The sequence below is a fragment of the Arctopsyche grandis genome, chromosome 9 (genome assembly GCF_051622035.1).
Source record: "Arctopsyche grandis isolate Sample6627 chromosome 9, ASM5162203v2, whole genome shotgun sequence".
Lineage (NCBI taxonomy): Eukaryota > Metazoa > Arthropoda > Insecta > Trichoptera > Hydropsychidae > Arctopsyche > Arctopsyche grandis.
Window position 1 is genome coordinate 11,348,600 of NC_135363.1, and position 144,179 is coordinate 11,492,778.

Sequence of the window (144,179 nt, forward strand, 5' to 3'; positions counted from 1 at the left end):
TAATAAAATAAAAATAAAATATGCACATATGTATCGTTAATGCGCTTACTTGTTCTTACGATCTTTTATATTAAATAAATCTTGTAATTATTTTTCCATTGAAGAACATAGTCCCCTTTAATTAGTCCGAACCATGACATTAAAACTGCACATAGTTTTTCGTCGAAAATTATCACAATATATCCCAAAAGCTTCTCTGAAATTATAGCACAGTCTCGATTGTGTGCTTATTGAATATTAGTGGTAGGCTTGTGTATAAAATATGATGCTATTAATAAAATAGCACTTAAAGAAAAGTGTTTCGACCGGTGTATAATAATTGCCCGCACATAGTATAATCATACGTCGCTTTTCCCGTCATTTAGGTGTATTAAAGCGCTTTATCCGTTTCCTTAAAGGGGTGCGTTATTGTTTTTCTCCCGTTAGGGGTTCACAGTTACACCCTTTAACCCTTTCGGTGCGCGCCCGCTCACGCACGCGTAATAATTGATTAAAAATAACCGGTTCGAATGCGATCCGCCAAAGGTTGTAAAAGCGGCCACTTTGCATTTAATCTTTGCATCGTCGCTTCCGGTAAAATTATCGTAAATCGCGAAATAATGGCCGGTCCATTATACGGGCTTTAATACGGGGTAGGGCGAAAGTGGTGCCCGTTTTCGACCACCCGAATATCTGACTTTCAGGCGAAAGTAATTAAAAAGCGATCGCGGCGAGAAAGTTCGAAAGAAATAATATTAATACAACAACGACGTAAAACGTGAAAATTTGAAAAGAAATTTTGAAAATACTATTATTTTCTCCTTAAGTTTTTTTTATGATTCCAGAACCTTAAACATTTTTTACTGTTTTTACTATTTAATTAAAGATTATTCAATTGTATTGAAAGTGCCTTTTTTCTCACCCAAAACGATATCATTAAAGATTTTTCGAAATGCTTACATAAAGACGAGCTTATTCTAGATAGACCGTTTGGGTTCTGGAAGCTAATAAATCACACATGAGTGTTTCTCAGTATGTGAATGTAATATATTTATTTTCCAAGAAAAAGTACATATTGTCAATTGAATACGATTTAAGTTAATAAAAAGTGTAGTTCATACATAATATGCAATCTTATTGGCCAATATGTATGATATAGGTATATTGAATTAGAAAACGTCATATAATTTTATATCAAAAATCTTATATAAGAAATAATAGTTTATTTAACACATAGACATACACACAGACAAATTTCCCACTGTTTCTTTTTATTTTAACTAGCTTTTCTCCCGGCACTATGATGAATTGCGAAACAATTATTGCTCTTTTCTTTTTTTTCCTTCCTTTTTCATCCCTTTGTCGTTAGTGGAGGCAGACAGGAAATGGCGAGCCTTGAAAGAGCGGCAACAAGGAGAAAAAAAGAGAAACAGGGCGTAAAAAAAAGTAAAAGAAACGACCGAAACAGGCTGTGAGAGTTGAACATTGCCAACAAACGCGCGATACAACTATCGGCCGTTAATTTTCCTCCTTTCTTTTTATTTTTTCTCCGTCAGTGCTTATTGCGTAATATTACATAGTATATGTGTGTGTTTAAATTTATCGAATTTACTAAGTAATATACGACCGACGGAGGACTCTGAAACGGTCCTCAAGCTGGTAATTAGGACCGGAGGGGACAATCCTTAAGCTCATTATTAATTAGAGTGGTCATCAGGCTCGTGTGGGACAGGTTACCCTTTTAAGTTACCTAGCCCTCTAAGCCCTAGAGATTTTATAATGAAAAATGTTACCTTTTTTTCCACTACGAATGAAAAATCATCATCATTATCAACATACTAAAATTCTACAGATATAAATATATCAATGTCAATTTACGAGACATGGCACAGATTGTAAACGTTGACTTACCTTTATTCTTGAGGGTACACGCTATTTTTTAATTCGCTATAAATCCGAGATTATCTCCAGCATAGAAAAAATCCTCATAGAGGATTGTTAAATAGATCAAAAATGTATATGTACATAGTAAGTTGGCCTGGTGCTAATATTTACTTAGACCAAAGTATGAAATTTTGTTTGATTTCCCATAAATTATTGTAATATACGAAATTGCTGTTAATTAGATTCATATTTTCAATGCAATGCACATATGTACATATGTATGTCAAAGAACACGGTAATAATTAACGAAAGCAAGGTTTTAATGAATTTACATATGTAGATATTTTATTTTTTTTTACATATACATAGGTACATACATACATATATCAGGAAGGCCTTACAGGTAACCTTAATGCGTCTTCCTGGGCAATTACAAACAATTCAGCATTTTTTATTATACAAGTCGCTGAATTTCGAGACACTGAAAAGCTCGCAAATTAACGAGACATCTATGAATTGTACATACATTTTATTGTACATTAGTTATACTCAAGTAGTGGTGATATAGTAGGTAGGAAGGATTTTAGCCAATTTTAATCGGGAACCGTTTCAACAATGAAATCAGAAAAATTGGTTCAGTCTAAAATATCCTGATCTGTTTGAGGGATTTTTTTAATTTGATATTGTAAATGTGTTCTCACATTTAATTTGTTCATATTTCATTTTCGTTTTTGTATACATTATTTTATTTACATACATTACTACACAATATTTTCTTGCTTTATTTATATTTTCATGTATATTCATATGCTTAGTTATAGTGACCACCTGAACTATAATATGTTGTATGTTATGTCATTATGGCTTGACTGTAGTAAATAAATAACGTTCCGTATTTACGGGACAGTTGCCATTCGACTATTTCTGTTCCGTTTTAACATTTAGTTCAACTGTTTCGATGAAGATCAACGGTACAGTTAAATCTCCCGTTTTTAAATAATTGTGGGTAAAAAACTATATTAATAATATATTTGGGAATATTTTTTTGACATTGCAAATTGGTGTAAACCTTTAAATGTAAAGTTTTTAATTAGATGTTATTGAGAATACCACCACACTATATGTAAAAGTTCAAAAATCAGCCGAGTATTTATCTAATTAAGAATAGAAAAAAAATGAAAATGACCTATTATATTAACATACTGATCTAAAACAGTATATTACTAAACAAATAGAAGATGACCAAACACTGTCCAATGTGGATTAGAACACCACGCAATGATAAATCGACCAATTTTAAATCCATTGGCGGGCTAGAAGAACAAAACAATGAATATAAATGAATAAAGATATTATAATAAATGGAAAGTTCATTTAAATATATTTGATTTACAAAATATGTCGTTTTATTATAAAATAAAACAAATATTATAAAATAAATATATATTTTCTAAATTTGGTTACCCTAGTTACATACATATGTACATATATGGGATATAAAAAGAATTACATAAATAATTAAACAATAAAATTTAAAGCTAGAAAAGCTACAAAAAATGGATCAATATCAGGGGGAATATTGTCACGAGAAGAGAAAGATCTACATTTATAATAACTGAAAATAAAACTATCACTGTTTGATCTGTGTACATATGTAGCTTGTGTTGGTTAGAAAGTTTGTTATGAAGGAATAAACAATGAAATTTGAGGTTATGAGTTGCTGCCGGCAATATGTATACTCATTTATGCCGGGAACCTTACAGTTTAGAATAGTTTATTAATACTAAGATTGCTTTAAGAATAGTTAATCAATGTATGATTGTCCATAAATGAGTTTATGTATTTACAGAAATGAACTTTTCAATCATCAGATAAATTAAATCAGCTGATAACTAAAAATAATTGTATGTGATGTATGTATGTAAGCTTATTGTAAAAAACTAAATGTATGTAAGCTTATTGTAAATGATATTAACAATTAGATACAACATAACTTATTATTGAATACTTATCCCGCAGATAAAACCCAGTGAAGCGATATACTTTTAGCCGTGAAATGTCAAATCTGACATATTTGGCCAAAAATCAATATATATCGTGTATTACCCTACAAGAAGCTACACGTCAAATTTGAAATTTATATATAAATATGAGAGTTAAAACTATAAATATTTATATATTAGAGATAACGAGAACCAATAGAGCAAATTTCATAAAATATAGAGTGAATTATAGGCGTTTAAACAATTAAAATCTGATAATACCGTGTCATGGCGAACATTTTACGCCTTGTTAAACAACGCTTGTTAAACGTCAAGAAGATTTACTTTCCCCGTTTTTAAAACGCGTTGTATACAATGTTTTATCTCCAACGTAATGGCAGACGATACATTAACGTGTATTGATGACCAAAGTGAGCAATATGGCAAAGTATGAAAACGATCGGATAAGAGATAAAAATGACCACTGACACGAAAGCCATGTAAAACGTAAAGGAGGTATGTAAAAAAATAATTACATTGGTAAGATCCAATTTTAAAAAAAATCATTACATTGATAAAATTAAATTAAAGTTGAATTGTAAAAGTAAATTAAAGTTGAATTGTAAAAGTAAATTAAAGTTGAATTGTAAAAGTAAATTAAAGTTGAATTGTAAAAGTAAATTAAAGTTGAAATCGAAATGAAAACGTATTCAAGTATTAATACAATATTGATTTTCCTTATTTTATTTTAACATTTTCATGCTGTTATATCCATTACGTATGAATGTTTGATATTAAAAACGTTTACTTTATGATCCCATTCATCCTTTATATGTTTCAATACCATTTTCAGTAGGTTCAAGAGTATTATCAAATTAAATAATTTTTCCTATCAATAAAGTCGATCGGTATTTTTTTCAGAATCGGACATCACTCAATCTTCAAAAATGAAAATCAAATGGGTCACAAGACGGGAAACGCAAATTGCTAATTCACCCGACCGTTCGTTCGGTGATTAATAGAACGGGTCCGCGGAACGATAAGGCTATTAATCACGAGATTGCGTTACCAGATATTGTCGTCCACATAAATCAACGTTGTTTATTTTACAACTTCATTTTCGTGCACGACAACTATCAACCATCACCGGCCATCCTTGTTAATGAGATCCGCGATATCGATCCGGCGAGATTTCGCCTGTAAGACAGACTGGCAACAAGGAAACATTAAGTGGCGTGATGGCTTACAACGCGGTCGGACAAGTTTACTAGCCGCCCTGGTGCAACAGCCTGAACTGTAATTATGATCAACTTGTTTGATCGGACCGATCGGTGGGGCACCGAGGGAGGGGGGCGGAGGCTCTGCGTGAGGTGAGGCGCCCCCGTCGCCCCCATCTGGGTTCCCGCACTCCGAGCTCCGAGCTATTGATTGTGTCGCCCCTACTGCGCCACTGCGGGAAGGTACGGCCTACGATTCCTTTAACTTTTATATTATATGTATATAAGGGTGTGTGCATATGATGTGGTACACAGGATGTTCGATGATGTTCACTTGTGCTCGACACGTTTATACGTCGAACGTTTGATCGTGTAAAGTGTTGAATTTAACGCGAAATATCCTCCACGGTGGTGTTTTACAAATTGTGCTACGCAAGGGGTGGTAAAAGTCGCTCGATAGGCAAAAAAAATGTTGAAAAATACATCAGTAAGCTTTTTTATGCTTTTTTGTCTAGATGGGGTTGCTTTTTTGATAAGTTTGTTGCCACTACTGGGATTCCTCAAGGTTCAAATCTTGGCCCTTTACTTTTTGTTTATTTACCAACAATACTCATTTATCTATTCGCCATTCCAAATTTTCAATGTATACGAATGATCTGAAAATTTACAGAATTATTTATTTAACGCTCTTTATATTTGCAGGAAGGTTTAAATTATATTTTTGAATGTTTAAATAATGTTAATAAAAAATGTCGGGCCATTTCTTACTCTCTTTCAAGTATTAAGTATTACTGCTATTGTATGTATATACATACGTGTTTTATGATTTTTGTCGATTCAGAGAATTATTTATATCAAATGGAGTTTCAACTTCCACATTGGAAATATCTGTGATGGAGCAACAAGAATCCTTGGATTCGTGATGTGTTATTCGATAGATCTAGTGCTCGCTGCCATTTGTCTCTTATATTGTAAATTAGTTCGCAGTATACCTGATTCTGACTCAATTATATGGTCGCCTTATCGAGATAATTAATCCCTGATTTTGGATCGATTCCAAAGAAAATTCTTAAGATTTTTTATAGTATTTTATTATATTATTAGGAGGAGAGATTTGCAATTCCTCTATCTTGGGGAAGCGAACATTTTTGGCCCCTGAATATCACAAGGTTTTGCGGAAACGTGAGATGTTGTTGCTCATTAGGACTACAACAAGCATGCTCATGAACTCGCCCCACTCGAAAGCTGTTCAACTCCTTAAGTTACTAGCACATTTCTTGGACCTCTTCAATTCCAGTTGGATTGCATGTTGAATGCATGTTGAGTTGGTCGAACAAATCTTATTTACTTTGCGAGATATTATTTTTTTATCAGTGATGCATTGGGGCCACCTGTCAAATCACTGTGGTATTGATTTTTTAAGATAAATAAATAAATGTGGTTAAATTTTTAAATTTTTATGACGTATTAAGTTTAATAACAATAAACTTGATAGTGATTTGTTACAAACTAAGTACTGCAACTTTTACTCAATAGCTAATCGTCAATACTGCAATGTATTGAATTATCTACTAAAACTCATTTCAAAACATCGTTTTTATTATTTGAACGATTAATACTCTATTCGATGATTTAAAGACGTGTTCTTTAGAAAGTTCAGCGTTAAACTTAAACGTTCAAAGTCTTCTGAACGTGCAGCAACGGTTTCCTTCATTCAACCTTTAAAACTTTCACCAAAGAGAAATGTTTCAAAATAAACGAACAAACCCTACAAAGTAAAGTAAGCTTCGATTGAATAAATTCAGTTATATTTCCAGCTTATTTAAAACGACAGAAAGACACAGACAGAAGGACACGCGTCTGTGGATAAATCGGCTTATGTTCAATCACATCGAAAGGATCCCTCCCATTTTCCATTTCTTAATACGAAGTAATTGTTCGAGGGCGAAGAAAACTGCTCAATTTCACAATATTTTATTTTTATTTATTTGGGATAAGCCGGGTTACAAATATAGATTTATTTTGCCAAAATATAATACAAAATAGAAAGAAAATCCCGAAAAGATTTGTGGAAATAGAAATACATTCTAAATAAATTCACCACTTTTTTTGTTTATCTTCAATGTCTACAATAGCGTAGATGTGAAGTATTCATAATAAATCATAAAAATTTGAATAATATATAGATACATATGTACAAAGGTGTTACAGTTGAAGTGTATCTTCCAGTTTTTATATATTTTAACTGGTTGGAATATATTCCATTTAACCTGGTACTAACTACTGTTATAGTTGAAGTGTAATTTCTTTTGTAATATATTTTGACTAGTTGGAATATATTTCGTCTAATACACATAATATACGGCGAATTATATTCCAACTGGTCAAATATATTAAAACTGAAAATACATCACATACATAATTTGGTACCGGTTAGATAGAAAGGCTAGCTTTTCGTGAAACGTCACTCGACAAGTACATTTAGTTGGAAAGTCACAATTTTGTTTTGAACACATTCTTAGAGTAATCATAATACGGTACTCATTACCATAATTCATAATACTCTGGAAATATTAACCCATTATTGAATTCCAAAGCATTCGTAAAAATTTCTAAACTGTCAAAACTCAACTGTTATATTCCAACTGGCGCACATTGTTAAAAGTGTATTTGCGCTTGTAGAGCTATAATTTATTAGTTAAATTTTATTCGAATAGGAATGACCTAAAACGCTAGTTAGAATATTTAGCAACTGAAAATATAACTTCGACTGTAACATATGTAGGCAGTACATATATTCCTGTTAATAGAGACACATATAAGGTAAAATAATTGATTCAATTAAGGTTTTAACGCTAATTATGGAACAAAATATAACAAAAGTAAATAATTATAGTACATAATATTAAAAGTAAATAATAAATTAATTAATTGAATCAATTAATTAAATAATTGATTTTAATTAGGTTTTAAAGCATAGTACAGAATAACAAAAGTAAATAATTATCTGAAGCTTATGAATCGAAATGTTTTGTAATCGCATTAGGTACTAATATTGCAAAAAGGTTTCGCATTAGTATGTATTTTGCAACAAGTATTTCATTTGGGTTTTGCTTTAGATGAAAGATGATAAATAAAACATAATATAATATATGCACACATACATACCTAAATCAATCCAGAGCAGTTGATATTCGGATAATAAAGACGTATGTAGATCATGAGTTTGTATGCAGAATCCATACTCACCCAACAGATTTTCAACCTTCTTGCATATCAAAGAAAATACACCTGAATATGTACCTCATTGGAAATTGAACAGACCTGAGACCCACATACATATGTTTGTATGTTATTTTATTATAATTTTTCGTAGTGCTCTTTAACTTTATCAATAGAAAGTAACAGTAAATGAAGTTTGTGATCGTTTCTTATTATATTAACCAACAAAAGAGCATAACACTGTTATACATACATTCAAAGTCTCACGAGCGAACTTGTAACATACATATACATATGTATGTAGATAATTTACTTATACTTGCGCAGATTTCGCCTACAATTCCATTTAGAAACTTCTTTGTAAAAGTTGTAAGAGGCATCAAGCTGCTTTTCTCAAAACCAGATTTTTGTTAACTTGGATTAGTTCAATGTAAAATATACTGATCTGGTTGAGGGATTGCTTAGTTTGAAATGTGTTACAATATTTAATTTGTTTATATTTCATTTTTTTCAATCTTTTTTATATTATTTTTCTACCTTTTCTTTAAATTATATTTATGATTTATTTTGTTTATATTTTTTAATTGTTTTTTCATCTATATATGCTTAGCTATAAGTGACGCCCTGGAGTAAATCTGTACTGTCACTATGGCTTAACTGTAGTAAATAAGTAATTATATACATATCTACATACATATGTATGGGTATATATGGTTTAAAAAATATCACCAGTCTTTCATTTGATATCACACAAAATTCAAGAGTCAATTTAAAGTACACAAATATGTATCATCGCATTTACTCGTAAGGTTTTGCAAATTCGGAATTATATACAATATTTTCATATGTATTGTTCAGAGAATAATGAAAACTGTTTTTTGACTTTGACCCTCATTTATACAGTTATGGTTTCAAAGTTAGGCACAAACTTGGATTAAGAATAATTCTAGCAAATGACATTGATAATTTTTTTTCGTCAAAATTGAATTTACGAGGCTAGTGTAACGATATAATTTTATAGATGTCGTAAACAATTAACGTTGAAATATCGAGAGATTTCATCTTATTCTATAACGGCTTTATGCAAATAAGAATTATATACTTTAGTAGATACATACATATATACACATGCGATTCCTTTGTATGTACATATGTATATAAAGTGCGTGAGAAAGTATACTCGCGCATTATCCGATACATTTTCCGAATGATATTGATATTCGCGCTGGGGGAAAATTTGGCGGAAAAAAATAACGAAACACACGAGAGGCACTCGGGGTAAAATACGAATCCGAAACCTTTTATTTTAAATATCGTTTTTCGCGTGGGAACGAATCGAAATGCGGTTGCATGGTCGTGCCGAACGCACGGAGATGTTTAACCCCTCGGCAGTAAAATAACCCTTTTAGTGTTTATTCTAGCCGTGTTACCGTATCGAATCCGAATCGAAATGGTCGTGTTTTTGCGCACAATGCGAACGGAAAGTAAAGATAAACAGCGTATTTTGCCGATAACAGCATCCCTCGTACTATTTATATGACCCTCTTATCTCGCCCGATACTCTTCGATGCTTTGTTGTAAAGTGAACCGGGCCCCCCTCGCCCTGATCCCTTCACCTGTTTAACAGTAATTTATTATATTCGATTTAATTTATTGTTAATGTTATCGCCAACCCTTAATGCGATCGTGGCTTATTCATGTATTAGTTGGGAATTTACTGATTATTTTATATAAATAATCATTGCTCAAGTGAGAGTAAATAAATGGATATAATAATAATTCCATTCGGTGCTTCGAAATTTTATCTCAATAATTCGTATATTTCAATAAAATTTATTACAATATTTATAATTAAAAAATGATCTGTTTACATTTATCTTCTGATGTTGTGTTTTTAAATATTTAAGATAAATTTAATTTCAAAAAATATCTTACAAAAAAAGTCCTTACTAATTTCATTTTTTACTTTTTTTTTGCAGGTTTTGTTCCATTAAACATCATCCAGTTTATAAATACACATGTGTATACTTGTGATTCTATTATTAATTAAATGTATTTTTTCATATCAATTCATTTCTGCGATGTATCAAAAAGAATTTTGCCAAAAGTAACATTTTCTTTTGCGGAAGAAAACTGTACGTTTCCAGTGCAAACGAAATAAAAAGAAAGCATGGTAGAGACGGAAGCGGAAGTAGAAGCTCTTTTTCGTTAGTAAAAGAGGCAAAAATTTCCGACCTTCTCATTCAATTTCCTAATTGTACTACTCTTTGTAAAAATACGCTGCCTAGTTTCTAATTTAAAGGGAACTTTTATATAATTAAAATCATCGTTTGAAGTTCAATTACTTTAAGGGAACTTTTTGTACATCTATTTGAGATATTTATAAAATAAAGTCTACCAAATTTATATTTTTTAATATTTTATTTTAATGAATTTCACCCGAAGGCGCCAAGTAACAGAGGAGCGCTTTGGCAAAGCTCAATTTGTCTATAAAATTATTCAAATGGATGCGGAGGAGGAAAAAACTCATTTATAGACCGCTTTTTCCTTTTTGAAAAGGATATTCGTGAATAACAGAGATCGTCAACCTGGAAAACTTTCACAACTGGCTTCCTATAAATATGACTTTTATTTGAATTTTATTCTGTAACGATAGTACCTTTACATGTATATCGCATCGTTAAAGCGCATCGGCAAAAGCTTCACAAGATTTAATTATTTAGGACAATGATTTTAAGTGGATGGGGTGGATGTACTATATTAACATACATATTTACATATATAAATTTATATATAAATTAACATATATAAATTTATAGATTATAAATTATAAAATTATATTTGATCATTTTGAACCCTGGAACCTCTCAATGGTTAGCATTAACGCAACCACCAAGCTATCACCCAAGTCAACTTTTAGCTTGTATTTTCGCTTTTTATCATTTCAATGGGTAGATTTGGAAGAAATCGATACGTGATTTGAAATTAAAACTAAAAACTTTGTCAAAAATATGTCAAGTAATTGAAAAATTAATCTATTTAATCGTGAATTAAAAAAGGAATATAAAAAGGTATAAAAGCTTGCCATACACAAGTTTATACGAGATAAGAGTGAACTAATAAAGGCTTTGTAAAAAAGTACCACTGTTTAATTGATTTGCAAAGGGGTGGTAGAAAGGCGAGTATGGATAGCATCGCATCGATATGACTCAAAGTTCTGATATAAATTTTAATGGGTCCATTGGTTATTTAACTCCTTTAGCTTCATATGGGAGACATGAGCTTACTTCAATGCAATAAGTATGTCGGTAAGATATCAAAAGTGGTTCAAAAAGCATTTCTTCGTTTCCTATATAGAAGAGAATATGGGTATTCCCATATCTCTATCCTACTCCTTTTGGGCATGCTTGGGCTTAATTTCCTTGAACTTCGGAGAAACTTCTCATTAATTCGTTTCGTTCTCCAGCTACTACATGGAATACGTCATGCCCGTTGTTGCTAGAGCAGTTGGGACTTTATGTCCCTAATAACTATGTGCGTGGTAGACATCATCATTTGATGGCTGTACCTCCTGCCCGCACAGTTCTTTTTCGAATGGCTCCTATTCCAAGAGCTATTCGACTTCTTAATGAAATCGTTGCTGCCGAGACTGAATATGATATTTTCCACCTTAGTGAGTGTAAATTGTCGGATATTACTCTAACCCATTTATCTGGTAGTCTGCGCTCATCATTGTTTTCATGGTTGATTCTGATTTATGAGTGGAATTTTGATTTACCGTTTGGGCCTCACAGGGATGTTTTGTATTTGCAGTTGGTTCTTATTTAATGAAACTGGCAGTAGGTGTAAGACATTCCTTATGTTATATTTTATATTTGATATTTTTACGTTATCTGTTATTATTAAATGTTACTATTTTTTTTATGTTTATGTATGGATGTATTTATGTTTATGTTTAAATTTATTGATAAATGTATTTTTTTATGTAAAATTGATTAGTATATTATTTTCGTTATGTATTAATTTATGTTTAATTGTTATTTTGTTTTTTTTTTGTGTTATATTTTTTGACGATTGGGGTGCATTAGAAATTCCTGTAATGCCGCAATGGTCTGAGCTTTAAAATAAATAAATAAATAAATACTGAGTAAAAAAAAAAATTGACGGGCAGGAATGTCACTGAACTAACAGTGAAGCTAATAAAAAGCATTTTGATAAGTCAAATTTATCAAAATTGCGGATTTACCATAGACCTCTAAGGTAATTCAATATTATACACTCCTGTAAATTGAGTACTTGTATAGTAACGAGGAAATGCAAGATTGGGTATCAATCAACATTCAACATTGTTTGTACAATGTACATATATGTAGATAGGCATTTACAATAACCGAGTCTCGCGTATAGGTAATTCCTTGGCAATTGTGTTCGGCTCGTAATTATTAACGGATACGCTATCTCCGATATAACGAGCTCGCACACCGAATTGATAAATGATGAGCGCGCGGAATATTAATAATTCAATATCGTTTGCCCATTCAGCAGGAGGCGCGGCCCAAAGCCGATTTCGTATAATCGATTTCGGAACTATGAGTTTACCACCCCTGCCCTGTCTCTCTGCCCGGTTTCCTTTTGTTTCGTATTTATTGTGGGAATGTGTCTGAGAAGTAGGGATGCTGAGGGGTTCCCTAATGTTTATTCAAGACTCCAAGCGCGAAATAAAGGCACACAAGGGCAGAAGGGGGCGCAAGGGGGGTGGCAAATATGATGTTACGACGCGTTGTGAGTATTTTTATTTTCGGGCCGTTCGCGTAAATTCGTATTTGATGAGGGGAATTTGATTACGTGGGCGAAACTCTGTTTGTAAATATACAAATATATATGTATGTATATTTTTTGTGTCGCTATTAAATTTGTATGTGTAAGTTTGTAAAGTGGACGCTTTTGTATATCATTTTTATGTGAATAAAAAATGCTTCAATTTTTTGAAAACTTTGTATTTCGTGTCCGTTTGAAATGGCCTCTTATATGTATGTTGTTACATGTATATAAATCTGTTTCGGAATTAAATTGTTGTATTTCATTTATGCAAAAGTTTGTTTCCATTATGTATTATGGTTTATAATGGGGGCTGAGATTGGTGGAATGATAATTCGTTTTATTTTCATAATTTCCATGTATTGTTTCGTAAATAATTTATACAGACGTTACAAATAAAACATTTTCAAAACAATAAATATATTTTTAGTTTTATTTACATTTCGAAATAAATAAAAATTTACATTTTCAGTATGATTATATACATTTCTATTTCGGGAAGGGAAGGGAACCGTAAAATTAATACAATGTATGAAAATTACAAAAAAAGTTCTATAAAACAAAACCTTCAATAATAAATATCATTGTTTTTGTTTTATAATACGGTATAAATGTTTTAATTTCTATTATATGTACAAGTATATCGAAAATAAATCGAAAAAACGCACACTTCATACTCTCAACTTAAATAACTACTTAACATAACAAGATATTTTTATAAATAAAAAAACGCAATTCAATATATCAATATGAAATAAAAATAGTATTATGTTACTTCTAATACATACAATATTATAAATCTAATTTTGATTTTCGGACAGTATGTAAATATAGACTTATATTGTTCTCTTCAAAATAAATACTCATTATATATACAGCGATTTCAAAATTAAAATTTATTGTATCTTCATAACAGCATCAATATATTATATTTAATATAATAATATGCACTATTTACACGACAAAAAATAACAATATTTTGAAAAACTATGCGTTTATTCTTTCGAAACTAAACAATAAACTTACGCTGTTTAAATAGAAGCTCATTTACTCCAATGTTATAAATTTTATTATAATATACATATATATTTAGGTATATATATATATATATATATATACAATAAATAACATTCAATTTAAATTTATTATACAAAAGTTTTATGACCTTAATAGCACATTTCAGTATTATTTTTATTATATAATAAAATTTACAATTCAATAAAAATACGCGTTTAATACTAATGGATATTATTATCGATTTGCTATTTGAAATTTTTAAATGGGAAATAAACAAAGTGAAGTCATAACTTTCAGACGATTTAGTTTGAATCGCAAGTTACATAATTACGGGTGGTGTCAATTTATGGAAATAATTTATTTGAGATGAAAACCTTTGATTGTCTTTTGATATTATTCATTTATTCAAATGTATACTTTCAGTGTGGGAATAAACTTTGGAATAATTCTAAACTTCTGCATAGCGGGAGAATATTACAAATTTTATTTTGTTTTTAGCTTTGTGCTTGTCGAGAGTCATAAACACAAAGAAAACGGTCGCGTAGTGTAAATACGAGTTTAAAAAAAAAAAAAAGTGCAATAGTAAACACACAGTTTCAACCATCAGTTTCAGACGCAGCTGAACATAAAACATTCGCTCGTATAAACTGTTCTACTTTTTCACACATTCCAAATGTATTTTCACGAAAACGTAAACCGCATTCCTCAAACACATAATTTTTTCAACGTCATAAACTTGAACTGTCGTAAAAGCTCCAATTTTTTTATTATTATCGAATTTTTTTAATATATAAGATTATTCACACCACCACATTCAATTTAATGAATATACATATATGCATGTAAAAACATTCATATTTACAACTTACATATACAATATACAATAAACCTGTTTGTGCAAACGTAACTTTATATATACGTACATATGTACATATACATATATACCAATGCATGTGTGTGTGTATAAATCGAATGATTTAATTTAAGTCTTTGGTATAAAACAACGCAGTATTCTAACGCTCACTTCTCCTCCAATTGAATTTCCTATAAAAATAAACGTTTCTGTGAGTAATTAATTGCCATTGAAATTGATATGGACGTTGTAAACGTCATTGTTATATCCTTAATTGAAATATTACTGTTTCTTATGAAAGGCGAGGGGAGATGAGGGGATCGCTCTAGTTAAATAATCGTTCGCTTGTTCGACCCAAGGATTAATAGACGAATCAACTCGTCTCGAGGATTAAATCAAAACTATCCTCGAAATCCTTTCCTGATATACAGGATAAATCATCTTTTGAAAGCTGTAAGCTTCAGGCGATGTTCCTCTCCATGAAATGTGGTTTATCCCCTCGTTATCCATTTGAATTTATTAAATAGATATTATAATAATACTTCACGCTTAACTTGTAAGCACCTGTATATTTAATTGATCAATGTCATCATAATTAATTATTTTTTAGACTTACAAGATGCGGATAAATAAACTGACACATTTTCAATACCAACAGTCAAATATATAATAGTATACTATATGAATATAAATCGCATTTTTTTACTTTAAATTTTACAGGAGAAAAGCTTGAGAATTAAATGCAAAATTTTTTAATACAATCTAATGATTTATGATACACATAGAACGTTACATGCTCTATTACAACTATATTTATAAAATAGAAAATAATTGAAACGACTATAATTATATTTAACATAGAAAAGATTGAACTGACACTAAGCAGATGAGTGATACTCATTATATAAAAGTATTGGAAAGCTTTCATTGAACAGTAAAAAAGCTCTAAATATGATTATGAAATCAAATCTAAAAGCATATTACATACTAATTGAATCATGTCAGTTATTTACGCCGCACCTTATACATAAGTGGTACAATGTCTATGCGTTTTTTTTAATTTAAATTTAATATACTTACTAAATTGATATTTATCGAGCTCGATAGGTGTCCATCAGGTGTCAGGACATGAGCATGAAGAGAGATGTCGCCAACAGGATCGTGTGTCCTTGTGAAGAGAGCAGGAGTGGCTGGCCGCCCCTCTGCATGGCAGCCGGGTACTCTCCTGAGAGCACGGACAACCGATTGTCTACATGAGAATTGCAACATGCAATGCAGCGCATTATCAATCAATGGCAAACGTGTGCACTTCTTGTGGACTCGTTCATACTGACACACAAACGTACCAATCATTCACTGTGAACGATACATACATACATAGATCGGAGAAAGCAATCTAGCAGTGGTTAATTGTGGTTAATAAAAGTGGTTCAATTTTTTTACATCTCCGAACCGGTTAAGCAGAAATGTATCCCATTTTGAATATGTGTGCATATTTTGTATTAGTTCTCGAATCTAATGTTAATTCTAATTTGTCACATTATCAAAAGGTTTTTATTTATCGCTTTATTATTTATCGATTTCTATCTTTATTCAGTTTTTGATTAGATCTGACACCGAAACCTTGAATATAAATGAAGAAAATGTCTGCCCAAACACAGCATGTTACTAAAACCATATATCATAAACTGAATGGAGCAAGACGATACATATACTTCATCTAGAATTTTGTTAGCTGGAGTACCACAAGGTAATGTACTGGGACCATTATTAATTTTAATTTTTTACATTTGATATGTAAAAATGAAATGATTCTTGTACTTTACGTTTAAACAACATAAGAACTTAATAAAGTTATCTTTTATTAGGATTAAGTAAACATACATACATATATCTGGTATTTAATTTAAAAAGTACATACGTCACATGTTATCACTATTATCGCATTATTATATTGAAATAAATCATCTCGGTTGATTTACATTTAATAACCAAGGAATTTCTAGCACTTAAAATATGTTTTTTCAATACTCAGTTTGTATTTGTTTTAATTTTGACTTGAGCATGCCTTAAATTAATGACCAGATATATGCAAGCCATCTGTCCGTCTGTTCGTGGCGGATACGATGGTTTATACTTTTTTATAATTGAAATATCAGCACGTTTCACATATCATGGAACTATGCAAAATAAATGGCAGAGTGAGCGAGATGGCACGAGACACGTCGCGCGCTCTGTTGGGGATGTGGCATCCGGCGACAAAGGAGCGCGAAACGTACGCGCAGTCGATCGTCTTTTGTGTACAGCTATAAACACGTCTGATCCACTAAAATTTTATACAGGTATCCAAAATCCAAAGTTTATCTCAATCAAGATTCTTATTAATACTATTTAAAGTTTTGGGGTATTAAAAAATGATCAAAATTTAGCTTTGAGAGAAAGTCTTTGGACCAACTGTTGAAAACCACTTCTAAACAAATTTGAATGTATGTATGTATGTATGTATATTTAAAGAGAAAATAGTTTGAAATTTATATTTGGAAACTCAAATATAAAGCTTTTGAAATTTATAATATTATAATCTTGGAATTGACAAATAAAATGTACTCTCACGCAAATCTTCATTCGTTATAAATATTTTAGAAATTCTGGCTACACTTGTATTATTTTTTCAATTTTAATTACAATATTTCAAACATGATAACTCACCGTTTAATACGTGCACGGTTATCGTCTTCGACTGCGCATTGCTAGGATTACATTGATACAATCCCGAATCTGACGATCTCGCCTGTTGTATCAATAAAAATGAAGTCGTTGTCTCACCCTTTTCCGTTATCACGCTCACACCCCCTCTAGGAGAGTCGTAGCTGATTATCTGCACAAATAAACAATAAGATAATTAAAAAGCGGCCAGTGAAGTGTTAACCCGAGCGTAACGATCGCAACGAAGCAAAATGTATGTACATATGTATGCATTTCTAGGACTTTTGAAAGCACTGGCATGTCATTTTAGAGGCTGAACACGTACATGGCGAAAATCCAAACCTACAGTGGTTCTACAACGGCGGGAATGGTGCCGCAATGAACGCCATATCGTTACACCTACGTTGCCAACGTATAAAACGATATTGAAATCGTAGTACATATGTACATATGTATATAAACTCCATATTTTGAAGTATGTCTTTCAAAAAGTACACGGTTGGAAAAAATCAGTTTTATAAATAGAAAAAGCTTCGCAGCCAAATGACTGTCAAAGCATCGAGATTTCTATGAAATATGTACATATATTAATCTACATATGTACATAAAAAACCATTGAATATGTTAGATTCTTAAGCTCTATATCATATTATGCTGTCCATTAACATTAGAATAATATAATACTATCTTTACTAACAAAATTAAATTAAAATTGTAAAATAGAAAATGATCAGTACGTAGATCAGTAGCTATAAAAATAGATATAAGATGTATTGTGAACAGAATTTAGTAATACTAAAAAGCATTTAAAAATCAAATTGAATATGTTAGCATCAATATACACGTGTTTATTTCCTATACATTTAGAACCTGTCTAATAAAATCAGTAATACATAACTTAGTGAGATGTTTCGCATATTTATAAGTGCTACTTGACTCAAATTTTAATTCGAAAATTCAAAATCGACTTTATCAAAACTTTTAAGGTCCGAAATCAATGTAAATCATTCAGTTATAAAGTTGCGGCTGAAATTTTCGGCGATTTGTTCGTAAATTATAGCAATTTTGAAGTCGATCACGTACCTGGAGCCCAGTTTGAAATTGTTTCACTAATACAAAGTAAGGACTAAATCAATTTGAATATTAATTCAATTTGGATTTCTTCTGCCTTTTTTATTTTATCTTACGGCTTGTCTTATTTTATTTTATTTTCGTTCGAACGCAATTTGAAATTGTAATCGCGCGACCTGCGGGAAGAAAATCTCAGACAGGGCTCGTCAAACGGAGATCCGGAGAGGGGGAAGGGGTCCATCCATCAGTCCGAAGGGGGAGGGCAAAATTCAGGGCTTCTCAACTTTTAATGGACCGACTTGCTAGAACTTTTTGACGAGGGAACGAGGGGCTGGGGGTGCGCAATTAAGGGCATAGCGCTAGTGGTGCGGAAGGAAGCGCCCATTTTTTCCTCCATGAATCATCATTAAGCGTCTCGAAATGATAATTCTCGGCAACTATCTCGTAGATAGAGGTCGTAAGGCGCAGCTTTCGCCATTTTAGCAGACTATTTCGCCAGTTTTTAAAGTGTGTATAAAAATTTACTGCGCGTCGAGCTCACCTCTTGCTGTGAACGATCGTTGCTTACAGCTTTACAGCGTGTAATGAAACATTTTGTACACCTTTAGGTTTTTTTTTTTACTTAACTCACATTTTAATTTATTCACAAATTTTAAATTACCCGTTCATAGGAAGCTGTTACGCAAGTTTTATCCAAATTAAATAAAAACACATTAAAGTCAGCTCTATTAGAATAATTACATAGGCAGTGTCGTAGCGTAGTTCAACGATTCATTATAGATTCATGGCTTGTTATCATATCAATTTGTGTAATTAGTACTAATGGAATGTTATGCTAATGATCGTCATCCCATTAGAACTGCTTAGAATTATACTCAGTTTAAAAATATAATATTTATATTTGGGATAATATGAATAAAAATTATAAATGTAGATTGTTCATAAAAAGTCTTTCTTACATGAGGTTGAGAATAATATAAACATTTCTAAGGTTTACATTTCATTTCAAGACGCTTTGTATTTCCCGTATCAGGTATTCGAATATATATACATATGTATAATATGAAATGTGAATCATTTGATATAACGTTTTGAGATTTTTATCATCGTTAGGTATACATATTTACGAGTTTATTGTGATTGCAAAATGTACGTAAATAATTCCTAACATGTATTTTATAGGAATAAGAAAATTATATAACATTCAACTTTATCTCACGTACTATGTAGCGAATCCAAAAAAATAAAACAGGATCAAGATAAAAATATATACGAACCGCATCATTATGATTCCAGAAGATGTACGCCGGGGGCTCCGGAGAGAAGAGTACAACACAAGTTAAATTGATTGTGCTACCTCTGTCTATGTAGAGGTCTGGACCTCCTAGAATGTCTGTCGTTGGTTCTGCAAACAAAATGAACAAAATAACCATCAATAAAACAAAAATTAAGTGGTTACCACGCTCGAGATAAAGCTGCCTCTGCCAGATTTATACACGTAATTTCGTATGATATAAATGGGTTTGTTTTTACGTGTTTTCCTCCCCTTTTATCTGAAACCACCACGTCAAAAACAATTCCATCAAAATTACAAATAACCGCATGGCCTCATATCTATATGTGCGTGGGGTGGAATTCACCCCATACCTCTGAAAATAGACAGAGTCGAACGTTTCAGTGCGCCATAAAAACACCATAGAGAGTCGACCGCGAGACGCACAGCTACAAAAAGGCGTAAGTTCGCCGAAACGTGAGTAACAAATTTCAACCTTTTCGCCACCGAAAGGGTTAACAAACAGCTGAAACGTCGAATTTTATGTTTTATTGCCGCCCTTATCCGAGATGTTTTTCGCCGTAATCTCCGAACGCTTCGGCCGCTCTCTATGGGGAACGCACACACCCGCCCCATAAGTTATTCACAATAAACAATAAACGAATTTATGCTGAACCACAAAACCGGAAATAGGCAATGGTTACCCTACTGCTGTTAAAAATTAACGTGCGCGCGCATTTGGTGAAGAGCCCTAACTGAATAATGGAACGAGCCGAGAGCGACGCTCGTTACGACGTGCTCTCTCGGTTTTAACGCAAATTTTACACTAAAAACGTACAAAATGTAGATTATAAATATGGAAAATATAATTTTAATATATTCCACAATGTAGTGCGTTAAAAATTAATGCAGTTTTACTGTACGACACTGTCAATATGGAGCTGTGAAAATGGCGTCTGCGTTGCTTCTACGATACGCTTGAAACGACCAGGCTTTATTATGCTATAAATTATAAACATAAAAAATAAAGCAGTGAACATAAATGCATTAAAAGAGAATATCCAATAGTGTTCTAGTACAAAAATAATTAAATAATAATAATTCCTAGTAGAAAGTTCCCACTATTAGTAGTAAAGTGGACTAAGAACATATTGTTGTTTTTACTCTCTTAAATGATCTATTTTTGGATCAAAAACGGTACACATACAAACATATACATTCATTGTACATTCGACTGTTAAGTGTTGCATTATAATATATGTACATACATGTACTCATAACAGAATTCAACCTTCAATCCCTAATATCAGAATTCCTGAGAGGGGGGCGCTATTGAACGTTAACCGCTTGAGTGCCACGTGCGAGCTGACGATATGTAAATATTATACACACTCACGGAAACGTTGTAAACAGACAAAAAGGAAATCACCAATCGGCAAATGTATCCCGGCTGTTCGATCGATGCCAGCCGGAAAATATCTACGCTTTAGAAACGAACGAGTCGGAAAAATTTGCAATGTTGTTGTGTCGGGATCAAATCAACGTGAAAACTCGCATGAAACGTTTCATTATCCGTAAGAGTTCAACGAAAGTTGGCACTTTTGTTTTATTGGCAGTCCTTTTTGATTGATATTATATTGCGAAGAAAGGATCTACGAAAAAATGTGAAAATTACAGAACAGTCTCACTCATCTCTCATCCAAGTAAAATATTGCTCTACGTAAATACTGAAGGCAAGCTGAAACACTACCGTGTCTGGCAAATTCCGAAAGAGCAAGTTGAATTTACCAAAGGCAGAGAAAGGCACACGAGAACAAATTTTAAATACACGACAAATAATCGAGAAAAGTCGAGAATTCAAGGTAACTGTAATATATTGTTTCATAGATTACACAAAAACTTTCGATTGTGTCAATTGGAACTATCTATGGAAGGTCTTAGAGATGGGTGTCCCAAAAGAAATAATAACACTCATTCATAATTTTATTTTACATAGATATATACCGGGAAGACTTGACAGGAAGACCCCAATGCGCCTTCCTAGACAATTAATTACAAACACTGCAGCATTTTCATTACATAAATCATTGTATTTCGAGAGGCTGAAGAACACAAAATAAACTATTAATTAATTAATTCATTTCAGACATCTATGGATTTGGACTTGTACATAAGTTTTTACAAACTGTACATACATTAAATACAGATATTTGTGACAGTAGGTAGGATGATTTTTTTTTGCCAATTTTGAGGAACAGTTTCAACAATGATCAGATAAAATTGGAAATTCTGAAAAGAAACGATCGACTTGCAATCACAAATATCCAAGTCTAACCAGCAGTATTAAAGATTAGCCCGGGATCGAACCCAATAATCTCTTGGTGCTAAACATAAACACAACCACTGAGCCAGAATAGATGGATTTTTTTCGGAAAAAATTCAATTCCGACAGGGATACCTACTGTCTCCTGATCTTTTTAATATATATGGGGAATACATAATGAGAAGAGTACTTGACGGATGGAAAGGTGGAATAACAATAGGCAGTAGAAAGATTTCTAGCATAAGTTCCACAGACGACACGACGTTAATGACCAGCAATGAGGATGAAATGACTGAACTACTTCGTAGAATAGAGATAGAGAGTAGACACCTGGGTCTAGAGATAAACAAAAATCCTATTCGGTGATAAATTTGATACTCTTATTAAGTCCAACGCTTTAAATGACTATGAGGAAGTCGACGACTTTACATATGTACCTTGATCTCAAGGGAAAGAGGATGCCAATCGAAAATCCTCAGAAGAGTAGTATTGGTGAAAACGGCGATAGTCAGTTTTGTAAAAATATGCAAGAACTGCTCTATTATGAAAATAACAAAAACCTGTTTGGTGCGATTTCTGGTGTTTCCCATTGCATTGTATGGAGTCAAAACATGGACCCTGGAAAATAGAGAAAGGGATATTCTATTATACATATATAGATGAATCTGAAGTGTTGCGAAATCTAGAGACGGATGCTGAGCATACCATGGACCGCAAGACGTACGAATATCTCCATCCTCTAAGAGCTGGAAGTCTCGAAAAGACTCTTCACATATAGGAAGAGGGTTCTCTTATACTTTGGACATATAGCCAGGAAGAATTTGAAGAGTCTGGAGAGGCTGGTAGTCACCGGAACACTATTGGGAAAGTGAGCAAGAGGACGATCTCCCAAGAGATGGTCGGACAAAATCAAGGAACTGGTGGGATCGTCCCTTAACGCTACTATTAACCTGACACAGAACCAGGAAGAGGCATATTGTCAATAAAATCCAAGATGATATCAATATCCACGAGGCTCATTGCATTGAGCATCAGATGTCATAATTTGCTTCGAATAATAATATAAATTATCTTTGATACACGAAAAAATGATTTCACATATTTCACGATTGAGCTGATGTCAATAGACGTCAATGTCTGTTTTCATATTTTGTCATTTCCAAAAATTTCGCGATTATTTATTTTAAAGGATATATAATTAATATATTTATTTGCTCACAAATAAATAAATATCGTAAAATAAATAATAATATAGATAGTTTTCTTATTTTCCCATATATTTATTCAGTACATTATACATATGTACATATATGGACGTATTCATATCTTCCGTAATGTGTGTGTGGCGTATCGGCATAAATCGACACGATCTATTCATATTATACAGCAGTACATGTTACCAAAACGTATCAAGCGGAAACGATTTTCTTTGGCCACCGTGGAAATATTCACGCATGATGTCAAGTCATAGTGGCAAGTGCACCCGTACGTACGAAACTGCTGTAATGCATGAATATTTTCAAAAACGTCGTATTGTGACAATATCGACTCGACGATACGACGCAAGCAATATTGCGCCGACATTATCACAGCAGTGAAATTATAGCTCCACTTACGTTTCAGAGAAGTCATAATCAATTACATTTACAATGGCCCCTATTAGTGAAATTATAATTTTTGACAGTGGATGATAGTGCGTCGCCGACACGAACCGCGCTACCCCAAGTCACAACCCTGGTCCTCTGCATCCCCACTCCGATGCCAAACTTGCGCTCACACGACCTCCCCGTAGCCCCACTCCTATCCATTCCCACTCTCCTCATGGTCTAATATTTGTTTCGATTTGGCTTTTTTTTGGTGCCGCATGCGTGGGACTAGATGCGGAAGCAAACACATCATTATATCTTAACAGCCAACACTTATTTATTTAAGGTTAGGTTATGTTAGGGTTAGAGTTGGTTTTAATTATTTAAGGTTAGGTTAAGTTAGGGTTGGATTTATTTATTAAATATTAAGTTTTTAGGGTTGGTAGTTCGTTGTAATTCTATTTTTATATCCATACTCACTGCTTGAGTCAGTGAAATTATAATTTCACTGACAATAACATTTTCGGTGTAACATATAAGCCAGTTTTGCCTTGCACCAGCCTAAAACAAGTATGAATGTGTCGAAAACGGGTGGTGCTGTATAATATGAATAGAAGTAGTATTTTCCATGCAGTGTTGTACCGAGCTGTTGACGTGCGCTGCTAGATAATATAAATTGACCTTTACGGTTTCATTAAATATAGCATTTCTATTCAAATTTTTCCCTTTTTTGGATACTGACCTCTATATACATGCTTATTCAGTTTCAGCAACGCCTATATTTAACGGCGTTTAAACGCCGTTATCGACTGCGATGAGCTTTCGTTCAAACTCTTTCCGAGCGAACTTAACGACGACCACTTTTACGAGCCGATTAAAAAGTTTCTACCGGTCCGTTCTTAAAGCGACCAATAAAGCGGTCTTTTCATTCCCCCGTAAATTCATACAGAAAAGTGAGGACTGCAACGGGATGGGTTTTTATTCCCGTCCTGTTTCCCTCCCCACGTTAATGCATCATCAGCTATATCTCTCCAGAGAGCGGTCTACTTTACGATAATTGCATTATTATCGTCTAGGCGGATGCAATTATGTCGCAACGGGACGCCTTCAGCACTGCAGCGAATAGTAAAACTCTAGCTAAGCTTTTGTCCCTCGGCAAAAGCGTTCCTTTGTAATGATCATACATAGCAATCACCATTATATTCCTCGTTTGATTCAAATGACACATATAAAAAAATCTACGTACAAAACACGAGCGTGGGATGAGCCAGGTGGGTGATACCTGTTGATGGTATTTAGCTCTGGAAAATGGCGAATGAAAACCCTGCCAAAGTCCGCTTTAGCCGAAACGCAAATCAAAACCGAGCCCCCGTCTCTCTCTCGAAGGGTTTATCTCTAGGCCTTTGCTTTTCCTGCGGTGTAGTTTCAACCGCGAAACACAAATCGATCAGAAAAGCGACCCTTTGATGTAGCCTATCGAATTTGTTTTACAAAGGACCAATTCGTTCTCGGTGCTCTCTCCCGAGTCGTCCTTTTCGTCTAAAAATCGGGAAAAATAATCTCCTTCTGGTAAATATTGAATGGATGATTGCGTAAATACCAAGAAAATATACCCGACATTTATATTTATTTCAATTATTAAAATGCGCGAAATTCATATGCTGTAAATAAATAGAATAGCATTTAAAATATGGAAATTTTCTTGCATATAATTTTTATTCATTTCAATCAATCATGCACACTAGTCTTAACAGATTTCTCCAAAGTGACGAGTATGTTATACATATTAAGAATTATTAATTATATATACAGAAATACCAGCAGCATGGATTAGTGGTTAGCATATATGCATTCGAATAGAGTGGTCACGGGTTCGGGTGCCATGGGTTGCTGCTAGCCAGGCCTCGGTTTGTGACTCCAGGTCGATCGTTTCCTATAAGAGTTTGCCCATTTCTCGAATTTTTCGAGTTTTCAACGTCTCGAATTTCAGTGATTCGTATAAAAATGATGCAAAATTGTCCATAATATTGAGTTTTATAAACGATTTTTTTTCCGCTTTTGCACTAAAGCCACCAAATTTGGATCTAGTATTTATTTATTTTTTTACTTCAACCCACTAGACTGGGGACTAGAGTAACTACGGATTTTTTACTAACCTCTTCTTAATTTCACTTATTTTGTTTTTTTTAGTGAAATTTGTATGAATATAATCATGAATAAAGTTTTAAGATATTTAGGGCTTTAAATTAATTTTTACTATGCAAATATAATAGTGAAAGTTTCAAGCACAAAAGTCCAAAAACTTTAAGCATTTCCATTGAAAATATTTTAACCCGCTTTTGATAATGAATGCTACGACTTTCAAAAGTTCAAATTTCATAACCAAAACTTTCAAATATATACAAGATATATAAAATTGATGTCTCAAAATAGTCATCTAATTATTTCAGAGTTCAGAAACTTACGTTTTTTTCATAAAAGACACGTTTGATACTAATATATTGTTTTTCAAGACAGTTTTGATACTAAGCCCCGTTTTAAAAGTTAATTTAGTACCAAGCTTAACCAGTTTCGATAGTCACAATTATTAATTACGAATTCCTAATGAATAGCAGGACAAAATAAATACCAAAAAGCGCTTTGGCTATTTTGATAATAAGGGTCTCATTTATAGTTCACATCATGGATTACAAGGAAATTCTACATCCATTTATTTATGAATTTATATCAATATGTGTAATTTCATATTAGGAAAAACAGTTTAATTTCATTGTATGTATATCCAGACCATATTTTACAGAGTTTTAAAAGCTCTAGGATCATCCCATCCAAACAATACATTTTACAGTTAATCTTACACAGTGGCGTATTCATACACAAACCTGGACGTATTACATTGAAACAAACCTTAAAAAGGATTGTAACCTCATTTCTACAGTACATTTATAAAATTAAAACCGTAAACGTGACCGCGAAGTTACACTATATACAGGCAAACAAACCTAAGTTCGGGATGGCTACTCCCGGATATGATACATTTTTTACTATTTTTTCCGGGTCCGTCGGATAATTGAAAATATATACTTCTTGCGGTATATCCTTATTTAACGGGATAAACTCGAGGGAGGGAAGAAGGGGGTTGGCGGGGGTCTGATAAATGAATATGGCGTAAGGCTTTATGGGACCTCCTTGCGGGGACCTGGGAAATGGATGATAATGTGGAGATACGGTTATACCGGCCTATACCCGTACACACCGAACACCGGTAATGTATTTTCTAACGGCTTGAAAAAAAAAGGAAATTTAATACTGAAAGGCTCTTATTTATATGTACGAACGCTGTAGTTTGGAAGGTGTGTATGTGTGTGCTTTAATAATTCATTGGAAAGGTTAACCCCTTTGCTGTCGGCAAACAGGCAGTGTAAACAAACAAATATGTTCGTTATTTTTTTTTAAATAAATTTTTGGCTGACCCTATTTTAATGTATTTAACTGAAAGTTATGGCTACATTTCTAATACATTTGAAATTTTTATTTAAAGCTTTAACTGTTGCCCTATCTAATCAAATAATAAGTAATCAAAATCGTGTGACGACATACATTTTCATATACGTAGTGATTTTATATTAAAAGATGTCAAACTTTTCCGTTTCACAACAATTTCGTGTCATATACATACATACATACATATGTACATATGTATATAAACTTAATTTAAAATACTACATACTCTCAAAATTCAAATATCATCTTCTATCATACAAATATGTATTATTTGATAAATCTACAGTTTTTGATTTTAAAACATTTTTTTTTAATTTAGCATATGACCCATTATCTCGCAAAATATTGAATATAATGTTTTGCGTTAAGCAATATTTAAAAATATTGGTGGCCTATAATACGTTTATTCTGCTTTCCCGAGATTCTGAAAATATCGAATTAAAATAAGTGATAACAATTTGTGACGCAAGTCAAACAGAAATAGTATTTTTGGAACTGAAAATTGGACTTCCGCCACTTTAAAATATAACGGCACATATTTAGATCACAGATGGCTTAAGAAAAAGGCTATGGTGTGAAATCAAAGGAATTTAGATAAAACTTTGACTATCCCTGAGCAATACCAGCAGAATATATCGGTGGTGAGCGTGAAATGCTTTCAATTATGTAATCACGGGTTCAATCTCTGCCTTTGTGCTACTGGCCAGATCGATCAAGGTCGATCGCTTCCTATTGGAGTTTGCCAATTTGTCTGATTTCATTTAAACGGTTCCAACAAATTGGCAACCCTGTCCTATTTCTCGCAAAATTTAAGTTTATAGCATTTCAAATTTGCTGATTTATAAAATGCTGCAGATTTGTCAACATAGATATGTCTCCATAATTGTTTATCGGTGTTTGCGTTTTTCGTGTGTAATATCGCGGTAAATGGGACAGGGTTGCCAATTTGTTGGAACCGTTTTATTGAAATAAGATAAATTGGCAAACTTTGACCTTGGAGTCACATATTCAGCAGCACAGCCAGGAATGATAAAAAAAACAATAAAAATACCAAGCGATTCGGCTTTATAGGTATACATATGTACATATTTAATACAAAAATTAAACTTGTTTTATTTGTTTTTCGCAGATTTGAATCACTTCTATGCAGTTAAAAGTTAGTTCTTACAATCCTTTAAAAATACATAAATATCAGTTTGAAAAACAAATGATAGAAATATAATACATACATATGTACATATGTATGTATGTAGATAGTCATGTGTAAACTAAAAAATAATTGATTGATTTCTTGAAAGACTTAATTAAAAGAAAGACATAAATTATGTCTTTAATGTTATATTTAAAAACAAATGAAATTCGAATTTAAATATGTTTCGACATATAATTTGAAATTATTATTCGTTAATATAAATAAATGTTTTGAAAAGCATTTAAAACTAATATAGAGTATCATGGAAGTAAAAAGCAACGTTTAAAACGTACATACGTACATATGTATATACAATTATTATTGAGTGGAATGCTCTAAGACGATTTTCATCAGCGTAACACACTCGCCGATAAATCTGCGGCAATATGAACGTTTTCTCTCGCAATTAGCTTTTCCTAGGGAAATTCAAGCTCACGTCTTGCTCACGTCTTGTTAAATGTTTTATACGTCTTCACGTGTTCAAGTCGAGGCTTCACATGAATTAATTCTCGTCAAGTAACAATGCCACACTGAAAGTGATAGAGCGCCCTATATCTTCATACGTCTTCGGTTAAAATACCCTTGGGTACTATTTGGCAACTTCTCCAAGCAGCGTACCCAGGCTTCATTACTACGTCGTATTAAAGTGTACACGACCGCATTTTCGCATTAATTCAAATTCTCGCATCTTGTTCACTTTGTTTTAGATTGGTTCTTGACTACTTTTTCATCCCTACAAGAAACGTGACCGATACAGTGATTTATAGGGTAAGGACGTCTATCGGTCATAATTTTTATTTATTTATTGTGTATTATAATAATAACAATAATATGACCAATGTGACCTGACAGGTTGCCCCAAATTGTCACACTAGTAGTCTTACAAAAAAATAAAATAAAAATAAAAATTACCAATCATTCATATCATTCAAAAAGACTTGTGCTGAATCTCATGAAACTGACCAGTCCATCAACATGACAATTGAACAGGTTCAAATGTTCATCTATCACATAAAGGAACCGGAAAGCCTTAACAAGAGAAGAGTTATTGAAAGCAGACGTTTTCGCAGGAATATGTTTCAGAAGTAAATAATGATTCAAAACTCTACCACATTCAGGCGCCGAAAATTCAAATTCCAATAAAATCGAAGGGTTGTCAATTATTCCCTTTAATACTCCAAAGAAATATTTGGAAATGGCAATAATTCTTCTCGAAGATAGTGAGTCAAAGCCTAGCATACCTTGTAAAAAGGCAGTGGGAAATGAATAGGGGAATATTTATATTTCCTCATATTTATTTATGTTTATAAGTCAACAATTGATAGTAAGCAACTGGAAGTAAACAGCAGTACGAAAAATATTCCTTAGTACAGTATATATGGACACATGCATATGTTCCGTAATATGTAAGTGGCGTACCCGAAACAGAAGTAACTGACACTATCTATTGTCTATGATTAATTGATGATTTTTTCAATGCTAATTGTAAATTAGCCATCAGCATGGCTCGGTGGTCGCGCTTATGCTAAACACCGAGAGGACGCCGGGATCGATTCCGTGAGCTGACTTCGATTGAAAACAATTTATTTTCAGTTTCAATTTAAATCCTTAATGCTGCTGGTCAGACTGAGATATTTATCTGGTCAGACTTAGATATAAGTCGATCGTTTCCTACCAGAGTGTGCCGATTTATCTGATTTCATTGTTGAAACGGTTCCTTCATCAAAGTGACGAAAAACTATCGTACTATGTCACCACTATTTGAATATGATTTATATACAAGTTTAAATCGAATAAAAAATTCTGCAATGTTTGTATTAAGCCATGTAGGCGCATTGGGGTTTACATGTTAGGCCTTCCTGGTATATTTGTATGTAGGTAAAAATAAATATTCAAAGATAAAGAGCACAAAAAGTGAAAACCATTCAAATATTTAAATTTAATTTCCAATTTTTATTTAAATTCAATTAGCAATATTGTTCAGCATCGTGCAATTTTTATTTTTATTTTAATAAGCGAGAACTATTTTTTGATTCACTATATTTTGCCCAAAATCAATCTACATATATAGAGCATTATGTATATAAAATTAGTTAAGCATTAATATTTTATCTGCATTAGAATTAATGAATTTGTCAAAAACCAATAGAAATTAGCCAATAGTCTGTGTATAAATGTCATGGTAACTTTTACCGTGTAATTTGTGTTGCATGTAAATAAACAAACGCGTAATCAAATTTAATGCTCGTTTATGTCACTTAATTCAGTCACAATTTGCCAACAATTCGTCGGCTGCACTAATCAAAAGTGAGGATGGCAAAAAAAAAATAGGTCGTTGCCTTGTGATCTGGGTCGAGACCGTTTCGCGATTCGGTCCGACGAAACCGCATTTGAATTTTTTTTTCGCTTTTCTTCAAGAAGATACGAGATGAGAGGGGAGGATTTGGAGTACACTGACGCAAATCAAACGGGACGCTCGTCCGGGCTTATTGTGTGGCTCCATTTCGCAAATTGAACCCGTCGTTGGCGTTAATACCCGCATGTTTGTCTACAATGGTGCGACACCATTGGTCTGGGGGTCGATTCGTATGAAAATGAACACAATGAACACGACGACGACCGTATCCATAGAGAACGGTCTGCCTTCGAATGGGAAGAGCCCGTTTTGTTTTCTTTGAAGCGGTACAGTGGGTGGTAGGAAGGGGGAGACGCGGGAAATATCACCGCTGGAGGATCACCATAGATCTCTTACCCGGGATAAAAATATAAAAGGATAATATATCGGCACGAATGTGACCCGATTTCCGAAATAACAAATATCAATCTGTATAAAATGTTCGGAAAGCAATGTTATTATGTATCGGCTGTAGCGCACGACATATGTACCAGCTCATACATTTTGAATGTACCTACATATGTACCTATTCATATGTGACGATAGTGAGTTCATATTATATCATATTTTTTATCTATTTGTACTTGATTCTGAACATAGTATAACCGGCTTAAACTTAGCGAATTTTCCTATTGAATATAATCGTAACTACTTTTTGTTTTTACTTTCTGGTTTATCTGGTTTTTGTCTTCTGGATTATAAATTAAAACAATATATAATATATATATATATATATATATATATATATATATATATATATATATATATATATATATATATATATATATATATATATAATATATATATATATATATATATATATATATATATATATATATATATATATATATATATATATATATATATATATATATATATATATATATTTATATATATATATATATATATATATATATATATATATATATATATATATATATATATATATATATACATATAATAATATGTATACTAGATGTTAAACGTAAATGATTAATGTAATTAAATATATTACTTCAAATAAAGATATAATATGTATACTAGAGGATTTATGTAATTAAATATATTACTTAAAACCTTGGGTCGCCTTGATATCATATCATCCTTTCGCGACCCATGTAAAAATGTAAAATAACCACTGGATTATCATCTATGTATGAATGGATTGCGATTTTACATGTGTCGTGTTAAAAATTATCGCCGAATATTGGAAAACTTTAACGAAAGACCTTCGACCTTGATTATATTTCCATATAATCGACCAAATCTTATAAACAGTGATAGTCAGTAGTCCGAAGCGAAAAACGTGAATTTTTAATTTTCATCAAAGGACCCAGTGAAAAATTTGTGACTTATCAAACATTAAATAAAGAATTTCATCAATTTTAAACAATGTCATGTACGTTCAAATCAATAGATCTCGACAAAAATATTGAAAAAGTGGGTTTTTTTTTCATATATCTACTTTTTAGAACAGTTTAAGCTCTGATCTAATAGACATGCTCGTTATATTCAAGAAAATATTGGATTTTATGTACATACCTGCTGAAAATTGCTCAACCAGCGAGTTACATATACGTTGTGGAAATGGAATTTATATGTGTATCCTTTCAATTCAGAAATATAAGCGGATATGATTTAAAAAAATTAATTGAAACACGGTATTCTATCAACTCGCAGCTAAGCTTCAGTTTGCGTCATCTTTGTTGTAAAATATTGAAAGTTTCAATACTGCGTCCCCTCGTCGACTTGAAAGCACACCGGCTCCGGATATTTTCAGGCTGAAATATCGACGTTTTTCAGCCTCCACATCCGGCAGCTTTTCATTACGGGCATCCTAATCGAATCCATAGCACCCGGTGCGATTGAAAAGCCTTTTATTTAAACGAATCAAAGCGATATTAAGCGACAGAATGAGTCGCCCGACCAATACGTGTGTGACATTCGAATTTCGTTTCGAGAGAAAGGAAATCGATTCCGAAAGTACATACATATATGTATGTATGTATGTCCATGTGAAAAATAAGCAGTAGATCTATATTTGGAAAAATTAAACGCAAATTTCCTTTCAGAATATCGGCTCGACGTTTTCGTTACAACATAACGAACGTTAGACTAAATTGCGTAACAAAGTGAGGATCTGTTTTGCGTCGTTTTCAATTAAGGAGAAATTTATCCAGACGTCCTTCCATCCACTCGTGCTGGGGAAATTCATTTTCTTTCCGTGTATATAAGACGCTTAAATGCTTTTTTATGGATCTTTCGATACTTTTAATAGCGATTTTTATTTTCCTTATTGCTATATATATATATATATATATATATATATATATATATATATATATATATATATATATATATATATATATATATATATATATATATATATATATATATATATATATATATATATATATATATATATATATATATATATATATATATATATATATATATATATATATATATATATATATATATATATATATATATATATATATATATATATATATATATATATATACAATACTTAAGGTATAATACATGTGTCCCCATATATAAATTCATAATATAAATATTATCATCATTACGTGATTTTATTTAACTTGACAATATTATATCTGTTATAGTCCAAGTGTTCACGCCAGTTCATTCATGAACGTATGTCCTTTTTTTCCATACACGAACTATGGGTTTTAGTTTAAGTGCTAAATGTCAAAAGCTCTCTTCAAATAGATGCCCACTAGGTTTCGTATGAAACTTTTAACTGCTGATTTTTAAAAAAATTCAACTCAGGGTACCCACCCATACATAGAAAACAGAATGGAAGATGAATCAAACGATTTAGAATGCTTAAACTGATACTTATAATTTTTGGATGACAAACTAGTTGGTTTGTCAATTTGTTCTCTTGTGTACAGTATAACTGGCCAGATTGGTTCGTGTATGAAAAAACTAGTATTTTCATGAATAAACGAGATGTACATTTGTAACATATCCATCACTTTGATCCATTTACGCCGATCCAATTTTTCTTCTAATTTTGCACATGGCAAAACACATAAGTATTTGCCATAACAATAAATCATATATAAGTTATTTGCAAGTGTAGTCAGAGTGGTCAAAGCTACATATGTACATATACGTAGTGTCTGTTTTTTAAGTTACCAGAACTCTGATTGAATTGTCTTGTTTCCCAAGAATCGAGAGATAAAAAATGTATTGAAATAGTATGATTTAAATAGTGTTATTTCATCATCTATAATCCACTTCGTTGATCAATCCATCGCTTTCATTGAATGCGATAAAAATCAATAGGAAACGAGTCCACGAATTCGGTCACTGCATCGCGAACAGTTTTGGTCGATCGATCGGTTAGTAGTCGACACGCAACGAAGTCCCATCCTAGCGTTGAAAACGGCCGAAATAAAACAAAAATAAAATTGCCAAAAAATAGAGAAAAAACCATTAATCACGTTAGTATGCCGAGAATTTCTGCGGGGGCAACATTTAATATCGCACAAATCAAATTAACGATAAAATCTGGTTTCCCCTCATTGTCGCGTTCTCCCGTAATTCGGGCACATTTATCATACGAGTCTACCAAAACCCCACCCTCACTCTCTCGCGACCCACGCGACCAAGTCTGAATTATCTTAAATAAATACGTTGATTTTTTTTTGCTGCGCTAAAATAAAATAAAAAAAGATGTACACAAAGAATAAAAGCGGCCGGAATGTTCAAATGAATTATCACGTACGGGAGACTTTGTTTACGGTCTGAATACTGCTCGGATTTTTTTTTACTCTCCTCTCGGTTTTCTGTTTTTTTTTTTTATTTTATTTATTAATTTATTTTCACGTCCCTTTCTCGCTCCCTTCCATTTCAGCTTTGTCTCGCAGAATAATGGTGTTTTTTTGTTACTTTCAAATGCGTACATATACCCTTCCATGTATAATTAAGTACCAATTCGTCAATTGAACGTATGTATAGTATTGTATATAAACTGATTATATTTCATAAAATCCACATCTTTTTTCAGAATTTTTTGTTTTTAAATTAAAGTTAGATCCCTAAGCAACCTTCTTACAAATTTTATTTTCAAAATGATGAAGGGAACGTGAAAAAGACTTAAATAACCATGGCATGGCATATTCTTATATATGAATTAGATAATTTTCTTTTTGTCATAGAAAAATATTGTAATATCAGTTAAGAAATATTTGACTCAAATGAAAAATACTTTGAAAATAAAATGTATTAATTTTTTCCACCTTTCTTCCTTTATTTGTATATAACAAAATACTTCACTGCATATTAACGACTAAATTTAAATTTAAAAGCCAAAGGATAATTTAAATATTCAGTCTAAGTTTATATTACACACTTTATATTTCTAAAATTTTGAATATCGCGTACAATATCAAATTTATATATTTGTAATACAATTAATTATAATAATTATGAATAGATAGACAATTTCCTATACCTAAAATGTGATATAATATGTTGTACAATTCAGACTGAAAATATTATTTGAACACTAATAGCATTAATATGCTCAATTGACGAGAAGTCGACTATGCGTTTCTGCGGGAAATTCTCCGAACAGGCTCAGACATGATATTGTTATCTTAATTCGAGAAAATCCATTATCCGAACGAACCCAATTAGGCTACGGAGGAGGGCTCTCTATCCATTTTCTGAGGGATCGAAAGAGGCCCTTCGTCAACTCACGTCGGACCCGGCGAGATAATTAGGGACGATTTTAGTTTTATACCCATCTCCCAAGACCATAGAATTCTCCCGAGAAGTCGCAATAGACGATTCGGAACTCGGTCAGAAAAAGTAGTGGATTATATTTACGCCCAAATATCTCCGTCTGCAGAGTTTGAGAAACTGCGACGCATTCCGTTGACTGATTAATGACGCGTCAGTGAAACTCGATACAAATTAATTTGAATTGATCTCGAAACGTACGCATCAAATTGATAACCAATCTAGTGTTGATTAAAATTAATAGATTATATATATTTTTTACAAGGTTTATATTAGGTTTACATCGCCAATTGTTTAGATAATATTTCCTACATTCTTCCGATCGCTTTAAAACTTTGCCATTTTGCAAGGTTTGGCCGCTAATTAAATTTAAATTGCCTATGCTATTTCGATAGTGAATAATAATCGTAATAAACAAGTTTAAAAATCCAAAAATTATGGATATTATAACAGCCAACCATTCCCCACAAACGCACAATATTCAAAAACCATGGAAACGGATCAGTGATCGAATACGAGTTCAAAATCTTGATTTCGATTTTTTTGTGTATGTATATACTAAAATAAAATGAGTGAGTATTGAAGGAATGAATTTAGTATAATATAATATTATAGATGGAGTTGAAATCAGTATATTTTCAATAGTCAGTTGTTTTTGTGTGCGGTTTTCCGTGTCATTGAAATTATCTCGAAGATAATAAATTTTTGCGGTTATTTATCAATTCTTATCAATTGCTATAATAAAATTTTAGTTAATTCGGAAGTATTCCTTTTGCATGGCGAATTCGACTAGTTTGTCGAATTCCATTATCAATGATCTTATTTTTAGTTTCAAAATGTGTTTCATCTGTGAGAAGACAGTGGTTTTAATATTAGATGAGTGGTTGATTATTTTCATGTGGTTTTTTATTATTATTGTAAACATTATATTGTGAAAACATGTTTTTCTGTGGTATGATGCCACATCCGTGTAAACCCTTTAACCCTAAGTTCGTTTTAAAAAAAAAATGTTTTTCTTACTGCAAAAGATGTGAATATCGCATTAGCAATTCAATCATTTGAAATTACATAAATCAAAATCCAAATACTAATCCAGATACAATATCTTTATTCGATTATTTAAAAATTACTTTTATTATTAAATTGAGCAATTGATAGTAGGAAAAATTAATTCTATCTTCACAATGATTACGAGTACCGACGTATTTCGCTACTGGCAATATATGGACGATCATTAAATCCAGATCGACCGTTCCTTGTTAGAGTTTGCAAATTTATTGTTGTGACGGTTTCAATATAGTCATCATCCCCTCCAAATTTGGCAAGTCCGAATCCATTGATAACTTTAGGCATAATATAAATATGATTTATCATAGGTAAAAATGTATAAACACAATTAAAAAATACAAATCCATGTAATCCAGATCTCATCATCAGCGTATAACAACAATGGTTTAACCAGTGTCGTTGGATAATACATATGTTTGAATATGTAAAAACATATGTAAAGGGTGATAATTAATTGAACTTTAATTTGAATCATATTAATTATTTTCATACAAATAGTGTACACTTATAACAAATACATCGAAAAATAAATGATTCAATTTTAGTTAAAAGTATTCAACATCAAATAAATTATTTCAAATTTCAACAAACATATTATTTATTGCACATGAAAAAAATCAATATCTATCACTTGTAATAATTTGTTTAAACTCATAAGCGGATACTTGTGTAAATAAAATCATTGGATTGCACAAGTTTTCATGTCTTTATATATTTACTTATTTTAATTTAAATTTTTACTGTCATATTTTTTAATACATTGATTTGTTTGTTTATGAAATTCTTACCCATACACTATGAATCTACTTACTTTTTATTTATACCTATTTAATTACCAATAATTAAATAAATTGGGTTACATGTCAATTTTTTTTTTTATATATTTTTCGTATATATTCGTTTAATTTTATATATTTTGAATATCACTATTATTTTCATTGCTAATATTTTATACTTTGCTAAGAAAAGTCGATCTTACTATAATATATGTATATAATCATTTAAGTTGGAGCCTGAATCAAATCATAGAAATAAAAGTCAGAGTCGGTAAATTTTATTAAAAAGATCTAAGCTTAATTTCAATTATTTATTCCCCATATGGTTGGTCATAGTGTCGAATAAGGGTGACCTGTCTTGGCACTATGGCATTTCTGTGATTTTGAATGTTTAGTTTCAGTAAATAATTAATATACGTTTCAATGCAACAGCAGGGTTAAGATATTCTTATCTATCGTAATAAAACCGCAGAACGACAGTGCTCCAAATCATTCGTTGTTATTCGGTCTAATTGGTAAGTCTAACTTTTTTATGTTTATCACTTATATTTCTTAAGTATTTATCATGTCTAATTATAATTTTTTTTTCAGGAGAAATCAGAAACAAGATGTTCATAGTAAAGGCGAAGTCCGATTTTGCTGCAAAGCGGGTGGAGTATTTGTATGATGCCATGGAGCAAAATAAGAAATGTGACATCGGTTTTACTGTTCGAGACCGGAGGTATCTTTATACGAATCTAAAACTATTTAAAATCCAAATTATTTTGTCAGCTTAAATTATCATTATTTATAATTACAGCTTCCCCGCGCACTTGATCTGCCTAATGGCGTGCAGCAAATTCTTTGGGACAATCGAAGTTCGAGTGGAGGAAATATTTTCAGATTTTGACTTCGAAGTCATCGAAGCAATCCTGAAGTATTGTTACACAGGAGAAATAAGTACGAGTTCATCGACTTATTTCTCCTGTGTATATAATCTGAAATATAATTTTAGGTATAGACGAAAATCACTTCGAAAAATTAATGGAGCTAGCCAACCGACTCGAAGTGAAAATTCCAAAGCAATTTAAAACAGCCGATCTTTCAAACTGTCTGGAAGTTTTGAAATCAACGGCAGATTCCGAATTAATAAAAATGGCAATGGATTTGACTCTGGAAAATTTCGAGACGGTGAGTGTTGATTATATAAAAAAATATGCCACTTTAATATTTTTCAATTCCATTTTTGTTTTAGTTGCACAACACTCAAGATTTTCTCTATCTGCCAGTCTCCAACGTGATCAAAATCTTGAAATCGGACGATTTGGTCGTCGCTTCCGAAGAACGCGTATTCAATGGTGTGAAATTGTGGGTAAATCATGACTATGAAAACCGTAAAACAGAATTGGCACAGCTGATGAGATCTGTGAGGTTATCCTTGCTCTCGATGGAGGTATTTAAGATTCATTGAATGTTACAGTTAAAAAAATCATTCGAATAACGTGTTATAACTATATGTACATACGTATATTCAGTTTCTCGCCGACGACGTAATGACGTTCTGTCTTTCGTGTGCAGAGTGTATGACCTCTGTTAGACAAGAAATTATATACAAGAATAATAGATCTTTCATCCAAAGAGAAACCCTTCGTAGAAAAAAAGGCAAAATAGCACTGGTTGGGGGATGGAATATTAGTGTATGTTTTATATCATAAGAATAATATTTTGATTGCATTTTAAATGATATATTTTATTGCATAATGTGTTTACAGACGGCAAATACCATCGATACATTTGACGTACTAAATAAAAGTTGGACTCTATCCAAAGACATTGGAATTAACAAAACACATTTTGCGTCTGTCGTCATGGGAGATTGGATGGTTATCATCGGAGGATTAAATTCTTTAAAGCAATCAGTGACTTCAGTAAAGTTTTCCGGTGTTGTGAAGTACTTTATTGGAGAAATCATAATATAACAATTTTATTTGTTTTCAGGTAGAATACATTGATTTGAAAAACGGTCAGAAACATCCATTGAAGCCGTTAAATGAAGTTCGTTGGCTTTTCCCGGCAGTGACACTTCGTTGCGATTCGTCCACGGATATCTACGCCATTGGTGGTTCTGATAATGATATTTTATATTCAGTGGAAAGGTAATTAAATTGCAACCATTTCATCAGATCGATTGAAAGAGAAGTTAACGCTTATTGATTTCAATTAGGTGGAACAGCAAGACTGGGGATTGGCAGATCATTGCTCCATTGTTGTTGGCGGTTTATCATCATAGTGCTTCTGTCGTCAACGACAAAATATACGTAACAGGTGGTCTTACACGTCAAAATGCAAAACAAATGTCGTCGAATAAAGTACAGATGTATTCAGTGGAGACGAATTCTTGGACTTACCGCGCTCAGATGATTCAGGGTAGAGAGGATCATTCGGTGAATATAAATGAATTATATTAACAACTATCGCAAGTAATATAAAACTGTCCAAAATAAAATTAGCTTAATTTTTATTTCGCCATTTTTAGAGCGTCGAATTCAAAGGGCTACTTTTCGTCGCTGGTGGATATATCAGACAAACTTCTATTTATTTAGACAGTGTCGAGCATTACGATCCGATTGCAAATCTGTGGACAGCGTTCACCAGACTACCGAAACCTGCGTTTGGAATCAGTCTTTGCTGTTACAAACATAAACTACTGAGCATAGGTGTTTTTTTTTATAATTTGATTTTAATTTATATACCTTTAATGTATAATTAACTTGTTTTTTTGATTTACAGGTGGATATGATGGAAAAAATGATTTAAGTGATGTTTGGGAATACGACAAGACATGCACAACTTGGAAAGCTTCAAAAAGTTTGAGCAGAGAGAGAGCTATTTTTACTGCACATGTCATTCCATATAATTCGATTATTTGATCGAATACACTTATTTTTTTATTTTAAAATAAATGTAACATAAAATAATCATTTAATGTACTTGAAGTGTACTTTTTGTAATAGTATTTGAATGTTTAACGTATCTGCCTTGTATCTATGTAAATGTTTCAATAAATACATAATATGCAATAATTTCTCAAAATATATTTTATTTTTCTGTGGAATTAATTAAATGTTTATTTATTGATCTAATTATCGGCCATTAAACTACCTCTTACATAAATAAATAATATTATCCAAATGGGCTGATCAATATGAGAGTGGCCGAAGTCAAATAAAATAATTCAAAATTGACTGTATCAATTTTTTTTAATAATAGTACAATGTTGTTAGATACAACGTAAATCAAATATTAATACGCATAATAAGCCTTGAAACTTTGTACGTGAAATTTGATATTTATAATCTTGTTAAACACTAACGATTTTAACTATGTAAAGCTATCTTAAACATTATATTTAAGTAGTATAATGCTATATACAACGAGTATATAACTTGTAAACCTCGAAAATCCAAAATTACGCTTCGTTTGATTAACTTTCATTTTTACAGTAAACGTTTTTTCCACGAGTGGATTTCGAGTAGAAATATTATTTTTGATCAAAAATAAATTTAAGAGATTTACAATTTATAAAATTTACAAAATATTTGATATTATACTTGTACAAAGACATCAAATCGAAATTTTTTTGATTTGTGGATCTTAAACATTAATTGATTTTCAGTCATATACAATTGGCATGTACATATGTATGTATATACCTCTATACGTATGTATATAAATGCAATAAGTAATTGCACGTGTACATATATCGATCCAAAGATGATACTAAATTCAGTTTATTAAAAAAACAAATTATATTAAAAAGAAATTTAGTATTGAGTTAAAATCAAACTTACCAACAACGTTCAAATGAATGAAATGGCTCATATGTGGAGTTGTCGATATCTGGCATTCATAAATACCAGTGTCTCGATGTTGAGGATATTTAATCTGAAATTAAAACAGAATATTTAAATGTATCTTTAAATTTATTAATTTATTATAAAAAACCAAAAAATAGAATAAAAATGTATCATATATAACATTATTAACAAAGAAAAAAACACACAAAAACAAAGAAGAAAAGTATTGAATGGAAAGTATAGGATTTTTGTACATACGTATTACTAAGAAAAATGATATAACAATAGAAGTAAGAAAAGGATCAATATGAGGGGGAATATTGTTAAAAGAAGAGCATATAAAAAGGAATTACACGAATAGTTAGTAGAAAATGAATTAATCTGAAATAATGAAGAACTACGAAGATATCTTATTAGACATTGGAATACGAATTTAATACGAAGTAAGGACTACCAATTTTATAATTTAAAAGCTTAAACAAAAACATAAGTCATAAAATTTCCTCCTAGGTTGCAAGGAAAGAAAACAATCATTGTGAATAAATCAGCAATTTCAGTAGGAGTGGATTTATTTTTTACTTATGCTTTCTAAATTATAAACATAATTATATGCGATAGAAAGTATTTCAAGAGTACTGACAAATTACAAATGAATTGAAAAGCAAGGGAAAAGTACTATTGAATTTAATGGGCTTGGTATGGATGTATGCATCTATCTGTAAAATTTGTAAATATGTAGATTCAATATGCCCTCATATATTATTTGACGTCAAATACGCTATTATAATACTAAAAGGAGTAAAAAAAAATACAAGTACATTTTCTCGGTTCTATAGCAGAGTGGATGAAAATCTCATCCTCGAATTTTTCATCGAAAGCTAAACATATTGCTGGATTTTTCAGGCAATATCTTCAGCAACGCGGTGGTGGAAGGGTCTTTATTAAAATTCATAAACTTCACTACCTTATTCGCGTGTTCGGTGCCTACCAACCTACGCACGTGTCGTTTTTTTTGTGCAAAATTTTAGCGAATACCTCATTTTTTTTTATAAAGCTACGTATTGTACATATATGTAAGTATAATCAAAAGTACATATTGACTATCATTTAATTACCTTCACTTCATTAAAATGTGTTGACACTATCGTTGTATATGAGTAAAATCATTTTAAAACCTACTTTATATACTATTAAATAATTTAAAAAGACGTTATATGTTTATGTAGAATATTATAATTACATATATGTATTATAACTATAGATACAGTTATGAGTGATATTGAATATATTGTTTTAAGCTACATTAATTTCATATATTTAAAATATAGACTCACATTTAAATTGTGTTTTTAAATTTTCAGAGTTTATCAAATTATAAACATATATAATTATAATAAGACTCGTAGGCATGTACATATTTAATAGATATTGCAATACCGGTATACCGGTTTACCGGTAAATCGTAAAAATTTCGCCATCGATAATTACCGGTATATTAAAAATATTTGAGATAAAAATCTAATTTCATAATTAATTGAATATGTACATATATTGTAAAAGCGTAACTTTAATGTTCTTGATTTTAGTCTTTTCAATGTTTTCTTTCATAGGACTTTTGAGGTAGGCTATTTTTGACAAACCTTCTATGTACGTGTATAAACATAAGTATTGATATGAATATGTACAGTAAAAAAAGTACAGATGAATATATATATAATATATGTAAATATAAAACATAAAATAACATATGAAAAAATCACCTGTAATGTCCAGTCTTCAGAGTGCGGATTATGTATGGCTTTGAATCGTTGATCAGACGTGTAAGTATATCTACCCACAGTAAGTAAATGGGTATCTCTATGCCTTAACCAAGACACCTGTAGAATCACCTGAAATAAATAAACAATAAAGAAATTAAAACTTGTAAATTTGATCATCGAATTGCCCGAATTACACGTATCCATTTTCCGAGCACGTATATACATATGTACATTTCAACGGTAGGAATTGAAACCGACGGAAAATTTAAATGCATTTCCAAGTAGTATGTGTGTGTGTGTTTGTTGAAGTGTGGCAACGCGTCTTTGGAACTGCATTGCCGTATTGGAAATCTGCACCGGGAAATGCTGCTGCAGTTGCAAACTGCACTCTCCTGGAATTCATAACAATATAGGAGAGATATCTTCTCGGCAAATAGGATTCGCGTGCATTCGTCAAGTTGACGATTGTCAGTGTATACAAATGCGGAAAATACGTGGAATTTATTCCCGCGTATAAGTATTGTTATATTATACCTCAATTGGTATTGAAAAGCGTCTGAACTTTTCCAGTAGTGGAATGGATGTGAGAAACTTTACGAGAGCGTGACCAATCCCAGTAATAGTTCCAAAGACGTTCGGCTGCTTTTACTTAAAGCTTGTGAATAAATTTGCAGTAATACATATCGTTGAATTAATTTATATTTATTAAATTTCGGTTCACCACTATAGGCAAAAAAAACAATACGTATATTTATTTGGCGATCATTTTGTAATATAGTTTTGACATTGAAATTCTTAATTAAACTAAGAGTTTTTTTACTTCTCAGTTATATTTACGTATGAAAATTCATTCAAATTAAGACTTTCGGTTTATAGTGTGTACATATAAAATGCTTCAAATATGTTAATTGAAAGAAAACATAAATTTTAAACAAACAACTTCTATACGAGAAACTCAGTCTAACTCAATCCGAAATTAACAATTGAAAACAAATAACAATGAATTCAACATTGAAAGTTCATCCATATAATGGTTAAATAAGTATCGTGTTTTATATAAATATACTACTTGAGACAAGAATTCTGTCAAAAATATTGAACATTAACGATAATTATTTTATTATAATTAAATAATTTGATAGTATCGTATTAAAAATAAGTGATAGTGAAAGGTTTATTTAATAGATTGAGAAAATCTTTAGTGCTTCGCAATTGCTACTTCGCAGCACTTATCACAACATTTTTACAGGGGCTGCAGAGTGCAGTTTGGCTGTCATCCATGGAATATTTTCAAGACTGAACGATGACGATGACGATATTATGTCGGGACAGTCAACCTTTTTGGTTGAATGAGTGACGCAACAGCACTATTGAGGCGCACTGCAATCAACTCATAAGTTTTTCTCGGTGAATTGGGAAGATGAACATCTACAAATGATGGAGATGCTATATCTTATTGAGTGGCAGGGGTGTCGCAGTGTTTTTAATTCAAATTTTGTGTACAATCATTATGAGTAATGAAGATATTTGGTACTTATTTCCAAAAGTTTGATCATATGTAGGTGTCACCTTGGGAAACCTATGCTAACACTATAAGTTGCTTCAATATATCTTCGATGCCCTGTATTCTTGATATCTTCATACTTATCGATGCAAAAAAATCATGCCCACAAACCCACACACAGATTTTAAAATAAATATTGTAATATTGCAAATACCATAAATTATTCTGAATATGAAGTATCAATTAATTGGTTTTACGTAGATACTTAATGCAAAGTGTAATATATCAAAAGTAAAACTGATATATTACCAACGCACACATTCTAACAAACTTATTATTTGCGGTTTAATTAAACTCAGTCGATGTTCCGGGATAATTTATCCAGCTTTTTGACGTTTTCCCAAAATTCACCAAAACTTTTCTAGCATATCGAATGACTTATTGCCGAGCGAACATATTTTAAACATATCCATGTATAGTATTAAATTAACCAGCAGCGTGGACTAGTGTTTAGCATATTATTCTTTCGAGCGGAGTGCTCATGGTTCGATTCCCACTAGTAGCTGTTGGCCAGCCCTTGGTTTGTAACTCCAGGTCACCGAGATTATCATTGAAACGATTCCTATAAATTGGCATTTCCTTTCCGATCTCTCTTCCGAATCTCAAGAAATTCAGTGTCTTGAGGTTCGCCAATTTTTATAATAAAATGCTGCAAAAATTTGTCCATAGATGTCACTGTAGATGATGTTTGTATGAATTCGCATTGTATAAAAATGCTTGTATTAATTGTATTATTGTATTGTATCTGTATTAGTACACTCGTCACTTTGGAGCTATCTCTAAAGGCGAGTGTAAATGTTCGATTGAAATAAAAATAAAATAAAAAAACGCAAACAAATAAAAAAAACCAAACGCACACTTTGGTTTTTTATGTACCCATAGGCCATACTAATGTAAATATACTAGCAAGCTCGTTAGATTTTCATTAGTCTTTAAGTTGGACCGCATTTTTTACCAATTTTTCAAGTTTAATATAAGTTAGTAAAAGTTTCAATATTTTTACCGTAGAATATGAACATTTAGGGCTTGCTTTAACAGAAGAGCGTAATTAGAAAACGCTCGTTAAAATTTAGTTACAGTAAAACCTAATAAGATTCTTTTAATAATTAAAAATTAAATACGGAGCGAGTGAGGGATGCAGTCACGTTTTGTAAAGACGAAGTCTGCAAATTTGTCGAGGTGCTAAATTCAAATACGGTGTCTAATGTCTGTGAAGGGGTGGGGTTCGGAAAACCCCCTTCACCTATCCCTCTCTCCCAAGTCTCACTTTGCAAAGTGAGTCCGTTTAATGTAATACAGTTTTCTTCCCTTCGCGCTTGCAGTAAAATATTTAGACTGAATGAGCTGACCCAACCCAACCCAACCCAACTCAACCCATCCCCAGTGTACAAAGTGCCATAAATTACGAGCGCCCTTTACCCCGTAAGTTTGCCGTGGAATAACGATCATACCTCTCTGCTTTTACCTATATACCGATCATCAAACGTGATGATGGTGTTTGCCGTACGAAAATTAAATTTTAATTGTGCAAACACCGAACAATTATTTTCGTTTCATATAAATTGTGATCGATTATTTTAATGTGTTTGAATTGCTTTTTTCGTTATTGAAATTAAATCAACGTTCGAAATGTAAGTCCAGTATCTGGGTCTAAATAAGTCTACTACACTACATGTATACAGTTACAAAGTGTTATTTCAAAACAACTAAATCTATTTTTGAATTGAAATTGAAAGCTTCATTTTCCTTCGCAGTCCTTTCCATAATTCAACTTTGTTTTAATTAATTATTTTTCTTTTACAGAAAATATCTTTGAAGAAGTTGATATTGTACATGGTTAGACGAGTGAAATATTTTATATGTTTAATTTTAATTTGTATGAAATTTTACTCCAAGAATATTCTCATCTCGAAATCATTCATTAATATTATTGAAAATACATACTATCTTGACTTTTGTAAAGGAATCGGCAACTTTTGGAGGATAATTTCTAACAAAACTTGTCAATGAAACAGTTATAGCGATTGAGTTTAAGCTTTTGACCTAAAAGTTAATTTATATATTAAATTTAAAGGCAAAACCTTTTCAAATCTAAAATATTTAATATATTAATCTACATATTTCATATATTCAAAAAATATACAACTTTTTAACTTAAAAAAATGTCACCTTTGAAATCATAAAATTCCAAAATTGCCTTTCTCATAGTGATGATACTTTTAATGTTAAATACAACAGGAATGACGTATTTTAACAACAATAATTTGTAAAAAACCACGTGACTTATAATCAACCTGCAGCTATGAGCAAAAGTAATGCTAATATTTTTTGTTTTAAAAAACTTTTTGTATTATTGTATGTTTTTAGTACTTTTGATTGTAATTTGATTACCTATCTTGATAAAGATAGGTAATCAAATAACAATTTACTGGACTTGTAACGAACCACGTATTGCACTTGGACATTGAAAAATCATATTAACTGGTAAAACAGACGGCTCGATTGTAACAATCTACGTCCCAAATTGTATGATTGGTTGATTCAAATACGCATACGAAAATATTGAGAAAACAAGCGGTTAATTCACTTATGCAATTAGGCAATTATGCATCAACAAGCAACTTAAGCAATTATGCATCGACATGCACTATAGGTTATTAACTATAAGGTTTAGCGTATGATGTTCAACTATATTTTATTCGTTATATAATCTATTAGTGAACTAAATACATATGTATAGGAGAAGTTGTGAATGTTTGTAACACAAGTTTATATGAGATGGTGTGAAAAATTAACTGTTATATTTTGATGTTTTTGATCACGTCGGATACATTTGCTTATTTTAGTGACAGCTAACACCCTTACTTTTGTACAATATTGTTGCATAGGGGTGGGTTCAGAATTCTAATGAATAGCCAAAGTCACTTCACAGCATTTATTCAACGATTCAGGAGGTCCACACGAAATCACCGTTTACTCCAGAATAATTTGATCTACCGTATGTACCTCCTTAAAACGGATAAGTTGCACACCATAGCTTCCGTGATCCATTTATATATCTATTATCTAGGCATGTACAGGTCTACCGTGTTGATTCGGAAGCACTCTCCCGGGTCTGATAACTCCAGCGTATCGTTCGTTCGGGCACTCACTGAGTCCCGTTAGCCTAGTCCGGGGACTCTATTGTTCACCCAAAAATACACTTAGGCAATGGATACTCTCTCTTATGTCCTCACATTACAATATCAATGCGATCGGAACAGTGGAAGTGGTTCAAAATCAGCTGACAAAAATTTTAACGTACATCTAGTGAAACTATGCATGAAGTCGTGTCAATGATTTTTTTTTATTCCCATATGATGTTGAAAAATTCGATGCATAAGATAAACACACAATGATTAAATAAATGTATCTTTCTAAAACGGCAACTCTGATATGTATTTTCATTCCCGCAATACATAAATCCCAATACATACATAGATAGAGTATTTATATTATAACGAATACACTCCGGCTATGATATTCTATTTGTTTTATTTTATATGAATACGTATTATTTGAACCAGTATAAATACATTGCATTGAAATTATATAAAACGGATATAATAATACCCCGTCGAGAGGTTGATTCGTTCAGAACTCCGCGTGCATACTTGAGAGAATAAAAGGATATACGTCGGATTTTTAATTTTTGAAACCGAAAGTCAAATCTCCCTAAAATTTTGAAGGGGGTCGTTTTACGATGAAGAAACGACCCCGAAGCGGCCAAGACGGATTTGTGTCGCGGCGAACACCATTAGCCGAGTACCACCTGCCCACGTAAATGGCGCCACTAAACGCGACAAATTTTTAATGCCATAATCTCCCGAACCCAACCAAGGCACGAGGAATATTAATCTCGAGACTTAAAGTCACCCTCAACCTTCCCCATCTCTGGTAAAAGGATTTTGGCAAAGTGGGTCACTCGAGCCCAAAAACTCTAGCGAGTGCACCCTCTCGAAAAGACTTTGCGATTTCCATAATTTTTTACGGCTTTCGAGATCGAGCGAATTCGGAAATTAATTCGATGAAATGACAGGAAAAATCCTCGGTATAATATTTAGATTTTAACGTGGAATTGCGTCTATTCTTAAAGGTAATGTATCAGCAATAGCCGACACGTGAAGGTCAGTCTGCAGTATTGCGACAAAATTTATGCTAAAATCAAAGTTATCTTATTTATTTTATTTTATCTTTTACACCAGGATAATAGGTAACCCCAATGCGCCTTCCTGGCCAGAAACATAAGTATTATACAAAGTACATAAATACATATCAATTAATATCCACAAAGACATCTTTGGTCAAATTTGTGAATTTGCAGAATTTTAAGCAATTCAGCGGAATTCAGTAAATAAATATCAATTTACATACACAGAGACATATATGATCAAATTTATAAATATGCAGTATTTTATTCAATTCGGCGAAATTCTAGATTGCTGAAAACTCAAGATTTTGCCAGAAAATGGATAATGTTGTCAATTTCTTGGAACCGCTTCAATGGAAATCAGATTAATTGGCAAACTCTGATAGAAAACGACCGACCTAGAGTCACAAACTCAAATTCTGGCCAGCAAAAACCAGTGGGATTTGAACCTCTGACCACTCTTTTCAAAGCATTATATGCTAACCAATTGTCTATTCTGCTGGAAATAATCATTATAAACTAAACTGTTTATGCTTTTTATTATTACTAAATTATGATCACAATACATCTTATATGTATTTTAATAGCTAATGATTTACTGATCATTTTCTATTTTACAACTTTAATTTAATTTTGTCAGTAACCATAGTATTATATTATTCTAATGTTAATGTACAGCATAATAGGAAAAAGGGCTCAAAAACCTATTTACAATTTTTATAAATGCTCATAGTACATCTAATACATAATATTAATTAAAAACTCTCTAAAGTCGATGACCTAAAACAGATTGTGTTTGGGTAATCTGTGTTTATACCTGGAAGGTAATAATGGATTGTAATCGCCGAGACTCTTCACACGTGTGTTAGTAGGGCATGCAGTTTTTTCAAGTTAGTATATATGGACGTAATATAAATTATTTTTAAAGATTTATTTTGTATTATTTGGAGTTTGGAAAGGTTAGTATTCGAGGCGTTATTCCATACAGGTGAAGCATAGGTTATATAAAATTTCAATGTTGTTCAAAAAAAGCAAACGTACAACACAATAATTACAATGTCATTGTAAATGAATCTCAAATAGTTCTACGTTTTATTGTCCATTGTAATTGGACTCTATGATATTTAAATAGCATCTGTTGAAAATTTAATATTCGTTCGTGACACAAATTAAGCGCCACAATAAACAAATAAAACCGAGGATACGAATAAAACAACAGTTTTATGAAAATGTTCCGTTTAAATTTTATTAAACTCTCAGTGAGATGAGATCTCTGCAGTAACTGCTCGTAATAATGAATACTTATCGTATTTTACAGCTCGCTGCGCGAAACTGAAACTGAACTTTGCTAAATATGCAAGGGATGCAGTTTCACTGCAGCGTGTGACTAGAATTCGTGCATAAAACGCTCTAAATTGAATTCTACTTATTTAATGGAAATTGCTCTGAATTATCGTTTCATGAAATAGTATTAGTTATGAAAGTTGAAATTACCTGCTACGAGTTGCAACATACTATTTATAGATACATATATTACATTTATTTTCACCCTGTAATGAATATTTCTACAATTTAATACCGACAAATCATTTTTTTTTATTTATGAATCTATACACATTCTAATATTTAAAAACAAATGATTTTATCTTGTGAACTGGGCTTCTAAAACAATCTCTACTGATAAACGATAAAAATTTTGACTTATCAGAGTGAGAACTTTTGAACCGCCACCGACAGTGCTATGTCTTAAATATATCACAGTTAGACGGCTCAAAATATATATAAAGAACACTGCTTTGATATTGGTTGAAAAGAATCACATAAATTTAAACTTCTCACAGTCTCAAGTGCCACTTTATCGAGTCTACCGCACTATCTGTGAACGCGCACATTTCCCCGGCCCCGTTCGTTCTTGACGGTGTTTCTGCACGGTTTGCTCGCGCCGTTTTTGTTTTATGGATCATTTTTTCCGAAGAGGAGATCCTTTTCCACGCCCTCGTATATCCTTCGGTACGACATCGTCGGCCAAACGTCCTTCTCTCTCTTCAAACAAATTGGCAACTTGAAGTTAAGTTACGCTCTTACCCCACCCGGCCGGCCGAAAGCACTCCGGGTCTAACTTTTTCATGCACTTCAAAACCGTCGGTCCGATATCCGCTTATATCCGCCACTTTTCTCTACGAAAATCTCCAGAGCAGGCTTATCAACCGTTTTAGGGAAAGCATAACAAAGAAAAATGGGCATGTCTTTTAAAAGACCGCAGGAGCCAGTGACGACACTGCGTTTCAAGATGCTCGGTACGCATGATAAGAATTGTCATATAGAAAAACAGATTGATACAAATATGTATACCTACATATATAATATTGACTTAATATGTATAAATGTGATTTTCTATTTGCAATCTAAATGTTGTATTCATCTTATTTACATTAAATAATACACATATACAGTCAAAGTAGAAATATTTAACAAATTACATGCGCTTAAATACAAGTTTGATCAGAATGTATTGATAAAGTTTTCTCATTTATTATTTTGAATGATGAAGAGTTTTTATATTTTTAAATTTAATAAATAATGAATGTCAATAAGAACAATGAACTGTTTCCAATATATGAAAGTTTGCCTGATAGCTTATAAATATGAAATAGATTTATCTCTCATGGGTAATAAATACAGTTGTAATTAATTGTCTAGCTATGATATATATATATATAAATACATGAACATACAATGTACATACATATTAAACATTACGCCAGAGTGAAAAACGCAAAGCTTGGGTTTTTATCTATGGACCTACGTAGTATGTAGAAGACTTTTGTCGTATCAAGCGAACGTTAAAAAAAATCGATTTTAAGCAATGTTGTGTGCCGCCAACTAATCAAGTTATCTCGACAAACATTTCAAAAAAGTAAGTTTCTTTTATATGTCATGTCGAGAATATTTTAGATTTTTTTAGTATTTTTAAGCAAAATCAACACTTAATAATCAATGATAAACGAGAATTCAAAGTCACCGTTTCGCTAGAAAGTCGCCATACAAGGCGCACTCCCAATAGGTGTTTTTATGGTGGCAGCGCTATTTTCAGAGAATCGTAATTTTTTTCATATTCCTGTGATTATTTTGAAAAAAAAAGTCATAAAAAGCTTCTTTTGGTACATACCTTTAATTTATACACAAAAATACCTAACAAATGAATGAATCTCATGAAATGTAGAGACCAAAATGACGTATTTTGACGTAAGGCCCGACATTTGCGCTAAAATCGGCTATTTTGGCTTCCTTATATTTCATAAAATGCATTATTATTTTGTATTTAAATAAAAGTGATATACAAAAAGCAGCTTTAAACGATTTTTATTTTCAAAATATCACGAAAAAAATTTTCTGAAAATTTCGCTTCCACCATACAAACACCCATTGCAAAGAGACTGGCGTATGGTGAATTTTGGAAATTTTTGCCGAGATAAATCGAATAATAAAAATTATATTTATCGTTCCCTTGATACGAAAAAGTTTTCCACTAGGTCCATCGATGAAAATCCAAAATTTGCGTTTTTTTGCTCCAGCCTACATAATGCACATAGAAAATTTAAATATAGAATGCTTCTAATTTTCTTTCAAAATAAAACGAATAAAAAATGTAATTTGCCATACATATGCATAAGCATCCAATCAAAAATTTACATAAATGATAGACAGCTTAAAAAAACCAACGATATTCTATAAGTGAAGGCTTTTACGGATTCAAATCAGCTAGTTGCACCATTTATATAGCTCTAGACAAGATTGAATTTTTTTTTAATTTATAGTTTATATATGTGTATAGAAACAGTTATATAAAAATATTGTAGCCATTATATTATATAATAGTCTGCAACAGAAACTCTCTGGGGAATTACCCTTCCCAAGATACTTCACATAATTTGAACGTATCAAGAACACATTTGAGCTCACGTTTGCTTTGTATAGTAATATTTTCAGACACTATTCCGCTCACCTAGCAACGAATGGAGTAAAGTTGGAACTTTAACGGTGAGAAATTTTACCATTTCCTTCGACACTACCAAGTGTTGTATCCAACTACCGAAATGTGCTTAGCGTTTCCTCGCACAAGCGATAAAATCCCTATAAAGATTACACAGAATGGCTTTAAATTACACGTTGCTTTTACGATCTTTATTCCGAGTCGACTTTTATTACGACTTTCGTTTAAAAGCATGCAGTAAAAAATCGTTAAATGGCAATCGCAAACCAGCGCGGTTGGGAAATTAATTCACACGAGGCATCACGACGCGCGTTCGTTCTGCGTCGACAGTTTTTCCGGGCTGGGAAAAGCCGCGAAAATTCCTTCGTGGTTTTCATCGCGGCTGTGTGTGCTACAGGGTTGTTTTGCGACCACGAAACAAACCGCTCTTTACCGTCGAAATGACTGCATTCCTGCGCATGTCGTGTCGTTCGTTCGGTCAAATGAAACGGTCAAGTGTCACGCGAGGACCAATTATGCAAATCGGTTCGCGAATTATTAAATTCAGAATATGCTCGTTTGTATTGCACACGTGATTGTATATCATCAACATTATCCCACTTGCGAGCGAATTTCAACTGGTCAAATTACCGAAGTTCGTATTTTCTGCATAGCTTTGACACAAAACCACGAACTGACTATAATTCCTCGAGTCAACTAATTACTATTGCGGCAAAGCACAGTTCTTGTTCTATTCAAGATTATAAGCATTTTGAAACTCTTTTTCATATCATGAATAGGCAATAGTCCAACGCTAACATATATAAATATCTTTCCATCAATTTCAACTTCTACATATGCTTCAATAGCCACTGGAAAAGCTAATGCATACCAGTAGAGAGGTAATGGGTTCAAGTCTCGACTTGGTTCAAATATGCTTATGGAAAGATCTTTCGGCCCTCTCCTGTTTTTTAAATTTTTCTTACAGATCCAATAAATCAGTATTATCCTCTTCAAACTGGAGCTATTGACGGGTTGAAATTGTTGAGTCTCAAAAATATGCTACCTACATAATGTATTTCTCGAAAATTTGCTGTGTACTAAAAGAATGATTGTTGATAGTTGTCTCTATTGTATTAAATGTCCTGCTATGTTTGAAAAATTGTCAGTTCTTATGTACAAAAATAATCTAACCATATCTGTCGCCTTGTGGTAATTCGTTTCGTAGCACATAAGATGTATGTTTATAATAAAAAAAATATATGAACACGTCTTGTAATTGTTTATATATAATCTAATTATTTTCAGAAAAATTAAACAAAGATACATATAAATTATACACACATATAAAATCAATTTATATGTATGCATGTATAACGAATTGATCAATTAATCTTAAGTGGAACGATTATACATATGTATTTTCTGTTGATATCAAAGCTTAGCCTTAAACTGGACTGTAATTTCATGGCCTATTAAAATTGCACACGAGCTAGTTTCCCAACGTGTAGTATGTAGTTACAAGTTACCTCGGCTCAATAATTGAACAGGTAGTGTGACGTCATCCATATTGGATTGGCGCTTCAGGGTGCTTCTGTCTCTAACCCTTCATTCGACAACACACCAATATTAAAATCATTTACCGAAGACCCTAAATGGGGGTAGAGGTATAAACTATGCACGTTCTTTATAATAGAAGTTTTAGGTTCCTCGTGGAAATTCCTCGAAACGCCATTGCCGTCGAATAATGATCCAAGTCCGGGACATGGAGAATACCTTCGACCACCACAATGGCGTTCCCAAGTATGTACATTTTCCAGGGTCCCAGGTATATTTTCCAGGAGGCTGTCAAAGCGAGCAACAATGCGATTAGGTCCACGGGGAGTCGATCCGTTGGAAAGTTGGCCCCCGGAAAAATAAATAGTCGGGAGATTTTCAGTTTTTTTTTTTTGAGGGTTTTGGGGTGTCAAATATACCCTGCCATTGAAACGTGTACGGTAAGGTTCCGGCAGGGTTTCAACAATGGCCTGCGCCAGGTAGCCGTTATTGCTTTAACCCAGTTTTAGACTAGAGCGCAAAACTCGAATACCTCTTGCGGCTGAAGTTCGTAAAATTGAGGAAAACAGGCGAGTTTTCCTTTTTCGACTCGCTCGTAAGAAAGCTACGGATCGTTGATTAATATCGAGTACGGCCTGAATCGGAAATAATCCTGAACTAAAAAAAACACCATTCTTGTACGTGACTGTAGGCTGTTTGCTTTAGGAGAAATATAAAAAACCCGGGAAAATTGCATTAGAGATTGTTTGATTTGAATATTTTGTACTCTGAGTTTTATAGGTTAATGAGCTTTGACCATGGCGAATGACTTGAAATATTATTAATTTTGATAGTCAAATAGTCGAATTATATATCCATGGCAAACCGACAAAAATTTTTATTGACTTTATTTAAATAGGTATCAATTAAAATCGGCATGAAGTCATTTGTATGCATATTTTAATATATTAATGTTAGGTGATTGATTTTTAGACTGAAACAAAGCTTTCTCAGTGGCAAAAAATACATCTACTCCATTGATTTATTTTATTATAAAAAAGCTTTATTTTTCAGAAAGTTTTTTCATAAAAATCCAATAATGTCATTTAAGAAGAGACTAAACTCTACTTGAGACTACATAGTTTCTACTTCAAAATTCGGTCTTATACATTTTTCAGCTTAAGTATTTAATATTACTATTTTATTGTTTTAATGTAAGTAGTCATAACATGGAATAAAACTCAAAATCCTTTGTCTCAGAAAATATAATTTATTATTACTTTATTATCAATGTATTTATTAACTTATTATCTTCATAGACAACAATGATAAGTAGATATGAATATTATGTACATGATGGAAAATTACAATTGATCATTATATTTATTGCATTACTTCTATTAAGTGAGAGGCTCGGCAATAAATAATGTTAAAGACCAAAAGTATTTAATTGAGTTATTTTCCCGTAAAAAAGGATGATTTAGAGTAACTGAATCACTCTTTACATCGTACTGGAACTATTTTCAAAATCAGTCGCTTGTAATTAGTTTTGGCTTTCAACTAAAAGTGCCGGGCAAATAATGTTAAGAACAACTATTTTTTAGGTCAACAATGTTAAGTAACTGTACTGTTTTCATTAAATCGGTAATTACGTAATTATGTATAAGATAAATAAGTCCAATATTTGCATATGATAGTCTTAATACATCATACTTTATAAAAATATATTCATTTTGTATTAAATGTTAAAAATTATATTTAATTTATTTTTTAAAACTTATTTTCTTAATATCTCCAGACGTGACAGATGTCACTTATGCATTATTAATTGACTATTATAATTATTAACTTATTTATTCTAAATAGAAACATACAAATAAACAATTGTATCGAAACCAAGATACACCATTCAACAATCATGAAGTTAATAAAACAAATTTAGCTTAGCAAATTTCATGGATCAAAAAAAAGTTCACATTAGTCTGAATATATATTTTTTGTAATATTTTTCTCCCCATGATCTTGAATAACTTCACAAGTATTTTAAAAGTTTCAAAAATAAAAAAAAATATGTACATATTTCTAAAGAAAATGCACAAGTTTCGACCGTCTAATTTACTACAACATGGTGCAAAGCGAATCGAGCCAGTTCGACAATTCGTTTAGAACCCGTGTTTCACAAAAAAAAAGGAAAACCTTTGGCCGAACGTCAGTAAACATAATAAATACATAACATGCACGTCCACCGACCAGCTCAAATAATAACCCTTTCGTTGCGAATGACGCAAGCGGGCGGCTATCGATTCGAGCGACCGCTCCCGCCCCTGTCGTACATGAAATATATATGAAAAACAATAAAAACGAATATGAAAAAAATAAATATGTATATATAAGGCACATACGTATACACAAAATGCGATAAAATAAAAGCCGGGCGATTTTCAAGTGTGTCACGTTATTGTTATTTAAGTCGTGTCGCGTGTGCGTGTGTTGGTGACCTAACGATTGAAAAAATAAAGGAGAAAAAAAGGAAAATGCCGGTTTCGAGCTGAAAACGCGTTCGTGTGTACAGAGAAAGCGTTCGCGCATATGAAATGATTTTAAATCACATTCTTAATATAATATAATAGTATCAGAAGTCGCGGGGAAAATTGCCGCCGCAGTTTTGACGTTAATGTCCCGTTGGTGATTTATTGACGATTGCCGCTAACAGTTTTCACCGCTAACTTTCAAACGTTACCCGAATTTCACTTTCAACATACATACAATACATACATATATATGTACGTATGTTTGTATATAATATTATACTTAAAACGAACCTAAATTTGATTTTCATCCAGATTATCTACGACAAATTGAATTCGATTAAAAAAAATTGAGATTATTTTCCAAATAATTTCATTATTCTCAGAATTAATCTGTTTTTGATTAAATTATAAGCCCCAAAAAAAAAAAGATTATGATAAGACTGGACGTACTGTACCACGGCAATTTGTTTTCTAGGAATGTGAAAACATTTTTCCTTTTTTTGTGTACATTTAATGTAATCGTTCACCTTAATTGAGTTGTGAGGAATTTTTAATAAGACGCATTTAATTTTCTTTTGTTAATATACGTACATATTTATACTTTATTTTCACATTACATTAAAAATAGAATGGCTATGTTTGTATGTAATATTCCAGGGTAATAAAATAAAATATTACAAACATATTGTTATGTATACCACATCGTCATCAAATTCACATGGCATAATTTAAACTAAGATGAAATAGGCATAGTCTAACAAAAAAACTATAAACATTATCGAATTATCACGATGTAGAATCTGTAGATTTAAGTAATACGGGACTTTTACAAATGCAATTTTGCGATATTACAAGAATGCCAAACGTTGACATCATCATAAAATCGATGTATCTAATAACCTATATATGTACATATGTACGTACATAAAATAACCGTAACTCAGTACGATAGTGATTCAGTACATCTATCCACAACGCGCTTCTCCTGTTCAACGTGACGATTCGATCAAGTGATTGTTAAAAAGTCTATTCTTAAAAGAATATAAATATTTAATGTCAAAAAGAATCTCTTTCTTATCACGTAACTTGTGTTAGAACTTATATAAATAAACAATAAAAATACAAACAACCTCTGAAACGTAACATATTGATGACATAGCGGTGAAAGGTACATAAATACAACGATGTATGATATCTATTATTAAAAATCCAAGTTAAATATACATATTTTATTTTGATATTACATACAACAATTACATATTTGAAAATGGCGGAAGTCCAATTTTCAGTTCCAAAAACACTTTCTTTTTAACAACTCACAAATTTTTATCACTTCGATATGTTTAGAATCTCAGAATAGCAGAATCTGAAATTATATTTAATGTTTTCGAAATGAAGAAAAGTGGAAAAGTGAATACACATCAATGATATATAATATAAAAGTGAATTACACATCAATGATATATAATATAAATTATTTTTCTTACAACTCTCTTAACAAAGGTGTCAAGAAATATATAAGAGTGAAAGCTCTTTTCCTTATATAAAAGGAGACGAAGTGCGTCATCTCGTTACGGCTAAAGTTATACACCCAGCATGCCAGCACACACATAATAAAGGTATTTTATAATTACTTGTAAGGCGAGGAGTAAGTGGAGAAAAGGGTCCAAGGTAGTCTGCCAGCGAGGAGAAAAGGAAAGAGGATGAGACTGAAAGCCGAACAAAGTGGGTTTTTAAAAGGAGAGGGTTTGAGCTTATTATTTAATAGTGTCGTGGCTCCCGCACCTGAACCGACAATAATGAACGTGAAAATGAATGTCAATTTTTTTCAAAACTTTATCGTTTCTGTTTCATTATGACGTGTTAATAAAAAAATTAAAATCCTCAATCTTTTTATTATTTTATTTTATTTTTACATAGAAATATACCAAGAAGGCCTAACAGGTAAACCCCAATGCGCCTTTCTAGACAATTAATTACAAACATTACAGCATTTTTATTACATAAATCGCTGTATATCGAGAGGCTGCCGAAAAAAATTTTTACAAGTAATTAATTAATTAATAAATCTATGAATTTATACTTTTACATAAATTTTTACATATTGTACATAAATCAAATTCAGATTTTTGTGTAGGGGGTAGGGTGGGTTTTGCCAATTTCATAGGAACCGTTTCAACAATGAAATCAGATACATTGGCAAACTCTGATAGAAACCGATCGACCTGGAGTCACAAATATCCAAGTCTGACCAGCAGCATTAAAGATTAGCATGGGATCAAACCCGGTAACCTTTCGGTGCTATTTTTATTTTATTTTTATTTTATTAATTGAAAAATCAACAGACAGGATGTACATAGATATGTATAAAAAAACCAAATAATAAATAAATAATATATGTAAAATCCGAGTCCAATAATAGATTTTTACAAAAATGAAAAAGATAAATATAAGGAAAACAAATTAAAAAGTAAAGAATAAAGGCATGACAAAATATGTAGAACATTGCATAATTAAACTAAAGTATTAAAATATTTGGAAAAGGTTATAAAATTGAATATAAGAAGAAATTGAAATTTACAAATATAAAACAAATGAAAAAGGTAAATACAAAATAAACAAATGAAAAGGAAAAGAATGAAAGCTATAATATGATTAAATAGCACATTACATAACTAAACTAAAGTATAAAAATATTGGAAATATTGGAAAAAGATTATTAAATAGAATAGGAGAAGAAATGAATCAATCGGTCAAGATTCTCTTGATGTTAGACCGGAATTGATGTAGGGAAATACCAAATAGATCAACCTCATTCAGCTCTCCGTTAAACATACGATAAACACGCTGCAGATAAGAATATTTTTGGGAATTAGTATTGAAAGGATCAAGTGAAAAGAGTGCAACGCGTCTAGAGTACCGAACTGGGATTCTGAAATTAACCTTATTCAGTAAATCAGAACAATCAAGGAAACCATTTTTGAGCTTAAAGAAGAATAAAGCATCAGTATGTCGTCGCCTGACAGAAAGATTGTTAAAAGAAAGGATTTTTAAAATGTCGGAAACAGTAGAATGGGTATAGGTAGGAAAAAGGTAGCGTAAGGATTTAATAAATTTAAGTTGAACTTTCTCAATACAATTAATATGGGATAAATAAAATACATGTAATGCTATACATGTAATCACCGAGCAATGCTGCTGGCTGAGTAAGTATTATATATGTATGTAATATATTGCATCAAAATTTCACCCGTTAAATTTTAACTTATCATAAATTCAATCGACAATTGACGATACCAACGTTTCCTTCAATTGTCTTTAACCCTTCAAAAGATCCATAGCGCAATTTCCTTCAAGACATCTTCGCATCACAATAACAATTCACAAACATTGTCTACAAAATGGGCCGTCTACAATTTTGGAAAGCCAAAAGTATCTATAGGAGCAATCTATAGCGGTGGCGTGTACACATTTTCAGTACAAAATTTTCAAACTCTCACTTCTCATCCCGCTTTATACCAGCCGTATTAAATAAATCTCGAGTCGGAAACAATTCGCATTGTTGTTCCGGGGAGAGGAGAGAGTTCACTTTACAATTAGGCCTACCGCCCACCCACCTTAACAGAAAACGAGTGCACAATACGTCGTAATTTAGTCGGCGAGCCGTAATGCGAATTTCTGGCCAAAGCTTTGTTTCGCATTCGAACCGAGAGGTTTCTCATAACAACACCATTCCACTAGGGTTTCCTTTTTGGAGTTAAACTTAAGTTACGCGGCAGGTTAGCGAGGATGAAGGTGAGGTGTGTGTGTATGTATGTATATATGTGTGCGTATATGTACACACATACATATACATATATATGTATGTATGTATGTTATATGTATAGGGAGCTTTCGGCAAGAAATGCCATTAGCCCCGTTTCGTTTCGCTTCCTGTCCCTCCACGGCCCTCAACCCCACTTATCTGCCCTCTCCCCTTCCACCCTCCGAAACTAAATTAGTGGTCGGGATCGTACGGATTTGTTTAGCGCTTAACAAACCAGGTAGAGCACGCGATACTCTCTAATCAAAAATCGATCGCAGAGTAGGTACATTAGCGTTTAGAATCTTAGGCTAGATGACCAATTGGGTCAATTTAGCTTTTTGGTTAAGTTGGTGAAATATATCTTTATTAAAAAGTTTTCGTAATTACCAACAATATGTTGTTTCTATATATGTATGTACTGCCTAGTTATTTTTATGGAAATTAAATTACAAACGATGCTGCCTATATATTTTATTATTTTATTTTTTATTACATTTTATACCAGGAAGGCCTTACAGGTAAACCTCAATGCGCCTTCCTGGCCAATTATAATACAAACAATACAGCATTTTTATTATACAAGTCGCTGAATTACGAGACACTGAAAACTCGCAAATTAACGAGCCATCTATGAGTAATACATACATTTTATTGTACATTAATCATAATCAAATAGTGGTGACATAGTAGGTAGGAAGGATTTTAGCCAATTTTTAATCTGGAACCGTTTCAACAATGAACTCAGAGAAAATTGGCAAACTATGATGGTAAACGATCGACCGGAAGTCACAAATATCAAGGTCTTACCAGCAGAACTACAGATATACTCAAGCAGCACTACAGATATATTCAATCGAGGTCTGTTCATGGGATCAAACCCGGCGCCTCTCGGTGTTAGGCAGAAGCTTAACGATCGAGCTATACTGCTGGCTATGTATAAAATGACTTACATTGTCACAATTTGTTTTTAAACATCATTGGAATCAACAGTAGTTTCATTGAATATTTTCATTTACGGAATTTTATATATTTTTTTATTGCTTAACTGTAAGTCGCCAATTCAAATAATTATTATTTTTACAACGAAATATTCAGTTACATATGTTCAATGATATAAGCATTATCGCTGGAATTTAAAGGTATGCACTTTCATGAATATGAGCCGCGTCAAACTTTATACAACCAAAAATAATGGTATAATATAATATTATATATACATATGTATATACAAATATGTATGTAAGTCCAAATTTTACTTTGAATTAGCATGTGAAGTTACACAATAATTCAAAATATATTAATCAAATTTGACAAGTTCAAACTTGAAAACCTGAATAGCTTTGGAACGATAAGAATGAGAGGTGATTTAAAAGAAGTCTATAAAATTATTATAAAAATCCATTACAATTGTCCAATGTTTAGCCTCTACGTATAATACTCAGCTGAGGGGTAATACTCTCAGAATCGCTACAAATATAAATAAAATATTCACAACAAAATAATGAAATAATTCTTCTTTTCAAATATATTTGTTAAAATTGTGAAACATTTCAAAAGATTAATCAATAAAAGAAACAAAATGTGTTCAAATAATAATTTATATACCTACAATTTAATCTAATATACTTTCGTTTTTCTTCATAAATATAAAAGGATACATATGTATTACAGAATTTAGTATAATAGACATATGTATATTGAAGTATCGTGCAAATTGTGATTAATACCATTGTTTCTTTCTCAGTCGATCAATTATTAAGATGACTGACCTAGTTTATTGGCTTGGTGGTATGAAAGATCTGTACCTTACATAATGCCACATGTATGTACGATATAGGGAAGTGTATAGTAAACAACAATCGATACCAATGCGTGTTCGATATCAACGGAAATACGTCATGGCGTTAGATATATTCATATGTACATCTCTTTTTCTATTTCTAAGATTTCGGTCCTTGGAAAAACTTCCAGGATGAAGATTCCCGGTCAAAGCAAGCAAGGGGAGAGAAAGAGAGAGACGAGAGACGGAAATTCATTATGAAAATTCATAAATCAGAGCCGCTTGTAGTTTGCAGATGTTGCCCGGTCTGAAATTAAATCATGTGCTGAGGTTCCATTCCAGCTTCCACTTTTATGGGTGATGACGAGAAAACGAAGGAAAAAATGTATTAAAGTCGAAATAAAACGTGTTTATTGCTACGGACGATAAGCGGCGTAAATCAAATATGATTTATTTTTTATATCAAAATTTTCACATCAAAAGAAATGATTAAAATTCACATAACGATCGATAAAATGTGGACGCAAGCTTTGAATTACATATTTCAAAAGTGAAAAGGTCAACTTTTAATGAAATTTTAAGCTATAGTACATATGTATCAATTCTTATATGGACAATTTTGCATCTTAAAATAGTCTATTTAGATTCAACATTGTTAATTTCAGTTAAAACGGATCATTTGACAGTACCTTAAGCGTACCCACCCCTTAAACGATATAATGTCTGATATACCCGCTCATTTTGTTAAAATTTATCCGAACGTAAATATTATTACGTATAAATTTTATCAAAGGAATTTTGACGCTTTTAAGCACTGTAATAAAATTTCTAAATTGTTTTTAATATAAGGTTACCAGCTTTAATAAAATTTAATTCGACGTTAAGTCAGCGATGCGAATTTACATATAGCGTGCTCCATTAATCTCGTTAATTTTGATAGCGAAAATCTAAATGTTCGCATTATGAAAATATTTTTACGTATTTATGATATTCGAGTTTTGCGCAAACATCTTAATTGCCGCATACATTCATATATGTATGTACGTACGTATGTACATGTCAACCTTTGGCGAAATATTTCCACACAATTGATGTAATCTGGTTATATATTACAACGCTTACGCAAATTTTAAACAACGACCGATGCATACAAATTATAACATAAAGGTGGGCTTACAATAATCATAAATTGATGCTTATTTTGGAGCTTTCGCCTATCAAGCCCGTCAATATTGTTATCGGGCCGGAAGATTTATGGCCCTGACCGAGATTGCCGCTTTGGCCGTACTTCCGCTGAGAATAACTCTTGGACGCTTTCATTATAGTAACAACAAAAACCACAGAAACAACCTCCTTTTGGCGTCTTTTCCTCCCCTTCCTCTGCTCTCCGTCATCGCCGGTATTTATTTCGATAACAACAGAAGTACTCGGGCTTTTTCGGGAACGCGTGAGAACCGGTTCAGCCTGCGGCGAAGGTAAAAGCTTTGTATTGCGGGCCATCTAAATAAGCGCCCCTGAAACTTTTGAAAACACGCAAAGTATATACAAAGTACTCTAAGAAATGTTTCTTTTCATATATTAATTAAATATTATTATTATTGTTTCGATTTTGTATAAACAATTAAAAAAAAAAAACAGAGGTGACGTATTATAGGAAGTCTATTATAATCACGAGCACAAAGTGCGCAAGTTTCGAATGTGTAGTTGTAATATAGGTTTACCTATATTACAACTAGTATGTATAGGTATAGTCGATAAGCACTTTTGAACTTGACCTTGAAAGTCAAACTAAATATTGGAACGATGAACTTGAGACTCGCGTAGAACTGTGTATTATTTAATGCACTGAATTATTATAAATAACTAACTCTCATACTTCAGGTACGGTTTATAATACATACATATAGTGAATTTGATGATATCAATGTCTATCTTATAGCAATATATTTTATCTTATCGTTTATATGGTTTTGTTATTTCCATATACGACTCACGCATTTATTTAAATTAGATAAAGGTGTACTATAGCGGCACGGGATAAGTAACAAGAGACATGGATGAGAGTTGCGCAAAAAGGAGACCATTGGAAGCTTGTTGGAGAGGTCTTCATCCAGCAGTGGATGGTGAATGGCTTTAAATTATGATGATGATACTAAAAGTACTAAAAATATATAAATAAGTCATTATTCATTTTTTTTATAAAGTATACATTTATAGCCAAATTCATGTAAATTTTACTCGACTAGTTATTTAACATAGAGCTGACCATTAAATTTATTATTGCATCATACCTCATTGACTAATAAAATACAAACATATGTATTGTACGATTTTCATCATACGTATAGTATTTGAACCGATTCGGTTAATTTAAAAAAATAGTGAATTCAGATATTTATATAATTTTAAGTTCAAAAGAACAGCAACGATTTTTAGGTGAATTTTTTAAATAGTGTTTATTTAAATTTACAAGACCAACATTCTAAAAATGTATATATATTTAATTAAAAACTTCGCAAATTATCTTCGACCGCTGGAAACTTTTATTTTTTGTACGCACCCACTAAATTTCTAAAGCGTTTAACTTACGATTTTATCGACGATTCCCTGGAATATCCAGTTCAGCGGCGATTTTCGTTCGGAAACTTTTTTTAAACCCCCTTCTCATCCCATTCCGCCCCACCTTCGGTAATATATTACCACAAAATTACTTTTTTTTTTCGCAACCGTCCTATTTGTTTCCGAGGGCTTTTTCGCGGCAATTTTGTAAATCAGCGTCAGAAAATTGCTCATCCGTTCGTCCCGCGGCAATTTCGTGCGAAAATTTGAACCGAACCACCCCCATCGAACCACCACCTTCCCAGAACCTCCACATCCGTCTGGGACACTTTCCAACTAATTCGTGACGTTGAAAACTTTTGTTAACTTCGACGTTTAAGCCAGGAAAACCCGTACCGAGAATACTGAGAAGAAAAGAGGAAGAGTAGGTGACTCGATATGAATGATAATGAATAATAATGGGAGGTTTTAGATATTGAAAAGAGCTAATGCCGTAAAAAAAATCAGGAAAAGTCCACCAAGGGCGATGGAAATTAGGGGGTTGGAAGAGAGGGGTCGGAAAATTGTGTCAATAGTCGCGTTCGCCTCGTCACGGAAACGTTTTATCATATCGGGAAAGTATTTTTTCGACAGGCCCATTCCATTCTCAGACTTTTCAAGCAATCGATCACGAAATTGACAACTCTATCGCTTTCAAACGTGTATATATATGTATATATATATAATACATATCTACATACATAGTATACATATATGAATTAGTGAACTGACGGGAAAAGCTATAATCAACCGAAATGGGTATTAGAGTCACCCGTGTCGAACAATTGAATAAGCTATGCATTATGGAGTCTTTCAATTTTGTAAAAATCATACGAAAGTCATTAGCATGATTTTTATAAATTCAACGAATCAATTATTGTTAACAAACAGCTATTAATTCAGTCTAAAATATATGTATGTACATATGTATTTTATAAATTAATCGAATCTGTAGTTTATTATTCGCATCGTCTGGAGTAGTGGTTGACTTTATTAAGTGGACGGGCATTAAAACTTTAAATTCATATTAGAATAATATAAGTAAATTTCCGAACGTTATTTTTCTACCCCCTCTCCTTTTTATTGAATTTCTTTAAATCATTTTATAAATATATTGTGTATATATTAAAAAAAACGATTTATAAGATCTCTCCTTTCACAGTTTTCTTTACCACACCCGTTTGTCGAAATAAGTTGGTTTTTTAAGTCTATTTTGGACTTAAAATTCACCAATTAAAGTTGAAAAATTTCCATACTCTTCTATTCAAACTAATTCTAATGGAAATTTAAATTTTAAATGTCATTAAAGTATATTGAAGTGTAATTAATTTCGTGTTTTTATAAACTGCAATAATGGCTCAAAAGCGTTCAAATACTACACATTAAAATTTAGCAGTCTTCCCACCGATTTGAAGGAAAAAATTCAAGCTAGCAAAAATCTATTTCAAATTGTCTCCAGGCTGAATTATTATAAGTTTCGAAACTCTTACCGTTTTGTTGCCCAAGTTTTTCACACGACAGTTCAAGTAGGCCGTCTTTCCCAGCAGAGCAGTCACGTTCTTGGAAGCTGCAAGGTCAAAATGAGGTCCTCGTGGTCCACCTGAGGTCGAACCTGACCCTGTTCCAGCCAGAGAATTATCTCCGGCCGACTCCTCCCCTTCCTGACCCTGCTTTCCTCGGGACCTTTGCGCCGCAGATACTGCAAAAAAAAGTTTCAAATATTACAAATGTCTAGTAGTGAAGAGGTTTACATTCTAACTAGAATAAGCTCGCCATTACAAGGTATGGTGATTTGTCTACAACACTTGTTATTGTTGCAGGTGCATAAAATCGCATTATGACTGCAATTGTACGCCGTAAGCTGCTGTTTAACATACGAAGCTTTAAGGCTACAAGTTGTACTTATTATTAACGATAGCGTATTGTAACTGCTCATGTTGTATGACGTTGAAAAATCTTGCAATTAGTTATACAAAATATGAATTTAAATAGAGAAAAAAATGAATAATAACACTAAGCAACAAACTACGTTTTTGAGATACCACTTACCACTCAAATAAGTACGTTTAGCTAAAAAAAATATTGAGATAGAAAACATTTTATTTAAACGTGGTGAAATAAAAAAATGGACGAATAAAAGAATAAAAGCACGGAAAACATCTGTAAAAATATATTTTTGATTTTAAAATTCGTACAGTATTTTAAAGAAAATAAAAAATTAAAATCAATATAAAACCATCTGATTTTTTATTCCAATACTCACTTTTAGCACAGCTATACTAGAAGTTAAGTTAAAAACCGCAAAATCCAAGAGAGAAAACCAACAAAACTTGGTTGACGGACTATTGGCCGACGGACGTTTGGGCGACGGATATTTGGCTGAACGGACATTTCGCCAATTGAAAATTTTAATAGTTTAAATATATCAAATATATCAATTCGATACACAATAGGCCAAATGTCCGTTCGGTCAAATGTCCATCGGTCTAATATCCTTACAGCCAAGTGTTCGTTCGGTCAAAATTCCGTTGGCCTTATGTCCATTCGGCCAAGCTTCCGTCTGCCAAAAGTCCACGCACGTAAAAATCATTTTCATATTCAAATTTAGCGACAGATTTCACTTCAAGTTTTTTAAATTTTTGATAAATTATTTATGACATCTACAATCAACAAAATCTGCTCTAATAACTTATGATCATGAACAAATTGTAAATTCTGAGAATAAAGTGTAGTTCTGAGCTTACCCAACTTTACGATTTTAATTCTTCCAACATTAAATTTGAAAGAATATACCAATTACAAGTTGGTTCAATTCAAATATTCAATGAAATAATAAAAAAAATAACAAACCATCATAGCAATATGATGGTGAAATTAAATCGATTGATTTACTTTAATGCAGTATTGACTTTCAACAACATCAATGTATACCGAAACTCGAGCGGTGCTCTTTAATGCCGGGTATTCCCATTGCCCATTTTAAAGTAGGTAATTTATTAAATAAACAAACATTTTCCTAAGCCAGAATCTTTTGGGGGTACGCAAGAGCGAAAGCTCTCAACAATAAAAGATAACGCGTAAAAGAAACGCTCTCCTAATGGTTTTACCGAAGATCGTTAAGCTCTCCGCGTTGAGGGGTTGGGGGCGGGCTTATTATCAACACTAGAGCTTTTTCCAACCTCCGTCGAGACTCGGAGATTCGGAACCGAGCTTATTATCGAGGGGGTGGGCTTTTTTGAACCCCGTAGGTAAACAACCAATAAAAGTGCGTTCGCTGTAAGCCATGGCGAGATTCGAATTTTTATGTAGACCGTTGAAAGCGTCCGCATAATGATGTTGTTTTATGGGCTCTCGACGGCCAGATTCGAACGAAACTTGCGCGAGCCATTCCGACGATAAGCGGGCAGAGCTTTTCCTTGGCGGAAAATTTTCCCGAAAACTCCTGAAAGCCCTTCCGCTTCCGGGCTGCTGTGACTCTCGTTTCATTTTTTTTCCGCATCCACCCACACTCCTTGCTTTTGATTATTTCAACGATATGCCTATGTTGGTTTCAAAATTGAAGGCACCATTGAGCATGTATTAAACAATTGTGGCAACTAAAATAAATTCATTAAAGACTTCCAAAGCTTGCCTTCAAGTCCGATTTTTTTTCCATCGGACAAAATGTTTCATGTTTATCAGAATAACATAGGGGTTCGATGATCAGGGTCATGTCTGTAGTGCAAATTTAAAAAGCGAATAGATCGGATATGGATATAGAAAATACTGGAGTAATATCCCGATATACCTTTGTCGGGATATTATTCCTATTAGTAGGGATATTATTACTGGAATAATATCCCGACATACCTTTGTCGGGATGCTGATCATACGAAGCAAGTAAATTCGGAGAAATGCAATGGATATTTGTTCATAGCGTATATAGTATACATATTGGAACAAATTGACTCTATAAATATATATTTACATAGTTCACAGTGTAATGATACGAAATTGAAATCTCAATATAGTTAAGTTGCGGAACACTAAATTAGTCTGATATTGAGTTTGCCGTTAACTTGTTTAACTATTTGCATACAGAGGTTGCATTAAACTTACATAATTTGTTGAGCCCTAAATTTGTAATGGCACGATACTAAAATTGATACTGGTATAGTTTCATGATGTCATGAAGGTGATCGGAAATTATTGGATGCAGTATGGAAGAGCTTTGTTTGAATAACCATTATCTTAAACCAAAAAATGGTTATGAAGTACACATAGTCCCTACAATGTAGTACTATATTTTATAGAGTATTAATTTTTGTAATAACAAAATAAAATTTCAACTATTTTAAATAGGTCTGAAATATATTTAGAATATCTGTGCATGTTAAATATTTTATTTACCGGGTCGTTACAGTCAAGTATCTTTTTGTTGTTCTTTGTATATATGTATATCCAATGCGATTTTCTTTGAAACGTCAAATCCGAACATCGAAATTTATTTTTGATGAATGGCCAAAAATTAAGACTGCTTTGTATTGTTCGGGCGAATATCACCCAGTAATGAAAAAATAAATGAATGCAAACGTAAGCGTATTGTTTAATTATTTCTTTTTGTGTTTTTTGGTTCTAAAAATGAATTTCACATTACCTTTATACTTATCTAAGGACAAAAGAAAAACACGAGAGGAGAACGGAGGAGGACGTTCCAGTGAAGTGTACCGAAGGGCGTTTCAAAAGGACAAGATTTCTTTTTAATTTTCATTTTTGGTATTCCCTCGTGCTCTATATTTTATATTCTTCTTAATACTTTTTATTATTTCATCGCTTCAGATAATAATATTCGTAAATGCGTACGGTTGGGTATACTAAATTGCATGTATTCGTGTTAATTTACATACATATGTATATGTATTATATATGCATTGATAACCGTAAACTTCATTAATATTTACAACCATTCAACATCACGATATATATTTAAATGTACTTGAAAACGGCGTTCATAAAATTTAAAGTTTATCTTATGAATATAATAAATAATGAAAATTAAATATAATATTATATCTTATAAAAAATTATTATAGTATTCCTATTTAAAATGTAACTATCGATGATTTCTTCTACTACAATGTTAGATTTTAAATGGAAGGATCAAACAGTATGGTTTATATTAAAGTAAAGAGAAACTTTAATTCAAACAAATCTAAATTTTCCAAAGAAGCATGTTCCAACGAATTGTCTGATAGACACACGAGAAATTTTGTAGATTTTCCGAATTTCCCAAGCGCGCAGTCCGTGGGTCAATCGGTCGAGCGTGCCGAGATCGTTTCTGCGATAAAGTTTATTTCGACTTTTGCACACAGGGCTGGATCAAAGGCGAAATGGAAATAGCTTGAGTACAAGTCAAAAGCTCGCCTAATGAGCGCGTGATCTCGTGCCACTTCGTGCAATTAGAAAAGGGTGTCGTGCAAAATGGAAAAGTAGCGACATGGTGGAACCTCACCGCGATAAAGTCGAGTGTTCATCCAAAATGTAAAAGAAAAGCAAAATGAGAAAGTCGAGGGCACGGACTTGGGTTAGGGTGGAAAGAAGGGAAGGTTGAAAAAGAGCCCTGTGGGATTAGGGGTGTAAACGAAGGGGAGGTTAATGAACGAAGATCCATCTCACGAACTCAAAAAAGCGAAAATTAAATTAAAATTTAAAAATAAACTGTCTCGACTTTGTTAACGGACTAACATATTTATACAGTTGTTTAAAAATTTGTTTTACAATAATGTTAAAGTTTTATTAAACCAAGCACTTTAAGATTTTCCAAATTCAAATGAATAAAATATGAGCCGTTATATTTTAGAGTGACATAAATCCACTTTCTTCATTAAATATAATGTTTCACGTTGAACAATATTTCAAAACACTGATGACCTGTAATATGTACGTTTGTTCTGCTTTCCGAGATTATGCACATATCGAATTAAAAGAAGTGAAAACAAATTGTGATTCAAGTCGAACAGAAATAGTGTTTTTGGAACTGAATACTGGAATTCTGCCACTTTCAAATATAACGGCTCATATTACGTATACTTCAACTTATTTCCCAAACAATTTAAAGTTTATGTGTGAAATAAACAATACATTATGGAATATCCCAGCAATCAGTATCAATGAAAGCATATGTTGGCCGTTTCTGATTTATTCCAAAGATATATCGTATTCCAAATTATATTTTGACTAAATATGAACCTTCATATATGAACATATGTACATATGTATGTATATATAGGAATTATCAGTAATAATATCGAACGCTAAATAAATATACATAAAGTTAGGAATTTACATATTTATATGTATGTATATCCTTTTGGATATTTTAAAACGGTCGTTAATCATAGTATTGAATTTTCAGGAAATTTACATTATTTAAATAATGTATTAATTAAATATGCAGTGTTGCATCCATGAACTGTATTTCGCGATAATTTCAAGCGTAAAATTTTAATTGGATTCGCTCCGGTTACGGCGCTTTAACTAAGAGGGGTGCGGTTAAACAGTACTCGGTTAACCGAGGCAGATTTACTGACGTTAACCAAGGCACACCCCATCTCTTCTTACCACAGGTCAAATGCGGAAACGCTATTGATTTCGCAAGCGACGATGCGAAATTTCAACCTTAAATCTTTTGACTCGTAACATTACATTACATTTATACATAATAAGAAAGGCAACTTCATTGCTCGGTAAACTTATTTAATTATTTCGTGGAACTTTCAATACAATTCTGAATTGAAACTTGTCATTAATTTTCATAAAAACTCTCCGAATACTTTTAATCGAAATGACTATAATATTACTAAATATAGCGTAGCGTTTCCCAGAGCGCGTTCCATCGTAGAAATTGCGCAATTTTCCGCAGCCCAATGAAAACACACGGTTCCATTCCACTGAATTTGGAACAAATATTTTCATTTATTTTTACGTCAATATTATTTTTTTTCAGAACCAGCCCAGCCCGGTGCTAAACGAGTTTGCTTAATTTCACGCGATATTTGCACGAACCGTTCCGTAATCGATAATGACTCTGGCCACGTCGGTGACCTATGAATAATGGACGTGCCTTTGTGAAGCTTTCGAGAAAAGGGAATTTTCTTTCATAACACACGCACACACACCCACACACATCTTTAGTATTAAAGGTCACGAAAATTCGTACTCAGACCCGAATTCCTCATTGATTGATTTACAATATTCAAACATATGTACAAAGTTTTTGTATTTAAGAATTTTAATAAAAGTATAAGAATTTTAATAAGGCTGATATAAATACTTACTAATTATTTAGTATAAATGTTACCAAGTCCAAGTGTTAACACACTAGTTTGTTAAAAATAATGGTTTTAGTATAAGTGCCAACAGTCAAAAGTGAAATGGTAATTGTATTCGTATATGTTACTGTTCAAATATTCACTAAGGTTCGTTAATGGACATACTAGTTTTTTCATACACGAACTAATGGTTTTAATTTAAGTGCTAACAGTCAAAAACTATATTAAAATAGACTCAGTAGGTGTTGCATGAAACTTTTAGCTATCAAAACCTTTGAGAAGTCAAGTATGTAAAAAGGAAACCATATAATAATGTTGCTACAATTCCCATTTCCGCTATATTTTAAATATTGCAACCGATGCTAAGTATACGACAAAAGATTGAGAATACTAAAACTTATGCCCCATAGTTAAAATACGTGAACAAACTAGTTCGTTTGACAATTTGTTCTTTTGTGTACAATACTTCTGACCCGATTGATTCGTGTATGGACCAACTAGTATCTTTATGAATGAACACTTTGACTGTAACATGTGTATATACATATACATAATAGTTTAAAACATATGACCTTTTGAATGTAAAACTGTGATAAAAAATCGGCGAAAATATCATCAAGTTGGCTAGTAATCTTTTAACTTTATTTTTTATTGTGAGATACTAACAATCTTAAACGATGGAAATAAATAAAAATTATTTCACTATCGTTTACAGTCTCATAAATAAAGTTCTGGTAGCAGCGTCCACCCTATTCGCAGCGAACTGATTTATGAAAGTGTACTCAGCTTATTTTCACAATATTTTCAAGCGTTCAAAGTTGTATAGTGTCAGTTTTTAGTATACTTTTGAGGCTTTAAGTCTTGCACGATACGAGAGGCTCGTCGGGCTCCCGGTGAAACGCTGAAGTTGAATAACTTAGATGGGTAGCCTGGCTTCATAAAAAATGTGCGGAATACTATAGTCGGGGTTATTTATGAATAAACTTTCAGCCTCGCCTAGATGTATGTGAAAGCTTTAATAAATTAAACCGGGGAGAGCTTGGTGAGCCTTCGCTCGAGGTCGCTTCCTTGGACTAAGTGGAAAATCCGACCAACCGGTCAACCGGAACCGTTCTCCGGTCAAATATTGTTAGGTTTTAATTCAATTAAACAAAACTCTGAAATAATTTTCGCGGATAGTTTGAGATTGAAAATTTCACGGCGGTGAAATTTGATCGAGTAAAAACAACGGATGAGAGTTGGGCTAGAGATACACGTATAGAAATTTGAACGGAAACTTTCGTTTAAAATTTTTGCCGCGATTGAAAAATTGCATTTTAGTTTTTGTAGTGAAATTTTTCATTATCTTTTTCCTTTTTTTCTCTCCCACGATATCTCTATTGCTCGCGTGTGAAATTTTTCTAACTTTCCGGACGAATTTGTGCGGGAAGCCAATTAAAAACCTTCACGAGCAAATACTATATACTCAACGTCAAAGCAATTTACTACGGATGTGTTTTTTTATATTTAATTTAATTTGAGAAAATCCGTTCATGTAATTTTAATAACATAAATAGGATGACCATATTTCCCATAAGACAAAACGGGACGCTCCAAAACAAATTGTCCCCTACATAAAAAAAAAACGTTTTCCCTCAAATAATCATATATAGTTTCAAGGAATTAAAGGAAAAAATAACAGAATATCATTTTACCAGAACGTATGTATGTACATACATACATTTCTTTGGTATTTATATTGAACCTGTGATCACTTAGTATGAAATCATTACATGCTATACATATAAGATAGTGTAAAAAATATACTGTTATAACAGTTAAATTAAGTAGCTTGTGAAGTGACTTAATGGTTGCAATTAGACGCATCTTAAAGCCAGCTGAAAATTCTGATGAAATTTGATGACTTTTTTGGCTTACTGTATATACTAAAATACTGTAATTACTAAAAAAATTCCACTAGCCACTGTGCTAGACGCCAAGCATCCAGTTAAATTGTATATTTTAAGTTAAATTAATGCAAAATCTGAGTTTGATTATTGTATTTGGCAAAATAATTTAATCATGTTTAAATCGTTGAATACTATAAATTAAGTACAAGAAATGAAAAAATAACGGCTGAAGCAGAACCATCATTCCAAGGCGGATATTACTTCCACACTGATCGTTGCACGCGGCGCGTACTGAATTTCCTCTCTCTCTCTAGCATTTGCGAAAATAATTATTTCTGTTGATATTGATCAATGTTTTAATGTTTAATTTTCGTAATGACATATTTCGAATCATATAGGCTTTGGTGAGAAATACATACATAAAATATGAAGACCCTGCATTAAGAGGGCTGGACACCAGCGCCTTGTCCATACAAAAGTATTACACTTCTCCCTTCCTCAATTATGGCACTAAAGAAATTATTTTTTAATATGCTACGGACATCCACCATAAGCATGTTTCTGTGGTTTTATTTTTTTGATTAGTTATTTTTTATAGGAACTAGGAGTCACCAAACATCTATAAAATCATCTCTTTTTTACACCCACAAAAAGAGTCCAGCGTGCTTATTTAACGGTTGATTTTTAAAAAAATACGAGCACACAAACACAGAAAATATCTTTCTCAGACCGATGATGAATTTTTTTTTAATTGGTCCAGTTTCGGAGGAGGAAACTGGAGAATACGAAACCTCGATTTTGTCGAAGCGCAACTGTCGCATTCACTCAATATATACATTCGCTCAATATATATATATATCGAAGAAATGAGCGGCAACAAAATTAAGGTTTCGGGTATACAGCCCTCTTAAGTATATTCGGATAAATAAAATAAAATATAAGTCCTGGTCACTCGCTATCCATAACAGTTTGGCAAGTGTTAATTCTTCAAGCATTATGTTGCAGATATTTTCTTACTTTGATTTGAGCTAACCCATGTTAAGTCGGTAAAACATAAATAGGAGAGTAAAAGTGGTTCAAAATAAGCTCACAAATATTGCGCCATGTACACAGTCAACGAAACTAATAAAAGCTTGTATAAACAAATGCAATTTCAACGCGAAATGGAAGTCGTAGTCGCTCGAACTTTTAAAGCCTCCTACTCCAGACAAAAAACCACGACTCCACGACTCCTCCTCCAACCCCACAGCCTTGGATAACCCGCAAGTACTGAAATTTTTAATTTCGGCCAAGCCAGCCGAAGATGGAAGGGTTAACACATTAGGCGCGGCGTGGCGACGCAGGTGAAGTGGAAACTTTCGGTTAACCGCTTCTAATTTTGTACGGGTGACGTCGCTCGGATGGTGTGTGCAGTCGTTAGTATCACTACACCAGTCGAGTGTCAGTTAGTTGGGTTGTGTGTATGGGTTCGCTAGGTTTCGGGAATTCCTAAACAGCCAAAGTTCGAGCCGGCTTAATGGGGCGCCGAAATTAGTTCCGGCCGAATTTAATATCGGAACATGAAACAGTTGTTGAAACAATTCCGAATCTTATTAAATACTCGCTCTCTCTCTCAAATGTAAGAAGATACGTTTTAGAATATACAGATAGTCTATCTGATTTTTGGCGTTGAACTATTCTACCTATACATACGTACAAATATATGTATGTACATGTAAGCGAGGCGTGTCGCCTTTGAAGTACATAATTATAAAGCTGAAATTGTCGCTTACACAGCAATATCGCTTATACAGTTAATAGGGCAAGCTTTGTAACAATAATAATATGACATACAAATTTCGCACATAAAAATGTATGAATTTTTATATGAATTTCCATAAAGGCATAAGTGACCATATAACGTTTATTCCCAGAACAGATATGTAAAACTGTAGGATAAAAAAATGAATATTTATAAAACAGCAACTTTGGCATTTTCATTTCATTGAAAAGACTTAAATTTGGGCCCAGTAGTTACATTCAAATAAATGTTTTTATGGATCTAAATTTTTATTAATTGTTTCAGAAGATACTACTAGTACAACCTTATGAAATATCATATATGACAAAAAATGTCAAAAATACTTTATTTTTTATAGGACTAATTATTTTCGAGATATTCTTTAAAATTATTACTATGGAGGTAAATTGTGATAAGAGAAAAAAAAAAACTATATTTTAAAACTTAAGTTATCAAATGAGTCGGTTTATAGTGGAGAGAGTGAAGAGATTGAAGTGGCAATGGGTGGGTCGCGTAGCTAGAATAATAGACGAAAGTTTGACAAAAGAAGAGGTAGAATGGTACCCAAGGGAATCTAAAAGGGTGAAAGAAAGTAAATAATTAACTAAATAATTAATTAGACGAAACTATAAAAATGTGTGGGTTGAGATATATGAGAGTTGCGTGTTGGAGAGGCCTTCATCCAGCGTGGATGATGAATGGCTATAAAGATGATGATGATGATGGGTGAGCTAACGACAGTGGCCTAAATCATGTATACCTACACGTTTCGTTTCAAAAGAATTAGAATTGCGTTTGATCATATTTAAAAAAAAATTCATGTGTGACCAACCCATTACTTTATCTATGTATATAAAAAGGGGCACAAAACAAAATTCGATAATTAAACGTATGTACATACACGTTCACACATACCTTCCAGATATGAACTTGGTATTAAGCTTAAACTAATAGATATGAAATTTTAGTTCAATAAACCAAAAGGTTTCTGATAAAAACATAAATACCTGGAGGTACCATTTCCGGTCAACTTAAAAATTTAAAAAAAATTTACGTATTGTATTGAAAATTGTTAAAAATTGAAAAAAACATTGATTAAAAAAAATAATCGAAAAAAACACAAAGATTTAATACTTCATTTAATGACAAAAATATTAACTTAAATCGACTTGATATGTTTACTAAAAAAAAACTCTCAAATAATATGTCACAAATAGTTGAAAATATTGTTGCGTACGGGTGGGTGGAGGATCCAAGTAAAAGGCCAACTGTCGTTTCACAGCATTTATTGATGATTCAGGAGATACACGTATTGCCAGTGTTCAGTCCAGAATGACATGATATCGCCTACGTACCGCTTTATAAAGGGTAGATCTCTCAGGACGCCTAATCTGTTTACCTGTTGTATAGTCACGTATTCGGATATGTATTTTCCACGATATTGGGTCTCCCCGTACCGATTCTGAGAAATAACTAATAACGGTCATTGTTTAGCCTTAATGCACTTAGAGTCCAGATATAATCTTTGGAAGTAAGTGCATGCATTTAGTTAACCGATAACAGATATCCGTTGGTCTAAGTACAATTCGCTCAATCCACGGCGTACGTAACATTGCCTCCCTCTTAGGTCAAATCGTCCCGATTGACCAACAAATCGTAACTGATAAATCTACAGTAGTTACATTTATCTCCGATATCAGTCACAGTTACATTTACAATTACAGCCGTTATCTTTACAGCTACAATGGAAACAATGACATTTAAATTCTATTACCGTTACATTAACGTTACCTTTACAATTTAAATTCTGTTACAGTTAGATTAACGTCACCTTTACAATGGAAACCATTACATTAAACCTTCGTTAAACTTCAATTTTCGACACCTTTACAATGTAAACAATTACGTTAAACTTTCGTTAAACTTCAATTTACGTCAACTTTACAATGGAAACAATTACATTAAACTTTCGTTACACTTCAATTTACGTCACCTTGACATTGGAAACAATTACATTAAACTTTCGTTACACTTCAATTTACGTCACCTTGACATTGGAAACAATTACATTACACTTCACTTTACGTCACCTTTACAATGGAAACAGTTACAGTTACATTTCTAATCCCCTAAAATTAGTCATCCGATGTTCTACATTTGGAAATCATTATTTGTTAGCTCTTCGGTCCAAAATTTCTCACGTGTTTGGTCCATGTTGCTCGTATCACCAAAGTCCAAATTTGCTATGGCAGCCCCGTATTCCTGTCATGTGGCCCAGCATCCTGCTGCAGACCAACGTTCAACCCAGAACGTGCTCCAAAGCCATGTCCCACAAGAATCGCTCCCATCCTCACAAAAGTGACTTGGTCCATGTCTCTCGTGTCACCATCGTCCAAATTTGCTACGGTGGCCCAGTGTTCCTATGTCATGTGGCCCAGCATCCTGCTGCAGACCAACGTTCAACCCAGAACGTGCTCCAAAGTCATGTCCCACAAGAATCGCCACCATCCTCACAAAAGTGACGGTTGACCCTGGAAAATGTGCACCCCTCAGTCTGCCACTCTGTTGGTGGTGCTTCTTTTCCGTTCCCTTGACCCTGGAAAATGTGCACACCTCAGTCTGCCACTCTGCTGGTTGTGTTTCTTTTCCGTTCCATTGACCTTGGTAAATGTGCACCCAACAGTCTGCCACTCTGTTGAATGTGCTTCTTTTCCGTTCCATTGACCCAACTGAAATCCATTCCTTTCTGATGTATTTTCGCGTTACATCTGCGAGATGATCTAAACACTGCTGCAACTGTCCATGTATTTTTTCAGGTACTCGTGTTTCCACTAGTTTCCAACTAGGTTTTTTTCGATGTTGACGTATATCAATTGTTCCGCTCTCTCTTGTTGAAGTCGCGATCTGGCGTTTCTTCGGTTTAAAATGCCCTCACGTGGTTGATCCAAGTCGCTCGTTTCCCCAACGTCCAAATTTGTTGCGGTGGCCCCATCTTCCTATCATGTGGCCCAGCATCCTGCTGCAGACCAACGTTCCACCCAGAACGTGCTTCCGTTGCCATTCCCTCTGAAGCGGTGCCTCTATCCTCCCAAAAGTGACTTAATTGACTCCGCCGACTGACCAACCAACATTTATCCAATCTGATAAATGTGCCTCTCTGCCGTTGCATGGTTCCGATTGAATTCCATTTCAATCCGTTTACTTTCCGACTCTTTGCGAGACGACACCTGTGACATAACAGGTGGTTAACTAGTTTCCAATTAGACTCGACTAGTTTCCAATTAGATTTATTTCCAGTTTGTTGACATCTGCCGTCAACAAACAGTTGAAGGGAATAGTGGCTTGTAATCGACATCTCTCAGTTGTAGTCGATCTCCGCTCCTCTTCTGACGACGATGCTTTCCCGTGTATCGTCGTCCCCAACAGCCGCTAATTCTTGGTACTTGCGGCGTAAGTGGACCGGTGAACTGCCCTCGTCCCGGTCGCCCTTTGGATGACTCTGCAATTGCCGGATGCTGCTCTCCGATGTTGCCCTTGACAACGCCTCAAGTTGTCCTCTCCCGGCAGCACTTGTACGAAACCTCCCGTTTCGTAGCCTCCTTCCGTCATCCCGATGAATTCTTGGCGGCCACCGCCGATAATGTCAAAGTCGAGTTGCAGTGATAGCTGCAATTCGACAACCGAATATGTGATGACCGATTCTGTGTGTTGCAGTGAAAACTGCATTTTTTTGTTTCGTGTCTCCATGGCTCGAACTCTCTCCTACAGCTCCCGAGGATGGCTTCGCTGTAGCTTCTCTTCCTTCGCTGGTGACTTTGTTCCACGGCCCATCTTGGATCCCACTTCTGACGACCAGTGTTGCGTAGGGGTGGGTGGAGGATCCAAGTAAAAGGCCAACTGTCGTTTCACAGCATTTATTGATGATTCAGGAGATACACGTATTGCCAGTGTTCAGTCCAGAATGACATGATATCGCCTACGTACCGCTTTATAAAGGGTAGATCTCTCAGGACGCCTAATCTGTTTACCTGTTGTATAGTCACGTATTCGGATATGTATTTTCCACGATATTGGGTCTCCCCGTACCGATTCTGAGAAATAACTAATAACGGTCATTGTTTAGCCTTAATGCACTTAGAGTCCAGATATAATCTTTGGAAGTAAGTGCATGCATTTAGTTAACCGATAACAGATATCCGTTGGTCTAAGTACAATTCGCTCAATCCACGGCGTACGTAACAATATTATAAATACACATGACTGTCCAAAAGTATCAAACTTAATTTACAATAAACGTTTATTACAATTCTAGCAAGCGTTAAAGCAGTGAGTTATATTTGAATGAAATTTTGACTTAATATCGAAATAATTTAATATCTTTTCCCATTTTGACTTTCTCTATTATATACTTGATATTTTGACAATATTACATTTTCTGAATGATGTTCGCAATATTCAAAAATAGACACTGAAATATTGTATATTAACTTCCCAAAATATCACACAATTCTACGCTTATACGAATCGTTATTTCTTTCATACTAGGCACGTCCTCCATAATTTAACAATGTTACACTTTAAGAATGATTTCTGCTTTTCGCGTTTATCATAAAGAAAAATAACACACAAATAATACGGTGAAAATAAACGTTGAATTATATAACTGGAGAACGCTGCTTTCACGGGAGTTATTTGTAGCGTGCAATTTGTATCAAATTGGGCAATTTGGAAATTATCTTCCCATTTTGGATCCACCCTATCATTTCTGCGGAAAATTTCTGTATAAACAAAAATTTATTAGAACCAACACATAGATACACGATGAATATCGCATTTATGTATTTTGACTCGCTAAATTGTCACATAAAAATCGACCGCGTGGAATAATAGTGCTCGTTTCGCATAAATTTTTCATTCGGCACGTTCCCAAATTCGCATTTTGATAAATCGACATAAAATTTATGACCCTTCACTCACTCGTTTCCAATCGACAGTTTTTCTGATATATGTATGTACATATGTATAATCAAATTGAAAAAATAACTCCAATATTTACTTACAATTGAGTACATTTTAACATGGAAAAATATAAACAATCAAAATTTCCTACAACGATATTTATTATTTTATTTTATTTTAAAAGGAAAACCAACAGTCTTAAATCAAAACAGAACAAATAATAAAATACATTACAAAAGACCAATTATAGGCCTCCGCTGGTAGTAATAAACTAAAGGGTAAACATACACGTATAATATACATATAATACACGTATAATATAATATAATATATACTTCAAATATGCGTATGTATTACCATTTTTTGTAAATTTCAAATAAAATGAGCTTATGATATAATTAATAAACGAATACTATTTATACTATTAAGTAGGAGATTTAAATCTAAATTCCAATGAGACAAGTTTTACAAAAACTACTTCATAGTAGATCATATTATAAATTATAAATATGTACATATGTATGAAGATGAATTCTTGTTTGTTTATCAATTATACAAATCTACAGTTTTAAGTTTGGAACTTATTAATTTGGTACAATATCTTATACCATAGATGGCTATTGGGTAAATTTTATGGAAAAAACCTTTTTTACTTTTTCTAATAGTGAACTAATTGTAGAATAATCCCTTCAAATATGGAAATCAATTATTATAACAATGAATACTAAATGTTTCATAAATATAATTGCATTGAATGAATTTGGGAATCTGATCATTTCGTTAAAGTGTCACTATTTAGGTTAACGAAACAATTTCACTTTCACCTTCTACCTGCTCAGGCCTATACGGAAAGTTTTTCCGATTTTCTTCACCTTAATAGATTTGTCTCTCCGGTGGCCCTAATTGAATTTCCCCAGGTGGGGCGTGAATCGCGACATTCCCGAACGTATCGCCGAAGGACGAAAATCCCCCAAAGAGGATTTCTCGCAGGATATCGGATGCGGGAAGAGAGGGAGAGATCTATACATATTTATATATAGAAGAAGGTTTTCGTCTACGACGTGGAATCGATAGTGAACGGGAAGCGGATTAGCCTCCATTATGAAACTAATTTCCCTTTATCGCCCCACTGCCCAATAGCCTGTGTGATGGCACCTGAAATTGCCCACCCTTACGCAGGGGAACCCTTTACCTTTCGCGTATGGGAATTAGGTATAATTCGGGAAAACCGACCCTGGACCCCATATATATATACTTATATATATAAAGATACACGTAATAGTTTTTCCGCGCGCCAAATTTACGGACGACTAATTCCGAACGTTCCTATTCCGGACCCCGAGGGATCTAATAAATTTGTATCGAGCGCCGAAATTTGTATTTGGGATCTGAATAGAATCAAATCCTTGTATAAATTCGTCCGTATAATGTGCGTAGGAAGACCTTAGAACGCTTGTGTAATTAAGTCGACATCATTTGCATACACGAAACGATTCATCGCTTAATTTAATACGTATGAACATATTCTAGCGGATAATAGAGGAGGTCGTTTACAGACATAGAAAGTCGAGAAGTTCATTGTTATCAAAATAAAACGAGACAGCATACTATATTAACACACTTGAGGTATTATCCATTTATAATCAAACAATGAGAGTTTCATGAGTATGTAAGACAATCATACAACATTTAATAGATATGTATATAACGCGTGCAATTCCCGTTCCCGTTCAAGTTCCCGTTCCACAGACATTCAATTTTATATATAGGTATAGATATATTTGTTGAAGTGGGCACACACGGCGTGTGTTTGTGGTACAGCCCTGAATGGTCAGTACATTCAAGTGCGAGGTAGGCGTGGTGCGATTATTGTCACACTCGAGGCGGGATGCGTTGAAGGCAGGATAGCTTTACTTTCGCGTCAGTAAAATTGTAATTACGAATATTATTATTGAAGTTTTTTTTCACAGTAATCTTCCCGGAAATACATACAACAAATCCCGAAAGTTCCATCGTAATCGGTTCAGTGGTTTAGGAGCCTATACGAGACACACACACAAAGACATTAAATTTTATATATATCGATTACAATAAAATGATTTATATAGTGTATTTAACAGCTCTTTTCTAATGCTTTCTGGAAGAAAAATAAAGTTTCATAAGGAATGAAATATGGATAAAGTTTCATAAGGAATGAAATATGGATAGATAATTTATATACCTACATATGGTGAATTCGAATTGTTCAAAACCATTAAAAAATATGTCTTGTCAGCAGCAATCGATATGATCGAGAAAATCAAATATACCTTTTTTGACTATATAACCATATTTAATATTTTTCAAGTTATTGATACATTGACTAATTATTACTTTATCTATGTACGTAGTAAAAATAGATGAAGTTTTGTTTTTTTTTATTACATACAAACATCATATGTGGCATGATCGGAATTACCCCAAAGTAACACATAATATTAGAATATAATCATTTGATATATACCTTTATAATCTAATCATTAGATTATAAAGGTATTTATCCTTTTTATCGAGTATATATTAATTATTTAGAACGAATAAATAAAAGATTCCATTCCAACGGCAACTCCAGATTTTTTCACAATGATTGTTTTGTGTCCCTGCAATATAGGAAGACAAATTATGATTTATGTTTTTTTTGTTTAAGCTTTTGAATTTTATAATTGATAGTCCTTATTTATTAAGTAAGATCCAATTGAAAATTCCAATCAATTCCTTCCGTAATCCTTCATTATATCACAATAATTAATCCCTGTTCTACCAACTATTACAATAATTACTTTTTACATATATTTTGCTCTACTCCTAATAATATTCCCCTTTATATTGATGCAGTTTTTTGTTACTTTTCTTACTTTCAATTTTTATTATTTGTTCAGCACTCTTAGTATCACATATATGTATGTACATATATCCTATATCTATTAGTATTCAATGCCTTTCTTCTATGTTTATATTTTATTTTTCTGTTGTAATTAATTTCTAGAAACATTTTGGTATAAATGCTATATTTTGTACGTTGTAATTCTGTTTGGTTCTGTTATAAAAAATATATGTATATCGTAGAGTAGACTAAGATAGTTATGTAGTCGCAATATAAAACATTGTCTGTCAATGAGTGCGTAAACAATTAATTCAAATATTTTACTTTGATATTTATACATTTATTTTTAATTAATATGCCTGTAAATTTCTCTGAGTGGCATTAAAATAAAAATATATGAGAAAATAAATATTTAAGTTGATAGTCTATTATTTTAATTATGAATTTGAAAATTCGAATGCTTAGACATAAAAATATAGAATGGCGTTTCGAAATACAATCAAATTCAATTTTCCACTTATTAATTGCCAATTTTCTTCGAGGGCGACAGTATTGCCCAATTTGCGAACATTTTAATTGAACTAAAAGAACTATTCAATCTCATCTCGAGACGCGCCGTACGAAACACAATGTTTGAAGATTTACTGGAAAATTTGCACTTCATCCGCGAAAATAGCCCGTGAATAGGGCGTTTTCGTGAACACGCCCTTAATCAAATTTGATTAACATTCAAACTAGCCGTGGCTATTTCTACACCGGTTTAATTATGCTGCGGGATGTGTATCAAAATTAGCGCGCGTCTGACTATTTGCGTACGAGGGGTAGATCGAGCAGTATTCATTCAGGACCTCAATCTCTCTAAGGTCGTTTTCAAAATAATATAGTCGTCTCAAGAAGGACCACATCGACCCGAAAGTAATCAATTATGAAAGAGCGGTCTAACGCTGTCTCAAAATGGCCTTAATCTATGTATGTATGTCATACTTAATGAGCGAAAACAAGGCATGCGAAAGATCTTCGGATTAGACTTCGGATTACATATAGATAAATGCTCACACAGTTTATATATGTACGTATATTATGTATATACGTAAATATTTATATGTATTTTACTATTTATAAAATATTCTTATACATATATATAGCATTCTAATCCATTTCTTACATTTTCGGAGCATTTTTTATATAGTCAAATTTCGAGATGTTTAAATTTGCGACACATTTTATGGACAAATTTGCAATAATTTTATACGAATCAGCGAAGTTCAAGATGCTAAAAACTCGAAAATTGCGAGAAATGGGTAAAGGTTGCCAATTTGTTGGAAGCGTTTAATTGGAAAACTCTGATAGCAAACGATTGACCTGGAGTCACAAACCAAGGTCTGGCCAGCAGCAACCAGCGGGACTCGAACCCGTGACCATTATGGTCGAAAGCACATATGCTAACCACTAGTCCATGCTACTGGTTATTAGAGTTTATGTTCACAAAGCTATTCTATCAGTCGGATAATCGGATAATAAAATTTTAAAAGTCATTCATGTTTTTCATTCATTAAAAGTCATTCATTCAAAAGTTTTTCATGACTCAAAATATTGTTTAATAATAACACCGAGCAACAAAAAAAATTACCAGATCGGAGACAAAGTCCGACCGCTGTACTCTGTGAGGTGGATTGCATGCCATCTCGCTTGCACCAACGCTATCCGCGTTAAAAATGTGTACACAACGAAAGCATTTCTACCACAATTACCGCTTTATTTAGTACGTTTAGATAAAAAAAATATTGAGATAGAAAACCAATCCTTATGAACGTGGTGAAAAAAAAACACAGAGAAAAAATCCGTAAAAACAAATATACTTTTGACTTTTAAAATTCGCTAGACAATTAGTTATAAGTATTTTAAAGCAATAAAAAGTACAATAAATAGAAAAAACATCTAACTATTGATTCCAATACTCACTTTGAGCACAACAATACCAAATTTTGAGTTAAAAACCGCAAAACCCAAAAAAACTGTAAAAATCGTGCAATTTTTTAAACGCTTATATCTCATAACTGATCACTAACCAACAAAAATCATTATCATATTCAAATTTAGTGGGTTAAACTTAGTAAAGATTGGTTAGTCTCCGCTCTGGTAACTCAAAAATGTGATTTTTTGTTGCTCAGTGTAATAGACCAAACACACTATTCTCAAAACAATGAGTTATATATCATTTTTTTCTTTAAATAGTTATATAAATTTATGATTTTTTTATGTACAATAATAATACCTCTACATATGTAACAACGAAGTATTATTTTATGTCGATAAGATTCCAAGCCCGGATTTTCAGAAACGGCATCGAGAGATCTAACTCTCTATTTACCTTTCAAAGGGTCTGTCATAGCGTTTCAAGCTTTGACAAACTTTGTAATCTTACGAAAGACTTAATATGTACTCTCACTAATAAATAACAGTGTGTATCTACATATGCATAATAGATAGTTCTACATATATCCAAATAAACACACGTACAAAAACGTCATATACATATGTATTATACAAATAGGGTTGTTTCAGAAACGTATCCATACATTTTCTCAACATTGCTTGACATTGAAATATTAAATTTGCGTTTTGCGATCCCGCGACGCAGATTAGAAATTAAGTGTAGCGTTACGCCCTTTGCAAAATTTCGATCACGTCTCCTTATTATTTAGCTGTTTACGACCCTCAAATCGTAAATTATTGCCCACCCTCTTTCCTCGTTCGTTCTCCACTAACCTCGTACCCCAAAAATATATAATATATATGTACGTATATAGGGGGGGTCGGGGAAGGGCATGAATGAGGACGGTATTAAATTTGCGTTTCTGCCGTGCCGTTTTTAATAATATCTCGGCGGTCGGTGTCCTGAATTCTGGATGCGGTCCTGGCGAAATTACGATTCGGGACATGCCTAAGCGATCGGTGCCAATACCGTAAAGTTTTATTGCGAGGAATTAATGGAATAATATGTTTCAATTAATTTCCATCGGGACGTTAGCCGGAGGTGTGCGCTAAACGATTCCCGGTTAGGGGTGGATAACTTTGTGTATAATATATTTAATTTATAATTTGTTTTATATCTATCAAATATTATTTGATAATAAAATTTACAAGTCAACAAAAAATATTTTTAATAAGATTTTATTAATGAATCGTTATAACTAAATTGAATTTTTTTAATGCTTCCTTCCGAAACAGAAAAGTTATAAAATACTTAATGAATTTTTCATCACAAATAAATTGTTTTAATATAAAAAGAAAATACAATCTATATATTTAATTAAAATTCTTCTATGTACATACATGGTACTACGGTACATATGAAAATGCGAAATAAATTTTAAATATATTTGAGCAAGAATTTCAAGTCATGGAAAAACAGAGAAATATTAAAAATGACCGTTGAAATTGTCGTTATTTATAGTTTCCATTCGACTATTTATATTTTTAATAAATAATGTATATTTGTTGTTTTTCCCGGCTTCGCTCAGTATTTGTAATATACACAGCGAATCTAATAGTAAATATTAATTCGTTTTTTTATTAAATTTATTTGAATCGAAAAAAAAATCGACTCGTCGTCATAGAAATTTTGATTTTTTTACGAAATTCCCAACCAAAGATACAAACTTACATACAAAGTCTCTTTCGAAATTATGTATTAATACATATGTACTATTTAGATGCCTGTTTGTTTGTTTTAACGATCTGAAAGTCTACAGTTTTCAATGTATTTAATACCACCAAATTTAATTATATTATACATAATACTATAATTTATTCTTTAAAAAGGCTCAAAGCCAAGACAATTTTTTTACTAGTCTCTTCTTACTTCGCTTTCGATTTCATCGTCTGATTTCGTCTGACGAAATTTAGGTTCTTATCCAATCGTTTCAAACTTTGCCATTTTGCTCGGTTTGGTCATCAATATATGTGAAAATCATATCCGCCATTACGATGGTGAAAAATAATCGTAATAGACACGTTTTAAAATACTCCATTATCGTTCTCGGTGACGTCTATTTGCCGAATTTATCCGCACCCTTCCAATCATTTTTTCCCTTTTTGCCACCCTTTCGCTATGTCAGATTTTAATTGTTTAAACGCCTATAACTTTTTATTTCTTTTTTTACTCTATTTTTTTTACTTTTAATTATTCAATTTCCCCAATTGGTCAAAGCATTACAAGTACGAAGATACAGATACACAATTGTATCTGCTCTTTGTGTCTGTGATCAAATAAAATGAAATACTTTTTGTATTATTATATAATTTATATTTTTAATTAAAATTTTCACCTTTGAATAGAAACTTGAAAATACCTCGGGGCTATTTTATTTATTCAGTATGTACATACATATATTCACTATAAACAGAAGCAAGCCGAAAAGAATTTAAAATTTTCATAATAAATATTATTCTAGATTTAATATTTTATTTAAATCAGACTTTTATATATTTTTTTGTCAAGGTGAAACCCAATGACATCGCTTTTGGCTTTTTGCCTCCAGAACCTAAAATGAAAAGCGCTTACCGCAGTGACGTTTGAGACTGTCGCACCGAGGTTTGCAAATTTGGTGCGTTAAGACATCGAAGAGCGAACTGAATACGGAATTTAAAAGGTGTGCCACCCCTGCGTAATTAAGGATTCGCGTCACGCACCGGTCCCCGTTCGAACGGTTACAATTCGCGCTGTAGTCGGAGAGGCTGAGGGCCGCGACCCGGGGACTCCGCCACCGCAGGGGAAGAGGGGGGGATGGGGGCCCGAGGGCTCAGCCCCACCGCCGCTAATTGCCACGTCCGGAGGGGATTGAGGGGAAAGGAAGGGATGGGAAAATTCCCCACTCCATCACCCGTTAATTGAAAGTACGACGACCGATTTTCCTATTCTCGCAAAGCCTCCGCGGTAATTGATTGTCGTTGGGACCTTGAATGGTTGTATCGTTTTGAATATACATACATATTGTAATATATGTATACATGGACGTAACCAGGAATGCCGAATGCTGTTTTGACGTAGAACTACATATACATAGATATGTCTATACGCGAAGGTATAAATTAGTGGAAATCCGAGATTATACGAGTATCTCGCAAAACGATTGTACTTATATATGTACATACATACTGTTATATACCTCGCTTATCAATGACAGGAGTGCCGGACTTTCCCCAACCCAATGTTATGTATGTACATATGTACATACCTCGCTTATCAATGTAGTTGAATAACCAGTAGGGATAGGACACACTGTTGATTTGTGACACAGCTAATTTAACAAGTAACACCATTTATGTGTGGCACACCTAATTTACTAAGTAGAACCATTGATTAGTGACACATCTAATTAACTGACTAACGGAAATTGTACGACACGTGTCTTCAACATTTTGTTTTAAAAAAGAGAATATTAACTCATTACTGTTGGAATTAGTCAGTTATCAGCATCGAATCCGAGATTGACAGTCATTACCATCGACTCCGTATAGTCAGTCATTACCATCGACTCCGCAATTGGCAGTCGTTAGTCATCACCATCAAGACTCCGAGAGAGAATTAGTCATCACCATCGACTCCGAAAGTGACAGTCAGTCATTAATATCGACCCCGCAAGTGACGGTTCACACGTCAGCAGCAGAACAAAGTTAAATAGTGATGCAAAGTTAAAGTGAAACAGTTCTACGTATCTCTTTTAAATTATCCGTTCCATAATTAAATCTGTTGTTTTTCGAGTATATTTAACAATAAGATAAATGTAACGTAATAATACTAATAAAAAAACCTTGGTTAGTTAACCAATTCGTTTTAAAAAATTATTTAATCTTTCATCGGAACGCTGCAGTGATAATTTTGGTGGCAGCGGTGGAATGAGTAAACTAAAATTTATTAATCTTTCATTGGAACGTGACAATACATATATTGTTGAATAAAAATCTATCGAAACAATATTTTGATAATTTAAATAAAAATTTGATCTGGTAGCATAAAATCAGACCGCAGAATTACATCAAAACTATGCCTACATACACGGCTGCCGAGAGAAATCCCGGGACCTAGGGAAAATAATTCAGGGTCCTATGACAAACTAAAAAAATCTAACAAGAGAAAACTACCACTTCCGGTTGAGGGATGCTTACCAAATTTTATACATATAACTTGGTATTACGCTTAAACTTCTAGATATAAAATTTCAGTTTAATAAACCAAAAGGTTTCTGAAAAAAACCATAAAAAAACCTCGATTCTCTAGAGTAAAAGTACTACTTCCGGTTCAGATAAAAATATAAGGTTATAAAGATTATTATTTCTATTACATGTAAAAAAATTTAGTCCGATTCAGTTAGTGGTTTTGGATATAATTGAATTCAAAAACTTAAAAAAAGAGGTCACCTATAAGGGGAGCTACCATTTCCGGTCAACTCAAAAATTTGAATGATCACAAAACTTCATCTATTGTTACTACGAACATAGATAGATGAAGTAAAAAGAACTATAAGAAAAATACCTATATGAGCCGTTAAGTGGCATAAGTCCACTTTGCTACATTTCAAGAAATATCTTTCAAAACATGAAATATAATATTTTGCGTCTAATTTTATTTAAAAAAAACTGGTGGCCGAAATTCGGGAAAAATCGAATTAAAAGAAGTGATAGCAATTTGCGAATTAAGTCAAACAGAAATATTGTTTTTGGAACCGAAAATTGGACTTCCGCCACTTTCAAATATAACGGCTAATATGTTGGTTGCTATTTTTTTTAAATAATTGAATAAGAAAGTATTATATAACAGGCAGAACAGTCGATTAAATCGATTGCATTATTTCGAATACACGGCCTTTAACCGAATGTCAATAAAAGCGACGTATTATTGAGAGTACGAGCAATTTTCAATATATTGAAATTGTAAATAGGTTTTTGAGCTCTTTTTCCTATTATGCTGTACATTAAAATTAGAATAATGTAATACTATGATTACTAATAAAATTAAATAAAAATTGTAAAATAGAAAATGATCAATACATCAGTAGCTATTAAAACAGATATAAGATGTATTGTAAACATAATTTAGTAATAATAAAAAGCATTTAAAAATCAAAATCAAATATATTGAAAATTAGGCACGCGAGCGTTTACATTGTGATATATTATAATATTTCAAAGGAAACATCGTTGTTGAATCATTCATTGCCATTTCTTAAAAATAATTAAATTTCCAAGCTCATGACATGATATTTTTTGATCGAATGTTTGGCGATGAATCATCTTCCTGCATATTTTCTTCCCTTAAATTTGAATGTTTTATGTTTGCAATTTATAAACCCATCTCCGCGTTATAAATATTTATTGACTGATTTTTCTCAAATTGTTTTGAAAGTCACAAAGTTATAACAAGTTTGACGTGACGCCATTAAAAATTCAGCATACAATAATTAATTCTTGGAACGACGAGATAATGCTTAAAGGAAAAATTGACGCGCCTAACTTTTCTTTTTTGCGTAGGATCATTCCCCTTTGCCAATTTATTCCCGATTGAATATTTACCGATTGAATATTTACAATGGTTTGAAAATAATATATTAAGCGTCAATAATGGTTTTCCGGTTCAGTTGCGCTTATACGTTTATCAAGAAAACAATTCGTTAGTTCGTTGACTGGCTTCGGGAACATTGATCGAAACGTACGCACACACAATGAAATCAACGTATAAAATTACACTAGTACAGGGTTCCTCAAGCGATGGTGCGTGTTTTCCCATCGTTAAATATATTTTATTGTTATTAAAAAAAGTATAAAAAAAAACAAAAACGAAAGGTTGATTTACGATCTGCGTTATTAAGTATAAATTTTTTCGGACATTTATTGCATCCAAGTCGTGCTTGACAAATTTCAACTGTGTTATTAAAAGTAACCGCAACAGTCTCGAAAGTGTAGTGTTTACTTTAATTATGCCTCATCTTTCAGTGTTTGCGAAATTAATTCTGAAGGTTGAACACAGACCAGATGTAAACAGATGGCCCGATCGTGCGTTCCCCCCAAAAAGCATACTTTACATATGTATGCTTACTTTGCGATATTATTCCGCGTTCTCTCATTGATTTATACGAAATTATTTAAATCACATCTAATGGAGGATAGATTGAAGTGTATAATTTAAATTTATAATATTGAAAAATATTTTTTAACCTTTGAAGGACGGAGCGCCGAAATCAAACGAGTGTCCCGAACCGGGGTCGAGTAAGACCCCAGTATTTTTTAATCAAAATACAGCTTTTCTCAATACAAATGGGATCAACATACATATATCTTATTAATTCATCAACATAAAAAAGTTTTAGTCCTATAGGTAGCATGTTTTTGACTATTTTTGTATTAAAAAATAACGACAAGCATCAACATGCAAACGCACATAGGTAAGGCCAACGGTTACCTGACAACTCGTTCACAGATTTTCCGTAAACCGATGATGCGCTCCAGGCATTACGTATACGGCCATCTCTTTCTCACCCCGTCTGTTCACCATGATCTTGTTTACTATGCTATTACGTATGCAGCCATCTCTTTCACAGACCGTTTGTTATCGGTGAAAACATGGTCTATGAAAGAGATGGCTGCATACGTAATGGCAGAGTAAACGAGATCATGGTGAACAGACGGGGTGAGAAAGAGATGGCCGTATACGTAATGCCTGGAGCGCATTATCGGTTTACGAAAAATCTGTGAACGAGTTGTCGTGTCACCAAGGCCAACAGGCGACTGCATGACTCAATAGCCACGCGCCAAAAGCGACAAAAACAATAGCTCACGAAAATTTAACTGTCTCTTTCTCTCGCATTGATTCATCGCTCAACAAGAATATGCAAGCAAACAGTCAAAAACATGACTTATCACTACCGCCTTTAAATCATACTTTGGAACGTAGAAATGTATAAATATATTTTTTTACGATGTACCGCTTTTCTAAATCATATAAAATCTATTAAAATAAATTTCATGGAGTTCATTCTAGAAATACAAGAAATATAGGGTGTATAGCTTTGAAAACCACATAGTTATTACGAAAAACGTAAAAATTGGGGCACTTGCATATCCCACTTTGGTGAGGGAGGGTTAATATGTATATGTTTCGAGCAATGTTTACATATTTATGGATGTATCAGTTGCTAAGAATGACGTTTGCGGAAATTGAAATGTGCCGTTGGGCGACTTTGGCACATTTTGAATTAAAAAGTCGACATCCTGTCTCGCAAAAAGGTTGAGATTCCCTGTCGGTACGCACTGGGGAAAACTTTTAATACGAGAGCGGCCAACTTTATCTACATGGGGGAATAAAAACACGCCAAGAGATATCGCTCGCGCAGAAACTCTCCTTTGTCAAACGCCACTGCGGAACGGGCATAAAATAAAATAACGACCCACTAAAAATTCGGAACGGTGACGTTCATACGTCCGTCCGTCCGTCTGTCTGTCCGTCGATTTTCTCTCCTTTTTCCCCAATTTCATATTTTTACGCGCCAGTGGACCAACGTCTCGATATTGTTCCGATTCGACGGAGCGTTTGCCGCTTCTTATCCGTATATATCTTCGTTAGGATGCGCCAAAAATAAATCATAAAACGGACGCCGAACAAAATTGACCTGATTGGACGTGGGAGAAAAGAAACATTTTTTTAAGGCTACTTTCGGGAAAATTTACAGCGAAAACCCAAATGGACGTATTTCGAACGTGCGCTCAAAAGTACATATGTATATACCTATGTACATACATAGATATTTTTACGCTAAAATGGAATTCCATTTTATCCATTCTTCCCATATTTGAAATAATATTATCATTATAGAATAATGATATTATGATTATCCAGCAGTATGTCTCAGTGGTAGCGTGTATGTCTCGATCCCGTTATACTGCTGATTAGACTTGCATATTTGTGACTTCAGGTCAATCGTTTCTTATCAAAGTCTACCAATTTTATCTGATCCAATTTGAAACCGTTCCTCAAAATTGGCAAAAAAATCATCATAACCCGCTGTTCTACAAATCTTCTGTATTTAATGTAAAAATTATGAACAAATCTAAAATCCATAGATGTCTCAATGGATTAATTTATTAATTAATTGTTAATTTCGTGTTCTTCAGCTTCTCGAAATACAGTGATTTATGTAATAAAAATGCCGCATTGTTTGTAATTAATTATCTAGGAAGACGCATTGAAGTCTTCCTGTCAAGGGTTCCTGGTATATATCTATGTAAAATCAAATAAAATAAAATAAAATAAATATCTTATTTTTAAATATTTCGGTTACTTTAACCGAAACTATGTTTTAAAAATAAAGTTAAATATTTACAAAACAGCTTTGAGAACTGAGGTATCTACCGACGTATAATGGTTGAATGATTCAATCATGAAAGTGTTCAATGAACACATGTATTCCAGTTTGAAGATACGACTAAATTAACAAATGTTATACTTCCATAGCACGCCCATAATAACAATTCGCCAGAACTACGAAGGGAACAGAATTGAGATAGCGAGACCGTGAAAGTACCACTATCGCTTCTTCAGGTAGGACCGATTCCAGTTTCTGACCTTCATTAATCCTGGTGAAAAGTACCAATTTTTAAATTTAAGAGGACTAGCCAAATCCATCTAGTCCAAGCCAATGATATATACACACATGTATATTCATATATATGTATATATACATATATAAATTATAATATAATCAAAAGTTAACAAATATTCCTCAAGATTAGAATTCTTCTCAGGTACATTAAATACCGCAATTTGTTATCTTCTCCTGAGTCTCCGAAATCTGATGATTTCGTCGCCTGTTGCTCAGGGCATCTAACTCCTCAACCAGATTTCTGTTAACTTAGATTTATTCAATCGAAAATATATTGATCTGGTTCAGTTTGAGATCGTAAATATGATCTCACATTTATTTGTCATATTTCATATCATTTATTTTTTTTATTTTTGTTCTTTGCTTTACGTAATTTTCATGCTATATTATTAATTGTGTTTTATTACATTGTGATATTTAATATTTATTTTTGTATCTTTTAATTGTATTTTTATGTATACATATGTATATCCTAGCTATAATAACGCCCTGGAATATATCCGTAATGTCACTTTACCTTAACTGTAGTAAATAAATAAATAAATATTCATACATGCAATTTCCAAAAATCATGAAAGAGATCAAGCGATGATCAATGATGCAAATAATATATTTACAAGCCAAAATTTCTAACGCTTTATCTATTGATATCTTTTGTGCAGAACAACTAAAAAGTTACGCATACAAATTAATTATAAATCATGCTTTTTATTACGTGCTACCGGTGCCACGTCAATCTTGATATATTATATTATCGTCGTTATGGAAGATTGATATCGATGCATAAATAATAAATGATTTTTTGACGTTTATTCTTAAAAAAAATATGAGCTTATAAATAACGACATACATTACGTAAATCCAAAACGGATATGAGATTGTTTTTAGAAAACTCTCAGAATAGCAAAAATTTGTATAGCAAAGCAGTCACGTTTTAAAAGAAAACCGTGTTATTCCAGTATAAATTAAGTTTACTTTTCGTGAATTCTGACAAAACGATAGCATACTCAACGAAAATACACAATTTACATTCTTCGCTATTATCATTGACACAATAAACATTTTCAAATTAAGAACGGCTTTGAAAAAAAAGGTTTTTTTTGCGGAAAATTTCGAGTAAATTAGCATTTTTTTCTGTTTGATGTTTATTTTGCGTACATTAATTTTCTTTCTGCTCTCTTGCTAATTTCTACGACGACCTTCATGTTTCAACCGCACTTTCACGGCCTCCTCTCTTGATAAATATTCTAAAAGCAAAGTTGTGTTGTGTTGGTCTTGTTTCTGTTAAGTGTTGGCGCGCGTGACGGAAAATACTAAACGGGAATCCCGGCCATTGCGATGGAACGTGACGAAAAAAATGCGACGAACCGGAAACTGGAACGAAAATATTTATTTATTACAAATCCCGTAAGAGGACTCCCACTAGCCGAAAGAAAATTCGCACCATCGGATACGACCCAATACCCAATAAACAATAAAATCACTCGGCACCCCAAAGTACCACTTAAATTTGATCATCCAAACATATCCGTAAGCAATTGTATGTATGTATATTGCACAACTGGATATACATACATACACCGCTCAACGATTTCGTACATCTTCACTATCGAGCCCTCGTAATTATTCGACATGAAACTTTGCATAATCATAGTCGAGCTGCGAAATGACTTTTAATTTTGAAAATGTATAACACGACTCACAGATTTCAGTCCCGGCACGTTTTGCGTATTCCGATTTAGCGCTGGAAGGGATTTTTTCGAACGTTCATTGCCAATCTTGTTGTCTGTTAGATTTTTTGCGAATATGTACCCGAAAAAAGAGAAAAAATAAACATCAAATACGTGACTCGTCGGAGAATTGGAATTTAAGTCGTAATGGTCTTGCAAAGGTTTACAATTGTAATTTCAAGGCTCTTATATTATGTTATATTGAAAAATTCTACAAACTACATACATATAATATATTATACCATTCAAAAACAACTTTAAATATAAGGCAAAGCTTGGATCAGTTCCAAAATAATTCACTATTCACTAAACGCCACTTTCATCATTAAACCAATTATCAAAAATGAAATGTTCTTACATAATGAACAAACTATTTATTACATTTTAATTATGTAATTAATTTTAATTATAATTTACGCGCTCGATAGGATATAAATTAATTAATGACGTATATTTTATAATGAAATATACTTTAAAGAAGCATTAATATTAGATAAGATATTAAATTTACGAATTTGAATAAATATTTAATAAAAGAGCGTATTATATTTGTTCCGTTTATTTTACTATTAATGAAGTATGTTTGCAAAACTAGAAAATTGAATACTCGAATGTTGCAAGAAGTCCAATCTTTGTGTGTACATATAACGATAAGAGACAATAAAATAAACACATGGTGAGATGGATAAGTAGTTGATATAATAAAGCGATTGAAGAGATCCAAAACCCAATGGGCTAGAAGTCATTTGGCTAGAAGAAGAGATGAAATGTGAACAAGAGAAGTGCTCTGATAATAACAAAGAGATGATAAAAGGATGCAAGAAAGGTGGATGGACGAAAAATACCAGCAAAGTGAGTAGACAAAATGCATAGGTGAGTGTTTCTCAAAAAAAAGTATAAAAGTTTTGGCGAAAACACTTTAAGAGTCTCAGAATTAACGTTCATATATATATATACATATCTTACATATATGCATATCTACATATACTTACATATATGCATATCTACGTATATGTAAGTATGTATATTTTCTTTAGAATAGAACACATTTTGGCTAGCAAAAAAACATACGAAAAAGTTTGTATGCTTTCAAAACATGTAATGAAAATAAATTGAAACTCGAATTCTCGAGTTTGGAGAAGTTATTTCAAACCGTCGCCCAATATATATATGTTTGTGCAGAATCGGCAGGATGGTAGTATGTAAAGAAGGTAAACAGTCCATTTCTTCTTCTTTTACTCCTTTGCATAATCTCACCACCCCTGAGGTCCGGGAGGAGACGTCACAGACGCGTCCTCCTAAGTCCTGAGAAATTGGCGGTCATAACAACGAGGTAACGTTTTGCGCAAACAACCACCACTCGCGACACTTGACAAATGGAGGATTATTTTTACGGCTTAATAATTTTCCACGAGGCCATCTTCGCCACCGGAAAATAACCCCGAGAACCCGAGAGAGCGAGTGGCGTCTCGCACCAGCACAGCGCAGAAGTCTCGAGATACGCAAAGTGAGATATGTGGGGTCAGACGCCAACGAAAAGGCACAAAGTCCCAAGCTAGACGACATATTTCCAATGGAAACAACAACGGAAGACCGTATAGTCATCTCTAAACTTAAATACGGTGTCAAGAATAAAATACGGCACGTATACGGAAATTCAACAACAGTTACACAAAGCTAATACAAACTGTGTAAATGTACATATAAAAGGGACACATAAATAAGTTCAAGCCATAAATGTTGACGTAGAACAATACAATTAGTAACATGTGAAGTGTCACTTTTAAAAATCGAAGATTTATATCACTAATAATGATAAATGGCGAAGGTAAATGGCGCGTATTTTCGAGAAATTAGTAAATATGCACATTTCAAGGTGAATGAAATTGATGAATTTTCTTAATATTTTGACGTTTTGTATGAAATCACAACTTACGACAAGAACGTGTCTCGGTAAAATACCTGAACATCTAAAAAAAAATACAGTTTGGTTTGTTGAGCGGTTTGGTAGATAATTGAATTCAAAAACTTAAGAGGATACCTATAAGAGGAGATACCATTTCCGGTCAACTTAAATATTTACATCGTATCGATAAGCATTTCAGTAACCGATACCAAGTCTCAGTTCGATCGGATTAACGGTGTTCAAAAAATACACTGACAAACATTTTTTTTAGACCATGAAAACGTGATCAGTAATCGGTTCTGAGTTCGAATCAGTAAAAATCACGCGTTCAAATTTTCGCATGATCACAAAATTTCATCTATTGTTATTATATACATACATACATATGAAAATAAAGTAAAAATGATTATGAACTTGTATTGAATTTAAGTCAATACACAAAACTACAAGTACATATGTATGTGCTCACATACGTATTTATAACATAAAATCGAAATCAAAACCTTCGATATGAGCAACGCTATATGATAGTGTATTGACTTAACTGTTCAAATATCATATTATAATATAGGCAGATATATACGTACATACATATATATGGGACACGTTAGGCAGGAACATTTAATATGCGTTGGGAATGGGAATTTTGCTGAATATTACGATTGGAAGTTTCAATTTGAACAATCTCGCATACACGTATCACCGATTCGAAGCTTTGTCGCAAATGGCGTATCCAATTAATATGACGAATTATTTAAATTGTAAATTATACATGTACATATAACAAACCACATACCACATAGAATGTCTATACGCAGACACTCGACTATATATGTATGTACATACTCGTATATCCATATCGAATTTTGATTCTCGACTAGTGTAATTTGTCATTCCGATTCGACGATTTTTCCCTTGAAATTTCCATATCGAACGAATTTTCATTTGATTAATGCTTATAATAATAATACGCCTAAAATGGGTCGCAACTTTACGAGGAAATCGTGGCGGTTTCAAATTATGCGCATCGCATATTCTACGATTTATTTAATGAACATAATTACATATTATTTATTGCAGTTTTAATAATATCCTATTTATCTACTATAGTTTCGGCTCTATCAGTGCGTTCCAAATATTGTAAAAGTAACACTGAACTTTCTTTAAATAATGACCTATGAGTAGTTAGAATTATACGTACACAGTAATCACAAATGAGATGTCATATTGTGTAATTTGTTGCATATAAAATAAATGAAATTGGAAAATACTTTAATTATGTAAATTGCGAAATTATTTAAAGGTTTCCGAGTAACACCGACGAATCACTTTTATAAATTGAAATATCCAATTGGATGAAATACGTATATGCACGTAAAATAAATAATAATTACGACCTGTAAACTTTGTCGTCAAAGCATGAGAAAATTTCAGTGCAATGCGCAAATTTATTAGTCATTTTCCTCGGTTAAAATTCAATTTAAATACGTTGAATACATTACGTCGATTTCCATAAGTTTCCCGTTCGACGAACGTCCGCCGAGATGTTCGAATAAGTCTTCGAAAATTTCATCTGAAAATGCCACGCTCCGAGAATCTTCTCACGTATTATGTATTTTAAATATATATATTTAAAAAAAAAAAGCATATACTATACGTATGTATATTTTTCTAAAGAAAATTTTAACAATTTTTTAAAACAACATATTTTTTTTAATGGATCGTAAATATGCGCATTAGTACAAATATTCGCATAAATAAAATACCGAGACATTTGTTAATTGATTGCGCCGTTTTTATATAACGATCATCATGATTTACTCAACGGTGTATATTTTTAATTACAAAAGAGAATATCTGGACCAATTTGTATTAAATATCCAACTTTGATTGATATAATTCATCAGGATAAACAATATTTCGTTAAATTTTCAAATCATAAAATAAACGCTTTTAAATATCTACGCATTATGTTTTGAAAAAATTGAATAATTAAATGCTCATATTTAAATGCGAGAATAGTATTTAGAATTATAAGTGGATATATTTTTTTTAATTATATTCTGAAATTAACAATTATTTCAAACCTAAAACAAACAACTGTAATTAATTTTGAAAGACTTCTATAATAAATACACAACTTAAGAAAGTCAATAAAATCTTTCAAACAAATATTCGCTTTCATCGAATGAAATATTTTCTATTTTGTATTACACCATACATACGTATATAGTATAATATATGTACTTTCAGTATCATAAAATAATAAAAAAAAATGTTCAGATTATACATACAAACATATGTACATATGTACATGCTCTACAGTATACGGTTATATGGTTATATCCAGTGGCGGCTCGTCCATACGCACTGTGGTACTGCAGCACCCCCAAGGATATTGTGAAAAATTTAATATTATTATATATTTAAATGTATGTACATATATTATATGAAAATATCAATATTATTTAAGCGTGTATTAAGCTCGCCCGCACACCGATACATCCAATAATGATCATACATCGCGGTACTAATATCAGAAAGTGAGGCATCGTTTATGATTTTGTGCAGTACGGTTTTGGTTGGAATATGCCGAGTGGGCGAAGGAGGGGCGCGGGGAGGGAGCTCGTGCTAGAAGCTTGGTCTCGTACTGCCACTCCCGGCTGTACGAGACGTATTTTGCGTCGTATGCGCGCGCCCGACACTCACTTTTCGTCATTCCTTCTGCTTTCGTCTTTTCTTCTACACCTCTTACACTTTCTACATTTCTACTCTTCCTTCTAAACCTCACTGTAACAGTTTTATTTCTTCTAATTTCTTTAAAAGCGATATTTGCACCTATTTTCGAAACAGAATCATGGCTCTAACTGTTAATTAAGTGTATCAAAATCAAGAGAATTTGAGGCAATATTGTCAAGACCTTAAATCTTTTTCCGAAAATGCTGATAAAACAATAACAGATTCTACCAATTTACTGAATACATTATATGATGACAAGTTTTTATTTTGGTTAGAACTTTTTCACAAATTAATACCGCATGTAGAAATTATTTACAACCAAATGCAATCTAGTAATATCGATGCATTTTGAATTAAAGAAAACTTTTATTCAAAATGCTTTAGTAATGCCATTATACAAATACGAGATTATTATAGCGGATTGTCTTCATCTCAATCTCAAGAAGCCAAAAATATGTGCGATGTTATAATTAAGGATATCAAAGAAAAATGTACTTTTTCTAATCGATTAATAGCTGTGAAATTATTTAATAAAGAAAATTTTTAAAAGTACTGAAAGAAAATGCCAATGGAAGATCTACTACTAACCGTTGAATCATATCCAAAGAAAAACTTCAAACTGAATTAGAAGTGTTTTACTCAAGGAAAGGAATGCATAGTATTAATGATTTATAAATATTTTTAAAACTTATTTTTGCAATCAATTTATGTAAAGTTCGTGTGGAAATAACAAAACTTATTCAAATTCTGCTTACAACTTCAACTACCTCAGAGCCATAACGGTATTTTTCATCAATAAATAGAATAAAGACATACATACATATATAAGAAACACAATGGTTCAGGAAAGATTGACGGCTTTGTCTATGCTGTCAATTGAAAAAAAAATGATTATGAACAGTGAAAAATTTAACGAATAGGTGATAGACCTTTTTTCAAGGAAAAGGAAAAAAGACAGAATAATCAATTTTTTAATGAAATAAAATACATATAATGTTTAATTTTGATAATTTCGATGTTAATAGTAAAATATAATCCAAATAAACATTTTTTTTAATTTTTAATCAACCGCAGCACCCCCAGATATCTTATCCACGAGCCGCCACTGGTTATATCTAATGATTACATATGTAGGTATACAAATTTTTGGCATTTAGCAAGGTATTAATTGCATGCTTGTGACATCCGAGTTGAAAAAATTCGAGGGGAACGGCACCGTATTGCATTTTTCGTTGCATAACTCTACTTAATTAAAAAAATAAATTGAAATCTCTCAAACCGGAGATTTATTTAACAGGGGATGGATGATGGTGGGGGATGAACTGACGTAATCTGAACTTCGACGATTGCATCTTCTCTCTTTTTTTTAGTATAATTCCATTTGAAGAGCTTATCTTTGCGGAGGGGAAATCCTTCACGACCGGGCAATTTCGGCCCCTTTTTCCTTGTGCCGAGGATATTTCGTCGTCCACGCTTCGTCACCTAAATCCCTGTCGAGCCCCTCATTTCCTGGACCGCTGACAGACGGAGAAATGACCCGAAATAAAACATAAGGGGACGGACTAGCCACTCGTCCGAATCGCAATAGAATAAATCACGTCAGAAACAGATACACTCTGAGTTTACTGGCAATATTGCACGACAAAAATTAAACACAGATTCCAAAATATGTTTTTAAAATGAAGATATACACACAAAGAAGATATTTTCAACTTTTTTACAAAAATAAGTATTGCGCAAAATAATACATTTTGGCCTGTATATATTTAAAAAAATTCGTGATTTTTTGTGTTCAATTTTAAAGTATGTTTCCACGGAAATTCTCAACGACTTTTGTTTTCAAAATAATGACGGGAGCAATAAATAATTACATGTATATATATACATATGTATGTGAAAAACACGCTTTTTGGAAATTTTTGTCGAGATAAATCAATTGGATGTAGCCACAGGATATATCTGGAATGGCATGACCGGGCAGCGATGTCGTGCACGAATTTTCCTATAGCGAATTGCCCGTACGATATATGACAACACTGACTAGACTAAATAAAATAATATGGTATTTATTGTGATATGCAAAAGGTCCAGCTGAAAACAAATCGAAAATAGTTCTTATAACAAGCGATAAAGCTAATGTGCATTGCAATGTGGACTAGGTCTGAAGAGATTCAGAGACAAAAATGGGAAAAATTTGTTGAACATATACATATAGTACAAACATATGCAGGTATATTCAAATATGTACATATTTCATAAATACCACCGAGCAACAGAGAATCACGTTTTATTTACTTACCATAACGGAAACTAATCAATATTTACTAAGATTGTATCACTGAATTCGAATATGACAGTGGTTTTTTTTTGTTTAATAGAAAATTATTTCATGCTCAGATTAGAATGTTTAGATATAAAAAAATTGAGATAAATAACCAATCTTTGAAAACGTAGTGAAATATAATAGTAGCCCAATAAATTCATGATAGTTTGAGAAGAAAATGTGTAAATAATTATATATACATATGTATATATATTTTTTTAACTTTTAAAATTCGCAAGGTGAATTATTATAAGTATTTTAAAGCAATAAGAAATCACAATCAATAGAAAAAAACATGTGAATATTGATTTCAACACTCACTTTTAGCACAGCAACGCTAGATTTTGAACTAAAAACTGCAGAAGCCAAAAATCTGTAAAACTTACGCATTTTTTAAACGCTCATATCTCATAAACGATAGCAAGCCATACAAAATCATTGTCACATTCAAATTCAGTGGGTCAAATTTAGTCAATGTTGAAAAGTCTTCACTGCGTCATTTTTTTGCACAGTGTATTTTACTATTCATTTTAATAAATTTATATAAATTGTTAAATATTAGATTAGTCATGTTTAAGCGGTTTATATTACAAATACCGAGCGAAGCCGGGTAATACAGCTAGTTATAAATAATTAATCAAACAATAATTATTTCCGAAGAATAAACATACATACATAATAGGTATATCAAACAAAAGTAACCATGAGCTAAAGTCAATATTGTCGTTTGTCCCACTTTTTGCTCGCCGTTTCCGAACACCTACCCCAGTTTTGCAAATGGTGGCAGCGTTGCGATCGTAAATCAAAACTTTAATATCGCATTATATTATTATTACGTCGAACATTAATTAATCTCCGAACGCGAAGATAAAATTCGGTCAAGTGGACCGCGGTCGCTTAATTGATGCATTAATATTCCGATTACGTATCCCCCGAATGCCACGTGAATAATTTACACGTGGCCTGCCACACGCACAAGCCCACATACATACCCTCGCCAAATTTTAATGTCGAATCATCAATAACGACGGGTATATCGATTCGTCGACAAAAAATTACACGGCATAGATATAATATCCGCATCGGTACATATGTACATACATACATACATAGCTAAGCGTTACGTACATATTTCGGGAATAGCGAATTGATGGAGGATTTGGTAATGAGAGGCTCTGAAAAACGATCCCCGCCCGGTTTGATTATGCAAATGGTTGATTTATTGATAAATCAACCATCGATGGAAACGAACGAGGAAATAATTTTACTTTCTCAACATGTGACGCGTGAAAAACTAATCAATTGTAAAATTGTATTCCATTTCATATCGCTCATATAATTAATTAATCAAATATGTACATATTTTTATACAACGTTTTACATAATCAGAAATAAATTTATTTGTTTGGCTTCTACTACATATTAATGATTTAGTTTCACTTACATCACTTACAATAGAAAACTATGAAATTGGTAATTTCATTACATATATATGTAACTCTTAAGGTCCGTTTATATTATCCAGCACTACACGTCAACAGAATAGCACAACACTGCACGTATAGACTAGTTCTGTTCATACGATACAGCACCGTTCATTTTCAGCACTTTTATATTTATTATGGACGAGTGAAAGGTAAAATCAGCTGACATATACATTACAGAGCGCGACGATACTTATTTATTTATTTATACGGGTATACACCCATTTTTTTATTTACTTTAAACGATACCTATGGACATTAGTATTTTAAGTACTTTTCAAGGCCTATTACAAACATCAATTAACAATCATCGAGACATACAAATTTGCAGCATTTTAAATATCAACAGATTTTGAGATGCTGTAAGCTCAAATTTTGCGATAAATAGAGGATTGCCAATTTATTGGAACCTTTTTCAATGAAATCAGATAAATTGGCAAACTTTGAAAGGAAACAATAGATATGGAGTCACAAACCAAGGTCTGGCCAGAAGCAACCCGTGACCACTCGGTTCGAAAGCACTATATGCTAACCACTAGCCTATTAAAATATTAATGGGTAAATTACTGACAGCCCAGTGGAAAATAATATAGAATTCACTTTAGCTTCATTATATTCAAGTTCAACTGATTTATGACAAATTTAAAACGCATTCTGATTGATTGGGTTTTCTTGGACTAATCGTTATACATATATGTAATTACGAGCTAAAAAATTACATAGTTAACTTCTGCATACTATAAATATGTATATCGTTTCGACTCCAATTTGATTTAAAATTATCTATAATTATAGCAGTCCATTAGGCTTAAAATCGAAAATCATCATTTATAACAAAACTGACACATAAAACCGTAAAAATAAGTTATTATCAATTCCCGGGCTGAGTTTCATGCTGAATTTATTCTATGTAAAAACGGCCTCCGCAATAGTTTCTCACAATATGTACCATGATCCAAATTGAATCACGATGTGCATTGATCGAATCACAATAAATTCCAAACCGCATATGAACGAACGACACTAAATTAGGTCGATTCATGCCCAGGTCACTTCGTTCACGAATAGCACCTAGTTTTCTTTCGATGCTTTCACCTGCGACCAGGTGAGCTTGATATTTAGCCCGTTTGTAATGGGTTTCTGGTGTTATTTTAAGAGCATCCTCTTCGATGCGAGTGTGTGTTATGTGAAAAGTTTGTTCTCTCTGGTGAAGCTTAAATACGTACAGGCCATAAATCGCTCGGAGGCCTTCGAAACTTAACCGATACCCTCGTAAAAAGGGTAATACGATCAATTATTTCAAAGATTAACGACCCACTTGAACTTCAGCCGCACTATTTTTTATCGGAGCATTGTTGGAGGGGATTTTCAACGGAGAGTGGAAAAGGTAACCTTTTCCCCGGTATATCCCATCTACCCCTTTGACAATGTACCTGGTTCGGAGAGAGAGAACGGTCTATTCAACTCGCTCCGAATCGATACTTGGCCTGTGTGTTTGTATGTGTGTGTGTTTTCTTTTTTTTACTCGCTCTTTTTATTTCATTTTATTCTATCTGAATTTTTTGCACACGAACCGGTTTGGCGTGGGAGATTGTTTTACAACCGTTACGTGGAAAGCTGCGAAAGGAAAGCGAGGAGGTTTTGATCCTCAGACACGTTACATAAAAAACAAGCCCCATCCTTTGGCTCTGATGGCCTAAACGTATACAAAACAATAGTCTAATCTCAGACACAATGTTGCCGTCGACTCGAAACGGGCTCTGTAACAATGCCGGCTGAAATAAAATGGCTGTGAAAATAAAAAAGTTTTGGAACACTGTGAGTAGACTGGATACAATTAAGCGGCGAACTGCTCTAACGTGCAAGAGACAAAAGAGATTCCCTTTCGAATTGAAAAGTAGAAGAATTCCTTCTGTCTTTTCGAAAAAAATTAAATCCGCCGTCTATCTATACCACATTATTTATTTTTTCATGTTAAAAAGTTACATTATTCTTATAGCAATAGGCGCTGGAATTATTCAAAACGTGACCAAATCAGTCTAGACTCGCACGAATTTCACCCTAAAAAGAAAAAAAGTCTTTTCAAGTTTCAACCGATAAAAAAGTTGCCTTTCAAAAACACAAAATGAATATTTTTCTTTTAAAAATTACTTTTTTTTATCACGTAACTGAAAAAAAAAACAGATTAAATGGTTACAAAAGATAATTAACGTGCATAAAAGAATATAAAAAAAATCTGTAACGAGTAATTTTTTTCGATGAATTTATTCTTCGAGCTGTCAATCTAATAATATTCCAAATTACTACGTTTAAATAAAGATATTTTCTATTAACACCTGTCTTACTGTACTAAAAAAAGCTGCTAGCCATTATTTATTTATTTATTTAACGTTTAACTTTTTATTTAACGGTTTTTGACCATTGTGGTATTACCGGGAGAACCTAATGCGCCACAATGGCCTACATAATAAAATAAAATAAGAGAGGGAGAAAACAAAAAATAAAATTAAAATTAAAAGATACAACAAAAAGCAAAAGCAAAAAATTAAGATACAAAAAATAAAAAAAATAAAAATACAACACAATCATAAAAAACTTTATAGTAATTAAAATTTAAAATAAGAAAAAACACAAATACAGGAATGTATTGCACCTGCAGCCTGTTTCAATAAATAAGAACAAGCTACAGATACAAAACATCCCTGTGAGGCCCAAACGGAAGAGAGTAGATTAAGATTCCACTCATACATCACATTAAAATTAAGAAAGTAATGATGAGCGCAGGTTACCAGATAAATATGTTAAAATAATATCCGATAATCTACGCTTACCAAGGTGGAAAATATCGCATTCAGGGACGGCAGCAACGATTTCATTGAGAAGTCGAATAGCTCTTGGTATAGGAGCCATTCGAAAAAGAACTGTGCGAGCAGGAGGTACAGCCATCAAATGATGATGTCTACCACGCATATAATTATTAGATACATAAAGTCCCAACTGTTCCAGCAACAACGCGCATGACGTATTACCACGCAGTAGCTGGAGAACAAAACGAATTAACGAGAAGTTTCTCCGAAGTTCAAGGGAATTATACCCAAGCATGCCCAAAAGGAAAGGAGTAGGATAGAGATATGGGTAGTACCCATACTCTTTCTTATATAGAAATATAATTAGCTACACAAATCATTTTATTATGTATTACATGTCAAATAATCTAATATATAATTTCGAAAGAGACTTTGTCTATATGTAACCTTCGTTCGATTTATTTTTCGATTCGAAGTCCCCGGGAGCCAAGGCGCCTAAGGCGCAGGCATCGCCGGGGGCGTAGCCACCAGGGGCACAGGCGCTGGATTCTGGTATACATATAATTTCGAAAGAGACAGTATATATGTTTGTTTGTTCATGACAGTCAATTTAATAAAACAAAAACAAATGAGTATTCAAATAAATTTATATAAAATAAAACTATTCAAATAATTTTAATAAAATATTTACTATTATATTAGTCATGTTTAAGCAGTTTATATTACAAATACCGAGCCGGGTAAAACCACTAGTATTAAATAAGTGCAAGAAATGAAAAAAAATAATAGCTGAAGCAGAGCCGTCATTCCAAGGCGAATATCATTCTCACACTGACCATTGAGCTCGACGCGTATTGAATCTCTCCTCTCTATCTCACGTATGTGAGGGTTGACGGGCTATTGGCTGATAGAAACAAGGCCAACGTATACTTGGCCAGACGGATATAAGACCGACATACATTTGGCTGGTGAAATTTTTAATAGTTTAATTTTATCAAAAATATAAAATCGTTATGATGTAGAGGTGATTTTTAACTAATGGCCAAACGTCCGCTAGCCTAATAGTCCGTTCAGTCAAATGTCCATTCAGTCAAATATCCATTCAGCCAAATGTCTATTCAGTCAAATTTTCATTCAGTTAAATGTCCATTCAGTCAAATGACAATTCAAATTTCCATTCATCCAAAAGTCTGCGCACGTCTGCAAAGCATGTATACAACAAGGGGCTTCCCGCGAAAATATTTTTTTCCTTTGATATTGATCAATGTTTTTATTTCGTAATGATATAATTCGAATCATAGAGGTTTTGATGAGGAATAAATAAAATATGGAGACTCTGCATTTAGTATATTTGGAGAAATAAAATAAAATAAAAGTCCTGGTCACTCGCTATCCATCACAGCACGGCAAGTGCTAAAAATATATTTCTACATAATATAAACATAATATGTATGTATGTACATACATACCGTTCGAACTTAAAAAAAGTTTTATATAAAAATTAACTAATTATTATTCCAAAAATACTATTTACGAGTAAATATTTATTACATCGCCGAAATTTCAACCAACAGCAGCACTATAGCACGATTTCGATATGAATATTTTATCTCTATTTTTACGACTTGGATAAAGTACGTCATCGCAAAGCGATATTTAATAATTTATTACGCAAGTTTTACGTATACACACGAAATAGAGTGATAAAGGTTACATTTTTGTGTGTTCTTAAATTGGGCACCTATTATTTTCGAACGACCACATACTATACATAGATATTTATATATTTTTTTTTTTTTGCTAAACTTACTATGCATACAAATTACACACAATTTTCACTTGTTCGAAGATTATTTACGCGTTAACCTTCCGCTATTTTAGTTACTGTATTTTAAATTTATATAAAGTATTAGTATATAGTTCGAAATATATATGTACACACATACGTATACATATATATGTACAACTGAATTTATCCAGGGAAACTGTTTGTAAGTCGTCAAAATTCTTTGTTGGACTTTGACTGATAACTTAGTCTACTTTTCAATTAGTATAAGTCAACATTGGTCAGCTTGATAGATATATATTCAAATTCGTAAATATCTGCCTAAGATGTACCTGAACTATGTAATTAACCTGAATTTACTATATACGTAATTTGTACTTCGAGTATTAAAAAGGTATAGTATTTGTTAAGAATCCAGTATATGTATGTTAATGAACATATAGTATTTACATACATTTAATGTACATATTTATTATATTTTCTTTGGACTTGTTCAATTTGTTGATGAAAATTATTTATTAAATTGTTAAAACACATTTTCATTGTTATATAAATGCTAATGATTAATTCTTTATACGGGTTAAATTTAAAATATTTAAATAAATTAAATTTCTTTGTAATTTATTTTTGATAATCAGAAATAATAATTCGTTGTAAGGTTTTTTATGAATTTTTTTACAAGCCTCTTTCAGATGAAAAATTTATAAAATGTTTATTATTTTCGATAAAAAAATAAAACGACAAGTAAAATAGCAAAAGCACAAACATTAATCTATTTATACCAAATTGAAATACAATATAAGTACAGAATATTTAACGTCTCAAAAACTATTAGAAATGATTCATTTTTCGGATCCATTTTTGTTTTTTTTTAATTTGAAACCCTTTTCATTTTTCTTTAAAACTAAGTAATTCATATCAACGAATACATCTTTCGATAAACATAATTGTAAAATTCATTAATTTTATTCTTTCATGACAAAATTCCAAAATTAAATCAAACACACAAAATTTTCTGTGTAAATAACATTGAACAAATATCCGAGCGAAGACCAATTAATCTTTTCTCAGTTTGACCCACTCAATTTAAATATGATAATAATTTTTGATTATCATGGTCATGAATATATCATGAACTCAGGTATACCTACGTATAAGAGGATATTTGTGTTCGACACCGCGGCAAGTCTTGACGAATGAATTTATACAAAATTTAGGCTTTGTATCGATTCATTCATTATGTTCGGCTAGCTTTAGGACACACACACACACACAGATTACCGTCTTTATATATACATATATATATATATATATATATATATATATATATATATATATATATATATATATATATATATATATATATATATATATATAATATCATGGTCATGAATATGTCATGAACACAGGTATACCTATAAAAGGATATTAGTGTTTGAGAGGTCACCGGTTTGACACCGCGGCAAGTCTCGACGAATAAATTTATACAAAGTTTAGCCTTTGTATCGATTCATTCATTATGTTCGGCTAGAGTTAGGACACACACACATACACAAACACGGATTACCGTCTTTATATCTATAATAATATACACATTTTAAATATAATGTACTAGCTGTTAAAAACACTAACTCAATTCTACCAATCTTTTCCAAAGGCCAACTCGCGCATATTGTTTTCAAATATGCAAATGAAAACTTTCACATTACGTGGGAGTACATACATATTATACATTGCGGGCCGACCTGTGAAGTGACCTAAAATTTGCTTTATCGCAAATTGCTTCGAAAACTAGTTACGCTGTCGCCAATTTTTAACCATTACGGCTTAATAATATCGCAAACCTAAATGTTTCTCATTGTTTTGACATTGTCATATAACGAAGGCACGCTCTTCCGGCACACCCCCGGCAAAAGCAATAAAAGCTCACATAAATGGTTTACATAATGAGTTTTTCCGCCGGTTCTTCCCGTCCTCGTTATAAACTTTTGCGCGGGACATTGTTTTTATCAGTCGTGAATTATGATTAAACTTTGCTGTCGTGCCGTTGCCGCCGTAGTCGACTCGTTGCTGTTGTTGTTGTTGTTGTTGTTGTTGTTGTTATTCTGTTGGCGACCGGTCCGCAAATACCTACCTGGTTGTTACGTTATTCAACTGGATAAGAGCTTAATTCACTAGCACGAAACGAACCGAATGAATTTTATTGTATTTCAACGAATCGGAAAAGCTCCTTCTCTCACATACATACACACATATTTTCCAATCAACCGTTAAGTTGTATAACTGCTGGGGGAATTGAATGGTAAATACGAATTTACGAATCAGCTAAATGCATTAAATATACAGACGAAACTTTTAACATAAGTAAAAGCAAACCACATATACCCGCGCTTAATTGAATTTTCATACACACACTTACATACATATGTATGGTCATAAATATTTAGTGTCCACGATACGAAAATGTGTCGCCTGTAAAATCACACACAATCATAAATTATATATTGCATAGCCGTAGTTCTTACATATATCGTTGAATGTAATAAAAATGACGCGTTACATTATAAATTATAATTTCTTGACAGTCCGTAGTATTTTTTTACATCAAAGTTATGCAAAAAATATACGAGATTTTATTTGGCCCGGTCTGTTCTTACTATTACTTAAAATATTCCAATTTGGCCCTCGTCCTATAAAGTTTGGAGACCCCTTATTTAATTGGTGAAATAAAAAGCAAATATATTTTAAAAAAAAATCACAATATAAAAAACATACATTCAATGTACACACATATATGTATATATATATACATATATATATTTTTTTCAATTCCACATATACACTTGCCTTTACAGATCGCTCCAAAGCGACGAGTGTACTAATACAATCATACAATACAAGCATTTTTAAACAAAGCGAATTCATACAAACATCATCCACAGTGGCACTATCGAGAAATTTTTGCAGAATTTTATTTTAGAAATTGGCGAACCTCAAAACGCTGAATAATTTGTGATTTGCAGAGAGACAGGAAAAGAAGTGCCAATTTACAGGAACCGTTTCAATGAAAATCAGAAAAATTGGCAAACAAACCAAGGTCTGGCTAGCTGCTACTAGTGGGAATCGAACTGCGATCACTTCGCTCAAAAGCATAATATGCTTGACCACTTTAACTAGTCCCCGCTGCTGGTTTATATTTAATATTTATTTGTTTGAAAAAATCGATGAAATAATTGATTTTTCGGCGTAAAATAACAATTTTCGTGAGGGAAGAAAAACAAAAATATCGCTTTCAAAGGGTGCAAAATTATTTTTTGCATAGCAATCATGCTATAATTACTAAACAGGGCAAAATAATATTGAAAAAGCAAATATACAAAAACATAATCATAACTATAAAAAAAATTAATCATTGCAACGGTAATTCGTACTTTGGGTTTTGTCACAGCAGGCGATTCCACTCTAAAATATGCGATTTTTTCAAGCTTCTCCTCTGATTTACTGCGCACACTGTACGTGCCCTTAATCTGATACCCGTGGGTTGTTTGCTTAATGGACGACCCGATATTGTGCGTGCGAGCCTTCGAAATCAAATAAAATAAAGTGTCAATAGTGGTGGTCCTAGAGGAGGCCACGCGGGAAAAGCTCTGGTGAGTTTTCCGACGACAAAGGTATGATGCATATCGATTTCGTACTCACTCCCCTCTCATCCTCAAAAGAAAAACGAAACGGGATATCCTTTTCGAGAGTCATCCTCGCAAAAGGGATGACGGTATTGAAACAGGGCGGACAAACAAGTAAGGAAATCAAGCCCCGGCTTTGACTCTTCTTATCTTGTGGTTTCGCAAGAAATTAGAAAAGTTTCCAATGAAGATGCGCCCCTCTTTTGTGGAGGCTATACGCTTTTTACGGCTGCTTTAAGTATCCTCGGTGATTTATCAAGCTCTTCCTTTATTTTTAATATTTTCAAAGGTCTAAATTTAGATTTTTTTTTAAGAAAATAAATCAGCGAAGGTTTAACTCGAGTGCCATTGTTTTCTTGACTTTAAAATCTAAAGTTTCATTTATTTTATTTGAACTTTTTTTTGGCATAAGACGTCAAAATCGGAATTAAAAATCAATCATCAGTTCAATTGATTATTCCATAAATAATATGAAAATCTTCCTATAAATAAATCGAATCTCACAATATGTGTACTTTCGCATTCTGCTTTTTGGTAAGGCGGAACAGATTTAAAGTTGGATTTAAATTTACGGCGAATTTTCCCGGAAAACATCCGGATAGAGCTCTCGTATATGTATAAACAATTTCCACGTTGTCTTGTTTCCATTGCGCAGTGCTGCAAAATCTCTTGGAAGTAAATCTTGTCGGAGTTATCTTGTGGTCTTACACAACTTCGGATAAAATCCAGTTTTACGCAAATTACCTTACGAAACTTTACAGTGCATCAGAAGCCGGATATAAGCTTTAGTTTAATATAAATTTTTCCAAACTTGGCTATGAACGTGCCAAGTATGAACTGACAAAATGATTTTGAGTTTTTAAACATGTCTCAAGACGTGTCGCGCCATAAAAGAAGAATTTTTCATTTTGAAATTTGCTCAATTTACTTTTTTTGAACTATGTATGTTTTGATTCATTTTCCGATTTAATTCAAAGATTTTTAATATTTACACGTATGAATGTATGAAAAACGTATTCTTTATTTTAAAGTATTTTAATAAAATTTTCTAATACAAATATTTTTCTTTTTCCATAAACTTCCTTCAAAAAGGCAACAAAAAATAAAAAAAATCTATAATACAAATCTGATAAGCTTAAAAGGTTAAGATATTACGCTTGAGTAGAAGAACAATTTAATTATATAATATAGAGTGAAAAAATAAATAGTTATAGGCGATCAAGCAATGAAAGCTAGATGACGGCGAAAAGGGATATTCACCAAGAAAACGCCGAGGCGAGCGCAGTGGGCGAACAATGCCACTGAACATTTTGGGCGATTATCGTCAGGCACTTTTTCGAGGGACAGATTTCAAACGCGTCTTACACGATATTTTTGCACCATCGTAATTGCGGAGGATCCATTTACTTACATATATTGATGACCAAAATGAGCAATATGGCAAAGTATAAAAACGCACGGATAAGAGGCAAATTTTTTCCTGAATTGTAATCGTTAGTGAAACATAAAAGAGGTTTGTAAAAAAGACGATATATTCCAATCTACCCGCATTTATCTTTATTAATTATAATCTTTTTTAAATCTCCAAAGGTAAAAGCTTTTTAACCACGCCAAGGAAAAATATTGATAAAAAAACTTAACAAGTAACTATTTAAATCATCAAAGAGTGAGTGAAAAATCTAAAAATGAAGATACCCTCAAAAACTCTTGAAAGTAAGTACACCGTTTTAGGCAAAAAAAATCTTAGATGAAAAGAAGGCGAATAATAACCCCATGAAAAAAATCTTCAGTATTTACCTTTAAATTTTGCATCACGGTCGCTTTTGATACGTTTTACGCCCCGGGCTTGAAGCTCGTTGATTAAATTTCTAGAAAGCTGGCAAAACCAGCTCTTACTTCTGATTTTTTTTTTTATTTACATCAACACATACATATGTATGTACGTACATACATACTACTCGAATGCAATTTTGCCCGGCCCGAGGCCGAACAAAGTTTAATTAAAGGGTATTCGACAGATAACCCTTAGAGCGCGCATTTCGCTGCAGATAAGATACGAGGGTGCGTCGCAGATTGTTTGAACGTCGAATCGAATCTGAAGGGTTTTAACCCTGGGGCGGCAGACTGGCGAGAAGACAGAGAGCTTATCTGCAGGCCCGAGTCATTAAGTCGAACTCCTTTGAAATCGAAGGGGTCCTTGATTGCACAGCCGCAATTAAATCGTCTGCATACATTTGAATAAAACAACCGAAAATTTATCGAGTGCATATTCATCGCCTGTCTAATCCGAAACTCGTTCGTGTAATATTTCCCCTGCTGGTGAATGCAAATTACCAGCGACAAAGTGTCGCCTTGCATATTCTTTGTTGTCGTTACAAACAGGGCTAGGGAGTCAGGGGAGATGTTCCGACTCCGACTTCAACTTCCACTAAAATGAATTCTACTTTATCCCGTTTCTAAAAACAAAAAACGGTGGATTAAAATTTCCACTATTTTTTGACAAAGACTATTTTTTTATCAAAGACTCTGTTCTCAATTGCATAAGTTCGTGCCCGTTTCTGCCAAAAGATAATCATCACATTGCATGAAAATCGGGCACGAACTTATGTAATCATCCAATATAAGGTAACGGTATCGTCGGAACCCAATCGTCGACAGATCTTTCAATAAAATGCAAATATTTATATAAAACTTTCATTTCAGATATCAATGCATTATCGATTGAGCTTCATTTGTGAACTAACTACATTAAAATAAGTGGTTGCCAGAAGAAGTAATCGGAGTTTGAAATAGCAAAAACGATGATAAAAACTTCAACCGTGGATTACTACCATTTATCACTACTTTAGTTTTTAAATGAATCTATGTAAGTCCATAAAACTTCAATGCTTGAAATAAATTTTAGTTCAAAGTTAAAATCAAATAATTTAAATCATATTGTAATGGAAAGGATCGAGTATGACAAGATTTATTCAGAGAAATTAAGCATTATTATTCTGATCTATATCAGAATGATTATATAATGCTTTGTAATTTAATAAAACGTGGTTTTATGTATCGAAAAAATGCCATGTGATAAAACTTGAGATATGATACTTTCACGGTTTTGAGTTGGCTCTCGAGCCCTGGTTTTGGAAAATCGCCGGTTTGAAATTCAACGAGGATGTGCGACGTCGCAGATTCGACTTTTTCGCAATTAACTTCTATATTGTATTACGTCGTACCTTCGTCAAAATGCTCGAGCGAATGATGGATTTTCGTTGGAATGACATTGTGAAGGTCTGAAAGTGTAATTAGTAACCGAAACACGGCGTTAACCCTTTGAGCAACGGTCGCTTTGGTCGTACAAAATGTGTCAAGTGCCGTTTGACGATCAATTTTCCTTTATTACATTCGATATTGTGCGTAAATTAAATTTGAAGTTATTTTATTTTTTTGGTGATATTTTATATATTGTATATTTTTATAGGCGTGAGATCAAAATATGTAAATGAACGTACATTCGATAATTAAAATTTGTAATGTACGTAAATACGTTATACGGAATATTCAAAAATTTTGTAATACGGAATATTCAAAAATTTTAAGGGGTTTTATAAACAAATTTTGCACCTACTTGGTAAAAATATAGAAGAAAAATTGCCGATATAAGAAAGGATTAATATCATTTCTTCTTCTTCTTCTTCTAACTTCTGTATATGTTACATTGGAGGCTGTTCGCGATAATCATCAACGCTGATTTTCTTGAAAACACTTATTTTATTTTTATTTTTTTAAATCACATAATATTTAACACAACTATTCGATAAATGAACGTTATTTTTATATAAAAAAAACAAATGAATTTTTTTTTTCATTATTTTCCATACTGAAATTCTGTTTCAATTTATATAGATCAATTTAATTACTATGTTATAAATGATGCGCTACAGATATTTAAACGGTTAATTTTGTAATGAAAATAAACTTTTCTCGAATAAAGAAAGGCAATTTAAATTATATACAACACGGACACATTAAAACGATTAGAATGTTCTTAATTTAATTCGAACAACGGACTTACAACTAAATTATTTGGTAACTAAGCTACAGTTCTATGTAGAAAGTTGCTTATAAAAAAATGTTGCCACGCGAAATAATTTGCTTTCAGTATTTATATAAAAATATGTACATACAATATGTAGAATAAAATTTAAATTGTGATTATAAAATAACTAGATAATAATATATAGCCACTAACTAAAAGGTAAAAGGTAAAGTTACAAAAAATACAGGACCAGAAGTATTGTGCATGCTTCATACCGTTTGAAATAAATCCTGTTAATACTAAACCTAATTTAATTCGGTAATTGTATTATATAATACACGAATTTCTCCATTATCACAGAGCTGGCAGTTTCAGACTCTCCACAACATGTAGAAAGAGGATTCTTTCAAACTTTGAACATATTATCAGGAATAATGTTGAGTTTGGAGAAGCTGGTGCATTAGAAGAAAAGTGAACGAGAAGACGATCTCCCAAAAGGTGGTCAGATCAAATCAAATAAGTAACAGAATCATCCCTAAGCAGTGCATTTAACTTGGCACAGGACCAGAAAAAGTAGAGGCGAATCGTCTACTGAATCTTATATTACAAGAAAAGACACTCAGAATTTTTATTTTACCTACATATATTCACAGGTTGTACATAAATTCCAAATTTTCAACCATTAATTTAAATATAATTTTTCTAGGGGTGCTGCAGGCTTACCAGCCGCCACTGATTTCAATACAATTTATTTATTTTTATTAGGGCTTTAAAATATAATGAAATCCAAACCGCAACATTTATTTTATTTTATTTATACAAGAATACACATATTTTTATTTTATTAACATGACATCTATGGTCAAAATTGTACATAAGCATTATTCAAGGTCAATTACAAACATTAAAATCATCATAGATATATGTATCTATGGACAAATTTTTGCAGCATTTTAAATATCAACAAATCAAGAGATGCTGTAAACTCAAATTTAGATAGGGGAAATAGGACAGGATGGCCAATTTTTTGGAACCGTTTCCAAAGAAAACAGATAAATTGGCAAACTCTGAAAATAAACGATTGACCATGTAGTCACATTTCCTAGGTTTGGTCAGCAACAGAGCCAGGAATAGGACTCGTGACCACACAATTGAAAGCATTACATGTATATAACTGATATTTGTTGCTGGCTTAAATTGTTTTTATTGAAATTAAATTTAAATTGTATATTTTTGCAGCATCGTAACAGTATTTCTGAATAATGAGTGTCATAATTAGTTTATCTGACATTCCTGGCTTTTGACTGTCCCGAAAGATCCCTTGGGGACGCCAGGATGAAGGGATTAATAGACTATTATCGATGTTTAGTGTATAATACTAATGAGATTATGGGTGCTATGAGAAATGTTAAGACCTATACAAATCGGGTTGTGAAGGTAAATAATTATAATAAGCAACGGATCAAAAAGGAAGACAAATATGGTAAGCTCGAACAATGAAATTTGTACCTGAATTGTTGAAATTTGTGCGGTAAAGTATAGATAATTAATTCTGCGATCTTCAATTGAAATTTAAGTCGAATTAATTCTCGCTTCAGTTAATAAAATCTTACGTTTACCGACCGTGAAATTATGCGCGCAACGCTAGTAGAATTGCGATACGCCAATTTACAGTCGCCTTTATTGCTAATAAAGTCCGTCCATATAATTTTACAGACCGGTCGAGTATAAAACGAAAGGCCCTCGAAAGGGCCCTTGTAATTACCGCGGCTGCGATTTCGAAGGCTTTTTTCCGCCACGCGGAGGTCCGACGCCTCGCCGTTATTAGCGTTAACCCTTTGTGAGTTTTAGATGGGGGATTGAGATGGGAGTTGGAAGGGTGAGAGGGGTATAAATTACCCGGACGTAAATAAACGAAGGGCCTCAGCGCTAAGGTGTTCCGGCCCTTTGCCCCATGACAAAGTGCGAAACTGGCCAAGAAGATTGCAGGGAAACAGCCATAAATACGCTCGGCACACAAAGGGTTATTCGGGACAAAGCGCAAGTAACGTAAACGCAAACTTTCGACAGTAAATAAGACGGACAAGTTCGTATCGAATCGTCGCTGGTCTTATGAGATTACAATCTTGCCCAGTTTAGCTGTGTAACTATGTATATTGGATTGTATTCACAGATTATATGGATATAATAATAGCTATAGTTGAGAATGTAAAAGACATTATGAGAATAATAATAGAGACTAGTGTCTGAGATTAAAGGATAGAGAATATTAATGATACAATAAACGGAGATAAAGTTTGAGCCGAACCTTCCAAACAATGTTCCCTTGAAGTTTTAAGAAAAATAAATATCTAAATAATATGTAATAAAAAATTTTCGTTTACATTTATATTTAATTATATATTTTTTTCTTCATCTATATACCTAAAATACTGTTATACATACATACATACGATGTATTGATATAAGAATAAAATGTTGTAAATCGATTAAAGTTTCGTTTATACCAGCGCAGCTTAAGCTGTAAATAGCAGCACGAAAAATATTCTTCAGTATATTCTATATACAATGTTCCGTAATGTATATGTGACGTATTCGTGACAGCAGCAACCGACATGGTATATTCAAATAGCAGAACATGTCACCGAAAAGTATCATTCAGAACCGCTGTAAAAATACCTAGACTAAATTCATAAATTGTTATCACTTATTTTAATTCGATATGTCCAGAATTTCGCAAAAGCAGAATAAACATATTATAGGCCACCAATATTTTTAAAAAATTGTTAAACACAAAACATTATACATTTTTAATGTATTGCAAAATATTTCTCGAAATGACGAAAAATGGCCTTATGCCACATTCAAATTTAACGGCTCAATTATTTAGTTTGTAATAGTTGTAAATGAGCATTTTGTTTTCAATTGATATTTTTTAATGCAAGAATAATTTGTTAGTTAGTACCAGTGGCGTGCGGTGAAATTCCCCCTGTTTTTGTCGCACAGCCTTACTTATGTCTGTGAGAGCAGGACACAAAATAATGCGGTATGACGTCACAGCATCCTATTCGCGCCAATTTAAATAAAGTTGTGCGATAGAAACAGAGAAATTTCCACCGCACGCCACTGGTTAGTACGTATGTTTGTTTGTTTTACCTTTGAAGGACGGAGCGTCAAGATCAAACTAGTGTCCCGAACCGGGGTCGAGTAAGACCCCAGTATTTTTTTATCAAAATGCAGCCTTTCTCAATACAAATCGGTTCAATATATATCTTTTTAATCTATTTATACATCAACATAAAAAAGTTTTATCGCTACCGCCTTTAAATCATACTTTGGAACGTAGAAATGTATAAATGTATTTTTTTACGATGTGACCCTTTTCTAAATCATACAAAATCTATTAAAATAAATTTCTTGTAGTTCATTTTAGAAATATAGGGTGTATAGCTTTGAAAACCACTTATTTATTACGAAAACCGCAAAAATTGGGGCACTTGCATATTGCTTGCGTAGTGAGGGAGGGTTAAACGTAACTGCATATCTATTTTTTTTTTTACACTTGTGTCTATATATTTTATATACATACATACTATGTATGTATGTATATAAAATAATATTCTTAGGGGAAAAAATGTATAAAAAAGGTGACTCTAATACTAATCTAATATCGATGTTTGTTTGAAAATAACGTATTTCGCCTTTTGTATTAGACTTGTTTGTCGTAAACGAAGAAAAGTGCTTTGGAAGACGATAGGAATTTTCCGGGTTCGAAGTGCAGACGAGGTAGAAAAGCGGTTTGATTGCGGCAAATCCACGCGGTCAAATAAAAACTGTGTACTGGGGCCAGGAGAGAAAATTGCCCTTTTCGACCGTTGCCAACATGATGAGAATGAAGGGCCCTCTTAACCTTTTGGCCGCGGAGCAGCAAACGGCGTGTTTTCCAACAACGATTCCGGCAATTATATAAGTACAAACAAAACGATATTGCCACTCTCAAAACCTACCTACATATACACTGAGAGTCAATCTAGAATCCTGAGTACTGTTACATAATATGTATATATTTTTACATTTTTTTTTTCGTGCTCAAATCAAATAAATTTGTTTTGAGTGTTATCACAAATGAACCCCACCCCGTTTCATAGTAAAATATTGAATATATGACGCGTGCTACGTTCAGGTATTCTTATATGTATCGCGTTTCGTTTTTATCTATTTTTTATCGTGCAATGGAATCTAATAGTAGTTCCCCAATTTCAATTTCGAATACACGTCGTTAGTGAGGAGCAAACAGATCGATCAGAGGCGAAAAGTTATTGTTAAAATGTTTCGAATTGTTCTTTATACGTGTTGAATTGTATGAATGCTGGTGTCGTTGGAAAAAATTTCAATTCTGATTCAACAATTTAAAAGCAATAAAAAATCGAACGCTTATGGGTTGATTCGATTGTTTTTTCGTAAACAATCCATTAGAGGTGTTTTTATAGTATGTAAATTGAATATTTTGCATAGCAAATACCCTTTAATAAATATAAGCTTATTTTAATGGAATATTAAAGCATTTTATACTGGTGTGATACAAATTTACATTGAATTTGAATGAATACACTTTTACTGTTACATATATGTACATAGGTATGAACATACTTATGTATATATAAAAAATGTATTTTCATTTTTGAATTTAATAATTGTGAATTGCTATGCTAATTTTATCTACCAAAGTTTGGCATAAGGACATCTATCATAATTTGATATGACAGTTTGTCATCACCATCATCATTTACGGTAATTCACTATCCAATGCTACATAGATTATGACCTCTCCAACACGCTTCCATTCAACTCTGTTTTGCGCAGCTCTCGTCTATCTCACCTGGGGATTACCGGTATACCGGTAATAGCCGGAAATTTATAATTTTAAATTAATGAATTATAATTTTTAAATTTACCCGTAATTGCCGGAAACCATTTTATCCTGAATTAAGTACACATACGGGCGTATAATTATATAATATCAAATTAAAAATCGGTGCAAATATGGATTATGTTGTCTGGAGTTTGTTTATTTTCAGTATTAAATTAATAAATTCGCTAACAACACAGACCAACTACATCGTACTAAACGTGATCAGACGGTTGTTTCAATTACACTGAGCAACAAAAAATCACGTTTTTGAGTTACTAGAGCGGAGGCTAAACAATATTTACTAAATTTTACCCACTGAATTCGAATATGATAATTATTTTTTTGTTTAGTGATCGTTTACGAGATATGAGTGTTTAAAAAGCTGCGCGATTTTTACAGTTTTTTGGCTTTTGCGGTCTCTAACTCAAATTCTAGTATTATTGTGCTCAAACTGAGTATTGTAATCAATAGTCAGATATTTTTTCTATTGATTGTGAATTTTTATTGTTTTAAAATACTGAAATTAATTGTTTAGCAAATTTTAAAAGTCAAAAATATATTTTTTTTTACGGATTTTTTCTCCGTGTTATATTGCGCTTATTTGGCCAGTTTTTTATTTCACCACATTTATAAGGATTGATTTTCTATCTTAATATATATTTTTTTATCCGAACGTACTAACTCGAGCGGTAATAAAGATTGGTTAGTCTCCGCTCTGGTAATTTTTTGTTGCGCAGTGTTATTATGGAAACTTTCAAATGGTTCAAGCGTTAAAGAAATAATATGATTGGTTTAAAATATTTTTTTTTTATAATTAACTTTAATTCATTTAGATGATTTAATTCATCTGAGATTTATTTTTAATTATTAATAATTCAATCTAGATTACGTTTTTCAGAAAAGTAACTACATGCAGCTATCTAATCTACAAAATACTTTCATTTACCGGTAAATACCGATATACCGGTAGTAGGAAAAATCATTTACCGTTTACCGATTGATGAAATTTGACGGTAAATTGCAATCCCAAATCTCACCCCAAACATTTTCCAATTTTGTCCATACATTTCTTGCAGCCATTTTTTCGCCTTTTGCATTATTTAGGCACCATCCCAACACTTTTGTCCATTTTCTAATTACATATGTACATATTTAAATATTCCCCATTGCCATTCCAATCTCTTCATTCTCTCCATTATATCCAACCATTGTCATACTTCTCACCCACGTATGTATATCGTTTCCTATCTCTCCTTTTTATGCCGGATATACAGCGTTTCATACTTCTTTGAGTGCATTGGACTTTGAGTAATATATTTGCGTTTAATTTCTAAATTTCACATTCATACGTCATCACTGGCAATACACATTGATCGAAGATCTTTTTCTTGAGACAAAATAATATGATGTATAATATATGAAAAAAAAAATCACATGCACATATAAGATTTGATTGATGAGTTCGTTGAAATATTGATAATAGGACTAAGTTGAATGAATACTTACCATAGTTTAGCAGCGATAATAGTAGTAGCAAAGTGGCCAATTTGACGTACACGTCTAGAGAGGCCATGATTCGAATTCCGAACTAGAATAATCACAACTCCACTTCACAATCACCGAAAATAATAACTCACTATTTAAAAAAACACATTTTCCTTTACGAAAAACATAAAACAAAATTTCCCGATTACGTAATTCCGATTTCCGTCTTCTTCATTTTTCAGTCTTCGACAATCTATAGTCTCTTTTTTACACGACGATTTAATTTTAATGTTTGTTCAAAGCGCGGTCGCGCGTATAAAGCTTTATCCGACGTTAAAGCCGAAATATGATTAATTGATTTTTATTTTTATATTTTCGTCGTTGTCGTCGTCGGAAAAGTTATATTTTCTCGTGACGGTATTTAAAGACGCAAATTTTCCAGGTCGAACAGGTTCGCGTGCCGGCCGAGCAAATTATGCGGTAGCGCTGTACTATAGATGGCTGAAAAAAATAATAAAAAAAATACATTACACACGTATTAAAAACAGAGCAAGACGAAAATTTGATTGCGCCACATAAAATACTGAAATTTGGTGTGAAATCGAATATAATTTCCATTGAAATGTTTGTGCGCAATGTAGACGTATCGATGTGCTTATTTGTTAAACTTTCATTTAAAAAAAATGGATGTTTTGAAAGGTTGAACAAGTTCAATTTCAGTAATGCAACTCCTCGAAAGCTCACTGTTCTATTTACTTACACACATTGGTTCCTGTACAAAGTCTGAAACATTACGAAAAGTGGTTTCCTTCACAATGAAGAGTCAAAAGGGGCGGCAAAGAAAAAGGAATTGTCATTACTTAAGAGTATAGGTAAACCTTAAGTGTATCCCAATACTTTTCGAATACATAAATTATATAATTGTAATATTTATAATTATATAATTATCCATCCGATATAATAGTATTTCTCCGGGTTGCGTTGCGATGAAATTTAATTAAATCTTTACTTTTATGTATAATTTGATCTGATCTTAAAATATGGTACGGCGTGTCGTAGCAGTTGTAATTCTGAAATTAATTGCCTTATTATTGAGACTAGCAGGTAAGTGAGTAAGTTCGAATCTCTCCATTCCTTTTCTTTAATTCACTTTCTTGTTCATCCGCTCGCATAATTTCCTCGCTTAAAAATAATTTCTGATAAGATTGAAGACGTTTCACAACATCTGTTTCCGTAACTTCATCACCATCTCCCCTCCCCCACCCCTCTCCCGGTTCATCCCCGTTTGCGAATTCATCGAAATTAATTCACTAGAAAGTTCTCGGATAAATTCACTTTGATTCAAAGCGAAAATTCCCTCAATGCATATTCAAAAGTATGAAAAATATTTATTTAAATTACGGGTATATTTCACACTTGAAAAACGTCCTCAAAATAATTTGATAATGATTTTAATAAAATTAAGGATCGCAAAACACGTATTTATTTACAATAATTTTTTTCAGACGTATAATATCGAATATTTGAAACTTTCATTTTGTTTTCTGTATGATTTTTATCAAATATATACTACCAGAGGACATACAGATGTATATTCAAATAAATTAATTATGTAGTATATAAATCCATTTTCAGTGAAATAAACAAATAATTTAATGATTTTTTGAATCACGTTCATCATTTGTTTATTTAAATTTTTAAATATGTAAATTTTATTCATATGTATTTGTAATAATGCAAATTTGAATAACTATAAATAATTAAAAGAAATTAAATACAATATTTAATTTGGAAATTAATTGGAAGCATTGATACGTTTGCTTCGTAAAAATATATAGCGAATAACACAAAAGTTATGAAGAAAGATATGTATATTGTTTAATATGTATATTTATATTTTTATTTTAAATCAAATATATAAGTATTTTTTAGATTTTTTATAGTGATTAAAAACTAGCTTGATAAATTTCTTTCAAATCGCAAGTATATAGAATATTGATTTTAATTCTGAAAAGCTTTATATTGTTCATAAATTATGTTCACAATACATATCAGGTATATTCTAATAGTTACTAATCTTGTGACCATTTTTCTTTTATTTAAATATTTATAGTAGTATCTAATTTTAATCTGTTCTCATTTTTACAGCATGGTATAAAACAAAAACTAAAAAGCTCTTGGAAATTCGCAAGTAAGAAATTATTGTATACTGCGTGTACTGAAACGTTTACGGCGTAATTTATATTTTTTAAAACTTAATTTGGATGATGACGATTCAGTCTTTATTTTTATTTAATTTTAATTTTATAAAGTTCTATCACAAGTTTGTGAGAAATTCGTTTAACACTGAATCTTTATATTATACTTTTTAATGTTGCACTTTTAACTATCAGATTAATATATTTGAAGTACACTTTGATCCTGAACCTAATATTGGAACGATGAATTTGAGAGAATCGTAGATAATGAACTGTTTATTATGTACGTGCTTTCGCTCGTACTGACTAAATTCATGTATTGACTGTTAGGAATGAAATGGATGTACTGACCAACTTTTGCACTAAAATTGCGGTTTATATTTGATGATGAAAATTTTTCTCTCATCGCAAATATTATGCAATTTTATAATTTTTTTATTCCCAAATATGACCGTATGAACAATCCAATTTAGAGTGTGGGAGTTCAAAAGGGTTTAAGTGTTTTTTTTTGTGTTTAAGTTACGTATACATATATGTATAATGTATTGAACTTATTTGTGTGAATTTGAACCCAACCAGATTTATGTAGTATTTTTTAATAGATTAAATATGAATTTAATTTTTTTTAGTAGTTAAATTAAAAAAAAATAGTAATAAATAAATCCTTCAGAATATTTTTTTTTTAGAATTCAAAACTTACTGAACGAAACCTTTAACGCACCTGCATCGCGAAGCCTAAAAAAGAGTTATTGGTTCCAGAATCGATCGGCAACTTGGTCCCTCTAGCTCTAAACATCCACGACGTTAATTTATCTTGCTTAAAAATGAATTTGCGCTCCCTCGCACGGGTGTCGTGTTCGAAGCGTAGCGAGAGCGCGCGCTAGGGGTTAACAAGACCTCGACTAAATTACAACCAGAGCCGAAACAGTGTCACCGACGAGCCTCGAGCTAATAACTCAAACGGGGAACAAACACCCGCAAAAACATATTATATTATATCGTTAATTTATCACGAGGCTCATTCCAACATACATATGCACACACGAATTGTTTTTGAAAATCTTGATTTTCTGCTATTGTTTTTCTTTTGTGTGCTATCATATTATGTGTGGTGAATTCTCAGCAAGAGAATGTGAGAGGTGAGTTCTGAGAGTCTACAAAACCTGATGACTTTTCATTTGTCGTTCGTTCATAAAGCGAAACAACAACACCTCTCGTTTTGTTTATAAATAAACATTTCGCCTCGCAAACAAACTCAATTTGTCTTTTCCGCTAGGATAATGTTACCCAAAGACCGTCTTCTTCCCTCGTGTAATGCGAATTGTACGCGTACTCTAAGTAAGTACGCAAAGCTCAAGTTTAACTTTATTTATTTGCTCGTCGTCCTTATTATAAATGTCAAAGCGGTCCTTTCTCTGAAATTTTTGCTTGTTTATTTATTTCGAACGAGAGAAAACTTTTATCGATTTAAGAGAAATTTCCTTTTGCCAAATTTTATATTTCAAAAGTAATATTTATTTTTTAAAAAACAAATTGACTGCTTTTGAAAATCTGTCATAAATTTATATCTTATGTTGTCAAAATTTAATTTATTAACAAACTGAGCTATGTAACAAAAGACTTCATTGAGATTTTAAGCAAAGTTGAATAAATTTTTATTTCAAAGAAAATTCTATTTATCTATTCTTTATATAATTTCATTAATTAATAAAAATAACTTTAAAATTGAATAAAATGGATATAATAGAAAACTATTTTTAAGAAAAATTTCCAAACCCCATAGAATTAGATTTGTTATTCAATTAAATTGAACATTATACATACGTGTTTAACCCTTTAACTGCTACGATGTTTTTCAAAATCCTTACGATAAATGCTATACTTTATATGCTTTATTTATATTTATATGCTAATTGTATATGTATAAATTGTCTCACACCCCTGACGTATTGGCGCACAGAAAGTATTCGAATACGACCATTATGACGTCAACAACGATCGTTGTTACCAGTTTTTAGCGTTTTCATAACAACGATGTATCGTTGTTGTAAATGAATAATTTTTGAACTCGTAGAAAGTGTGGTTAGTGATCGTGCATAGTTTGTATGGGTGGAGTGTTTGGGAACTAGCATGCAATTTTGTATGGAGCACTTGCCTTTTGGCAGGCCTAATCTAAAAACACTGTTTGATTTAATCCACGTGTATAATTTAGAATTTCTCGCATCCCGATACAAATGCACATGTAAAAATTATAATAACATATTTCAGCATTTCCAATTGAATTTAAAAACAAGTATTTGATTTTCAATTTGAAATACAAGTCGAGTTAATAATCATCAAAGCCGATAGCTAATTTATTATTGATGAATTAAATCAAAGCTTTGTTAGCTGTCCATCAACGTTCCTATTAGACAAATTTTCATTATAATAATAATTTATAGGGTGGGTGCAATCAAAGTGGTAAATATGTATTAGTTTTTGGTTCGTCATTCAATGACAGAGAAATATTAATTTATTTAAATTCAAATGTAATCATTTTACGGAGAATTTTCCTATTTTCCGAGGTATGAAATATTTAAAATGCAAAGTAATTTAAAATGTTTGACATCAAAATTAATTTGGCAATGCGAATATAGTGAGCAATTTATTTTTAGCAAAGTTTATATTGAACGAAAAAAAATCACTTAGCCTATTTTTGAAGGCAATTTATACTGTTTTCCTCGTGCGTAAAAGCATCTGCGTCTATAATTTAAAAACAATTAACCCTTTGACGCGGGGCGGCTGAAAAATGCCAGTTTTACTCGGAAACACTAATATTTCACATCGCTCAAAACCAACGCATGTCGTAAATTTACGACGCGTGCCGCCACTGGCCGTCACGAACATCGCAACTACAAACGCTAGAAAATGTACCAAATTCTAAACTAATACCTACGGATCACGATGATTTTTTTACTGTGCACCAACTTGTATTGTTTATTTTTTTACTACATCATATTTTATATATTTCCTGTATATTATAATTAGTAAAATTTTCTGATACAGTTGAATTTATCACGATACTTAAACGGTACGGTACTGTACTTTCAATCTCAATAGCAAGCACTAATAATATAAGTCTATTTATAGAGTATGTAATATAATATATTGAAATTATATAATATTGAAATCAAGAAAAACATATTCATTTAAATCCTTCTAAAAGTAAATCGATTAAAATCGTCATCCATATATTTTGATTATCAAAAGCATTTAATTGTTCATATGTAATTCTAATAAAGGTTGACGAGAGGGGGGAGACAAATTCTCGGAGTCCATTCTGATTGAATTCGAGCCCCGATTCAAGAGACTATCGTAGCAAGAATATATAAAAAAAATAAAAACCAACTGCAAATGACAAATCTATGCTTTCTGAGTATTCCAGATTGAAATCTTTTTAATTTTAGAAGGACGTCTTCTTATTAAAAAAAATGAACTTTCTTTTAAAAAATTTGCCTTGATGTATATATATTTTTATTTGTTAGTATTTATATTGCTTATCTTATTTCAATGCTAATATTTTAGATATAATAAAAAATAGCTTAAATATAAATTCATAATTCTTATCAAATGTTCATATTGCATTTTATGTTTAATTCAAGACTATGCAGAATCGGTGATATAAACTGTGTTTACATCTGAAGGATAGTCTTTTTTATAATCACTGAGAACATTTATTAACATTTGTGTAACTTAAAAATCTAATAAAAGTAAAATATTACCATCTAATATATAATTTGGAAAGAGACTTTGTATGTACATATATAACCTTCGTTCGTTGGGTCGTAAATCCGTGACGTCATCGAACAAATAATTCAATTTTTTTCGATTCAAAGGATTCGAAGTCCCCAGGGGCAAAGGCGCCGAGGTCGAAGCCGCCTTTGCGCCGGGGGCAAAACCCTAGGGGGCGCAGACTCCAGGGGCGAAGCCCTAGGAGGCGTAGCCGCAGGGGTGCAGGCGCCGGATTCTGGTATACATATAATTTTTTATAAGGACTTACTATATACATATGTTTGTTTGTTCATGACAGTCAATTTATAAAAAAAAACAAATGAGTATTCAAATAAATTAATATAAAATAAAAGTATTCAAATAAATTTAATACAATGTTTACTATTAGATTAGTCATGTTTAAGCGGTTTATATTACAAATACCGAGCGAAGCCGGGTAATACAGCCAGTTTATCAAAATCATAATTTGCTCAACAACTGTGGATGCGTTTTACAAGGTCTTTTCATAGCTTTGCTTCGTCTTTAGATCTGACACTGTTTCCTACATTCTTCCGATCGTTTTGAAACTTTGCCATTTTACGCGCTTTGGTCACCGATAGAAATTTAAATTGCTTCCGCTATTTTGCTGGTGAAAAATTATCGTAATAAGAACGTTTAAATCCAAAAATTTTGGAGACGATGAAAGCTTATTAGGCTTTTTTTTACTCACTCGTTTTGACAGATTTTAATTGTTTAATTTGTCGAAATTTTCATGATTTATATATATTATAAAATGCATTTTATATGTTTATGAATGTAATTAAGTAAATCTTTAGATATAGTTTTGTAAAAGAAGATAATTTAATTTCGTTTTACACTTGGTGATCGTCAACAGACATCGTATAAACTATTTAAAACCGTAATCGTTAACAAATTGGATAACAGTCTTGTTTGCCTAACGAGCTTAAGAACAAAACAAACGAAACGAGAAAAAAAACTTAAATTTTCTCTTCGTCGTATTCGTCCGCGTAAAATTCATGATTGCCAAAGCTTTTCCGAGATAAAAGATTGCCGTCTCGGCGGCAACAATAATTTCTTTGTCTTAATTGAGCCGTTCCACTGTCGGCACATCGGGACTCCTCTCGTGCGGGGTCTGTTTTCCGATGGGGTTTTCCTAGGAAAATGGAAAGGGACGGGGACGCTTCGGGGACACATTGTTGTCGATGGCGAACCAACCCTCCTCCCCGGTTTTAATGTTAACGACAAGTCGGACGACAACGGCCTGTCGTTCGTCGCCGCCGGTTGCCGTCAGCTGTCGGAAATCTTAAGGGTGGAAAATTCGCAGGACTCTCGTCGTAATATTACCCAGGGTGTTTGCTCGGAATGACGCTTTGTTACGCGAATAACGGCCGAGTCGTTTTAACGGCCGGTACGGCACTGCTCCAGTAATACCCGGTCGGCTCCAATGCCACTATACGCTCACTGTCGTTTATTCGAATTATGGGGATTTTCGAGGGTTGTTTTGGCGTATTTTGAATTTTCACATAAAAAGTCAGGGCCTGCACTTTGCTGTGATTGAGAAAAAAATCACACTGTCAGTTGAATATCTTTGAACTTTGTACCTTTTACTATGACTTCTGCTCTGCGTTGAACTATTTATTGAAGGGATCACATGGTGAAACAAGATTATATTTTTCTTCAACAAAATATATTATTTATTATATTTTAAAGCGATAAAGCAACATTTTTTTACAGATTTATATAATTACTTTCAATTTAGAATCATTTAAAAAAAAAACTTCGTGAGTGGTAAAATTTAAACCATTTTTACATACCTCCTTTAGGTTTCACATGGCTTTCGTGTCAGTGGTCATTTTTATCTCTTATCCGATCATTTTCATACTTTGCCATATTGCATTTTAGTCATCAATACACGTTAATGTACGTTGGAGATAAAATATCGTATACAACGCGTTTTAAACACGCGGAAAGTAAATCTCCCTGTTGTTTAATAAGCGTTCGTCCCGTATATTCCAACCTGTTCGCCTTGATATGGCGATATAAGATTTTAATTGTTTTAACGCCTATAATTCACTCTATATCTATAAAGATTTCAATGATTTGGGTTTCAATCAAAATTATGATCCCGGCTTAAACTAATGTAATGAAATATATTACTAAGAGGTATGGGCCGCCTTGGTATGTATGTGATGATCTAAAAGCGGCCCATACCTCTTAGTAATATATTTAATTACTTTAGTTTAAGCCGGGATCATAATTTTGATTGAAACCCCAATCATTGAAATGTTTTTGATTGAAACCCCAATCATTGAAATCATTTTGATTGAAATTTTAATCCCACACATTTGTACATTTGTTGTTGAAATATTGTTTAAATTGCCTTTTTATTTTATTTAATTCATCTTATCTTATCTTATAATTAATTGTATTTAATTTATCATATATTTATTTAATTATTTATTATATTTTAGTACATTATTTGTTTATATACATTTATTTTACTTCTTTTAAATGGTTTGTACTTCTACACATATAAATATACATACATTTGTGTGCATATCTACTACATAAATATATAACTAAAAAATAAATATATTTTATTTTCATAAATTCTTGAATAGTGTAATTTTTTTCCTTATATGTACATGGTGCGTAGTCAAAGAAGCGTAGTCCATAGCCGGGCCGACAAAGTAGCGCCGTTAACCACTTAACTGCTATAAGCACACCGGTGCGCGCTCTTTCGAGTTTAATGGGTTCGGTGATTATTGCCCAATAAGCCCTAAAGTCACTAAAATCTTTATAACGGAACATCTGACAATTGAAAAGTCCATCATACTAACGATAACTATCATACTAATGAAAACTCGAGTGCTATATATTCTGTATTCGCAATTTTCATGGCAAAAATTGTCTTTTGGGCGATCGCAATGTGAGTAATAATCCAATTACCGTTTAAAACTATTACTCGAAATTAATTTTTGTTTCTTCACAGTGACGTCTGAAAATATCCTGTGATACTAATGAAATTGAAAATAGTCAATATTTTTCCTTAGTTTGTTATATATTCATGAGGTAGTGTCAAGGGTTGGCACTAAACATAAAATAATCGAATCGGTTTCTAAAAACGCGTGGCGATTAAGTGGGCTTAAACCAACGCCGCGACAAATCCGCCCAAAGCTTACGAGCGCCGCGACAAAGTAGCGTGATAATAGCGCGATAGTAGCGCAATACTCACAATACATTTCACGGAATTAACGCGCATTCGATATCAATATTCAGTAAAGTATTTTCATAAAATCGATTAAAGACTTCCTGTATGACAGTATGACGGTAAATATAGACATAGCAAACAATTAAAAGATTCGGCATAACGTTCAATTCTAGTACGTAAAAAACACGCTTATAATGTCAAAATTGTTGACTTTGAAAACAATTGATAAAAAAAATGTGCCAATTTATGCAATATCATACGAAAAAATAGGATTTAATTGAATACCAGTGATGCTATCCGAATGCGCTCGGCATTTTTAATACGTATGTAATCACGTTATTTTAATACCTTATATACAACTTGTACGAAAAATTAGACAGGCAGCCATGTCAAAGCCGTTGACTCATGATCGTAATAAAAACCTTCATTTTTTTAATTCAAATATTATTATTACTATTAATCAATATTTGAATTGAAATAAATAAATATTTTACGAAGGCCAATCAGATTGAATCGTATACATGCTTCGTTTGGGTTTTATATATTTATAAGATTGATATCCAATGCGTGGTAATGTAAAATGTATGGTGTGGCTGAGTATCGCGCTACTTTGTCGCGTCTGGGCTAGTTTTTCGCGACGCTCGTAAGCGGCTTTTTTGCAGCGCTACTTTGTCGGCTCGGCTATGGACCGCGCTCGTATTCGGTGGAGCTACATGCATACATATGTATGTACATACTTACATATGTACATATGTATATGTATATTGTATATTGTTTCTCAATTGGCTATGAAAAATGTATTAATTGTGTTTCTACCATATGGAAAATACATAATTAATTTTGAATTTTAATCGAGCAAATTATAATATTTTATAGCTGAAAATACAATGTAAAACATAATATCAAAAATTTTCCGTACAATTTATTATTCAAGTAAAAAAAAACTAATAATAAAACTTGTTCCAAAGTCTAGTACATATATTTTTTAATTAAAATTGAACTTCAGAATTTAATTTCATAAACATAATTGAAATATCTGAAAATAAATGACACATTTTTTCATTTAATTACAGCTTTAATACTGTACAGACTATTTTTGGTGTTACATAAATTTCCATTACAGCTTGCCTATTATTGTATGATTTTTTTTATTTTTAGCGTGGCTTTTATTGTTATATGGCGAGCTTACGAAGTAAATGAATCAGTCATGCGTTTATTTTTGAAACACTAATTGAATGTCGCGTAAAATTATTTCAAGCGAGTAATTGATATAAAAGAAAGCAATTTATTTTACAAATAACAATCGTCCGCTATTTATTAAACATTTAAACCTTTCAAATGAGGGCAGACATTTTACTATTTTGAAAAAACATTTCTCTAATTTTTTTTTTGTTTGGGAAATTTTCTCAAAGTTTTCCTCACACGAAACTTACGTCACAAAACAACATCTAGGCTAGCAAGGGGCACGTCCATGCAGTTATTTACTTCGAATTTTCACACAACGAACATAACTCCAATACAGAGCGCGTCGTCGATTTATGAGTTTTCCTTTTGTCCGGAGAAAAATCGCACACTATATTTCACACGGCTACATGAAAGGTATTGTTTTCAACGCGAGCCGCCCACGCGTGTGGCTTCTCTCAAACGCAAAATTTCATTCACAATATCGGAAAGAACATTATTATTCAGATGAAATTCAACGAAATGAATGCTGTCGGCTGGGTGGGTGAATTTATATGTATATACACGTGTATGTACCCCACTCACATAGTCAAAAGATAACGAACACGGAAGAAAACGTATACATTTGTATGTAGTCCCTAAGCTGAGTCTCAAGGTGACCTGTTTTTCCGGTGTTGGTTCAGATAAAGATCAAATTATTTATATTAAAATTCATTTTCATTCCTTTTTGGTTTTGTTCCTATGTACAACCATACTGAATTATTCAAAGAAGTAGATACTCTGTATTATCCACGAAATAGGCACGAAATTAAGCTTCGATAAATACAATATAATCAGTTTAATATAACACTCTCCTGACTTTTAGCTAATCACCTTTAAATGTTAGTATTTTATTACTATGGTTTATTATATTGAAGTTTTTTGTTACTATAAATTTAAGACATTCTAGAATCTTCAATTTGTATTCCACGTAAATTTGTAGAGATTTTCTAATAGGTTTTCCGATACAGAAAAAACCATTCAAAAATATTGGTGACCCAATTTTTTAAAATATAAAATGAAAATTCTTAACCGAAATGTCCATGAATTTCTTTAAAATTTTAGTTAAATGTAATAGACTTAAAAAAATTGTATATTTTTTCATTATAATTTAAAACTTTTAAAACGGGCAAAAAAAATGGTATATGTATGTGTTACACCGAATCCGTGAAATTGTCTATTACACGCATTCGGCAAGAGAATTGCCGAATGCGTGAAAAATGCAAGCATGTTGCCCAGTTCACGGATTTGGCAAATTTTTTGGCGAATGCGTGTATTTGGCAAGAATTTGTCTGCTCAAAGCATGGAGTCGGCAAATAGACAGCAGCGCTCCGGTGTTGTTTTTTAGAACTGGACAGCGTGGACAAGTGTCGAAGTGACAGCTGAATGAGGATGTTTAATTTAGTTTAATTTACATATTATTATGTATAATATGACTACATACATATGTTTCGATCATCTCATATGACTTATACATAAATTAATGCCATTTTTATACATTTTGATCAATATTTTAACAGTGAAACATATGTATGTAGTCATATTATACATAATAATATGTAAATTAAACTAAATTAAACATCCTTATTCAGCTGTCACTTTGACACTTGGTTATAATATAATACGCTGTCCAGTTCACGCATTCGGCAAAGAATTTACGGAATTCGTGAACTGGGCAACGTGCTTACATTTTTCACGCATTCGGCAATTCTCTTGCCGAATGCTTGTAATAGACAATTTCGTGGATTCGGTGTAACATATGTATAATTTCGAGGAAAATTTTATTCAATTTGAATTTTTTGAAAGAATTATCAGCTAGAAAAGTTTAAAAAGTTGAAGAAAATCACTGCTTATTTTTTCAATCCTTACAATCCTTATTTTTTGATTTAAAAATAATTTGTTGAAAATATTTATGCCTAAAATTAAGACATATGTAGCTAAAATTAATCTTAAATCAATTCTTTATATGAGCCACTATATTTGAAAGTGGCTTAAGTCGTCTTTTCTCCATTTCGAGAAATATTTCGCAACACATTAAATGTTAAAATAATGGTAGCCTTGTAATATATTTATTCTACTTTCCGAGATTCTGGATATACCGAATTAAAAGAAGTGATAACAATTTGTGAATGATGTCAAACAGAAATAGTGTTTTTGGAAATGAAAATTGGACTTCCGCTACTTTCAAATATAGCGGCTCATATACGAAATTAATTATAGAGTAATTTAAACTATACATATGTCAATTTCAGCAATAAATTTTCTTCAACAAATTGTTTGAATTTTTTTGCATCGTTTTTGTCCAAATAGTATAAAACAGTTAAAATCACATTGTATAGATTTTATGCTCACTTTGAATGATCTTGATACAGAGAAGTAGTAGGATGATGTACTTCAATATATGCACATACCTATAATATATGTAAATGTCTCTAGTATTTACCTTATGTTATATATGTATGTATAACCAATTTATAAAGGAAAAAATGGCAAAAAGAGATTTTGTCAAATGTATTTGTATGTATGTAAATATATAATTCTCAGTTTAATCTTTCTTAATAACATGATGAGAGATTTATACTGATATTTCTCAAATATAATATTGAAAAGCTGTCATTTCCGAAGGAAATTGATCATAGAAAATTATATTAAAGATTTCGAATCAAATTTCCACAATGCATCCCTTGCATCCGCACGTTCACCTCAGATCAAATACACCCGATAGCTCTACTTATTAATTTCTCCACGATCGCGCCGGATATTTGCCGGAACCAGGGGAGGGTTTGGCTCACTGTTTCGTCGAACAGACTAATTTAATAAAGCTCGCGGTTAATAAACGGAGCTAGGGTGTGCGCACACCGAAAGAACAAACAAAACTCAATAGGCAGAAATTGCTTCAGATAAATAAGGAAGGAACTCGTGCACCTACAACACCACACTACACAATTTTATCGGATATTGTGAAGAAGCAAGTGCGCTTTACAACCTTTTAACGGCTATAACTCATAAAAATACAACATATAATGCGTGTATAACATATTAAGAGCATTAGGCGTGACGTGCGAGATGTGCGGCAATTTTCGCCAAGCCAACACCACGCGAGCACTTCAATTACTTCGCATTTCTTATGTTATATATGTATGTGTGTGTGTGTATACATTGTGATCTTCTTGTTTTTCTCCCCCGTTCCTTTCGGATCTGCTTCCCCCTCTCATCTTCACGGATAATTTTTCTTTTCGGTCGGTGTGTCTCTAATAAAGGCCGCTTTTTCTCGCCCGGTAATAAATTTGGACTATCAGACTTATGGGCCGCTGCGTAATTAAGTCGACATGATTTGTGAAGTTATGCTAGTTTTAATTGAAAAAAATTTCAGGCTCATCTTTTCGGCTCTCTCTTTTATACCTTTTCTTTTTGGAAATTTTTTCATAGTTTAATTTTGTTATAATTTATTTTTCGCGTTTATGAATATACGACTAATGATGTTTAATTGTGCGTTACGTTTACGAATAGTTAAGTGTGATATAGCGGTGACTTATTAATGTTTTTTCGGTTGTTGATATTATGAAAGGAAACAAACTAAATTGCGCTCTAAGATTCAAGATAATATACATAGCGACTTTTATATTCATATTGTTGTTTATAATTGTATAATGAAAATTTTTCCAACTGTATTTCATTCAAAAGTTTGAAAGAAAAACATTAGCTCTATCTTGACCGATTAATATTTTAGATTTTCCAAATTTGAGATTATTTATTAGTGTATTTCAAGACATACTGTTTTAAATTTATAAATTTAGTCCACCTTCAACTTGATAACTCTATTGCGTACAAAAATAAAAATCAAATGGTAGAAGAAAATATTTAAAATAGCGGTAAAGTAAACACATTTTCACTTTTTATCTAACGCTTTTTTATTTAATTAATCTTCTGTGTTATGGCATTTTTTTCTGAACGAATTGAAAATAATTATTATTCCTAAATTTAAATGACCTCATTTTATATTCAATTCAAGTGTATGATCAAAATATAATGCTAAAATCATTTCTCCATTACCACGCCCTTTATTTTAAATTTACAGTTAAATTTTTTCAAAATATTGGATTAATATTTTTAGATAATCATAATCCATCGTAATTATCTACGATTGGAAGTCTATAAATTAAATTAAAATAATAAACAAACCTTTTAACAATAAAAAGAACATTAAAAAATACCTTCATGAATACATTAGTAGATTTTTCTACACTTATTTAAGACGAGTCCAATTTAAATCCGAAAAAAAAACAAACTGAAATACACTTAATTATAAAATAATATTATTAAAAATTGAAAACCACTAAAGTTTATTAATTTAAAATTTATTCGATTTGCAATAAAATACACACACACACATACATTCTGAAGCACCTGAGCAATATGCAACACATGTGTTTAAGTAAATTAGGATGGTACGACCTAAGCTCATATTAATTGTGTTGCTGCAAAAAGAGCTTCACTCGCTAAACACGGCAAAAGCTTTCTCGCACGACCTTTCTTATTAGCCCCTATCAAAAGCTATTTAAATACCCATTTAGCCGGTAAGCGTGGTGGGGGGGGGGGGAGGAGGAAGCTGGAAGGAAGGGTTTCGAAGTAAGACCGTTTCAGTTTAACCCTTAGCCCCCGGCGGGCGTCCGGATTTCGAACGAGCTTCCTCAAACTTTCGTCTTGTGGAGAGCGCCATTCAGGGGCGGCGCGGGGGATTACACGATTTGCATAAATATCGCCGGGTGAAAAAATTCGCAACGAGCCGCCACTGTTTGCCCGGCTTGATGGAAACACGTGCCTGGCGGCGCGCAGGGCCAGCGCGATGAATACAGATACGGCAGTGGGAGGAGAGAAAAAATATAAAAAAAACAACAACGTGATTCATGGACGCCTCTGGAAAATCCCCGGAAAATATAGACCGGCTTCGTCTATCTTACCTCGCACACTCGGTTTTTTTCGTCTAAGAAATGAAGGCTATTCCGTGACTGACATACGACTGCTACATTATTTGCATGTTGTCACACTTGGCATTGATCAAAGGGTTTCGATCAAATAATTAATAAACATTGAAGAGTTTTCTTGCGAACTTAATCTTCAATTCTATGAAATAATTAGGTAAAAGTTTTGCTTCGTGCTTTGACTTTCATAACAATCCAGACAAATTGGGTATATAGCGGTATTACAGATATCTACCAGTATTGATTTATTTGAGCAATTAGTAAGATAAAATTTAATTTATTAAGAATAAAATAATAATTAATTGCAGGTAAATTATTAATTATTTGAATCAATTACTTTAATTATAAAATCATACTCTGTACTCTGTTTCTGTAAGAACCCATACTAACTCGCTTCTATCTAAGGCTCTTCTCTACATTCTTGTGATTCATGTTGACATTTTCAACGATCCTTATGATTTAACTTTAAATAAATTATTTTAAAGTCATCGCCTATTATGTATACATATACGTCTAAATTGTATTTATGTCCTGTTTTATTTGAAAAATTGTTAGTACTTTGTACGAAAATAGTCTAGCCATATGTGTCTCTTTGGGGTAGTTCCTGTCATGGCACATGATGTCCAGTCAAAAGCACTCGGTAAATAATCGCCCTGACATAACCGTGTGCCGAAAAAACCGCTCTAGCAAAAAGCACTGGGCGACAAAACCGCTTCAGGATATATGAAAAAATATTAATTTCGACTTCTAAATAAAGTTTATCGACTTAAAAATGTATAGAATTATTCATATTATAGTATTAAGTGTATGTACGTATGTATTATATTTCTACAATACCATTTACTAAAGCAGTATTAGCAAATACTGCTTTGGTAAATGTCTGTATGTATCAGTGGCGTGCGGTGGAAATTTTTATTTTTCTTTTGGACAACACGTAGGATACAATAGCATACGTAATGATGTCACCGCATGCGTAATGCGTTGCTTAAATTTATATTTATTCAATAAAAATATATAAATTAATTTACTTTTAAATCCAATTTAACAATATACATATATCCAATTTAAAAAAATAAATTTGAAAATCCAATTCTATTTATTGATATTAAGAGAGCTGTATACCCGAAACCTTAATTTTGTTGCCGCTCCTTTCTTCGATATATATATTGAGTGGATGTATATATTGAGTGAATGCGACAATATATATATTGAGTGAATGTGACAGTTTCGCTTCGACCAGATAATACGTATTTTAAATCGACAAAATCGAGGTTTCGTATTCTCCTATTTTCTCCTCCAAAACTGGACCAATTTAAAAAATATCTCTCATATCTTCGGTATGAGAAAAATACTTTCTGTGCAACTATATGCGTATTTTTTTTTAAATCGACCGTTAAATAAGCACGCTGGACTCTTTTCGTGGGTGTAAAAAAGAGGCAATTTTATAGATGTTTGGCGGCTCCCAGCTCCTATAAAAAATAACTAATCAAAAAAATAAAACGATAGATGCATCCCAATGGTGGGATGCATCTATATATGTAATTTCTCTAGTGCCATAATTGAGGAAGGGAGAAGTCTAATACGTTTGTATGGACAAGGCGCTGGTGTCCAGCCCTCTTAATCCACCAATCACAAAATATATATGAACCACAGAAGAACAAGCAATTAAAGATTTTATATCAATTTGACGAAATCAAATTAAACCTATATAAACCCCGCGGGACTTCACTAATAGATTATACTTCAGATATATTAATCTAATCGAAGTCGAAATGGATATTTCATTTTTTTGTATATTCGGGCGCGGTTTTGTCGCCAAGCACTTTTCGCTAGGGAGGTTTTGTCAGCGCGCGATTTTTTGCCGCGCGGTTATATCTCTCGTTTCGCAAAAGTCGGCGTACCATGGCACATACATATGTAATAAAGTAAAATAAAATAAAATATTTTGAGTCGTAAAATATGTTATATAATCGTACTGATCAGCGAGTGTTATGAAAAAAAAATTGCGTGCTCCTTGCATTGGAGAGTTTGTGTGTGGAAGGGATGGTTTTAGCTTTTAAATAATAACCATGTATTCAAATAATTGTCTTATGAAAATAATAGGTTTCTAAAATAATCGGAAGGTAACGAGGATTCTCATTGTTAACAGTAAATCAATATATGTATGTATGTATTCGGAAATAGTCTTAGGTGCATACGAGTTTTTAACTTTAACACGACTCCTTTGAATACTAGATCAAAAAGGATGTTGACCATTCTCCGACTAATTTATACATAATACTCGATGCAATTTTTTTTTTAAATTCAAAACAATTGAAACTGGCGTAAAATTGAAATTTTTATATTTCGGTACTACCGGTTAGCTCATATTTCATCACTATCTCACAATTAAAATTATATTTTGACATTGTATTTGAATTTATCATTTCTAATGCATGTTCAATTCAGGGTTAACGTTTTCTAAAAACATGTTTTTTCTACTATGTAAGATTCCTGGAAATATTTTAATTGGAGCGGACAGGATAAGAATGAGAATGGATAATGATTTTTGTATGAACCATCTGAATTATTAATGAAGAATAAAATCAATACACTGACAAGCAAGTTGATTTGAATTTTATAAATATCCAGCAGTCATATTTGTAATCATCAAGATAATCAAATAATTTTTCGATTCCATCCCACAGCCAATAAACTAGTCAAAATCTCTGTAAAACTTAAAAGAATATTTGATAAATAAAACTTGAAGAAGTTTCAATTTGAAATCATTAATAGTGATTTTTTGACAATTTGTCATAATTTTAAATATTCACTTTCTTATTTCAGTCATCTATAGAAGACATTAGCATACAGCGAGAAAATTACTTTTCCGTAAGACATATTATTACATAAAATAAAGTAAAAATTGTTCGTAATGAAATAATTTCCGTTATTTATTTTAAGTGTTTTCATCTTTTTATATACAAAGAAGTGGTTCTATAATTTTATTCACTGAAATCAGCTATCTTTTAAATAATTTATAACATTTTGTATTACGTTTAATTCCGCGAGTCATTCTAAAAAGCATATCCAAAGAGAGAAACTGTCAAAACTGTGTGCTATATCTAAATCTCTTTCGTTAATATACATATGTACATATATATAATGATATCAAGCTTAAGATGGCCCAACCATTTATAGAGTTAAATGAGTAATATTTCAACTTAATATATTACAGAATCATAATTTATTATTCTGTTCATTGTTCGCTCGCACTCGTGAACAATTGGGCAAAGTTCAAGTTTAATAGTCAATTTTCTAAGTAATTTCTTAAACTTTGCTTGTCATGAATTAATTAAGCAACCTTGCAAGTATTACCAAAATTAATATAAAGTCAATATTGATTATATACAATAATAAACGTAGTCGAATTGGAGTGTACGTATTTTATTAACAAAACGTGCATAATTAAAATGCGAGATGGAGATTAAACGAAAATCTATTAATTAATTAAAAGCCTTAATTGAATGTGTTGATTAATATGTTAAGTAGATCCGCATTAAAGCGAATCAATATTATTATGGGAAATTTTTTTTGTTAACTAAACCATAAGGCTCGTCATTTTTTCCTTCGACTGTAATACTTTAAATGGAATTCAGTGGGTATAGGAAACTTTTCTGGAACCTTGGAAAAAAAAATATATTCCGATAAGTCGTGTCGCAAAGTTTCGTACAAAACGTGTCGATCGATACCTCGGTCAAAATTTATGAATTATTTCGTATCGATGGTGATCCCTCTTGGGAAGGTAAGAGAGGCCGACCGCAATCCTCGAATAAAAATTTACCATTCGGAGGAAAACGTTAAAAAAATATATATACGAAGGGACACATTTAAATATCAAATATACGACCGACACGATCGCCAAATTATACGAGCAATTTGCGAAACATCTGTCTTTTTTTGCGCTCTTTACCTTTGCTTCTTATTTTATTTCGTTTTTACTTTTTTTTTGTGTTCCTTCTTTTCACGTTTAACACAGACTAATTTAGCATTTCATCGCCAGAAGAATTTTAATTAAAATTAATTTTGAAACGCGGCTATCGATCGCTTTAATAACGGTGACCTTTAGTGAGGACGTAACAACATCATCAACGTAAATTGTATAATATTATCTATTCCCATCCCGTCAGTTACGTTTCTGAAACTGACGCAAATCTGAACATGAATATATTATATTCAAGTCATTGCGATAATATGATTTAAATATCAAAACGTACATGTATTGATATTATAAACGTTACAGTTAAATTGTTATTTTCAGTGAAACTACAATTTCACTGACTCGAGCAGTGAGTACGGATGTAACAATGGAATTCACTTCTAAATGTCAATGAATTTGTAATTCAAACGCTAATGCACCATTCGAACGATAGTGCACGTCGTACTACGGACCTTAACTTAACCTAACCTAATCCAACCTTAAATAAATAAAACTAAACCAAACTTAGCCTAACCTTAAATTCAGTAAGTGTTGTCTGCTAATATATTATGATTTTTTTGCTTCTGCATGTCGCAACTGATAGTGGACCATGAGGAGAGTGGAAATGGGCAGAAGCAGGGTTGCGGGGGGAGAGAGCGTATGAGTTCAATATCGTAGTGGGGATAGAGAAGAGCAGGGTTGTGACGTGGGGTTGTGAAATTCGTATTGGCGACGTACTCACAATCTTAAAATAATGGCATTTCACAATCATCCAACTGTCAAAAATTGTAATTTCATTAATAGAGGCCAGTGAATATGTAATTTCCGTAGTGAAAATATATCTATACCCAGTGAAATTGTAATTGCATATGATTTCACAGAAAACTCAGTGTTATTATAATTTCACTGTGACATATATAGTTGAAATATTTAAATTAAAAAAACAATAATAAATGAAAAAGTTTTTCATTGGGTTTCATTTGTTTGAAAATTTTTATCTATGTAATTCAAATACGCGTTGAAATTTTGTTTGATTACTGGCGATATATGTATATGCCGTGTGTATTCGTGTGAATAAGTGATAATGCTAAATATTAGTGATAGTGATTTAAAAGATCGAAGACAGAAGGATGAAACCGTATATGGCGATCACACAGGTTTTGTATGAAACCAATACAAACACTTAATATAATTTAATTCCGTTGAAGCAATAACTTCTCATACTAATTCAGTCATTTAACTTTTCAGCGTTCAACAAAGGTTTGTCCTTATACAAGTCA

The 144,179-nt window shown here is 32.4% G+C and overlaps 2 protein-coding genes across 2 annotated transcripts; one reads left to right on the forward strand and one right to left on the reverse strand.

The window, feature by feature from the left end:
• Positions 1 to 16,093: 16,093 nt before the first annotated feature.
• On the reverse strand, positions 16,094 to 67,153 carry LOC143917272 (uncharacterized). Its single transcript, XM_077438755.1, has 7 exons — positions 66,997 to 67,153; positions 66,708 to 66,916; positions 43,242 to 43,370; positions 41,476 to 41,569; positions 20,027 to 20,154; positions 17,682 to 17,850; positions 16,094 to 16,221 (listed from the first exon to the last, which is right to left on the reverse strand). The coding sequence occupies exons 1-7, from the start codon at positions 67,151 to 67,153 to the stop codon at positions 16,094 to 16,096; spliced, it is 1,014 nt and encodes a 337-aa protein (XP_077294881.1).
• On the forward strand, positions 22,523 to 40,741 carry LOC143916811 (kelch-like protein 7). The gene is made up of 12 exons (XM_077438056.1): positions 22,523 to 22,707; positions 38,081 to 38,160; positions 38,237 to 38,366; positions 38,445 to 38,584; positions 38,640 to 38,815; positions 38,880 to 39,077; positions 39,160 to 39,321; positions 39,397 to 39,552; positions 39,623 to 39,780; positions 39,849 to 40,068; positions 40,161 to 40,341; positions 40,415 to 40,741. The coding sequence occupies exons 1-12, from the start codon at positions 22,523 to 22,525 to the stop codon at positions 40,552 to 40,554; spliced, it is 1,926 nt and encodes a 641-aa protein (XP_077294182.1). The 3' UTR covers positions 40,555 to 40,741.
• Positions 67,154 to 144,179: the final 77,026 nt, after the last annotated feature.

Coding starts and splice junctions, on each gene's coding strand:
- LOC143916811 (XM_077438056.1), top strand. CDS start 22,523: ATGAGAAGAGTACTTGACGGATGGAAAGGTGGAATAACAATAGGCAGT. Junction 38,161..38,236: donor GTTGTTATTCGGTCTAATTG/GTAAGTCTAACT, acceptor TTTTTTTTTCAG/GAGAAATCAGAAACAAGATG. Junction 39,781..39,848: donor ATTTTATATTCAGTGGAAAG/GTAATTAAATTG, acceptor GATTTCAATTAG/GTGGAACAGCAAGACTGGGG.
- LOC143917272 (XM_077438755.1), bottom strand. CDS start 67,153: ATGAGCAGTTACAATACGCTATCGTTAATAATAAGTACAACTTGTAGC. Junction 41,570..43,241: donor CTGAAGACTGGACATTACAG/GTGATTTTTTCA, acceptor TTTTAATTTCAG/ATTAAATATCCTCAACATCG. Junction 16,222..17,681: donor AACCGTGCACGTATTAAACG/GTGAGTTATCAT, acceptor ATTCTCATGTAG/ACAATCGGTTGTCCGTGCTC.